This window comes from Phaethon aethereus (genome assembly GCF_964289735.1).
Source record: "Phaethon aethereus genome assembly, chromosome: 13".
Taxonomy (NCBI): Eukaryota; Metazoa; Chordata; class Aves; order Phaethontiformes; family Phaethontidae; genus Phaethon; species Phaethon aethereus.
Genome location: NC_138589.1, coordinates 19,526,521 through 19,670,699, shown reverse-complemented (window position 1 = coordinate 19,670,699; position 144,179 = coordinate 19,526,521). Strand labels below are relative to the sequence as shown.

The following is a 144,179-nucleotide window of genomic DNA, read 5'->3' as shown; positions in this document are numbered from 1 at the left end:
GGGTAAGTCATCTAGCCAAAAACCACTCCCAGTTCATCCAGTTCATTCCAGTGAGCAGTGAAGATTAGTAAGATCCACATCTTGCCACTCAGTGACACTTTTCAGGATATTCTTCAGGCAACAGTCCTGAAAGATCGCTACCGAGAGAAACATCCTGTTGTAAAGCCTTCCGTCAAAGAGCTGCAAAACAAACTGATTTTCCAACAAGATCAGAAGCTGGGCTGGTCAGGAAGATGCTGCAGATGAGACCCGCTGTGCTGAAGGTAAGACCTGTATTAGGAATTACTGTTGCTCACAAGCACAGGGAAGTAAATGGCACTTAGATGCAACCAACAGAGGTTGATACTGCCATTGCTCCTCTCATTGAAGGAACATCAGACAAGAGTATTCCTGCAGGTCTTGTCAGGTCTTTGGCCAATCCAAAATTCAAGTAACCAGGGTTTGACAGAATGGCAGCAGGGAGAGAACAATGATGCTAATTGCAAGACAAGCCTCTATTCTCCTTGCTGTGAAAAAGCAACAGACGCTCTAAGCTCTTAGAAGGTCATCACTAACAGTTTTATGAAATTAAAAATCAGCCTTCATGCTCCCAATTGCAAAGACACCGATGGTCTTCTGTTTATACCAGCTTTTACTGTAATGCTATAAACAAGACCGTCTGGAAGTGCCAGGCTCCAGAACACTGTGTTTAGAAACACAAAGAAAAGCAACACTCAGAAAACACTGTGGAGCCTCTTTTCTTCTTGTTGGTTTTCCAAACCTATTGTGGACAATGAACATGGTTGATGGATGTGCTACATCTGCTTCTTGACCTGTTTAGCTGAAAAGCTACTCTAAAAAAAATCTGAGTCTCTTTCATCTCGCTCATTCTTTCCCAATATTAACAAAGACCGATTAATTACAGATGACCACTTTTCAGCTGAAGCACAGAATAGGAAAAGAACATATTTATCCAATGGTACGTTGCAGCTCAGATCTTTAGGACAGGCTAAATCTCTCCAAAGTTCTCCACTTCCACAGTCAGATTTTTGTATTTGCAAAGGATCTTTATTCCTTTAGCCATGGCCAGTAAAGCGATGCAGTGAGCCAGGTTTGCGGGCACACACACATCCATAGCATGCACACCCAAAGATGTTCATAAATATTTAAAATACATTGTTTGAAGTCAGGCACAATCAGGAAAATACAAAGTGTGGTTTTCAGGCAGTTGTCCACCCCTGAGGTCAAGTGTACAGCAGGCCACCTAAAGGTGTGAGAATTGCATAGGGAATTAGCCCATAATGAATTTCCTTGACTAATTTGGCATGATAACACATCTCCCATTGCCAACACAGTATATGGAGTGTATATGACAGCGTGAGCCATAATGTCACCCATGAAGTCAACCAGCCCCTGGAAGAGAGTTTTTTGACTTGTACAAATGCACTTGGAGAGGAGCAGCATCAAGCTAAAGTCTGGTTAAAAGAACAGATTGACCTGGAGGAACCGATTCAGAAAAGAGGTGTGAATTCCAGCAAGTATCAATGGAAGAACAATGTTCCTGTCCCTTCCAGCTGCAGGAGGCAAAGGCCAAGCTCTGTCTATTCCAGATCACCTGTTTCAACACTTCTAGGAAACAAGTTACCCATAAAGTTAGGGAGGACACTCAGACACTCAATTCCATCCTGAAAAACAAACAATAAGGAAACGGAATTTCTTGACTTGCCTTTCCTGAAATGTAAATCGCTGTAAACGGGCCCTGTTGAACAAAAGCATGGTCGCATCACACACAATATCTCTGACTTGCAGCAGAAGGAAGAAGGAAGCCTGTGATTTCTTTCTCCAGAGAAGTGCCCACTTCTGATATTCTCTTGCCAGACACAGGATATGCCATAATTCATGTTCTCTACCACAGTCCTTTTAGGAGCAAAGGAAGATGTTTCTCCAAGGCTTCTGTCTTCCAGGAATAAAAACAGGAGATCAGATTTATTCACAAGTTTCTTCCAGGGATGGCAAAAAGAAGAAGGAGAGTTGGAAGAGAGTGACCATTCCCAGTAGGTGAGGTCCCTTCTGAAAGGTCCAGCATAACACATGTCAGTATTATCCTAGTAGCACAGCTTGCATTGAATATTTCCTTTTAGCAATGAAATTGAAGGCTGAAACATGAGCTCTTTATGTCCCTGCTAGCTTGAATGCCAAAATAAAAACTCAGCTCTATACCTGCTCTTTATTTTTTCAGATAGAAATATGAAATATTAATAATGTGAAATTCCAACAAAAATGCTGGCCGTGCTCTGTAGGTGCCTTTCTTCTTTCAGGTGTAGGAAAAAAAAAAAAAAGTGTCTCTGAAAATCTTCCATTGTCCTAAGTGTGCTTGAAGGTTATCTAGCAGACCACCTCCCTTCCCTTATGCTGGAATTTTGTCCTATGCAGTTGTTGAACGTCTTCTTGGGCACGTCTAAGTGTTGTTCTGCTCCAGCCAATACGGAGGACAGCTGGAGGTGGCCTCACTGCAGTTTGGTGCCTTGCACGCTGCATCGGGGTTGTATCCTCCTCGGTTAGTCCGTGTCCTCTGGCTGGCAGGTCTCCACTTCGTGACATGGGATGGAGTTACCAGTGGGGCCATCTTGTGGCCTGGGCATTCCTCTTCCAGGAGGGAGATGCACCACATCTCTACCTCTTAGGAGAGGTGCTTCTTTGTGTTAAGGAGCTTTTTGGAGCACAGACTGCCTCTGCTCACTGTACTATGGACAAAACGAGTCCCAGGTCTCAGCAACCTTCTAGCCACTACAGGCGTGCCACAGAGCATGTCCTTCATGTTATTTAACCTCCTCCGTGGGATGGCAGGAGACGGGAACAAAAGAACCACAGTGAGTGTGCAGGAAGAACAAAGTGACCTACAGCCCTTCTAAGACGGGTGTTTATTACTTTCCCAATAGGATAAAGCTGAGTTCAGTCCCTTTCATGCCAGCACTACTGAACTGTTATTGTTTCCTGCATGTGGAGGTGGAAATGTCATACTTCAGCCCTGATTTGCTTTTTTCTTATTTTGTGGTTTCCATGTGCTAAAACTAAGAGGAGTAATGTGTCCTCTGTAACAGTGAGAAGCAGCTGCTTTCATGTGATCTCACAGCCCATTAAGCAATGTCAGTCTTGAAGGTGTTATTGGAGGAAGCATTTTTATTGCCAGGATTCCTTGTGTCTCTGGGGCTGAGGCACCACAGCAGACTGTTACCACTGCTCAGAGCAACAGCGAAAACCTCCTCGCAGCTATTTAGGCCCGCACTGGCAGAGTTTCATGTTAAAATGGATTTGTGCACATTTATGATCTGCATGGGATTTTATCACAGCATGCAAGTCTTGGTTTTGTGCCTTGGTGCGGAGAAGTCAAACCCAGACACACATCTCTTTCTGTCTGCTTCACCATTCCGGCGCCAACATTGGCACAAACAACTCTTCCAGTACTTTCCCTACCAGACCAGTAACTTTTTTTTGAAACCAGCTGGCTTTGGTTTTCGCTACAGTAAGGGCTGATGAACCCGGCACTCGCTGCACTTCGCTTCACTTCAGAAGGGCACGAGGCCAGCGATGACATACAGTAATCATGAGAGCCACCAAAGAAGGTCCATGCAGAAACCAACTGCCCGAGATAAGATTTCAAACCTCAATTGTTCTCCTGTAACACATGGGAGTAGTTTAATGAGTCTGAGAATACCATGTAAGGGAGAGCTGGAAGAGAAAGGCCCCGGTGCAGTGAAAAAACTTGAGCAAGTGTGACATTATAACGACAGCAGGAGTTACTGTCATTGCACCAGTGATTTTACTTAAGGAGATGATTTCTACTTCTTACCATGACAGATGCGAAAGGTAGACTTTGATTTATCTGCTTTCAGTTACAAACGTCTCTAAAATGCCAAGACCGCCAAGGACGCAATAGATATCCTATTTACACACATAATTTGCCTAAAGAACGATCCACATCGGTACCTTTACGTAAGCAATTGCACGGCATCCGGCCAGCCAAATATCAGCTAGCCCGCTACCAGCACACCTTCACTCTCGGCGAGTCCTGTATGAGGTAATGGTGCCGTGGAAAGAATGAACTGGCCCAAATCGTTTCGCTCTTTCTTAATTGAGACCATGTTTAAAAAAACAATTGTCGTAAAGATTTCAGATTTCCTGAAACGGAAACAACTCGCTGAACTACTGGATTGATAGATAAAAAAAATAAGAGTTTGGCAGTAGGATTCCTTTAAGATGCCTGTTAAATTTGAAGTGGGGACCACCCTGCACAGCAACAACAGGAAAAAAACCAAGAGCTGCAACAATGCAGCCACTGTTGCCCTGATATAATGTGAAATCATCTGATTGATGGAGCAAAAAAAGTCGAGCAGCTAAAGTCCCTTCTTGCAAACTTACAGCCCAGTTAAAGCAACACCAGGGAGACGAGACAGCTCTTCTTGACAGAAAACCTAGGAACTAGTAAACTCCCGGCAGAAATTACCAGACTTTCAAAGTCATATCATGTAATTTAAAACATCTGTTAGGATACTGAGTGGGGGAAAATCTTCCATAACAAATAGATCAGGAACTTCTTTTTATTCCCTACTTTTTAGAACTCTCCAAGGAAGGGATTTTCCTACTATTCTTAATTTTTAAAGTATGGTAGCCTCTTCAAAAGCTAGAACATTTTATCTAGAATCTTATTTTTTTCCAAATAATTATTAAAAAAAAAAATTAAGGGAAGAATTTTATATACTTTTTTATATACCTGATTTCTGGCTTCTTTATATGCTTTAGTCTTCCTGGGATGATATTGCAGAGTGGTTTACATGTCCTGTAGCGTCGTCTTCTAGAAATACAAGAAAATAAATCGATAATCTGTCTTTCAGGTGTTTTTTTTAAACAAAACCAGAAATAACTCCACTTTGCCCTCTACTTTTGCCAAGGTACTTCAGCAACATAAGGCTTCCTACAAACCTAGATGAGCTGCTAATGGCAGAAATAAATAGAAGTGCGTTTATTACATCGTAAACATAAATCAAATGCCGACCCAGCGGTTGCCAGCATCATCAGCGACGGGCAAATCTCCCGACAGCAGCAGCGTCAATCAGCTGATGTAAAGCGCTCGGCATCGCGTACACGGCATGATGCGAGGGCCCGAAGTGGCGGCCAGCGCGGCGTTGCACAGCGTATCCGTCAGCTGCGGCACATTTTGAAGGACACCCCTGCGGTCCGTACAGGAGGCTCCAAAAGGTCTCAGTGCAATCGGTGCATCCCCCATCACTCCTCAAACTGGGCCTTCTGCCAGCACATAGCTGAAGTCTAACCATTTAAACCACAAGGAATTTCTCTTGGTCCAGCCAGGAGAACTTAAATGTTCCTTTTTTTTTTTTTTTTTTTTTTTTTTTTTTTATTTTATTTTTGGTCTGGAATTTCTCAAGAAAAACTTTGCAGTGACAGAATGTCTATGGGGAAAAAAAAAAAAGTCGTGCCTGTCCCTGCCAGGACTGAGAGGGACCTGAGCAGCTACCACGGCTGTGAGGGTTTCTGCATCTTCTCACTCCTCTATATCGCTGTACATCTCCATTCGGGTCCCCTCCTGCCGCAACGGGGACGCATGCAATGCCTTTCTCCCAGGGCTGGAATTGCCTATGGCAACTCTCCATCACATTCCAGAGCCAGCGGGTTCAGGAGTGTGTGGATGTCATTCTGTCAGGAGCCAGAGATCGGGGATACAAAATCTAAGATCACTTTTAATCGAAGGAGTTTTAAATGAAAGTCTCACTTCTGCAACTAGATAAATTAGAATTTCCTAGGGAACAGGACAGGGCATCACTATGATCCCTTTTGGAAGCCAGGCTAGAGACACTACTGCTGTTTGCTGAGGAACAGCCTCTTCCCATCCTCTGTCGTTTCCCTGAAATAACTCCAGCCAAGCAGTAATTAATGGTTTTTGACTAAGCTATAGAAAATCTCATGGGAATCTAGGAGATAAATGACCTTTGGTTTTCCATAAATAGCAGCAATGGAAACAGAGCATTTATGTTGCCTCAGACGCTGCCAGAAAGGTTTGCAGCTTCTTTGCAATTCTGTAGGATTATACTGCTCTGTGCCTAAAATCATATTTACACTGGGTACAACGGGCTGTGTGGAAATGTCATCTTTTTATCCTGACAAACCACTGGAAAATTAAGCCACAGTCCTTGATAGACTTTTGGACCACACTGAAAAATAGAATTTAGGAAAACATGAAGAGACTTGAATTGACATCAGTAATGGTGACAATCTCTGGCTTTGTTAGCAAGTGTCTTTCAAAAACCACTCCTGATTGTGTCCACCCTTGTGCGGCCCATCACTTGGGTCTCCTCCGTTTTCCCCGTGTGGAAACCTGGTGCTGAAAGGAGAGGTCTGACCCACCTCTTCTCTGGTCATTTTTGTCTCTCTGGGTAATACTCTGACCCTTCCAGCCAGGCAGGCTGTTGAAGCAGGGTGAGGTCTATTAGATACAACTGCCACGGTAGTTGCTTACAAGACGGGTTTGCTATTTCAGACGTAACGTTTTGTCCTTGTTGAGACAGCCTCGCGCTTCCTTTTGAATCCGCTATTTGGATTACAAACATAAAGGGTGATTTTCCTTGAATTGCCACCTAATTTATGCGTGCGGAGTAAGTATCGGCGTGTGATTGTGGCCTTGTAGGACCATCTGAAGGTCAACGTGTACGATGCATAACAGTAGCAACACTCGTTTTTAACGTGGTGCTTATGATGTTTCACAGACCAACCACACTAGACCAGTAAATGCTGTGTCAGGCTGAAAACTGATTTCAGGTGACACCTGCTATGTCTTCAGGTGGTGACATGTGAAGGAGAGACCTGTGCAGGCGGCAGAGGACCTTTGGTGTCACCTTCCCCGGTCCTTTCTCACCAGTTGCAGTTATGCAAAGGATACAACAGGTAACACATCGGGTCCTTCCAGTCCAGCAGCTAAACTAGAAAGCTCTAGGAGTAAAAAGTAAAGAGCTGCATAAAAAGTGAAGAGCTGCAGTCTGTTGATTCTCAGCACTGATTCATGCATGCAGCCTGGATGTACATCAAATCCTCCACTGAAAAAGCTGTATTAGTCATTGTTTCCAGAAAAATAGGTCTTGCAGCAGACACCACAATGTACCTCTTTCCTTCTGCAGTTACTCATGCAGTCATTACTTACAGTCTTCATCGGCTGATTTGAAAAAGTCAAACCATGAGATTAATTACCTCAGTCATTAATTACTCCGATCCCGGACAAAATTCCCATATTAAAAAAAAAAAAAACAAAAAAACAATAGAACCTTGTCTGACCTGGCTGAGGGGTCCTTTATGGGGTTGTACAGCTCTCCTCAAGGAAAAGGGTCGATCTTTCTCCAGAAGAGGGAAAAAAGCTTGGCACGAGGGCAGGAAATACTCTGGGTTTTCTTTTTGTGTCACATCCCTCTCTCTGAGAACATTTCCCCTCTTCCAAGGGCAGGGCTGACAGTGCTTAGCTTCCAGGCTTCAGCTGTAATCCCTCTTTGAACCAGCTGCCATTGCCCCTCACCAAGGACTGTTCTTCCTGACGCTGGTAACGTTTATTTGTCATGGCTGAGGAAGAGAAGTGAACGGAATCACACGTATATCCATTTCTAAGAAAAGCTTTTAAAACTCTCCAAGATGCTTTCCTCTAAGCATTCATATGTATCATCTGAACAGCTGCCAGACCACCAGCCATGAGGCACTATCAAGTGTAACAACTCTTTATTGTTTCATATATTCCTCCAGTTGGAAATAATCAACTATTGCTAACGTTCTGCGGAAAAGCAGTCATGAAACATCAGTGACATTTTAAGAAAGAAATTGGACTTTCATCACATAATAGTAGGCAAGATCATCTTTACATCTGTCATTTCTGCCACTTTTCCTGGAACACCACTGAAAGGAAACGAATTCAAATTTATCCTAGCTGGACTAGATATCAACGCCACCTTCCATTACTGCTGGACTTGAGTAACAGTTTTTCTGTAAGTATAACTAACAGAAAAGAGGAAAAATATAAAGATCTTCACAAATTCTCAATGCTTGGGTCATGTGAGCCCTTGGACCTTGAAAACCATCCACAGAGTTACTGTTACTGTGATAAAACTCCATCTCTGCAGGGAAGTAGACACTGCAAAGACCATGAATTTATAGATGCCTGCCCATTTCCATAATTCTTGGTTTGCTTCCACTTGCATACGTTTTGCATACATATTTTACCATTTCCTCTGCATACCTCAGAGGCTGCAGTCAGAACAGCTCCCATCCTAGAGCCTCTGCTTTTGGCTGGCAACCTGTGACAGACTCTGTGAAATCAGTAGGAAAAGAGGTAGGTCTGGTATGAAGACCTCATCCTTGCCCAGTGCACGATACTGCCAATTCACCACCGCATTTGCATTTTCAGCTCACTAGGGTGCTCTGGAGAGACTCCTTGGGTGAGGGGCAGACCACAGGAGTCTCAATACATTTGGGCATTTAGTTGGTTCTAGCTGGTTGGGGAGAGGACCATTATTTACTACAAAGGAACAATGCCAAGAAAGCATCTGACGGTGGTGGGCCCTCCTGCATCTGACAGATGCAGCCCCCTGCTGCATAGCGGAGGGCTGAGGAACACCAGATTCTTCTGTCCTTAAGCCATCCTCTTCTTTAAAATGCAAAATATTAAAAGCCGCACTTTCTCTAAAAGTGATCTTGCGTTGAGCAGAAAGTATAGCCTGTTGCTTTCATTCTTGATGATCTAACGCAGATTAAGCCAACGATATCAAAGGCAGACTGCCAAAACATAGTCCTCTTCTTCACCCTGAAGAATTGACAGCTTAAGCTAGATTAGGCAAAAAAATACAAGAAAATGAGCAAGACAGATAAGATATGCAACACTTCTGGGGAGAACATGAGATTTCCAGTATTAAGAGAGGATTTGAAGGAAAGGAGAACATACAAGGTATTAGAGCTGTTAGGGAAATTAACTGAAAACATTTCTTCCCGCTGTGGAAGAGGTTGGACCTTTGTTGGAAAAGACAGAATTGAAAAGAAAGAACCTTTTGTTTTCAAGCTGTGTCAAAAGCACTTTCACTGGTTTTGACAACCTTTTGAGGGAAAGGTTTTGACAAATCCCATGCTCAGCCTAATGAAGAAGGGTGAGAGAGCAAAGGAGAGCAGAGGTGCCAGGGTACGACAAAGCCGTTGATGGGGGCCGGCCGCGGGGAACTGCAGAGAGGCAGCACCAGGAGCAGTTAGCAATGAGGCCAATGATTTATGGGTGACCCACAGCCTGGTTTTCCAAAAGATTTTCCTTTTTTTCTTTGGAGTTTGGAAATCATCTTAAATCCTCTCTTTTTTGCATTTTAATAGGCGAGTGGCTGAAGGGTCCCCACAGCATATTCTCCAGCCACTCTGACAGCCTACGCAGCAAATAACCCTTTGGTACAACAGCCCAAACTCTCACATGCGAAACCACAACAAGCCACAGGAAACAAAAAGCAGAAAGAGAACAGCTAAGTGCTTGGTACCTGGCGACATGGAGGTGTGAAGGTCTAAAACCCAGCTTTGGGAGAAGCCGACCAGGTTTCTCTTTGCTGCTGACAGCCCCATCAAACAAAGCAACATAAGGATCCCAGGAGACGATAACTGGTCCTAACTGCAGTGAGGAGGTGGCCAGGCAGCATTTTGGCTGCTATAAATTGCACTTTGGAAAGGCCAGGTTTAAAGAAATAAGAATCAGAAGGTAGACTATTTCTGGAGGTGGAGGGTGGGTGCGAGATAAATCTTTGAAGAAGATTAAAAATCTTTAAGCTGCCCTGCATGCTGCTTTTCAGCTGGCGGCTCCTGCGCTGCCCGCCGGGCTCTGCGGCAAGGCGGACCGACGAGCGGACCCCTCCTCAGGGAGCATCGCCGGGGCTGCCAGCTTCAGGTGCGCTGGGCGTCTGATGCATCTGCCAAGCCGTCCGCAATGTCCCTCCACTGCTGCTACCGCCAAGCATGCTCTCGCCTTGGGAAACAAGATCAGCCCCCGGGATAAACTCAGTGCTTTCCCATGCCGGGAACGTTTTCTGCCTCGCTGACCACATCAGGTAAAATTTTGCTGGAGTCTAGGCAGTCTCCCTCCGGCCACCACCCTCTGATGGACCCATCAGGGGATGAAGGAGCCCAGCAGGTCTCAGCAATATGCCTGTCTCTCCCCTTGCATGAAGGGCGGGAGACAGATTATTCTGCTACCCGGCCGTAGCACATCGCCGCCGGACGGCCTGCCCAGATGGTCGAGGCATCGTCCTTTCCCCCCTCCGGTTCAGCCACTCATTTCCTTCTGCTGTGGGTACGGCACCCCACGGAGATGCTTATTCCCCCTGAAGGGGAATTTCCACGTTCAAGGGCAAGCTGGCAAAAAAGCCACATCCTGTGTGAGTCAGGTGCAACAGTGCCTGTAAAATGTACACTGGCCTTGTGGTTACATCAAGCTGTGATGCGATATCCTGGGCAGATTCCCCCCGTTTCTGCATGCCCCGTGTTTATGAACATGCCAAAGGATAACCCTATCCTTGCAGCCTTAGTCAGACCTTGTAAGCTCTGGAGGGTTTTGGAAAATAATATAAACACACTTGTGCTTATTCAGGAATAAATATAAATAAACATGGTATTTTGCTCTTACTGTTTCTGGCTTTGACATGTGTAAGACTTTTGGGTGGTACAGCATGATGCAAGTTTGGTGGTGGGACCATCCTACGGGACCCATCAAAGGCAAAGCATCAGCCAGAACATTTGGGCAAAATCTGTACTTGTCCCCAGGCCACAGCGTTTATTGAAAGCACAGTATAAAGGTATTTTCCTTTCCAACAGCTCATGATTTGTGCGAGGTTATTGTTGGCTACTCTGTATTTGTAGGTATTTTCACATCTGTTACCCTGTAAAAAGCAACACTGTTCTCTCCTCTCTCTGTTTCTGTAGGTGAGATTGTTTTGGAAGTGACACCTTGTAGGTCAGATAGGCTTCACCTTGACCTTTAATCATGTCAAAACTCAGGTGGTGAATACACCATATATATAAAAGAAAGATCCAGTTTCAGTTTTGGAATTTCTAGGGGTACCAGCCCCATCTGTAGAGTCAAAACCCTCTTGCCCATTTTCATCAAATCCTCTGGGATGACCAAAAGCAGTTCAAAAACGACAAGAGCAAATGCACTTTGACTGCAATATGGCTTAATTTTAACCAGCAGAAGTTTCAGAAAAAAAAAAAGAAAAAGAACTTGTTGACATGAAGCATGTGGAGTTACTCATCTAGCATTGTGTAAGGGCTATAAATCTGTCTGGAAATGAGGCATGAAATGCATCGTTAAAAGTATATAATCAAAACTGTAACATCAGTTTAAAATTTATGGTAGGTAACTTGTGGAGAGCATTACACGTCTGAACTTTAAATCAAACGCTCTTTGGCTGTATATTTCTGCAAGAGAACTCTGTTCTCTCATTTCCCTTTACTTTAAACAAGTCTAAGCATTAAAAAACCCATACTATTTTCTGTAAATTCAGCAGTGAAAAGTATGTAATCTGAAAGGCAATACAAGCCTGCCACAGAAAGTGAGTTACAAGAGAAAGTGTCACTGGTATAAACTTTGGGGGAAAATGTCATTCAATAACGTAAAAGAGAATTCATCCCCTCCTGCAAAGATTTCATTAACTCAGCTAATGCATCTCTCTATTTCACTTATGACTTTAAGATGTTCTTCTGACCTCCATACCCCCACTATAATTATCTTGTTGGTGTTAGTTTCTCTCTCTTCCTCTCCCAAAAGACTAGTATTGTCTTTCTGTGGACAGATGAAAACCAGATGGGGAGGATAGGGAGGAGATACTGAGATTTGTGCTATCTACCTGAATTTTGCTGTGCCTGGTGAGTACAGGTGAGCATTATCAAAACTACATCACTAAATTACTCTCTAAAACCTAATAGAAAACTTTATTTTGGTTTTAATATTGTGCCAAGGGAGCAGTAGTCGTGATCCTTCCAAATTACACGGGGCGAGAGCTTTATGTCATTTCAATTTCTCTGCACCACAAACCAGCCAACAAATTGCCCAGCACAAATATACAGGAGCTCCGTTAGTCTGCAATGATTCATCAAGAAAAAGCTACAGTGAGCAATGCAGGAAAGATTCTCCTACCTATAGAAGAAACACAATATTAGAAAAATTTCTAAAACAAACCAAAGGCTCATTTTCTTCTGCTGATATCTTTTGTAGCTGGACTTCTTGCTATTTGTCTGGTAATCCTTGAAAGATTAAGAAGTGAACCACAGTCCTTGCACCCAATACATGGAGAGGTTCATGGCAGGTATATATATACAGTTATTAAACTGTTCCATTTAAATGTTAGTTGTAATATATCTGAGATGCTCTTTGACTTTTCCCTGATGTTTGGCTCACTGGGAGACGGTGTTGTGCAATCTTTCATGCGCAGTTACATTTCTGCCAGTTATAGTGGAAAAGTTTTAGCAAGAAAAAGTTCCTTGGCTAGACACCAAACACACTCTTAAAAATTAATTTTAGGGTTTTGCTAAGGCTCAGCATTCCCTGCTAGAAAGAGCTGATGTGCCCTGGATTTTAGTGGACCAAAGCAGACTGCTGACACCTTCCTTCATCCGTCCTTCCTGGGAGTGTCTCACCGTGTGTTTCTTTGCAGGGGTTACCCTCTGTTTGCCCCTGTTCCCCTGAAGACAACGAGTGAAGTCTGGTTTTGGTTGAGTATTTCCTTACATTGATAGCTAATTTGTAGCTTGCAGCCTGGTGTTATCATAGCAATGAGTTTATGGTCCCATTATGACCATATGGTAGCATCTTCCAAGCAAAGAGAAACCCTTTCTGTCATCTAATCCTCATGCCAAAGTCAGGTTTGCAGGCCAACGAGCATTACAAGAAGCCTCCACCAAACAGCATAAAAACTTTGCAAGCAAGCGAATTCTGTGGCCAAAACGAAATACTCGTGTTTGAGTTCGACAACCCAAAAGCTGCTAAAGCCACGTCACATGTTATGAACATGTGACATGTGAAATAAATACTGCTGAGTAGCTCCAAAATAAGCCAGACACTGCTGTCACCGGCCACTTCAGATGACTGTTAGGATTAATGAGCAACCCAACAAGTAGAGCAGAAATTTGGAATTTATAGATGAGTAGTAAGTCCTTTGCAACCCCTGAATAAGCAAGTAGTGTGTAGTTGTGGTGGCTCAGGAGCTGTGTGACCCCCAGACTCACAAGGTGGTGTCCAAGGTCTCTCCTGGACATGGAGAAGAGGACCAGATGTTACCTTCATCCCTTGCTCAGCTGCACTGGTGGGCTTCTCAGTCTGGATACAGAGGCAGAGACTTCCCAGCCTTTATCCACCTCGAGCTACTCATGGGAGAAACCAAAGCAGTTTCCCAGTGACTCTTCTTCCTATGGCAGTGGAAAAACCTGGGTAGAGGAGAGACAAACAGCCCCATGATCTCTTGCTTGGTATGAAATGTTACTCTCAGCCAGGTCCTAGAAAGAAGCTGGCATGATCACCCAGAGTGATAAGTTTTTCTCTTCTTTGCAAGGCCCAGGAAATACTAGAATAAAGTGAGGGTGAAACATGGAAAAAAGCACAGGAGCACAAACAGAAGGCAGATTCGGGGGGGGGGCAGGGGGTGGAACCAGCCACCAAATAGCTAAGTCTATGGTCTACGTATCTTCTGTTAAGGACTTACGACATTATCCCCTGCTATCTGCACGTCACACCCTACCACTCACTCTCCACAGATTTACACAAGGGATTTTCTCCCGCTGGGTGACACAGTGCTTTGGCATTCGGACCAGCAGGGCAACAAATATTGATCTCTCTGGAGCGACTCCTGATTCCAGCACACAATGTCCCGCGCTGCAGTCCAAGCCTCCGGCTGCCTCTTCTGCTCCACTTTATCACTGATGTCTTGGCTGCATCGCCTGCCTTTTTTTTTTTTTTCCCCCTTTGTGCTTTTGCTTATTCTTTCTTTACCAAGCCTTCCTCTAGAAATCTGTTGAAATGAATAACCACTCTGCCACAGTGTCAGCCGGAACAGTGTTGAACACGGAGCTGAGATTTATACGAGCTGAATGCTCAGACAGTTGTTCGGGATGGAAAATATTAACCTTCAGAGTCTGACAGTTGATTTTAAGCAAACCTCTCTATCTCATCTATTTATATGAACCTTCTCACTGCAGCACCTTTACATGTAAATCTTGTAGACGCATTCACCGACAGAGAGAGAGTAGGAGCTGCAGAGACTAGCAGCTAGAGTAGGGAGATTGGGCTCGAGTCCTTTGCTCACTGTCCACACCCTCTCAGTGCCTCAGTTTCCCTACAAGGTCCCTGAACGTGCCTGAGGCTGGATTTTGCTGGGTTCAGGACTGTCCACCGTTTCTACAAGCATTTGATCTGCTCAGGAGAAAACCTAGCTAAAAGGTGTGAGGTATTTCAGCACTTTACATCCAGATTTCGAAATGGCTGGAGATGCAAAATATTTTTGCCCAATGGGAGCAAAGTTTTTTCGGTCCAAGCCCATCCTCACCCTCCACAGTCATATAACCCCAGTGGCTGCGGCACAGGGACTGTCCCCAGGCCCCTCGTCCGCAGGCAGCACAAGGGAGCAAGCCCCTGGAGAAAAAGGGGAGCAAGAGGCTCTGCCTGGCATCGCTTCTCATGACCTTTCCGCCTACTTTGGGACCTCCGGCACATCGGTGTAGCCCTAGGTTCTGGGAACAAATTAGCTGACACTTGCTGGTTTGATTTTGGGTTGCGAAGGGTCTTCCTTGGCTTTAAAAGAAAAACATGAAAGAAGGGAAACTAATAGTTTCCCAGGTAGAAGACATTATCTAGGAAGAACATAAAAGTTACTAGATTTTAAAAACGCGTTACTTGTTAAACCATTCATTTGGGGACTGGTACTGCTCTTGTTACCCTCAAAGGTGGAAACGGCAGGCTCAGAAAATTCAGAGTAGAGGCAGGAGGATGAATGACTTCAGCTGTCTTCGCCCAAAGGGGTATTGCAAAGCTTGGTTACCTTTTCTTTTTCCTTCTTCGTTCTCAGCCCGAAGCACCTGAGGTCACGTCAGCAGGCCCGAGTCAGGTCGGATAGGAGGCCATTTGCCAGGGAAGACCCCTGCACCGGTCACAGGGGAGAGAGGTTTAAGCACACAGAAGTTATGGCTTTGCTGGGAATGAGCGGGGCTGCGATGATGTGTCGCAAGGGCCGGAGGGGCTGCCCCTCGCCCGCCCCGCTCTGCAGCACCCAGGTCCTACTGTGTGCTGCAGAGGACCGGGAGCAGGGTCCTCTCGATTTCGGGTGAGGAATGCCTCAGGGGAGCTCGTTGCAGGGCTTTGAAGGAAAGTCTCATGTTTGTGATTCCCGTTGCATGAAATAAAAGGCATTAAGACTGACTCTGGCCTGAGCTTGGCTCTCTGCCTGTGGAAAACATAACAGTATGTAACGTTCCTTATGCCAGCGGACAGCCCAATAACTATTTTAATTACTGTTTATGGTAACTGAATCGCAATAGAGAATTCAATAGCACATTTTTACATTCTTAACTCATAGTCAATACATTCCTCCTCCATATCCTGGGTACAATAGTAGTCAGGACTATACTGGTTCAGAGGCACTTAAAACAGTTATGTCTAAGGACAATGATGGCACACTTGCCCAGCCCCAAGCACGTTCTACGCAAGTTTCTCCCAAACAATTTTGGTTAGTTTGAAGGGCTGATGGGACCTGAAGTACCTTGCAACTCTGAGCTTCTTCGACAAGCCCACAAAAAGCAACCACAACGTCCTAACAAGCAGTTGAAGATCAGGAGAAGAATGATTTTAGAAGGACCACAGAAAGCATGACAGCTTTAGAAAACTAAGGCCATCATGTGAAGCTCTGTTGGGGCTTGGTGAAAAGGAGCAGAGGTAGGACTACTGCACTGTCCTACCGCAACTGACTGTCAAAGCCTGCACAGACGTAGCCATGACTGGCAGGTTGGTGATTGACGTGCAGCAAACAGAGGACTCGGCGTTAACCACCCCTCTTTTCCAACCACTCATCCTTCTGACTGGACTCACGCTTTCTAGTTTTAATGTCACCCCCTCGTTTTAATTAATCAGAGCCAGGTGTAGTGCAAACTGTCCACCTGTTCCCCTCAAACTGCAGTGAAAGTCCGTTAAAAACCAAAAGACACATATAAGCTTTCCAGCCTTGAAATGAAAGCCTAGGAAATACCTTGATACCGTTGTCCCAGGGAACACTGACTTTCATTTCTCTTCAGTTGTCCGACATCTGGTATGCGTTGCTGGGGAATGATGCTTTGTTCAGCCTTGGACTCCTTCCACCCTGCGGATTCAGTAACAGAGTCAAGACACCTGTACCTAAAAGCAAAGCCATCCAAGCCTGATCGGATATGCTGCCTGAGAGATATTATGCTTCTCAGATCAGAGGTAACTATTAGGCCCTGGTTATACCGGAAAGACAACATTATATTTCTTGCAAGGACTGGGATATTAATTTCTGGCACAATCCAGAGTCAGGACATTTTTGCTCTCCTAAAATTCCCCCCTCAAGTTTACAGTTGGTGGTATTAATCTTCATTCCCCCACCAAAAAACACAAACTCAACTTCTGTTGCCTTGCCAGCATCGTCTGGCTGTACAGCCCCAACCCAGAGTTACAATGGTGAAGGAATGTGCTGCAACGCCGTGCCTCGCCAAGCCCGAGGTAGAATTATCCTGGCCTCTCCAGGCCTTTAAAAATGGCCATACTTTGCTACCTGCCCTGCTTTCCTGATGAAGGCAGCCCTGCAGCAGGCAGGAGGCCACAAGCCCCCTCAGGTGTATTGCCAAGAGAGGGACAGATGCTGCTGGGGTGATAGCATTCATCTCCAGCACCGGCAGGATGACACCGATGGATCAGTCTGTGCATGGGCACAGCTCAAACAATATGCCTGTTTTTGCAGTTATCATCCTCGGAGGCACCCTGGGCTGTCTGCTCACCGGAGCCCCAACGGTGGCTGTTGCTGTGATGTAAAGACTAAAGAAGAGACACAGCAGTGACAGCTCAGGTCACAGACTATCTGTGATGGAGGAGCTTTGGCCGCAGTCCTAGACAGGTGGGATCATGAGCTGATACTGCCAAAGCGGTATATTTTACTGATGCAATATTATCACAGCATAAATAATGGTGCAAACAGAAGACAGCTTCATTTGTAACAGTCAAAAGCGACGCTCTAAATCTCGATCTGTCTCCAAATAAAACCTCTCAATGCCATTGCTAAGATATGCACTCTCTACCACAGGCTTTGTCTAATGAGCAAAAGGGCAGACTCAGACAAATACCCCTTATGCCAAGCTCACAAAGCATGTCTTTCCAGTCCGGGGGTTGGACCACCCGGGCCAGAAGGCAGCAACCATCTCAGGTAGATCTGAACGCCTACAGGCAATGAGCAAACAGCTTTGCAAGAGCCGAGCACAGGAGACGGAGCTATTTAGCACAGACAGGGGCCAGAAACAAATGAAGTGACCTGTAAAACCAAACACTTCTGTGGCTCTGATTGAAAGCGCGCAGGATATTCCCGTTCCAGGATCCGACACAATGGCTGTGTCTAGCCGGACGTGCCTTTAAGTGATTGAACTCAAGCTCTGTCTGGGCAAGGCATCAAACTCCACAAATCTCTCTCCAAGCCTCGCACCTGATGGCACTTTAAGCCAGTCCAGACAATAATCTGGAGTTTAGGTTCTACTTCTTCAACCCCCTCCATCCCCACCACCCGCTGCCAGCCAGCCTGCCTTCATACGGAGAGAGCGGGGGAGATCAAATGCAAGCGGAGCATTTCAAAAAGCAAAGCAGCCCTGTGAAAAATCAGACTTCTGGCATCAGTGCAGATCTTAGACTGAGGAGGTGTGAAACCATGCAGCCAGCAAGCACCTCCAAGCACTGGCTGCAAGAAACACAGCATCACGGAGCGATGTGGCTTCAAAGGGGACTCTGGTAGGACCAACTCCCTGCTGAAAACAGGGTTAACTTCTAAATTAAATCAGGTTGCACATGGCCTTGTCCAGACAAGCTTTGAAAATCTCTAAAAATGGGGATTTCACAGCCTCTCTAAGACTTTGTTCCAGCATTTGAGCGTGCTCGTTGAGTGGCCACCTCTCATTGCTGACTTTTGTATGGACAAATCAGTTCCTGCTGATTCTTATTCCCACTAGACGTTACATTACACAGAAGCATCAGCACTGGCCACTGTTCCTAGGGGGACAGAATTAGACTAAAATATAAAGGGAGGTTTTTATTGATGGACTCAAACTATTCAGAAGCCAAGAATATGTTACTTTTGTCATGGTGACTTTTGGGGGTTCCTTCTCCAACGTTACTGAAGTGTTAGGGTTGCTGTCATCTTGGCAGTAATGCGTAAAGTCTGCAAATCAGCTGAACTGTCACTCTATTTGACATGGACACAGGACTTCAAGATGAAAGGAGGAAAACACAATTTCCCTGTTGTCCCATTCACCTCAGACATAAAGGAAAAACTAAAGTCCTGATTCAGGAAAAAAAAAAAAGTAAATAAAATCAGCACTTAAGCAAAAGTTGCTCTTGAGCAACATGCTCTTGTTGACCTTGCTTTGAGCCGAGATCCCTTCCAACCTCAAATATTCCGTGTGATTTTAGTGGAACGTAAAATAATTTTTCATGTTTTTTGGAATATAACTGTATTTAAACATGCATTTGTATACATTCCTGAAACGCAGCATTAGTGGATATCTTGTTGATAGGACCGTGGACTAAAAACGAGAAATTTTTGACAATCAGATTTTATGTACCTCCACGCCTGGTCTGGAGATGAATCTAATTGCTTTAGCATTTTGCTGCATGAGCTCCCCAACTCCTATGCTTACCAGTTTGGCTGTATGGATTTCATGGGAGCAATGATGATTTACACCCTCCGAGGCGCTGACCCCACTTTGTTATGCCCATACTCGTACTGTCTCCCTGTCAAAGCCACAAGTCTTCTTTACTTAATTTATTGCACCGACCTCTGAAACCATGTAACTCCTCTGGATTAATCCTAAAGCCTTCAGATAGATGACATGCAACAGGAAAACAAAAAAGCCAAAGAAAAGGAAAAACACCCTTCTCACAGAAGAACAGCCTGTAATCTCATATATGTGGCTTCCAAGTTTTGGCAATAGGAAGGCCACAATTTGCATATTCTAGAACATGAATGTGAAGATGAACATGGATATGGATTAAAAAAGGGAGAGAGAGCCAGAGCGTGGGAAGCTGGGGCATCGAGGCATAAATTCATACACTGTACAGGCAGTGGTACTGCACCAGGGGACATCAGCTGCCCCATCTTCTGCTCCAAATGTCCCATCGGTCCAACATTCAGGTAAATTGCAGACAGAAAACGCAAACATTTCCAAAAGACAATACTTCTGCAGTTCAGCTCATGCTAGAGAATGATTTGGTTAGAGGAGAGACGGGAAGGAGATGGCTCGCAACCTGAAGGTCCTCTCAGTCTTCTGAAAACTGTTAGAAGGACCATAAGGAAACAGCCTGTCCCTGAAGATAATCAAGTCCCATAATTATGACAAAAAACTGGGAAAAATGCTGGCAATAGAACAGACAGTCTATTCCTGGGGACAAAAGCCAGAACAGACTGATTTATGGCAAGAGGAGGAGGGATATTTTTTTTTTGTTTTTAAACAAGCCAATCTGAATCATTGTAGAGGCAAGAACTTAAAAATAAAGACCAGATCCCATGTCCTTTCTCAGTTTAATTGCAGATGCTTTAACAGGATTTTGTTTGAACAAAAATGCCTGATGTTATGTCTACTCAGAAAAGAAAAAAGTGGTTTTATTTCAATTTGGTCAACCCCAGTGAGCTAGTCCAGGTTAAAATAGAGGTAAAAAGACTACAAGAACACAAGAACATGTGGACTGGTTCAGATCAAAGGTCCTTACATGCTCAGGGCGGAACATATAAGCATGGCAAGTAATGACTAATTCCCGTACTATACTCAGCCCTTAGAAACCCACAGCTTTAGAAATGAAGTCAGAGGTCCCAACTGATGGACACATTTAAGAGCTTCTCTTTAGGCCTATGCTTCGTATGACAGCTCAGCCTTCACAATATCCCACAGAAATTCACTCCCCAGTCTGGTAATGGATTGTGGGACAAAATAACTGCTTCTCGGTCGATTTAAATCTGCTGTGTGGGCACCCTAGCTTCTTCAGTTATGAGTAAGAGCCAAGAGGTAATCTGGGTTTTAGGTTGGGCTTGAATTCAAATTGCTGAACTGCGTGAGAGGTTATGCTATTTTTCCTTCTTTTTTTCATCCTTATTTTCATTAGTGTTAATTAATACGAACTGGTTTACTGGAATTATAGAATCACAGAATCATTAAGATTGGAAAAAACCTTTAAGATCATCAAGTCCAACCGTCAACCCGACACCACCATGCCCACTAAGCCATGCGTATGCGTATAAACATACCTTAGGTTAAAACAAAATTAGGATGTAGATATGAACTAAGCCAAGGATCCAAGTACACGCTAGGCTTAAGGAAAGCATGTGCTTCAGTCTCCAGTTTGTGCTTGAAATAAAAAAAAAAAAAAAAAAAGAAATATTTTAGATTGGTAAGAACAGTTTATTAGTCTACAGTATATTAGTCTACCTGTTTTTTATTTTAGCTGAGTCTACTTGATTGCAACAAGGATTAATGACTGATTTTTTGGTTTGGTTTTTTTTTTATTATTAACTAAGGCTTCAATCTGGGTAGCATAAATCCCTTCTTTTTTCTTTCTTTTTCTTTTTAAATATTTTTGGCAAATAATTTACTTCTCTGGCTTCTTACACCATATTTTGTATATGAAGGCTAAGGACGTGCCTGGCTACGCGAAGGGGTCACCATCCAGGTTACAGATTAGGAAATAGCACAGTTCGTCAACATTTGGCCCTGACAAACTTTTAAAATATAAATACAGATGGTTTTATTTAAAAGAGAAAATGTCCAAATTCTACTAAACGTTGAAGCTTGTTTTCTTTCCAATCTCATTTTTTGCCTGAATGTTGGTACATTGTGTTCCATTGTTATCAAGTTTAATCTCATTTATATAATAAAATGTAATTAGGAAATGGAAATTGAAATTGAGAGTTCTTTGGTTTTGTGGTTTATTCAAGAAATTCCTAGCCCAAGTTGAGTAGAATTCATATATGTCAAGTACTTCTGGGAGTATATTTCCATATTAGGAGGGAATACAAGCCCAAGTAGAATAAAGAGGATAACTCATGTAATTGCTACGTCTGTGGACCAGACAATTAATTCCCTCCATTCAGAGTTTGACTCTGAACTGCTGTGGCTGAACCACAATTTGTGGGAGCTCTGATCCTGTATAAATTGTGCAATACCTCAAATGCAGTTCACGTTTTAGCAGTTCTTGTTCAGGTAGAGATTTCTACCGCAGAAAATATAAATTGAAGTCTTTACAGTCCAGTTCTGCAGCATACCTCTCGACATCAAAGTTCACAGGCTGGCAGTGGGGTCCTGAATTACCAAAGAAAATTGCACAATAAATTTTGCATAACAAGAACAAACTCTCCACCAAATGCCTATAATCGAGGCCAACATAATTCATGTTGATAACCTAACAGATGGCTTTCAATAAACTGTGTGATCCAGCGCTTGGACTTCAAGGAATCAGTCTAACGTGTATCGCAGGTCTGACCCTTCCAGCGACCTTTGGATGCTACTACTTTAAAACTATCATCTCATGCAAACTTCACACCCCAGGGCTAATAATCCAATAAACCCACATCTCATTATTGCTTCGTGTTTTGCTGGAGCTTTTCAACTCTCTCCCCTAAGAAAACCAAAGGGATTCATTTGCTATGTGAAGCACAGAGTAGATGATAGCCCTGGGTCGAATAAGGTAAAAACAGTGCTATTTTTTGGAAAAGAAGAGACACATTGAGAAATACAGAATCAACACCGTGAAGAAAAGGCCTGGGCTAAGACCACTGTTTTTATCAAGAGAGGTGAGAAGATATGACATTCCTTAGCTAAGAGCTAGATAATGTTCATAGCAGGACACCAGCGAGCGTGGAGCAGAAACAAACTTTTGGAGATTTATTTCCCTGGGAATCTTACTGCGACTCTGCATGACATCTCGATAAGCTAACATAGGTAAATACGGTGAAGACAAAACCCCTTTAACATGAATGTGAAATTAATTAGAACATCCTGCTCAATTTTATCAGTTCAGAGTCAGGTCCTTGGGCTAGAGCTGGGAGTCTGTTCTAGGTAGTATTTGCGTTCAGGACTTGGATAAAGACACAAAGGGTGAACTTGCAAAGGCTGCGGCTGTATCACAGTAGGAAAGTTTGCAAGAGATTTACCAGCCAAGATTAAATTCCAAATATTCTTGGAAAACTGGTGAAATGGACTGAAATGAAGACAAGCAAATTCCACAAAGACAAGAGCAAAGAATTGTACTTCGAAAGGAGAAACCAAGTGTGAATGGAACTGGTGGCAGGGGCCACACTTGGGTGTGAAGAACCCAGGAGCGAGGTGGAGCCACAGACCGAATGAGTCAGTGGGACGAAGTTGCTTGAGATAAAGCCAACCTCGTGCAGGGTTGCAGTAATGTGAGTGGTCCAAGGTTACTCTGTGCTGCTGGCTCTTGAGCTCAACCATCGCCTTCATGCAGGGATGGGAAAGGTGGTGAGAACAAACTCAAAAGAAGAAAGAAGAGAACTGTTTTGAATTAAAAAAGACTTTGGAAAACACAGTGTATGGACAAGAATTTAATTTGCCTAAGCTAGAAAAGGGGCAACAGGAGATGGGAAATATGTGTTCACAGCTAAGCACATAAAGATCATTATCAAGGAAAGAGCAACCAGCAGCTCTCCAAGACCACACGACGCAATTGGCTTTATTTGTAACAAAGAATACTATGGTTTAGTAGTGCAAAATATTGTGGATCCTAAGGACAGGTGGGGAGAGGCTCAATAGTGACGGATACCTGTCCAAGATAAGCCAGATATATTTGATCCTGCCTCAGAGCAGAAAGAACCAAAGAGCATTTTGCCACCCTCCCCAGACAAAATCACATTTCTGGAATTTCTCCAGCTGGGAACCCTGAACACCTCTTCGGGCTTACTCATTGTATGTTAACTGTGGGGCAATGTTTCCTGGAGCAACCTATCCCCTGATCCAGATGGGAGGTGCTGTAAGACCTGACAGAGGCTGCAGCTAGCAAATTATACCAGAGATTTAGGAGATTGTGGAAAATATTCCCGAAGCTTTCAACTCCATGTGCAGCAGCAGCACGGAAGACAAACAGGATGTCGGTTGCACTGATATAGGAATGTAATATAATTGAAAAGATTTGGTTATTATTGTATGAGGAAATGATATGATCTTGTGCAGAGTACGGTTTGGTCAAGAAATGGTATTAGAAATAAATTGTATCAGTCCTCCAGGCTTTAGAGAGGAGAAACATTCAGGACAATGGGCTTATTCTCGTTTCTAACAGCCTCTGGTAGATGGACCAGCTGTAACGTTCAAGAGAATGACGTTTTGTGTCTGTTTGCTTTGTCTAGCTGCCAAATGTGAAAAACACTTTCAAGCAAACTCTCGAAAAGTTTCCCATCCTCTGTCAGCACAGCTCGGCAGCCACACACCCAGCCTCACCAGCGCTGCAAAGCACCTCTACCCTGAGAAAACTACAACGCGATGCCACCACAAATAGTCCCAAGAAAAACCTCGGAAAACAAATAAAAGGAAGAAGCCGCCTCTTAGCATAAGGTAATGCTCTGGTGACGTGACCTCAGACAACTCTGGTTTTCATTTGCAGATATCATGCGAGGGACTACACTCCCAAGATCTCTGACACAGGCAAATCATTGCCAGCTTGGGCTTCACCCTGAGCTACGTTTCGTGCTTTGCCATATGTAACCCGAATATTTTGCAAACGTTGCTTCAGCAACTCACCAATGAAAGAGAGAAAAAAGAACAAAACAAAACTGTTACTAAATCGAGCAAATGATGTAAGGCTGATTAACGAAAGAGATGACTAGTACACTGTTGGCGTTCTGTGAGGTCAGAACCAGAATGCGTTTGTTGATATACCTTCAAAAATAGATCTAGCAGCAAGAACAGATGTACTCACATTCGTGACAATACAGGTTTGGACAGTTGTTGGCTTTGCTGGGTCAGCCACACACAGTGATTTGTCAACCACGGCTCTGAAAAATTTTCATAAAGACACATGATTAAACCCATACATCTATAATAACGGCGGGACAGCTATTGGATTTGGTTACTGAGGGAGAGCAGCAATGGTGACTCCTGGAGATATCAAATCCCACTTTTCAGGTGGGATGTCAGGACCAGGAAGGGTTTGTGGGATCCCTGCAAACACTGTGTCTCCCTTGGTGCTTCTCACACAGCTTCTCGCACATAAGCTCGCTGGTGGCTGCCCTTAGCACCAGTTTAAATTGGCTTAGCCGCCTTGTCCCTCCCATAACACAGACTTCCTTACCTCAAATAAGGGCTGACCTCTTTAGGACAAGTCTTCAGGTGGCTTGTAAAAAATAAGAGATCCTATCTAAGTTTATGAACTGTGGTCCTTCTCTGGCCTCTCAACCGTCAACAGAAGACCCTTGGGGTCCCCAAGGATGTCTGTCTTTCTCCAGGGATGCAGTGGCAGCCCAGATGCTCAGCATAGAACACTTGACTCTCATGAGGTGCTAGAAGGCACGTATGACCTCATGGATCCCCATCTGGGCCGCCAAGCCATAGCAAGCCCCTTTACAACACTGTCCTGGAGTCAATGCTTCTGCTGTTGAGTTTGCTTCAAGGAAGAGGGTAAGCCACCAAACTGTGCTCTTCTCACTGTTAATGGGAATGTTTTTGAAAGGTTTGGTGATTCAGCAAAACCTCTGAAGTTCGAGCAGTTGTCTAAAATTTTGTGTCTACTAAAGCTTGAATGGGTGCTAGGTGCCAGATTTTGGATCCCTTATTTCACCAGGGAACACCTGACAATAACCCGTGGAAGCTAGTGGAAATTATCATGGTGTCGTCTAGTGCTTAGTGGTGGTGTAATCTGGACAAGCATAAGAGCAAACTTCATCCTTCTCCATTTGACCTAAAGCACAACTACCTCTTTTTTATTTCTCCTCTGTATTTCAGTACCTGTTTAGATGATAAAAGCAGGGGAGAGAGAGAAGAGAAAAAACAGACCCAAACCCCGGAGGTATATGTAGAGACACAGGCTTTTCTCAAAGCCTCAGTAGTTGGGTTTTTTCTTACTTTGACTTATTCGGAGTTTCACATATAAGCTCTAGTTCTTCTGGAGTATACAATGATGACTTTATACATTTTCAGTAGCAGAGATTTTACACAAACAGCTTTTCCAATATCTTCAAGAAAAGAACAAAGAAAAACTATGTGTTACTGATTTTTGAAAGTATCCTTTGTGCTCTAGTTTTGCAAAAAACCCAGGCCAGATTTCCGCCAGAGAAAAATTCAGTAAATGGTAGAGGCCTGAAGGAAACTTGAAAGTGGTAAAACAGAGAAAGAAAATAAATGAAGAAGATCTCTTTTAGTCTATTTTTTCATCTCTTAAGTCTTATAATTGAGCATTATCTGACTATAGACATAGACACAGGTCATTTTTGCTAAAGCATTTAGCTGTTTATCTTTTCTGCTCTGTACACCGTGATATTTCTGGCTAGAAAAAGGCTATATATCAAATTCATACCTTTCAACTCATTTCTTAATAAAAATCAGCTAATTGCATCATATCTTCTCCCTGCCAAATGGAGACTGTCGTTTTATTTGGCCTACTCCAACTTGTTTTCTGTAGAAGTCATGATATTTCTGGATGTTTCTGTCTCATTTGAGAAAATAAACTTTGCGAAATGGCATAAATCTTCCACAAACACAAGCTGATTTGGACCTGAAAAATGCTGTGTTCAGACTAGGACATTTCTACTGAGGCCAGTGGAATTATTACTCAGTGTTTGCCAGTGATACGTTAAAATTAAAAAAGCGCGTGTTTAAATTCTGTCTAAATCTTCTCAACTTTTATTACATTAGGCTTCAATGTAGCGCTTGAATACTTCAGTGACGAAGTCCAATAAAGCAAATGGAAATGTTTCCTGACTCAGTAGATCTTATCTTGCCGCCTCGCCAAATGAATTGGTGCAATCACAGTCATGCTTTAGAAGAGAACATCCAAACTTGGCTAAATGGCTTCTAGGATTATACAATTTGTTTGCCTCTTCCACACAAAGAACACATGCAATATTTTGTGTTATTACTGTTACCCTGCCAACTAGTAGAAATCTATGTTCCTTTCTGCATCTCAAGGCTTTTGGAGAAACATTCATCGGAAGATAAAGTAGTCCTAGCGGATGGGTTTTGCCTTGTATTGCCTCATGAATGGCAGCTCAGCTACCCCTGAAATGTTGCTGCTTGAAGGAGCACAAAGCACTGCTGAAAGACAGGGTCTTGCACGAACCTCCAGAAGCACAGACGTTATCTGCACGTGCAGCTTCTCCTCCTGGCTTTGCAGTCCCTCAAGTCACTATCAGAAATACAACCATTGCAACTCAGTGACACAGTTCCCCGTGAGCAACCGTCAACCTTGACAGATATGTCTTTAGTTTATCATGCTTGATCTCATATGTTGTGGTTTTTATTTTAATGACTAACTCTAATGCTGACACCTGCCTCACATGAAGCATGACAGACACAAGGATTCAAGAGCCTTTAAAAACCTCTGAGGAGGTAAATGAAGTCAGGTTTGTGGGGAGACATCATAGTTCCATTAGACCAAGTAAGATCAAGAGGACAAGTGGCAAACTCTATACAACCACAGTGCTTGAGATACAACCGCGCAGGAATACTCTGCCTTCCTTACACCTCATCTTCTGGCAGCTTTTTGGAGAAGGAGGGGTCTCTTGCAGTGTGTACATCTCCACCCTCTTTGCGATTAAAGCATTGGTGGCCTTAGATGTAATGACACGGTTAACGCAATGTAATTATTTCTGACCAGACTTTCAAGTGCTACTGTACATTTGTATTTGATGAGTTGGGAGGCCTTCCCATGACCTAAGTCTTCTGCAACTTCTGTGTGAAATGGTGAGACATGAAACGGTGGCCATACCTCCCCTGCAAGGCGCCGAGCTTCTTTATTCAATTGCACACAGCTACTTTGAATAACGCGGTCCTGCTTTTTGCTTTGGGAAAGTCTGGTCTGCTCATACCCAAACAGGAACGCGTTGGTGCTCATGGGCTGCAATGGCTCTGAGGCTGCCAAAGCCAACTGTCGAAGTGCAAACAAGAATAGACTCATCCGTCCCACCAGTGCTCTCTTTGCAGACGTTGCCCTCAAAGACACTTTCTTTGGGCTATGCTCTTCCCTCGGTTACGCAGCCTGAAGAGAAGCTGGGTTACTCACACAAGGGCTGGGCGGCAGAGGAAGGCACCATGTCCCTCTCCTGCTATGGGGTTGATAGCAGCCCTATACAAACCTCGCTATAATTAAACGGGGCAGCTGTTGGGGCAAAGATAATTGTGAATTATGTGACAAAGATGAATTCTGTCTCATAGTTTCTCTTATCACTTCCCACTGTATTAGCTGCCTCTCTGCGCTTGCATCCCACTAAAGCGGGGCAGGATGAGCAAATCCTCAGCACAGGCTGAGTGGTGGTCAGGCTTCCTTTTCCTTTGGTACTGCTGCCCTCAGGACATGGAGGGCTCCCACCAGGCACAGAGCTGTAGTCCATGCTGATGCATCCCCTCTGTGTCTGTCCCTTTGGCTCCCAGCCCTCTCAGTTGCATCCTACATCCTCATGAGCAAACCAGAGGACACCTCATTAACACTTTAGCAGTCGGATCCAAGCAGACAAGCCCTGCTCCTGGGACAGCCTTCCTCCTGCAGAAAGAGAGAAGAAAGAATAACAAGAATGCAAACACCACTCGGCACTTCCAGTGATACTGGAAGTATCCACTTTTGGGATAAAGCCTGTCCTTTCTAACTCAGACACAGAGGTTGAAAACTATCTGCTGCTGGGAGTTTAGCCTGGTTTTCTAAGGAAACAACAAATCAAATACTGCAAAGGCAGTGCAGGTTGGCACTGGGGTTGTGTGGGTGTTTGGCTGCCTCTGTATCCCCCCTTCTGCCTCCCTGCAACTCCAATTTCAGCTAATTCCAACAAAGCGACCCAGGCTTAGCTGCCCTGGTTGCTTTTCCAAATTACATTCTGCTTGCAGATATGCTTAAATTTGACTCTCATTGACTGGTAGTGTCCAACAGCTTATTCTGAGTTGGAGGAGCCAAACACCCCTGCAGCTCAGCATGGCCAGTTGACCTCCACGGGCACCTCCACCACTTCCAGCCAGGGGAGGGTCCTAGCACCAGCACCAGCTCTCGCGTTGCAAACTCTCTGTGCTGCATGCTAGCAAGAGGATTTGGACCGAAAGTTTAAAGCAAAGCAAAACCCTGCACAGATGCCCAGAGTCAGGAAAAGCACACGTCGTTTGCATTGGCCTGCTGAAACGTTGGCCATGTTGTATAATTGTACCTTTGCACACCAGTTTCCAAGAAGGGGGGAAAAAAGCAACTATGCGCATTTTATTGCTGAGGTCAGATTCCTGTCTTCCCAGTCCTGGTTCTCATTCTCTAATCAAATCATTATTCTTAATATGACTAGTTCCTAAGAGCCTGCTTTGCCATAAAGTGCTTTAACCTTAGAATCCTATTTACTATGACCTTAATTGAAGGGTTTATTCAGATTTAATCTATAAACTGTTTTGTGTAATCAGCCAACAACTCGAGATCAGCAGCAAGTCCTGGGCCCAGAAATCAGCTGTGCCAAGCCCAGCCATTCTCAAGGTGACCTTAAACCGGGTTGAAATAACACTCTCTGGAAGCGTAGAACAATACAGTAGAGCACAGCACATTTAGAGGAAACCATCCCAGCTACAGCAAGACCAAAAAGCTTTTCATGAGGATGTAAGGCTAACCTAGAATAAGTTGGGTCTGGGCCACCTCACTTTCGGACCTGATTTTTCAAGTCTCTCATGGTGAAGTCAAGGAGATTCCCACCTCTGTGCCCCGTTTGGGAAAAGGGACCAAGTATCAGGCATGCACTCAGAAATTCTCCCGGGGAAAAGGTATGAGCTGGTAAACAAGAGCTTTTTGTGATCATTTCATGCTGCTGAGAGCAACGTAGCAGGGACACTGAAATGCCATGGTGTGGTCATTTGTTACGGGAAATGATCACTACAAGAATATCCTACTCCAGGCCACTGACATATATCTGAAGGTACTGTTCTTCCCTATACATCTCAAGCTATTGGTTTGTTATACAAGATGCTTTTTGCTGAATTTAATAAGAAAGAAACCTATGCAGTCTCTCATGCAAGTGGCTTTATAAGGTTGCTGTGTCTTTTTACAGATCACACATTGGCTTCCATACTGAAAGATATTCTCCTCAGCATGAAGCATTCAGCATCATGAACAGTCCTGTCTTTATAGTCACAGCTTGAACTTTGCATGGCTTTAAAAAAAAAAAAAAGTGTGCCCAAAACATGTTTTCCGGACACATTTTGGTTTTCAAACTATTTGGGTATCCTAAAACACGAAAAATACTTGACAAAGAAGAGCTGCTTGTTGAAAGCATTACTTGTTTCGTATTTCAAAGAGAAAATTGAAAACACTTATGAAGGGTGTAGCTATTTACCAGTCAAGAGTGTTCTTATAAACAAAGTAATATAAAACATACCCTTTTTTCTGTTTTCTTGTTTAATATCTTCCAGCGTATCACCATGTAGAGAGCAGAACAGAAGAGAAAATAGAGTGTATTTCCAAGAAACCCCACAATAGATAAAAAGGGTGAAGGACGATAGTGTGGCAGCAATGTGTTTTAGCTTTATATGCACAGGAATCATCAGACATGCGGCAGGTATCAATTTTCTATCAGGAAAGCTGAAAGAAGTCTCTCATGACATCTACCTGCAATTCCAGTTGGGCACATCAGGAAAAGTGAAGAAACCTGAAGGTCAAGAGAAGACTTGAGTTCATCCAATGGACAAACGCACGTAGGAAATCCTTGAACTTCTTTGTCAACCTCTTCACAGAAATTCAGCTCGAGAAAACAGATTAGTAACAACAAAGGGAAGTTCACTGTTAAATTATTCTTATTAAACATTGTTTTACATTTTATTTACAGCTGCTATGCTCATCGTAATTGCTCTACTCACACCATTTTACCCACAAAGAGCCCTGAGACTATAAAAAATATATTCATGTACAAAGCCTAAAACACATTCCTTGCAGTTGGGTTTCCAACAGTGAAAGCATGGAGAGGATATTTGTTCTTTCTACTGGGGTGGGGAGGCTGTGACAGTGCTTAAGAGACTGCACGCTGAAGAAGTGAAAGAGCTGATTTGTTTTAAAGGGAGACAGAACCAAATGTCTTTCTATCATTTCACATCTGTAGAACAGCTGAATTTATCCTGTGCTTCATCCAACCATTTTATCAGATTTCTGTTCTTTGTAAACCAAGCAAGGGTCTAGAAATAACATTAGAGTAAGTGAAGAGTGATGCATTTGCTGATGCTGGTCTCTTGATACACCATACACCTCAGAGGAGCAAGAAGTCAGTTAGAAGAAATACCATGTAAAGTTTATTTCTGTTTCCAGGCCCATGCGATTCCCTGGGACACGGCAGTTCTGCCTGCATCCACGCAGCCTTTCCAACTGTACCAGGAAACCGCCGTCTGCAATGGCATAACTCATGGCTAAGACTTGCAAGCCCCACCAGGTCAGGTTCTGAACCCTAGACAGTGATGAGATGGCTTTTAGTCTAACTGCCCCAGAATGTGGGGTTGGCTTTAGCATGCGTGACATTATGCATCTTACTCTGTTAGCAGGAACAACAGCGTGTGGTTTTTTAGGCTGCAGACACCTGCAACCAAAATGTGATGTAGGTCCATCAACTGCAGCGAGGCTGTGCCAGTTTACACCACCTCAGATAGAGCTGATGAGGGTTTACTGTGCCCTGAAAAACTGAGCGTCCCGTTCAAATCCTGAACAAGTCATTTACAGTTTCAGTCTCACAGATAAGTTACGGGCAAGAGCACAGTCTGAGCCACATATTCGAGTGCTGCAAATCCAAAGTAGAATACATTTTTTTTTTTCATTAGGGAAAAGAATTTTCTGACATTACATTTTCCTTTAAGATTCTCATCCATTTGGTTAAGTCATTGAAGTAGGATTACAAATTATATTTCTCAGATACCTGGGACCAGTTATACAGACTCTCCAAGACATCAAAACAAATCAAAAGATTTATCACAAGGCAGAGAAATTGTGTCTAATAAGGACATGTTTCTATCAAAATCAGAAGTACCCCAACACAGTAATTTTCAGAGCATAATGCAAGACCGCTCTCCCCTGCTGTCCGAATCCCTACCTCGCAATGTCAGAAGTCAGCGTGACACACCTACAGGTGAGGCTGGAGGGGTTTTCTGTAAAGCGAAAGAGCAACACGTGGTAACTGCCCACCAGCTTCCCGGAACATAGAAGGAGTGTTTCAAGCAACATGTGACTTTCTTTAGTATTTAGATTGGGCATGCGCTCACCTTCCCAGGAGAAAACTAAAACTTTCCAGATAAAAAGTCAACTCCTTACCTAAAATGCCACGAAATTCAGATGCCAGAAGTTCAACTTTCCCACCAAAAAAAGTTTTGATCAGAAAATGGCCACACCTTAGACCAACATTGCTAAAGCAGGCACCAAACATCTCCAAATGACTCGTGCATCTTTGTTCCGTGCTATACAAAGCGCTACTGCATGCTCTGCTTCCACTGACAAAAACCCAGTTGCTTTCTCTGAGCAAATAATTCATAAAGGAGGGCCCAGAGCTACGTTTATCTGCTCTCTGACCAAAAGAATGTCCCGACTTAACATGTTTTTTGGAGACCTAACAGGCAATCTTATCTTCATTCCAGAAGTAAATCTCAGATTGATACTAGTGGACGTTATGTCAAAGACAACAAGAGAGGGGTACGGGAGAATACAAGACTGGTGGAGTGAAACGTGCGATATGGAACTGCTTGTTGGTTGAATCCTTCGATGACTATTGATGGGCAGTTTTAGCTGGAAATTAGCCACACAAGGAACTGGAGAGTCCGACATGGTGGTTTGGGTCTGTTGCTAACAGTGGGCTTTCTGAGCAGGCAATACCTATTTGTCTCTTTCCTGAAGCCGCGAGTCAGGCTGTGTACGTGACCCAATATGAGTAACAGCACAGTGAAGGAAAATCTAGTAAGCTCCAAAATGTGGCTCCCTTTTTTGTGTCTCAGGACATAAATGGGCCCTAGTTTCCTTGGCACAAAAAGCTCTTGGTTAAGATCGGTTCCTCTGGGTGAACAAGGGTGTGAGCAGCTCTTGCTTTTATTGTGATGAGGCTCAAATACTGGAAATTTTGAATCACCCAAATAGGGCTACAAACAATGTAATAACGTCTTTGATGTTATTGGAAAGATGTTTCACATTTGTCTTCCCCACTTCTGGAAGGGAATAATTGGCCTCATTAATAAGTAGACAAGCAACCTTTCTTCTTCCCAGCCCTCCTGTCCAGAATCCATATCTCACTGACCCAGAGCAATACAGGCTCCTGCTGACAGGCAGTACTTGGAGGCTGATTTCACCTCCTGGCCCACTTCCCATGGCACATCATGAAGACTTCCGTGTCTGCTCTTGATACAGTCAAGAACTGCAATAGGTATGTCATGCTTTTTTGAAACTTTCTTGCTTTTCTTTTACATATTTCAACAAAATATAGTCTCTGTTCTTAAAAGTTCATTTTATTCCCTCCTGTCTTATTACCCATACAAAGCTACCCATACAAAGAAAACTATACCCATGTCCCTAGAGCACTAACTCTAAACCCTGATACAATGACAAGTTTGCGGACAACTGTCTCAGCTGGCATGAGGAAGAAGATTGACTGACTAAGAGGATGCCACCAACTGTCAGATTCATCATAGTAATATCCCGTTCCCTGAAGTCAAGACATACTTGGAAACATCCTTCTAGCTTCTGCTGTGCATGACAGGTCATCTCTCACAACGCTTTGATTCTGGATTTGGAGTAGTAAATGCCTTTCCCATTCCACAACTCCTGCTCCTGCCATAAAACAGGTTAAGACACCAAAAGCTCGTGTGGCACTGTGCGATGGGGTTGCAGTGTAAGGCGTGACACCATCTCATCATCCGCTGACTCACTTGTGCAAGGGTTGGCGTCCAAGCCACCCCACCGCCAGCAGACTAATGGGACTTAACAAGGGGTGATTATGTTCGGGAAGAGGTACTACCGTGCCCAGAGGGGACTGTCTGTGCAAGACACTCCATTCAAATACCAAATGAAGCAACGCCCCGACATTGCTCCACATCAGCCCACCAACACTCTGCAGTTATTTTAACAATGGGCCTAAAGCAGACATCAATAAAATAAACGAGGAAATGAGCACCAGGATAGTTCCAGTTTAGTAAGCGGCTGTTACAAAACAGCGCATCACGTCTACGTGAATCAGAGCAGTGCCATTTGCACTTACGCAGCTGTGGCTCGAGTCTGTGGGCTTCCTGCGGCACCTGATTGCCGCCTCTTTTGCCGTGCAACATCCTCCAACAAACTGAGAGGACCACTCATGACTCTAATTAGAAAATGCTTTGGTGAGCCTGTGTTACAGATCTGTGGATGCCCACAGGAGACGTTGCCCATACCTTTTTCTTAGTGCCAGCCTAACAGCACAGGCATCAACAACCAGAGGCACGGTCTGGTGCCATTTTCTGTCCCGCTTCTTCCACGGCGGAAATCATTTGTCCTGCAACGACACCCTCACCAAGATGCCACCACTCCAGAAAATCTGCATTTTCCTGCCTGGCTGGTTTTGAGCCTCTAATACAGATCCCGGGGCTCTCGAAACGCGAGGCAGCCTGGCTGTGCTGCGCAGCCTGGGGAGGGGACGCGGCGCGTCTCATGCGGAAAACGCGGATCTGTGCCTCCGCTTCCCCCCAGTGCAAATTTGTACAGAACCGGGGCTTCATTTGCAAACCCTGAGCAGGCAAACTTGGGGCAGAAGTGTAACGACTAGCTCAGGCCCTGGCTTAATGGTTCCATAAATGAGATCCTGACAGCACTTTGTGAGCCTTTCTTTTAGAAAGGGGATCTGTGTCTTCGCACCCTCTGCAATACTGCGTTCCTGCCCCGCTCAAGACAGATGTTGAAATCGACAGTCATTTTCAGTACGCTCATTAAAAATTAATTAGTGGTTCGTTTCCGCTTCCTCTCCTAATAGTTTTCTTGCCCCGCCGTTCACGTGGTGCTGTACTCTGAGCCCGTGCCTACAAGCTCTGCCTGCCCCTCTCGGCCACGGGGAAAGGAGCGGCAACGCCAGGCAGCGGCTGCCGGCAAGTCCCAGGGGTCTCGAGTCTGCTTTTAATTAAACAGAGCGATCACAGAAGACTAGACCGGTGGGCAGGTGATAATAAGAAGGGACGGAAGAGCTCAGCACACAGCGGGGCTTTGGTGAGACATTCACATCCACCGAAATGACTGTGCCCAGAGGGCTGGAAGGTGGGAGGTGTTGGTGGGAATAGCATTTCCCTCCGCTTTGCATGCCCCCAAGCCGTGGGAATGGCTCTTTTACCCACCTACCAAAACTGAGCTGCTCCCATAGAAGGGATGCAGCTTACCAAGACATAAAGCCTCACTGCACCCCAGCAAGGGAACTTCAACACATGGGTGTTCAAAGCGGGTCCACAAGTGGGTTAGTTACGAGGGACCATCCTCTTGGCAGCGGTCAAGGACAAAACCAGTGATATCTGTCATTGGTGTAACAGCAGAAGTTGGGCTTTTGTCCAGGCTTGTAGTCCTCAGCAGTTTCCCGGGTTGCGTGTGCTCTTTGACCAGCTGAGTTAGCCGTTCCACTTCATTTTCCCTGAGGAAGGCCCACTGGGAAGCCATCGGTATGAAGAGGTAGAGACAACGGCCGTGTTGTCAGCCCACCCGCTGAGCTGGAAAGCCGCCCGTTAATTTCCAGAACGCCCCAACGTCAGCTCAGGACAAGCCAGGCTGCTCGCGGCTCTCCTTCGCTAGCGAGAAACATCCTTTACCTTGCATTTAGCTGAAGTGACGAGCACCGCTGTCTGCTCCCTCACAGAAGATGTTCCTGGAAGAAGGCAGAGCTGATAGTCGTACTCTTCCAGATGATTGCAGGGGAAGGGTGAAACCTGCCCTCGGCTTTTCTGGACAATCGCAGCGCCATGTGAGACCTTTCAGTAGAAACTGACTGGAGCCGATGCGGAAGACATGGACTGTTCACCTACACCCCTGAGACCCTCGGGCTAAGATGAAAGAGAAAACTGTCTCCATGTGTACTTGCTGGCATCTCTGGGCCAATACAGCTCTCAGCTCAGTAACAAGTATTTTCCCTTGACCCACAGCATGCCTTTTCCCTTTGCGTTGGACCGGATCCAGGATCGAAAAGCAAAACCTGAAGAGGAACATCCTTTCCCCATTGCCAGAAAGAGAACTCCACCTGCACTGGCACATGGGACCCAAAATCTACCACCAAGAGATGCAGACTCTCAAGTTAATGTGTGTGCTAATTAATGGATCAACTGCTCAGAGTGAAAAGCTCTCACGGAGTGCTTCCAAAGCTGGGGTTTGGCTTAAAGGAGCTGAGGAACAAGAAGCAAGTAGTAGTTTGGGACCACCTAAGTGGCAGCAGGCTCCCCACCACTGTGCTGGACCAGCCTCAGCAGGATGGGCTGCAGAGCCAGGGCATACTGTCATGAAATCAGGCACCGATTATGAAACTGAGTATTTCGTAACTGGCCCAATAAAATGCTTTTCTTTTGGGGAGGAAGAGGAAAATGTGTTTGTGGTGGTTCAAAGCTTCAGGGTCACCTCACTTCCTAACCTCCACTCACCCCTCTCGTTTTTCAGGACTGGCTTTCCTTCAATGTCTGAGGCAAAACTGCCCTCAGATTTGACAAAAATAAAGCCTTAGACTCCAGTTTGAGTCTTTGTCATAGGCCCTTGCTCTTCACTCCTCTTTTTGTTCCATTCCTCTGAGAAAAGCCTTTCTCCTTCACAGTTCTTCCTGGAATCTCTTTTTTTTATTTTAGTTGACACTCCTTTTCAACTTCAACAAAAAAATTGCTCCCCTCTTCACCCCGACAACACCTCAGTCTCCACCATGAGCCAGCAAATACCAGTTATACACCATGGGAAACTGAAAAAACACCCCAAACAAAACCCCATCAAATTAAAATTTTCCATTAATGCTTTTCAGTGCCAACAAACTTTTAAGAAATCATGCTTTCAAACATCAAAATAGATGACTGAAATAACTGCAACTTCACTTTTTAAAACTGAAATTTTTTTGAATTTTTCTTCTTCCATTTTGATCAACAAAACCACTTTTCACTTAAAACTGCCTTGCTGGAAAAACGAGGGCTGGTTCTCACTCCATTTTGCTCCTTAATGTGACAAAACTGCTTGGGGGGGGGATTGGGTGGGGGATTGGGTGGTTGTATAAACTTTGCATAAATGTGGTTGGTTTGGGGTTGTGTTTTTTTTTTCCAGAGGTCAGTCTGGCAATGAAAACAAAAAAACCCTCATTTAGCTGTAATTTGCAAGTATGGAATTAAACCCTCCAATTCCCCAGGAGTGCCCCGCTACTGACCCCCAGACGAGGAGTGCTGCTCAATGCCCTCCCTGCTTGGGTCCCTTCCAGGCAAGCTGCTCCTCTCGTGGGACTTAGACACCAACCAGCTTTGCGGACCCAAGACCTCGGAGCAGCTCCAAGCCTACGTCTCAGACGTAAAAGGTTGACACATGCAAGACAAGGGAAAAAAAAAAAAAAAAGAGGAACACATACCCAATTCTGTAATATTGCACGTAAAAAAGACCTGCCTTACAGATCCGGCTAAGATTTCTGTTCCCAACATATGAATTATTAATATTTAGTACCTGTGACTCACTGATATTTACTTTGAGAAGTATTTTTACAAAGTTTGACTGGTTTTCTCGACGTAGGAGCTAATGGAGGCTCCTGTTGTTAACGGCCAGGGAGCCCTCCCTGAACAAACTTTTCTGGTCACTGTTTAAACTGGGCTGCTCAGCTGTTTCACGGCCCTGAACCTCTAACGCCGAGCACGGAGGCTGGCCGGGATCGCTGCCGATGGCTCGGCTGAGACACAGCTAATTTTAAATCTGGATCTCAAGGCAAAGGAAAAACCTCTCTTTTACTGGCAAAACTGTCACAGTCGAACGCTGTGTTCAGATTACGGGAAGAGGCTGTGAGAGAGCACACACAATCCCTTTTTTGGGTACTTGGCATTAATTTTATCTGAAGTCATGGATTATATAAGAGAAGAGCAGAGACCTCACACAAGTTTCTTCTGCGTCAGCGTGGGACACCCGGGGGGGAGCCGGGGACCCCCTTCACACCAAGCCCTCACCATCGTGCCGTGCTGTGCTCATGGCCAAGAGGCCAGGGCTTGACCACTTTTCCAGTAACTCTCCTCAAAAGCGTTTTCTGGAACTGCATCCTGAGCTGTCCGCAACATCAACCAGCGTTCGCTTTTAAAGACATTTTCTTGGTCTAGACTAGAGAGTTTTGAGCTCATCAAAACTTGAGTGTTTTCATAATTTTATCGCTCTTGTTAAAATGATTGGTATCCAAACAAATCAGTGGTTTGGACTTAGAAAAAATCATCGCTTTTCGATAAAGAAGCTATTCCCCTGAAAAGCGTTGACCAGCAGTAGGCTACTTAGCTCCGTGCATCTGTTTTGCTGTAAGGGTTTAAGACAGCTTAACTTCACTTGTGTATTTGGAAAGGCGAACGCAGCCTGCTGAGCTGGCCGGCTGCCCTTAGACGCCTGAGATTGTTTCATGACTCTGCAGATGAGAAAATTTCCATGGTCTCCATCTGCCCACCAAAAGCCTGTCCTCAGATGGTGCTACATGCCTGGCACTGGTACGAGATGCCTCCTCCGCATTTCAGCGGTCTGTGCTGCTCTCCAACAGCCAACACTCAGTTTATGTTGCTCTGCTCACGGACATGCCTCCAGGGATGCCCTAAATCGCCCCTTGCTGGCATTTCAGATCAGCATTTTTCTAGGGTTTTCCCCGGTACTTTACCTCAGACATGATCAGAGGTCCGCAGGTCCATCTGCAAACCCACCTCGGGGTCCCACAAGATTCATTTGTCTGCCTAAAGACCTACAGGGAAAAAAATTTGAACAACCAACAGTTAGGAGAGCAATGACTAGCTTTTGTTACCTCAATCCATACTAGCATGACACTGTGCACCTTCACCTAGGCCACTTCTCCTAGATGGTCTCTATCTGTATCACCCATGGGACAATGCCAGTCCCTCACTGGGCACCATCCTGGCCCAAATACATGATAACCCTTCTTGTATGAATTCATGTTTCCTTTGGCCTTGAAAATTATAGAAACTATGGTTGGGAGGGCCATCAAGACGTTTTCTAGTCCATCCTCCACTCAAAGCAGGATTAGCGATGGCTATCTCCTTTTTGGGAGCTGACAAACAGTGTTTTCTTAAAAACTTTGAACGATGGCCTGAAAAGACTACGCAGAGTATCTGTTCCAGTCAGAGCCTTCCCTAATGGCCAGTCTCAATGTTTCCTACTATAGTTCAAGCCCAGTACTTCCCAGTGGGGCCCATTTGGGCACGAAGAACAAATGCCCTCTCTCCCCTTGCGGTACCTTTACACACTTGAAGAGTTCTCCTCCTCTCCTTTGTTATCCTTGACGATCCTTCCTCCTCTCTCAGGGGTTGTTTTAGCTGTCAAGCCATTCTCTTTGCTTCCTCCTGGACTTCCCACAGTCCGTTGCACACTTTTTGGGCAATAGCGTACATCATACATAGACGTCATATTGCACCAGAGACCTTAACAGCACGAAGCAAAAGCTGAAAGGTTCCTCACGTGTCTTGCAGACCGTATCCCTCTTTCCACATCTAATATGACATTTACCTCTTTGGCAATAGCGTGATGCTTTTGAATTTTTTTTATCTCAGTTGGGTTGAGTTATTGCCCTACTGGTTGGTCTCTGTCTTTTATTATTCCTTGTATTCCTCCCTTCCAAGTGCTGGCTGGTTTTGCAGACCGTTCCTCCAACTTTTAGAGTGATTTTTGTTGTCTGGCTGTACCTTTCACCACACTGTCAGTCCTTCTCAGCTCTGTGCCATCATCCCTGCGCAGATTTAATAAGCATATTCTCTGTTCCACCACACAGATTATTAGTGAAATCGCTGTTCAGAATCCGGCTGAAATTCTGCCTGCAGAGGACAGCTCTCCATAGATTTAAACAGATGAAACGAAACAGATATCAGCTATGAACCATCGACAGTTACTCTCCAGACAGGCACCGTTACTGGTCCAGTTTTGGATCCCGCTTGCATCCATCTAAACCATATTTTGATGACAAGCACATCAAGTGAGATGGTGTCAAAAACCCTCCTACAGTCAATCTATCAGGTTTTACTCTCTTTTCTGCCAACTCACAAAGCCTGTTCATCTGGTAGAGAAGGGAATTAGGCTGCTTTTGAGAGCTGTTTCTGACAAACTTGTCCTCTGGCCCCTTGACATAGTTCGTAGATGGTATTTTCTTAGCTTCCGCAAGTGCAAAAGATGGACGCCTAGAAACAAGCCTTGAAGCAGCTACTGAAATAAAAACTTGAGGATACTAGTGTCAAGCACTTCTCGGGACAGCATACGTGTTAGCAGATCCTCTCTGGGGTTCACAGTCACCCATAGCCCCTAAACCTGAGGAGCCCCGAACCTGGGAGAAGCAACACTTGTAAGGCATTCTGGAGCACTGAATTTATTTTGCAAGCCTGTGCTGCCTTCTCCTGCTTCCAGCTCTAATATTCCACCTGAGCCTCCTGACTTTTAGCCTGCTATAAATAGCCTTGCATTCAGTTTGACACTTCATAGCACTCCGGGGTGCTGGGCAACGCAGCAGATGATGAGGGGAACGGCATATAGCCCTCGCCCGCCCACATGGTAGGAAGGGTGAGGAGCAAACACTGCAGAGAAGAGCGCGGCATAAGGGAGACCTTGTCTGTTGATTTAACTCCATAACCCTATTTTAACCACTGTCAACAAGATATAAGGGTGGTTTCTATTTACACTGAGGCTTCTTTACACTGCTCTCTCCACACCCTAAAGTGGCATAAATGTCTTCTAAGGACCTTAAAGTAGGTCCTTTGAATAAATGAGAACCAACCCCGACGATTGCAAAATGGCTTTGAAAACATCGCCCGGGTGCATCCTATAAATGAGCGTGGGTTTTTGGAAGAACACCCACCCCAAGGTGTGCCCATGCTATACATAGCCTCGGATGAGCTCGGCACGGGATGAGGAGCTGGCAGCAGAAGGCAGAGCAACAGGCAACAAGGGATTTCTCCTGAAATAGTGAGCAGGGAGAGCCCTACAGCCTGCTGATCCCAGAGGGTTACCAGCAAAGTGGGAGAAACAGGATTATCGAGTCCGCTCCTTTTGTCGACAGTTACCCTCACTTGGATCCACATGGCTTCTCTTTCCACTCTACTCACATTCAGCCTTCCAGGTTTTATGTCCTCTTCACTAAAGCACGAACCTGAACCCAAACCCCAGCTGGGAAAAAAAAAAAAAAAAAAATTAAATTTTGCTCTTACCTCTTTGTTCGTTGCTTTAAGTCTTCATTTACCTGACATGCACCACTGCTGTATGGAAAGACGACACAGCTTGGTCTGCAGCATCGCTCACACGCAGCACTCCTCATAACACCGTCTTCTTTGCCGACGAGCATAGGGTAAAGCACATGGCTCAAGCAGGAGGAGACAACAGTTAGCAAAAGCAGAGCCAGCATCCAACGGATGGAAGCTAGCAAACACAAAGGGTAGGAATATCAGCCTTAAATTCGGGATCCTACGCTGTTTTCCTCCCTACACCCACCCAGACTTAAATTTTGCAGTGGTATTTTGGGGCATTTTGTAGCACGAGCAAATAGGAAACCGAGTGAGTGTTGCAATCAACAGGGTGATCTAAGCAGCCTCAGCATGACCATTAGCCTGAACACCCTTCTCTGCCTACTTTTAAGCCCCTGAAAACCTTCCCCAATATTTTCAGCAAGGGAGATGATAGTTTTGCAGCAGCGAGAGCGGGAGGAGACCAAGCACAAATTAAGCAAGTCCGGATGGGCAGTTTGTAACTGCAGAGCGTGCAATAGCCACGAAACTTTCCTTCCGCAGAAATCGTCGGCAGCGCACTAACTGTGTCAACACGTCAGTCCTTGGTTTGGGTTTTACAGGTAAATACTGTTCAACCGTAGCTGTATCAGGCCAACTTTGGCGTAATGCAAACATCTCTGTATTTTATGTTGATCTTGTATATGTAATGGAAAACATAAAATTTCATGGTCTTCTTGTCAGTCAGGACTCCCTCCCATGGCTCAGTCCGCATTTTTGGTCGAAAGCCATGTGGTGCTCATTGCCTGGAGGCAGAGTTGTAAACCTCCTTGTCATGTTGCTCCCTTAAACACCACGGTGTTGAATTACCATGAAACAGCTTGGTTTAATTTGTGGTGCTGTCGGCAAGTATGAGCTTGGAGAAAATTTCAAGGGGAATTAAAAAAAAAAAAAAAATCTGTATACTTTTCCCTTCAAAAAAATACGTGTACATTTAACAACAGCCTGGTCGGGTGGGGAGGAGTTAACCTCAGCTGTATTTTGCAGCACTACTTCATTAAGCGCTCTTTCCACCTCATTAATCTACTTCAGACAAACAGCGATTTTCCCTTATTCTCAAGATGTTTTAGGAAAGGATACATCATTTTCTTGATGGGGTAAAGGTTGACTTTTAATGCCTGGGTACTGGGCAGTTTTATTTATTTGTTTGCGGAGCAGACTCTGCACATCCTGATCTTGCTTAGGCTCTCCAGGGGATACTCTATTCCCCAGGAGGAATCCCCAAATAGCTCTTCTAAATTCAACCCCAGCTCTGGCTGAGCATTAAAGACAAAGGAAGCATTCATTCTGGGAAGGTTTTATTTCACAAATAATTCAGAAATCAAAAGAAAATGGGGGGGGAGATATCTTACAATTCTGTATTTAGAAAAAAATTATAGATCATAAACACCCAGCCCCTTGAAAAACATGCAAAGGTACACAAAAAAATTTACAAGAAACTTTTATACATTGGAAGTAAAATACATCATTTTTCATAGAAAAAAAGCAACTCTGTGAACTGGCCCTAAATATTCAGACTGCGCAACCGACCAACTGGGTACTCGTCAATCAGCTGTTGGCTGAACGCCTTAAAATGAAGAAATTAATGGAGCCAACGGACCCGACAGCACACCGGCAACCGGTGCGCTGGTTGTCTTTTCTAGAGGTTTGGCTATGCTGAGCCAGACGCTCTGCAATGGCAGCGTCTGCACCGGCGGCGTTGGTTTGAAAAATAAGTTTATTGGAAAAGAACAACCAGGTGGCATCGGCTTTGCCAGGGGTTTAACCAGACGCTTCAGCGAGGCTACACCCAGGTGCTTCAAGTTGGCACATGCTTACTAATCTGCTGAGCTGGGGTCTAAGCAGGAACAGATCTGGTGGTATAAAGATGTGCTGCATCTTTAAGCGGCGTTGAAATATATTAGGCTGAGAAATGCTTTGGTATCAGAAATAAAATCAGTAAATATTTGGCTAAAAACTGGTACTGTCCCACCTATATATGAACAGCTAGCACACACGATTGCAAGTAATTGATATATCATGACTGCCTTGGAGGACCTGATCGCCCCTAATTCTGGTGGAGGTATGTTTAAATTAATAGCACCCAGGACCTCGAATAATATTTGTGTAGTAAAGTCACAATTTCTCTTTTGTACAACAAATATAAAAATAAACAGATACAGACTTAAATTAACATCTGTTTCTAAAAATCCAAACCAGTTGGCTGAAGATAAAAATACGCAATTGTAACTTGAATTAAGCATTTTAGGATATTTCTGTTGGAATAATAATTCTTCCCTCGTCCCCTTTTCAGCAGGTAGATACATCCCAAGCTGTTTGGATTTTTTTATGTGCTCACAATAATCCCCTGGAGTTTTCTCCAAGAGCCCTCGCGTTTCTCTCCATCATTTTACAGCGCACGCCATTGGCACGGTCAGCATATTAGAGGTGGGATCCCACGTTAGCGTCAAGGCGTTTTATGTGCTCTTGCAGTCCCCATACCCGCGTGCGGCTCTTGTGCTTCCCAACTCAGAAAATAGCACTGTGGCTACCGTTTGGCCCGTGATGGTCATAGATTCACGCTGCAGTATTTAGTGGGCTTGAACCAGACCACGTATAGCGTAATTATTCACAGAGGGCAGAAAGAGGGAAGTCTTATGTCGCTGCCAAGATCTCAAACACTTCCAACCAGCAGCTTTTCTAAGATATGTTCCAGCTGTTTTTAACATCAGTTTACCTAGTAAGAAAAAAATACTTCAGTTTTCCTATCTAAAGCAAATATTGTACACCTTGGAAGACGATACTATATAAACGACAACGACACGCAGTCATTTCTCTCTATCCACCCCAAAGGTAGGTTTGTTGTGCAGCACTTTCGGAGACCATACAAAGCAGATCCAATTTCATATTTTACAAAAGGTCTCTTCCCAGATCCAGATTTCACAGAGAAAGAAACCCCATCGGTGAGACAAACCGAGTGATACAAGTAATTTCCTTGCAGATTTTGTCGTGTTTACAGAATTGAAGAAACGCTTCATCATATAAACACTTTTGGTCTGTGTTTTGTAACAGCTTGAAGAGATGGCTTTTATATCTGTCTGAACCAAACACAGCCCGAGCACAAGAGCAGCTATGAGATGTCTGCCAAATAGAAGGAAATATTTTCCCATTTGTTATACAATATTACAATCAGTTAATTGAGCAGAAGGACTATGCATTTACAAGAACTGAAGAACTAAAGTCTACACTGCCTTCTCATGACTAATGAAGTTACTGGATGTGTGTGCCTCAAAAGACAACCAGATTTGTCTTTAGACCAAGTCTAAAAATTCACTTCCAGTATAAAGCAGAGAATAGTCTCCTGCCTTAAAGAGCTGGTCATGCTAGGCTCGTCTCTTGGCTTTGAAATGCATTCGGATGCACGTTGAGACATAAATAACAAAATATTAAACAACATCAATTACAGTTTTGCAAAACATACCATCCTGGATATCAAATGCTCGTGGGTACGGCATTTACGCTGACCGTGGGGATCTGTTGGTGCCACAGACTGAACGGGAAAAATTCATCTACCCAAATTTATGCCGTATCTTTAAAGTCTCAGAACTGCACACACCACAAAGAGCTTCACGAAGGTGAACATGCTTCCTATGGATGCAACCATTCCCAGCAGAAATAAGATTAACTTTACCACTACTTAACTACTACAGATAAAACAACCAGCACTGCTGTATAAAACAATACACTGCATTTAACTGAAATTTTATTTGAAATGGCATGTAGTATAGGATGAGATGTGCCAGCACGGGAGCCCCGATCACTGACTTCTCATAGGTTGCCAGGCTTGCAAAACACCTGCAAATGTTTGACCAGCAAACACTAAACCTGCTGTTTTGATTATCTGGTGGCCTCATTTTCTGCAGTGAGGATCTCTGCCACTATTTCACACTCTACTCCAGTCCCCAAAAAACCTTGATGTCCGACCGACAAGAACATCCTCTCCCCAAACATGACACCATCGAACAACTTAGCCTAGAGCCATGCCCCAGCAGCCTTACACAGCAGTGCTGATGCATGCCACCTCGTTGGGAAAAAAATACAAAATTCTCTTTTCTTTTGCACAGAAAACATCAAACGTACACAAAAACACTCTACCAAAGCCCAGCCTCTCCCCAAAAGATGCAACTTTCAAAGGAGTTTCTCATTTCAAAGGGTCCAGCGCCTAGACAGTTGCGCGCTTCTGCGTTTGCTCTGCAATGCACATCCTCACGTCCACCGCAGTAGATGCTTCACACCCTAAAAACGCCATCCAGGGCCAGGCCGAGATCCCTACGCCTGCTGTACACTGAGCCACCGCCGTCCTGCGTGGCACACCTCCCTCAGAAATGGAAAAGTTAGAAGAGTTTATCATTGCTGAATGCCCCTAGAGAAACAAAAACACGAAACGAAAAGATACAACGCCGAACGGGTGCGATGAGATGCGAACAGCCGAGTCAGAACCTGGTGTCTTTTTTTTTTTTTTTTTTTCCTTTTCTTTTTTTAATTCCCTGAAAGAGATCGGCAAGGAGGGTACGGTCAGAGCTGATGCCATCAGAGGAGCCTTCCTGTCTCTGGAGACCAACAGAGCGCTCTCCCAAAGAAACCTGCACCTTCCCTGGGAATTTACTGCTTCACAGCAAAAATTCGGAAAGCGTTTCCATCTGAAGGATTCTTCAAGCTGGAGAAAAAAAAAAAAAAATATGTAATGAACCAAATGCAGGCGCTGCAGGACCCGGGGTGTGGCAGATCTACAGGCAATTCCGAATTTCTTTGGGGGGCACTGCTTCAGCACGCTGGCTCTGTGCTGCTGTGGCCCTACCAGGAGCAGGAGAAAGGCAAAGGATGAAAAAGAAGAGGCACAAATCCACGAGTTTGCCTTTATTTTACGCTTTCAATCCAAATCTACAGTGCTAATGCCAACAAAAGGAGCTGGGAAGCAAAAGCCTCTCTCTTACAGTGCTAGCATTTTTTTCCAAGGAACATTGTGCTCCCTTATGCAGGGATTCGGGCATAAAGAGGAACATGCTTTCCTAAAAACAGTTGTCAAACAGGCTGGCAGGTTCCCAGGGCCCGTCTGGCCCATCTCCTGGTGCTGGCAACGGGAGCAGCCAGATCAGCTCACGTTAAATGACAATAAATACAGATACTCGTTTTCAGCCTGCAGAGGTGCCACCAACAGCTCCGACCCCGAGTGCATGGGGGCAAGGGGCTGTTTCTGTTCCCAGCCCTCACTACTTCAGCTCTGCTGGGCTGTAAAAAACCCAGGAAAAAGGCAAAATTTCATATTCCTGCAAAATACACATTCCAACAAACGCCAAGACTCAGTAAATCCTAAGGGCAACCTTTTCCCATACCTGTTTGGCTATGTTCCTTTACCAAAGGTTATTTCCAGTGTCCTAAAGGGCAAGGTTTTCACCTTGACCTTTGAAAAGCTATCTCAGTGTCCAGTGGGTCTCGCGGCATGAAGGTGCTCCTTATTGCTGAGCGTAAATAAGATTTTCCAAACCTTCATGCTCATCCCTGCTGCGAGAACGTCTTTGGTTTCCCTCACCTCCTAGATCAGCACCTGGTGCTCATATTGCGTGTCACTGCTAGCTCTGGAGTTTATTCTTAGCTAGGGCAGAGTCCACCATCCAAGTCAAAAGTTGTCTGGTAGTATAAAAAGTAAGTGAAAGCAAGACAGAGCTAGAAGAAAACTCATACAAACAGGAGGTCGGTCACCTAAATCCAATCTACCGAATCGCAAATCACACGACTGCAAAATGCTGGCCATGATAGATCTACACTAAAGAAGCCCATATTTAATGCCTATAGCTTTCCTGTCTTAGTCTGTTTTTATTTTCTAAGATGCTCTACAGCATGCTGGGATATCCATTATTAGAATAAAAATAGCAAACTCGTTTGGATTCCTTATGATAATTATAAAAGAGTTACTACATGGAGCAGACAGAGCAGTGTTAGCAGTGACCAAAATCCCCCCAATCATGGGAAGTTCTATGTTTGCAAATATTGCTCTGAGAAATCAGTACCATCACACCAATATCTGAACAAATACATCACAGACTGAAACGTAAGTTTTAAATTAGAAAGCACTCAATGAGTCGTGACTTTATCACGGCAACCACCCGGAGGCGCAGGATTTTGGAAGCGCTGATTTGCAATTGTACACTGAAACCAGCAAGGTTGGCCCAAAAGCAACGACAAAGAAATTACAAGGGTGGCAAATCCACCTTCAAAAACTGTTTGATCATCTCTCAAGAAGTTAATTTACTCATGTTTCTTTCAGAGGGAACAGAGGAAATTAGTTAAATATAAGTGCATCCCACACCCCAGAACTGAATGGAAATCATCCCAATTTTAAGCCTCAAAGACCCAGGCTGAAAGCTGCAGAAATACCCATGCTTATCTTTTCATGTATTAAACACACACAACAAAATGCATTAATATGGACTCATACTGTAACAAAATAAACCAAGGCTTAACAACATTTCATACCTTTCACACCAGTCTGAAGGCAGCTACTCACCTGTGGAAGGTAAGAGCAGGGTAACACGCTCTATTTGTTTGGGTCTCAAGATTCCCAGTGACTCTATTAAGTCACGTATTTCCAATCCACCAGCCTCTCTGGCTGAGACCTGCTGACTTTGACATACCACTGAACACAGAATAGAGAATAAGAGGAAAGTATGAAGAAAAAATCCCACCTCTCAGACTGGACTCCGTTCTTTAAGGAGCCAACGTAACTTTTCTTCTTTTCTACAGGCATCACGTCCACAAAACCACCTCTTTCGTCTGAAATGACTCCTGCGTGCACTGCAGTTTTGCAGATACTGGAGCTCTGAAAAATATTAATTATTTTGACTTATAAAATATAGACAGTTTGTATCTGGAGATTTACCATCTCTGTTAGCAACAAGGAAAAGCAGGGAGTAAAAAAAAGGAAAAAAGAAAAAAAGAAGAGTGGAGTGAAAAAAAGTATGAAAAAATTTGGTCCTCCTTATGGACAGACCAGGGATAAAAGATGTCATGGACCAGATCTTGCAGGTATATCACAAGCCCTGGCTCTAAGAAGATCCAGCACCACAGCAGAGGACAAGCAGCCTTTGCACCACTCCCTTCTGCGGTGGAGCTGTGCCTGGGAGATTATCCCGGGCCAAAGCTGAATCAAGGACAACTTTCCAGCCAGTGCCTTTTGGGTCTGCACCAGAGAAACCGCTGCGGTGAAACGCTCTGCTAGCGACCAGCCACCTCAGCAAAGTTTATTCACCCAGTTGCTTGAAAAACAGCGGCTTTTCCGGAATTAAGGTAGATGGCCACCAATTATCCACGACAGTTCACATCCTTCTTTCTAAGAAAAACAGGACTGCACCCATTGAGTGGCATAGTTTTTGGACAGGCATTACTCCACAAGACAACACCGAGCACGGAGGGAGAGCAACACTTCTGAAAGGACTAAAGCTTCCCTGTTGCACCAAGTGCCGTTACCCTGCTCTCCAAGATGTGCAGAGTCAGAAGAGCTGGAGGAACAGCAAACACTCACAACCGATGACTAAGCTCCCAAAGCATCCAGAAAAGAGAGCAAAAGCAGAGAAGGCTTAGGCACAGCACAAACCTCGCCATCAACCCTCTGGAGGAGTCACACACAGCGAGCTGGAATAAGGAAAAGCAAAAACCAGCTTTGCACAGGGAACTGCTGCAGGTGGAAATCCCAACCCCACAAACTCCCCCATTCCTAGAAAGCGCCACGAAACCAGTCCCGAGGGCAAGGGTTGCGGTTGCGTACACACAATACGGATCGTGCTGTTTCGTTCTTGCAGCCGTATATGGCAGGTTTGCCGTGTCCCCTATATATTTATCACTTTGGATGGCCTATCTCTTGGCAGCCGTCTGAGTTTTGCGTTCCAATTTGGTATTTTGCTTCTATATATGGTCAAGGGAGCAAGGGAACGCTGTGTTTGGAAGATATGCTTTGAATTCACTCTAGTATGCAGTGGGAAATCTGTAAATCTAAAATTGGCTCATAAAATTAAACTGTCCTGGATCAATTTGCAACACTCTCCGCTGAGAGACATGCTAAAGGATGTTCTTTTCAAGGTTTTTTCCAGGACTTGCTGTTCTGCCGCTTACCGAAAGCTTTGACCAACAGGCTTTTTACTGCCTTACCCCAAACTTCCCCTTATCGCTCTGTTGGATTACAGCCCTCCCGTATCCCAGGCCAGGCTTCGCTTTGATGAATTGATCGCAGAGCTTTTGGAAGATGAGACATTGAGAGAATAAAGGCCCTCCCCTCAGATTTAGAAGCACGACAGCTGTACAGACAACGCAACGGCTTTCCGTGGTGCAGCCCCTTGGGATGCTCTGAGAGCATCTCCTGAAAAAGTGGACTCTGAGGCATACACCGTGAAATGACTATACTTTTTATAGCGGGCCATTAGCGACAGTCTGCGACTGTGAGTTTAATCACCCATAATTTCCTCATTAGTGTGACCGGTTAAATCATTAAGACCGCACCTCCCGAGAGCTGAGCCACCCGGCTCAGATACGCAGGTGATCCATCCTCCTCCGCCTGGTTGCTGCACAACCGCGGCTGAAAGACCTTCTCTCAAGAGCAGAGCGCTGCTTTCCCCCCAAGCTTGACCGAGCAGGGATGGGGACAGCTTTCCCTCACAGCGTGTGTCACGCTAGGAGCCAGGCAGAGTGACAAGGGACAGCGTCTTGTGAAGTTTGAAAGCTTTTGCAGCCTTGATAAAGACCTTCGGGTGCTCCCACAGCGCCGGCATCATCCCAGAACCAGCCCCGTCCACACTAGCAAAAGCTGAGTTTTATCTCCCAGGCACAGTCACGTCTTCACAGAAATTTTTTATTTTTTTCTCCCCACGTGCCACAAGGGAAAAGAGGCAACAAATTTTCTGTTCCCCAGCCAGCTGCTTCACGCTACTAATTTCAGCACTGGAAGGATGCTGGATGCGTTCCCCCGTGTCCCCACGTGCTGCTTTAATCTGCAAACCCTGCATGCAGGCAGCAAGTCTGTTCTCACCAAAAAGTAATGCCATTCGGTGGAAAGACCTGGGATTTGGGCATGAACTTTTCCCACAACATATTTTCATGTTCATTTACCCCAAACTTTAAGGCTCCTCTGTGTCCCTGTTCCACAGTCTTACTAATTTCGCCATGAACCATTTCCTGCACTGCTTTTTCAAACAAAGGTGGCCAATATCTCTTTGTGCTTCATTTCACCAGTAGTACCCAGGAGATAATAATCTTATAAACACACAATCTGAGATAATTTGATAATGAGAAGTGAAAAAATCCATCAGAATACATTTAAAGTGGGTAAAAAGCCCTTAACATAAACGGAGATAGTGGTGCCTATGCCCCCTGAATAAGGCTTATCCCATAAAAACTGCCAATTCTTCACGTCAGAGCTTTGCTCTTCATGGCAGAAAAAATTTTCACACGCCTTCCTGGGATGACGTAAGCGTGAGCGCTGTCTGGGGCCAAAAGCGCGGTGAATCGGGTCCAGTTACACGGGCTAGCCAAGCATTTTTGTCATCACAGCTTGGACCACCAACCCCTTACCCGCCAGAGCATTTAGCACATGGGTGTTTTGGAGAAGGTGCTAAGAGGCCGGAGGGTATCCCGCAGGGAGCGCGGGCTGGAAACGGGGCGAAATGCTTCGTTGCTTTTAGGTAACTTATTTAAGACGACGCAGTTGGGGCACAAGTCCCCGCAGGGCCACGGGGGTGCCACTCTAGCCGTGAAGCCAACGAGCCCTCCCAGAAGACTAACACGCGTCTAATCCAGTCTATTCTCTGTCTTAATTATTCCTCGGCCACGAGCTTGGGTTAATTCACAGCATCCCCTCCTGGAGAGCATCCTGCACAGCCCGCGCTCCCCGGGAAAAGCCTTTGCCCGAGCTCTCCCCGCAGGGCACGCGTTTTGTCAGCTTTCCAGCCGGAGCATCTCCCAGCAGCGATGCCTCTGCCTTGGCAGCGCGTTCCACAGCCACCTCGAGCTCCTTTTCCCCCACCGGTTTCACCTGCTTTGCTACCAATCTCACGCTCTCATAAAAACCTAAATGCTTTCCTTACTACACTCGCACCACGCTATTAGTACAGTAGACCGGAAAAAGATTAACCAAACCCTCTAGGAAGTGGCCAAATACGCTTTTTTTATTATTTTATTTTATTTCTCTCCCAAATCACAGTCCGTGCCCTCCTTTATGAAACAATACCCAGGGGGTACAGTAGGGAACGGAGCTTGAGATTCATTAAAGGACGCTAATCCTTTTGCGCCAGTACAAATTGGGAAACGATGCCAGCCCGGGATGCTGCTCCTCGCCCGATACCCTGGTAATCGCAGGCCCCGTTCGGGGTAATCTGAGCTAGTTTTGTCCTCAGTAAAAAAGAGAAAACTATTTCCCATTTCCTGCAGGTTGGAGCACGCAGCGAGGCAGGTACCGCGGGGTGGCAGCTGCCCGATGCATTTGCGTGCGAGTTGGTCTGGGCTAACCTGTTTGTACAGCTCAACCTTTAAGAAAATTGATGTCAAGTAAAATAAAAAAAATAGGGGGGTTTAAAATGGATTTCATAATTGCCTGCCCCAAATTAGCATATGATTTCTTCAGGATGCTTATTCTCAGGAGGCTGCAAAGCTCCACACCAACCCCAAGCTGGGGGTCCATGATCTGCCAACTGCTTCCCCCAGGCCTTCAGAAAGCGTTTTCCTACAGACTGCACACCAGCCAGGCAGCTGGCACTTCTAAATACAATCTCTGATGGGAGGGGAGGAAAGAAGGAAAAAAAGAAAAAAATAAAAAGAGGCACCAACAAATGGAAAAACATTGAAACCCAGTTTTTAGAGGCCTAATATTAAGAGAGTAAAAAAAAAAAAAAAAAAAGACACTCTGCCTAGTTTTAGCATCAAGTCTCTGCTCATCCCCATGAGCGGAGTCTAGAAAAACAAACCAACAAAACCAACTCACATGTCTTCTTTCCCCTGCTCTGGGCTGCATCCTGACTGCTCAAAACCGCTGCTCAGCTCCCCGGAAAGAGGATGACAAGGAAGGGGAAAGAAGGCCTATTTCTGCCAACTATGTAGTGCGATAGCATATAATAAAAGCCCTTTGGTGTTCACCTGTAGATCCCAAAACATTTTGCAAAGGCGAACAAGCACTACCCTGGTTTCACAGCCATAGCCCATAAGGGACAGAACTGCTAAGTGACCTGCCCAAGTCCATAAGAATACGTCAGTGCCAGAAAGTGGAAGGACTCCCAAAGCCCACTGACCCCAGCCTGGTGTTGTAGCTGTTGGTGCTACTTCTTCCTTCATCCCCATGTGCCCATCCCCGCACTGCAATGATCACGAAAAGTTTGATTCTCTTCCCTAAATCGCCGAGCGCGACCCCGGCTCTGCGATACAGACGTCGCGACACACGGGCTCACCCGGGAGAGGAGCATACTCACATCTGCGTAAACGTTTGTGCCAAACACCGGTGCCCAGTACGATGGCTCGTCTTTACAGTGGGCTGGACAATAAATCCTAGAAAACAATTTATTCATATTTATTCTCTATATCAGGGCTCCACAGGAAAGCAAGCTGCATTCTTGGGAGATTTCAAGTGCCTGCATCTGGGCTGCAGGTGGCAAGAGTGAATTTAATCTTTTGTTCCCCTCAGATGACATTTGGTAGTTACTGCAGAACTGCACATAGAGGTGTTTACAGCACTAAAAGAGGGATTGGTCTTTTATGACATTTTCAAAAGGGAGTACCTATATTTTTGCACAATGCCGTGCACGTAATTATTCGCACGTGCTTGTGCCCCCCTGCCCTGCCACGACTTACACCCGGGCGAAGCAGCTTGCTGGAACAAGCTTCTTCCACGCTTAAAGGTGGAAAGGAAAACCCCGTGCAACACCCAGCGAGCGCAGGGGACCAGAGGCAGATGCCAAGGCGCACGCGCGTTCCCAGGGGTGCGCCGAAACGGGGTTGCGTAGCCCGACTTATCCGTGACCCTGAAGCGGTCCGAAAACTTAACATGAATTTTTCTTCGTGGTGCCAAGGAAAGCAGGGGGGGCAGGAGGAAACACGCCGTTCCCGGCCCCCTCCTCCAGTGCGTCTGGTAAAATAGGCTCTGTTCCTGCAAGCCCTCGGGTTTGGGGACCCGGGCATCCCCCGTCCTCGGCGCAGGGCGGGTTTAAGCCGAAAGCAAGCAGGGCTCGCGCTCGTGGCACGCGGTTACCTTGGGCAGTGGGTCGCCGGCTTTTTGAACTGGCACAGCTCGGCTACCGTGGTGTAGCAATCCAGCGTCTGTGCTGCGGGAATAAACACGGAGAGGCGAGTTACCGGAGCGAACCGCTCGGGCAGCCGCGGAGAACACAAGTCGCGGTCACGCAACGCGCCTGGGGAGACCCGCGTCCCGCTGAGGGCGCCGGGAGGAAAGCTGCTCGCTCCGCGACCGGCGGCGCGCACCCAGGAGAGGGCTGACCGGCGTAAATCCCGCTACTACGCTGCAGCGTGGCCTCAAAAAGGTCGCAGCTTGCGAAAGAGAAAAGCAGCCGACGCACAAGATGGTGTGTTTTTGCTCCAGCTCCCGACATAGAGTCCAAATAACCCGGCGCCTATAGTTTTCCCTGAAAGTGGATCTCATCAAAATTATGATCATATGTAGGAGGAGGAATTAAAGATATTCAGAAAGTGGGAACTTTTTAAAAAGTAGAACTCCGCGGTATTTATTTATACGCTCATCATAAATACGACGACTCACTGTTGTAAACTAATTTCATAGGTATTATGCGTTTCATTATACTATTACATTAGGTACTATTTTTTTCAGGTTTTATACGGTGTTCCCACTAGACTGAGGCTTTCATACAAGGAGAGCTCATCTTCCATCACTTTACTATCAGCAACTTGTGACGCTGCAGGTGATGTTTGGAGACCGTGACCCATCACCAGGAGATGCTGCCGGAGACGGCCCGTTATCGCCTTTTTTTGTACCTTCCTCCTAGATCCCCACAGAAAAATGAGGTGGTTGATGGTGAATGTGCCCATAGTGGGTGATGGGCCACCACTCTAGGGTTTAGTTGTGGCCCTGAACCACCTGACGTGAGCACTTAAAATGAACACGAGCACTGTAAGGAACTATGTTTTCAAGTATCCCATAAAACTCCAGCAACAACGATTTCTTCTCAACTGCTAAAACTTACTTGTGACTTTGGAAACCATGAATGCGTTTGAAGGCTTACTTTTCCTGCAAAACAAGCAAACAAAATCATTTATTAAAAAAGTAAGCATACCAGAATTACTTGAATCATTATGTCTATATATGAGTAAGACAGACGGCTGGACATCTGCCTATATTTAAAGCAAATTCAAAAATCCTTTCACGAAGGCAGTACCTAAAGGACTCCACGCCGTTCCTGGTAGACTTCACGAAAGCCGGTGTCCTCCCCTTCCTCGTGATATCAACCAGTCCTCCTTTATTGTCCAGGATGCCGTAATGAATTGCAGCACGACATATGCTTGATGACTGACAAGAGCAGAAACACAAATAATATGCGACATAAACCCCATTCACAGAGCAACGCTGACCAACCGCTGCGCAAGAAATGAAGGCGAAATGGAACCACCGCCGAAGCGCCAAATGGAGAATAAGCTGAGTACGCTCCTTTGGAACCTGGTTGTTAAATCTTACTCTCCCAACACAGCCTTATTCTTTTATTATTATTATTATTATTATTATTATTATTATTTTAAGCACTGCCTGGTTGAACGGCAAGCTTTTTTTAAATAACAAAACCGTACATTTAGGTACAATTTCGAAAAGCAGCATTGGAAATTAACAACCAGTATGAAATATTTCCAGTTCTCAACCAAATATTCAAACCCAAAATATTTTGCTGAAACCACTTGGAGGAGGCGGCTGTCTGCAGTCACAGAAGTTGCAGGGCAAAGATCCACCACGGGTGATGCAGACATGCACCAACAGTGAGAACGGGGAAAGCAAAAAAGCTTTTGCACAAAACCCCCTTCAGCCTTTCTTCACCCCAAAAGCAGTTTTGATGGGAAAACAGTGCCATGCTTTATTTATTTATAAACTATCTTGCTAATTCAACAGCCAGCAAATCAGCCCAAAACACGATTTAGTTACAACATTTAACAGTGCTTTTCATATACAGTTTCTGTTCAGCGTGACAGCTGCCCACACCGCAGACGAGATCTTTGTAAGAGCTCTCTATTGATCCCCATCCCTCACTCTCCATGGGTTTCATTGCACATTAAGGGCATTCGTGACAAAATCAAGTCCGGAATCACTTTGCCTTTCCAGACTGCTGCTTTTTTTCATCACTGAGATGATGAAAATACAGATAATCTTTATTAGCACCACTTTACAGCGCCACAACTGAAGAATACGAAAAGCCAAATTACACCAGAATTGTTGGCATTTCCCATTTCTGTTATTACTGCTAACTCCCCACAAATTACACCTATGAGCTATTAAAAGGTACTTACACTCTCATAATAAAATGTTCCAAAGATCTTTGCCTTACTGTACAAGCAGCCAGCTGGGCACAAATACCTAGTAAAGATATGTATCTTTGAGGGTGGCGAAAAAACAATTCAAGAAAAACAGACTTTGACTCTATTTCATTTAATAGTCATTCCATTCATTTCACGTAACTCTTCCATTTAAAAACAAGATTGCAAAATAACTACTTTTTAAAACTGTTTCTCCACCCTCCTTAAAAGCCTGACCAATATTTAGATTCTGTGGGTTTGGTTTTTCTCCAAGTGATAAACTGTCCCGTTCTTTGCAGAAACCTTAACCAGAAGTTCTTGACTGGCAGGGAGGGGACAAGCCATGAATTATTAGTCTGGCTTGGACCACGGTGGAATGCATGAAAAAGGCTCAAAAATTACTCTGGCAAAATTTATTAAACGATTTTGGGCACCTGAAACTGTGGGTCATCACGGCTGAATAAAATAAACTGAGTCACCTTATTGCTAGGCTTGGCTGAAGGCTCTGTATTGAGAGAAATTAAAGCTTTTTTTTTTTAAAAAAAAAGAGAGATCCACCTAGATAGTCACAAAAAATACATAGTATAGCCTATCCTATGTTTACAAGAACCAGACAATTTTGGGGCCACTTTTTCCCACAGCGCTCCAAGAGGGATCAATAAAACGCTACCTGTTGCATGTCGAGCCTCTGCATTTGTCTCTCATCTTGGTTTCACAGGTAATGACTTGTGCTGGGGAGAAAAAATAAAATAAATAAATATTTTTAAAATTAAAGGGACTGCCACAGCCTGCTCTCGAGCTGCGGAGATGAGCAACCACTCTGTGTCTTTCCTGGAGGTCTTTGGTACAGCAAGGTAAAAATCTTATCTCAGACCAACCAGCCTGGAGCAGTTCGTGCCTCTTTAGCCCTTCACCTGAGACAGGTGTCTGTGGAAATATTAGCAAGAAGAAACATCTGACAGCTGAAGGCTTGGATTTACAGCCCGAGGTCTGCAGCCAGAGCTCTCATTCTCCATTTAATTACAGACTCTGGAGATGCTGGTAGATAAACTTGAAAAGGATGCGTTGGCTTGCCTCACCTTGTTTTCACAATAGTCTCTTTTTAATTAACAGCGATTAGAAAACAACTGAGTAAGTACTACCAGCTCCACAATTCAGAAATCTTCCCAAGCAACAAATAAAAAGGAAACAAACTAAACATAAAAAAACCCCAAACCAAACCAAACTAAAAAAAAACAGAAAAGCTGCAAAGGGCATAAGTGCTGAGTGTGGAGTATTTTAAATGGGAAATAAAACCAGTATTTCCTAAAGTGATTTCTGCTCTTGGGGACCCTCCGCTCATCGATACTTCCTGAAGACGTTTTAAAAGAACAAACGGCTGTTGCAGATTGACGTGCAGAAGGCACGAGTGACTTTTGAAAGCTTTGCTCCCGCTCTGGCACGTTTCTGCTGTAATTAACAGCTCGTTCTCGCACAGATTACCTCCCCCTCCACTCAAACTTCCTCCCTGTTATTTTTTCCCAGAGCCTCCTCATCCCTTTCCACACCTTTTCCCATAAAGGTACTTTAAAATTTATAGGAGCTGAGAAAGGAGGAGGCCATCTTACTCATGTGGGAGTCTGGGATGATTTTCTTGGGCTTGATGGGCTTGTTTTCCGGAGGGTAGAACTGCACCGGCTTTTGCTCCGCGACCTGCGAGATCTCCACTTCGTTAGTCTCATCCGTCTCAGCGACGACGGGATCTTCGTAGCGGTAATCTTGTTAGAAGGGGAGATGAAAAATAATTAGAGCGTGTTCGCACTGACGGGGAAGTCAGTCAGACAGGTTCGTATTTTGAGGGAGGCAATTTAGTTCGATGGGGATCTGCTTTTAAATAGCTGGAAACGCACCCCCCCCCCCCCCGGGAAGGGGCTGCTGCCAGGGCAGGTGCGGCACCAGAGGGGAGATCTGCCCCTCTCCCACGAACCGGCATTTGGAGCATCTGGCGATCAAGGTTTGAAACGACCCCCGCTAATGAGTGAAGAAAAAAAAAAAAAGTGCTGCTGTTTCTTCCTCCGTTTCCCACACAGCTCTTCCTCTGGAGGAGAACGCAGGTTTGCTGAAGGGCACGTGCAGAAAGAGGGCCCTGGTACTGGGGAAGGCGGCTGGAACCTCTTCTCCCCCCAGCTGGGTTCGCCCCCCCGCCCTTCACCTCTCCCCCGGTGGAGCACCGGGCCCGCCGGCGCGCCCCTCCCTCGCGTTACCTCCGCCGGGGAACGGGCGCCCGCCGCTGCCGGCGGGCAAAGGCGCCTCGGCAGCCGCGCCAGCCACATGCGCTCCGCTTGGCCGGCGCGACCCGAAACGCCGCGCTCGGCCCCGGCGATGAGGAGAGGGACGGTGCAAAGAAAGGGAAGAGGGATGGCGGCTCCGGGAGGGCTTTCCACCACCGGGGCATCCCTTCCCCTCTCCCCCCGCAACCCACCTGCACCCCGGGGACCTCCCCCCGGCCCCGCAACCCTAGGCTAAAAAAGATAAACGCAGCGTTGCGGCAAAATCCACTTCTGTTTCGGGCAAGTCTCCGGGGAACCTGCCCGTTTGCAAGACCCGGTTCTCTGCGAAGCAAAACACATGGGAGAAGAAAAACGCCCTCGGTGCGTAACCCCAGAATATCCCGCCCGCCAGAGGGGTAGCGCAGCTTCCCCGGAGGTTTCGGTGTGAATAATACTTTTTAGAGAACTCCACACGTCAGGAAAAACCGTCCACCATCCCCTCCTCTCCTCCAAGAGACACGAATCGCTGTGTTCCTTTCGCAGCCGTGAAAACCGAGGTGGGGAGAGAGGAAAACGCTCCGTCCCGGCTCCCGAAGGAGTGGGGCAGGCGGCCAAGCTCTGCCCACCCACGTCGCCTCCGGTAAGCGCTGGAGAACATTCCCTTCCCGAAGCAGCCCCGCGAGGATGGGATGGCTCCCGCCCGCAGCCTGCCAGCGCCCGAAGCCCCACCGGAGCTCCCCAGCCAAACCCGCGGGCGCTGGGAGCAGCTTCCCCCGCCCGAGCGCCCGCTCTCGCTTTCGCCGGGGAAAGGGCGGCGCGATTTGAGGCAGTTCAGATTTTTTCGGTTTCGGCGGCGGTCACTGATTTACCACGGGCTGCGATGCCGAAATATTAAGGGCGGCTAATTAAACGGCGCATAAAGCTGCGGCTGCTTCTAATTAAAAGTTTCCGGGCATAAGTTTGCTCCGGCCTTTTCCCCACCCGGGGGGTGCCCCAGGCTCCCCACCACCTACCCTTGTAGCAGAGGTTGTTCTGGCAGCCTCCTCCGTAGCTCGGCGGGCACTCGGAGCAGGGGCGGCCGGTCTTGTACGGGGCTTCTCCGATCCAGTTGCCCCTGCAAGCACAGGAGTAACGCGCACCGGTCAGACACCCCAATACCCATCCACGTCCCCGAGACCGCCTGGCGCAAAGGCAGTGGGGCGAAGGGGTGTTTCTGCTGCGCTCATCCTTGGGGAGGGGGCTGTAAATGGGGAGAAGACAGCCTGTCCCCGCTCCTTCCATCCCCGTGCTGCCTGTCATCCTTCGGCCGCAGCTCAGCGGCCGCCGGCCCGCTGCCTCCGCTCGCCTTCATCCCTCTCGTTCATCAGAGCCATGAGCCTCCCGCCATTTTCTGCAACACCCCCAGGCAGCTGCACGGTTCTTACCATTGAAAAGCTGCTCCGTTTTCCATCCGGAGCCATTTCCAAACAGAAAAAACACCAGAAATACATGGTTCCTCACGCCAGATCATCTGGGAAACAGAGCCGCACTTTGCGCTTTCTCCTCACCCAACCTGGCCACCCTCAAGTCCCCAGTTTTGCCTCTGCGGCTGCAGAAACGTAGTCCCGGCGCAACTAAGCGAAGACTAAACAGGCAGCCTAGGAAAGCCTTGTAAGAGAGACGTTCCTCCCCGTTTCACCTCCAAGACGACATTTTTAGGGTTTTACTTAAATTGCGCACGATATCACTTTTAACTTAAACTCCAGTATAAATACCGCGATCTTACGTAAAGAGAAGTAAATCAACAGATTACTGTGTTTTCCTCGAGAAACTACCCAGAAAGAGGAGCCCTTTTTGGCACTCTGCACTGCAAACTTTAGGGGCCGAGGAGGCTGAAGGAGCCGGAGTTCAGCCCATGGCTACGTACCCGTCAGTTATTGCTCTTTCAGCTGTCTCCACCTATAAGGCTAGATGAGGACAGTGCGCACCGACGCCAGAGAGAAAAGATTAAGCAGAAACTGCAGAAATAGAGTATTTTTCCATCCGGCAGCCCTGAATGGATGATGTGCAAATAGCCCAGCCTGCCGCAGGAGCTCCGTGGGAGACGGCGCGATCCCGTACGAGATCCGCTATGAAATCCCACCGAACCACAAGCACAAGGTGCTCAGCAGCTACTGTGGGGAGAGGGGCTCAGGCACCCCACCCACCGGGCTCTATGTAGAGCTGCCAGCTCTATACACACACAGCTTTTTTTCTTTTTTTCCCTTCTCTGGGCTATTCTGCCCTATGATCCCCAGAAGTCAGACGCTTCCCAAGCCACTCCGTTCACATATAGCGGTTTCCCTATTTTGTGTTGTTTATAAGATTCAAATAGCCAAGGACTTGGAGTGGGAGCATTTCTCCTATTAGCCGTCAAAGCAGAAAATATTAATTGCTGATGCCACGGAGGAAACTTCTGCTGGATGTAACAGTCAAGAAATGCGATTTCCATTTTGAAAGTTAATCAGACCATCGGGTTAACTGCATCAGTCAAGACTTGGCTATTTCACTTTTTTTTTTTTTTTTCTTGAAGCCACGGGGAGCTCATAAGGCTGAGATTTCTCTCGGCCCCAGCTCGCTTCGCTTCCAGCAGCGACTGCTGCGGGGCTGGCTTCGCACGGAAGAGCGGGGTGTGTAATCCGGCGGATTTTGCAGGGGGGCCGGTGGAAAGGCGTCACGCCGCCGCAGCCTTCCTGGCCGGGTAGAGAGGCTGCTGCCGGAGCGGCGTTCACCACCACCCCGTCCCCTCCCAGCCTCCCCGCAGCGGGGAGCGAGCGAGCCTCGCTCGGCAGCCGCGCCAGCACCGTCCTGGCCCTCTCCTGCTCCTCCTTCCCATGGCAGGAACATCAAAGCTCCGGCCTGGCCCCAGCCCCTCATTCAGTTTTCCAGGCAACGCTCAGAAGTCTCGAACCCGCTCCGTGCTGCCGTCTAAAGAGAAAATTTAAAGCCACAACCGCCAGTCTAGACTGCCTGAAATCTCTTCCCCAGACCCCGGGCTAGTTAAGCAGCCCGCCAGTTTTCGGAAAGCTGGAGAGAGCCCAGCTCATCAGCCTTACTTCGGCGAGTAGTTGCAGACCAGGTAGACGGCGTTTTCCCAGATTTCGCCCCAGACGTTCATCTGCTTGCAGACGTTGACGGCACAGCCGATCTTGTTCGTCGTGGCCCAGACTATCTGCAAGTGCAACGCAGTTGTTGAAAACAAGCGGACTGCCCCACCGCGGGCAGCCGGTGGCAGCGGGGACGCGGGGGGATGCGGGGAGTACAGGTCCGAAAGCCTTTCGTCGCCGTTACCTGGGTGTAATGCGTGCACATCGAGCCAGTGCATTTCTCGGGGCACCACGGGTTGCACTCGTGGGGATACGGGTACGTGTAGTCTTTCACCTCGTCGTACCAAGACTGGACGTGGAAAGCTGGAGACCGATACCTGAAGGAGCAAAGACCGGTCACAGCTTAAATCACCGAGGTCTGGTAGGAGTTTTCAAACGGTACCTGTAGCCTCCTGCCATATTGTAAGCTCAGATTTTTTAATACAAGTTTTGCTGATTTTTATATAAAAGTTTCTTAAGGCAAATTCCATTCATCGAGGAGGTGTTGCTTAAAGAACCTGTGTTTGTTCTAATGATTTAGAATGATTCTAATTTGTTCATTGAACCCAATGTTCTAATGATCAGAAGGAAAAAAAAAAAAAGTCTTGAAAATCTTGAAAAAAAAATCTTGAAAAAATCTTGAAAACATTAAAGATTACTTTTTCCCCCTAAGATTCACAGCCCGGTCTGACTTTCTGTATTATTTATAGGTTTGACATGCTCTTCAAGTGCCGCTGACCTGAAATGTCCTCCTGACTTTTCCACACAACTACAAAAAACTTCTAGTTTGGTGGAAAGTTGTATTTTGAAAGTAAACCGAAGTTAAGGTTTGCCAATCATCTCAAACCAAAAGCCATCGTGTACCTATTTCACCACCGGGCAATTTGCTAAATCTGGAAGCGCGCAGGCGGTTAAGGCTGTAAGATCTTTAAAAGCGAGTGGGCTTTTTCACACGCACACCACACCAGGAGGTAGTGGTGCAGAAGAGTCGGTGGTCGGCAGACGTACCCCCCCTTTTACCGCAGCAATTTCCCTCTACACAAAGCCCCCGCGTACGCTGGACGTTCTCTGTGCAAACCGTGCACAAGACGTTGCCGTCTCTCACGGCACCGATGCTACTTGTGCTGTTCAGGGGACCACAAACGGTGTTAAAACGACCTATAGAAACGCATATGCGTTTTGGGTGCTGCGTACACAGTGAGCAGGCAGAGCAATTGCAAAGCCTGTATCAAAGCAGAGCAGCTCTTCAAACCCACTGCTTTTTATTGCTTTCAACAGCTCGCATGAAGCAAGCAGCCAGAAATACAAATGATATCATTACCAACTGGAGTTTGTTCCTTCAGCCAACTCTTCATTAAAAATCATTCATTAGAAGTATTTTAAAAACATTAATCTCATGATGTCATTAAGTGAATACTTTCCGAATCCTATTTTACAGGAGAGGAAATTGAGGCAATCAAGTTATGGCCCGTTCCTGAAAAAACTGAGATAAATCTGATTTCTTTTTCCTCTCAGCGACTGCAAAGGGAGGGAGATTGGATCTGCCTCCATCAGTAACCCATGGCCATCTTGAACACTTGTAGGGGAGCCAAGAACAGGCCGATCTTTTGACTTTGTTTCCAGTGGATTAATCACTCCACTTTCCAATCGTTATTTAATTCTGCCAACAAAAACGGGCCCGATTTTCGTATCGGGCCAATTTCACACCAGCAAATTTCCATCGCTTTCAACCAAGTTCTACCTGATTTACAACGAGCATAACTGCATTTCCACCCATTAGGGCTCCTGCGCACATACAAGATGTTTGCTCTACAAAGCAAGCTTAACCTATAACGGGCTTAACAATAAACAAATAATCACCATGAGATGGAGAGGCAAATCCATTTGGAAGCCTTAATGTCAGCGTTCCTAGCTGCGTTAACAACTCTTGGTTAAAAACCTTCCCCAGGAAGTTGAAAAAAATACATCTGCAAAGTGGTTTCAGTAAAGAGAAATTAGGAGCTGGATTAATATTTACGGGAAATACAGCACGAGGTAATTAAAAAGTTTACAGCAATGAGTTCTGAACTTGCAGCTGAATCCAGACATTGCTCCTGAGAAACTTCAGCTTTCAGCCGGTTCTCAGTATGGTGCCGGAACCCACCCCCAAAACTGCAGCTTTAGGAGCAAGGGTTGTAGCTTCTGTGGCTGTTCTCCTTAAGGAGTGAGAGTGGCCTCAGGCACATTACAGCTGCAGCACCCAGATAAACAAAGCCCCATCAGTGTTGGTTTGCTGGGGAGAATCAGCCGAAGGCAGCTGCAGGTATTATCGTTATAACCATTTTACTGCAGCAATACCAATTATCGATCCTCACCTTTTCTCCCATCTCCCCAGTGTTCTACTAAGTGTCAACACCGCAAACCGTTCCAACTGGCTCTAAAGGAGGATCCATAAATTGTTCTTTGCGATGAGCTGGTAGCACCCCAACTCTTACCTGCCCCAGTGAACTGCCAAGTTCTGGCCAATTGACCTGATGAGGGCACTAGGCCCATGGTCCCAGATGCACTGCTGAGCCCAAGCGTGGGCTGATCTTTCCAGCTCATCGTCCCAGGTCTGCAGGGGGTGAGGAGAGAAAAGAACAGGTCAATTTGTCATCTCAAGCTTATTAGATCAAGACACTCAACCAACAGCAAACAGAGGAGAGACTGAATTACAGCTCACCCCTGGTGTCTGGCCTGTCCTTGTGAAGCCAGCACATTTTAATGATGTGCCCTGACCTAAAAGCAAGTTTCTCAAGATGTCCCCCTGCCGTGGAAAGGCAGGGCACTAAAGGGTCTATTGTTTTTCCTGCTTGATGTCATGCTACTTAGGAGATGCTTTGCATAGGTCAGCAGAAAACAGGCCCAGTAGGACCTCAAGAACCCATCTAGACTATCCACCCTGAAACACAACAAGATATTCTTGGCAGGTGTTCTTCTAATTTGTTTTAAAAAAAAACAAAACAAAAAAAAAAAATCAGGGACAGAGATCCCAGCGCTTCCTCGTGACACCCATTTCTGAGATCTGCAAGACTTCTAACAGGCAGTCAGCGCTCTGATGTAGCTGCAGCACAATTTTCCATCCATTGTCCTCGCTACCAGGACATTTCCCAGCTTTCCCATCAAGGGGAACTCCAACGGTGGGTGTGCTCCTGCCCTTCACTACCAACACAGGTGGAGATTTTTAGCCCAACCTCTTGAGCAAGGAGTGTGGGTCTGAGTCTCCGGGTCCCATCTCCCCTTCTCCTTCCAGAATAACTGCTGAGTCCACCGATGGATCCAGTCAAATTTAACAAAGGTGGCCAAGCTCCTGCGCCGTCCAGATAATACAACTCTCACTGAAACAGGCATCAGGTTAGAAGTGACAAATCCTGTTTGCGTTCCCACTGAGGGAAGGACGTCGGTGTGAGATCAGTCCTCATTGAATATCACCCAGCCGTAAGCCAAAGGAGAGCTCAAACACGATACAAAGGCAAATAGGAAAGGAGGCTTCACTGGCTCCACTGCCCAGGAGTGTATTTGTTTTAAAGGCCAGACTTGCTGGACCCGGCAGACAGTGCCCTGAATTCGTTGTGTAATTACTGACAGCTGGTCTATTCAGAACAGTCCTTAGAGGATACTTCGTTAGGATTAAAATATTGCCACACATCCCTACAAATAAAACCAAAGAGAAGAGAGGTCTTGTAATGTGTCTCCAGCCCATTCACGTGCCAGCGCAAGATTATGTCCTCTTTGGACATTTACCATCACAACCAGCTGGTCTTTCCAAGCCCTGCCTGCTCCAGAAGAAAAGCAACTCCTGATCTCACACATATCAAAGGACTCGTCAGAGCCCATTTGGAGGGCTGAAGGGCTTCTAGGCTCTCAAACACATTTAAAAACCATCAAGTGCTCATTCCGAGTAAGTATCTGAACACAGTCTCGGGCAATTATAACTGGGATGGGGAGGGACCACATGTCCCTGGCCAAGACGACAGGAAAACGCAGTGTCTCCTGGAACTTGGTGTGTCTACACTATCTTCGTAAGGCAAACATGAGCTCATCTAACTGAGCTAACAGCCCAGACCTCTGAGAACAGCTTATCATTAAGAGTGCTCAGCAACCCAAATTCCAACAACATCCCAGAGCTGCTCTGAGCTCATCTGCTAGGCTTTGAACTGACCAGTGGCCAAGCAAATTCGTGTCAGTCTGCAAAAGCCCGTGCAGACACCGCTCTGACAGAGGGAATAAAACCATTTTCCATCTCAGCCCTCCAGCTCCTTGAAGGTGTATGGGATCTGACCCACCACACACACATTTCCAAACCTACGTTCAAGCAGACTATTGCAATTGTGCCTAGACACACAGCTTTTTGTGGTCTCCCACTTTCTGCACCAGGCAATGACCAGCCACAATCCGCCTTCCCATCCAACACAAGCCACAGAAAGTCTCCCAAGATGTTATGTGCTGCTAGTACTTCAGATTTTCTAGCAGAGCATTATTCCCTGCAGCCTCAAAGGTGGAGATGTTCCAAATCTCCTAATTTAATGCAGAGATGTTATGAGCAATAGGCCATTAAATGGAAATTGATGTGAACACATGCGTTACATCTTCCTTTGATGCCTACGGATAAAATAAATGAACTCGGACAAAGGATACTCAACAGGCAATTGGGAATGAGCTACGTCTTTGCATGGCTTTGTGCTTGATGAGTAGAGAAGCTCATTTCTGCGGGCGTCAGATTACAAAGCCATCCCATTTAAATTAGAGCAGTTATTTGCCTCTTGCTTCTCAGACGTGAATGTGGTCAGGAGGCTGGAATTATTTCAGAGCAATAAACATACTTAAACAAAAAAAAGATTTCAGACTTTCCCAGCTACTCTTGCAAGAATTGTCTATGCCAATATTCAAAGCAGTATCTAGGAAGACTACTGAAGCCAGCAAATGTCTACATGCAGTTTCCTTCTCAAGCAGAGATTGAGAAGCCTTCGGGTATGTGCAATTCCAAGTGATTTAGCACGTGGACGCCCTTCTTTTACTCCTGCAAATTTGTAACGGCCCTGTAGAGTATACACAAAACGTGAAATACGAGCATGGCATAGAGGCACTATACTGCAACTTGTGGGTTTGGATTTAATACGAATATACCCCATAAGGAGTCTACTTACTCAGCCTAACTAATTTGCAAACCTAACCCTAGACACCTGGATTGTAGTGATCAGGTTACTCATTTTCCTCCCCAGCTTAGACTTTTTGCAATCTTGGCAATTTACTTTTAAAAGTGGCATGAGAGTCCAGGACTGACGTGTACTGGCAGAAGCTTGGACGTGCTTTGCTAACCCAAACAGAAATACTATCCCACCCTGACAAGGAAAGTCACCACCCTACAGTTTAGAGAAAGGATGGATACCTTATACATGAAGACAAACTATTTTCCTTCCAGCAATCTGTACTCCGAACAATTTTGCTTTACCCAGCTGTCTTTGAGGCCTCCACAAGAGGAAAGATTTCTGCCTTTCATCACTGCTGAGAGCCATCTGACTAAGCCATCTTAAAAGGTCAAGATGTCTCGGGAACTATTATGTCCTTTTTACTCTGGGTTCATTAACAAGGAGTTTGTTTTGGCCTTGGCGCCCATCCACTGCCGAGCCTGCTGTTATAAAGTCCAAGCACACAGTGGAAGTGTCAATTATAAAGCTGTTGTAGGGTTAAGGTAACCCTTTATTTGACCAGCTTCATCAGGAAGACGTACACTGCTCACGCATTTTCCATTAACACTGAATATCTGTGCTGGCTTCCAATTAATTACACAAACCCAGCAGCAAAGCTGTTTTTCTTCATTTCTTCACTCCACTTCACCTTTATCCCCTACGTATATAATTCTTTTGACCTCCAGATAAGTCGTGGGGCTCACTGTGTGACTGCTTTCTTATTAACAGTCTCCACCGACTGAAGTTCATCCTGGAGTAGATGAACATGTCCCTTTCCCGGAATACATTAGCTCCCCTTGCCCACTTCAGATCGCTTAAATGCATCAGGTGTGGAGCTGGGAGAAGGACTTTCACAAGGCAGCGTCTGGAGGCGGATGGGCAAGAACAAGTTCTACCTACTTATCCGCAAATTAGCGGCGCACATCGCCTGTGACGCTCCACACCGGCCCTGGAGGGAAAGAGAAAAGTTTATCTACGGTACTAAAGACAGACCATGCTCTTAAATGAGTCCAAATGAGAAGCGTCCTATGCAGAACAAAGGATTAAAGTAAAATTCACGTTCAGAATATACACAGCATTTCCAAGTAATATTGGGTAAACACGAATACATGAAAGCCTGATTATAGCCTGTCCAAGTAGCACCATCTTATACTCGGCTTCTTTCTTCGCAGCATATAAGGCCCTTTCATTTACCCTCAATCGCCCATAAAAACCACTAGAAAAGCGCACCGAGCAAAGGCAAACATGAAAGTGTAACCACGCGGCAAGCGAAAACAGCAGCGGGCCAGCGGACAGCCCGCAACGGCAGCCCTCTCAGATCCTCAAAGCCAACCAAAACACGTTCGGCTTCCTCATGCTTTGCGTTTACTTTCTGGAAACTCATCGAGTCGCCTCGTCTCTGGCAGTAGCTCGCAGGCAGCCGGCTGGAGAACGCGGGAGCGCGCTGCGAGGGGGAGATGCAAGGCTGGGTTCTCGGAAAGGTCTCTGGCAAAAGCGGGGGGAAAGGCCAGCGCTGCGAGTGCTAACGAGGACCAGCGGGTGCCAGCTGTCCTTCCTTGCTGTCCTCTGCCCTCCCTTCTCTTTCCCTTTTCCCTACAGTCACAAAAGGCAGGATTTTCCATTTGCAGCACTTATTTCAGCACAGCTGGCAAACAATTTTATATTACATTTAGTGTACTATTTCTTTTACCCTTTTAAACGCGGTCTTAACAAATCATTAATCATCTGATCTGTCAGCAGGAGTGCACAGTTGAAGTCAGGCTAGTTTCAGTCTTAACTATGTTTGCACATGGGGAAAAGGCACCAAAAAAAAAATTATTTGCCTACATCGTTTTCTGGTCCCGCAATATTTTGATGACATATCAAAAATAGCTCAAAGTAGGGACTCTGGCATCAGGTGAAGAAAAACTATTCATCTGAATTGTTGATGGTAAAGACATATTTCATACTCATACTTTTAAGTTCTCCCTCTGAAGTGGGAGAACACATTGACCAAACTTTTATTTTGGTTTCTTGAACTACGAAAACCAATAGCACTGACCCATCTGCCCATGAACTCCCAGAGTTTTTGCAGCTAATTCCAGGGACTGAACTTCTTCGCAGATGGAGCCACATTCCTCGAGCCTCGTTTCTCCAAGGTGCCGAGCAGATCCCCGGCAGCACCATGGACACTTGGCTCCCATCGATAATCCCCGGTGATCAGTGGATCAAAAAGGGATTACAAAAGGGCAGATGCTACCTCCAGTGTTGGGCAGGAGCTGATGGCAACCCAAAGGCCATCAGAGGCTTCTCTGAGCGGCCTGTGCCACCCCAAAACACCAGTCACAGCGGTCTGAAACCTTTCACAGGGAGAACGTGGGTTAAACACTAGGGAAAATTTGATGCTTTTATGACATTAAGGTAATGGAAGAACCTGCTGAGGCAGGCTGTGGAATTGCCATCACTGGAGATGTGTCCAGGGCTGGGCCAGACGCTCGTTTATGAATAATGGAACCAGTCCTGAAACTATGCAGCGGACGGACTCAATGACCCGTTAGTGGCCAGTTCCAACCAAAACAGTCCAGTGATCTTAAAGCATCATCCGCTCTGGAATGAAACTGCTCCAGGAAATCTCTTGAGAAAAACTTACTTTAGAGGAAATTTGCTACATTTCTTGCAAGTAAGGAAAATTAGAATAAAGTTAAAAAAAAAAATTAATAATGTTAGGTATCAGGAGCTAGACTCACCATGTATTCCATATTAGAGGCCACCGGATACACTTGACCTCTCAACTTATTGTGGAGCATCAATATTTCTTGTCTGTCTGAGAATAAAATGGCTCTCTTGGATCTGGAGTGAGTTTCGCCATCCTGATATTTACTCAAAATGCTCTCCAGGTGACTCGAGTTGGGCAAGATAAAGCATTCGGCTGCCTTTGTGAGGAGCAGTGCACATCCAAGAGGAAGGATCCAAGGCAGAGCAGGATTCATTCCTCCTCTTCTACAGCCAGCAGAAGCGGAGATGAAGATGACGGTAGGTTTTCTTGCAGGGGCTCCTGTAGCTCAGCACGGGCCTGAATTTTGGAGAGAAACAGGCAGTCAGAGCAGTGCCAAAGAAGCTCTCGGCGCATACGACCCCCACCGAGGAAGCCACACCGCTCCGGCTTTTGCTTGAAGCAGAGCGGTGCCTACAGTCTAAGCCATTGTCACTCACCCCCGTGACAGGAAGACCCGACCACCACCGTAAGCGATGGGAACTCCGTTTATCGCACTGGGGAAGACCACTGACGACGTGCTGGCAGCGAGCCTTAGCCAGGCAGCGCCCGCGCAGCGCACGCCTTCCCCACCAACGATGCCGGGGTGGGTGCAGGTCTCGCCTAGCGATGCCCAACGGCTCTGAACACTCCCAGCTCCGGCCCTTCCCAGGCGGGGAGACGCTGGAGGCTATTTGCCCAAAGAGCGGCTGCTGAATAAAAGGGGAAGTAAAATTCCCAGCGAGCCAGATCGCAGAGGTCAGACATCAGCAAGAGCTATTTCGGAGAGGCCCCGCTCTGCCAACAGACTCCAGCAGAGCAGCTGCCAGACTCCGTGACAGCGGCTGTTTATGTGAAATGTCACCGTAACGTCGAACAACCAAAATCCCTGCTGGCGAATGACGCACCAGGGTGTTCTCGCTGACGCGTCGCTGTACGGCAGGCGGGAGCGCGGCCAGCGATATGAATTATGTCAGATTACGAGAGAAGCCAGAGCACCCGTCCTCCCAGATTAGGTGTTCCCGCGCACGCTCGGACACCATCAGCACCGAGGGCTCCAAGAGATGCTCCCGATTTGGGCGCTGCCGGGTTTGAACGGCTTCACTTAATCCCCACCCTCCCCCTTGCTCCATGTGCTCCCGCTCCACCTGCCATTTCCAAACTCTTCCTCCCTTTCTCTCCCCCCGCCCCAGCTTCTGTCTGATGAGCCTTGTGCGTCTCGGCCGGTTTTATTTAGACCACGAGCTACCCAGGGAAGGAAATACGTGCTGCTGCGTGGCTCTGCAGCACCTGGTGCTCTTCAGGTGGGATCTAAGAGCCAGAATCAAGCCATGGGGTCAACAAGCATCCGTGCAGACGGTGCAAGCACAGCATCTCTCAGGGCTAAATTTTAGAAGAAAGGTCCCCCAGCCCCATCTTCAACACGAGGCGAGGACCTGGTTTTGAGAGCGCTGTTACAAGACACGTTGAAAGCGTTCCCACGCAGCGTCAGGAAATAAACCCCAGATTAGCAGGAATTGTTTGAAAAGTTTCAGCCCAGTCACACGGGATGTGGACACACTGAGACAGGGCGAGTTGGAAACCATCCCAGGCAGGGAAGCACCTTCCAGCTCCCAGCTGGAAAAGCTCCGCTCGAGCACAAAGTCCCAAACCTCTGTTCCCCAGACCCAGCACAACAGCATCTGCGGAGGACAGCGGCAAGAACAAGGGTGCTTTGCACAGGTGGGGACCCAAAAAAAAACAACCACTGAGGCCACTGAGAACCCCTGAAAACTTGTCGGCTGTCTACACAAAAAAGATAAATTCCCTTTTTGAGGCTTCTTCCTTGTACTGTATTAAGGCAGATGAAAACCAGCTGCCCTCGGTCCCTCTCCAGGCAGAGCATTAAGCCTTTGCCTCGGTAGAACAATGCAGGAATGTAATTTGCTCAGTTTAGGTAACGGCTTCTCATTATTTCCTGCTCTGCAGAGCAAGTCGAACACACACGCCTTGTCCCCAGCTCCAGGCACACCTGAAAGACAGGACGTTCGGTGGCATCGGGACAAACACTGCTTTAACCTCATCCTCTTCTCAGCCCTGCGTGTTGGCGTTTGCTTCCCCCCCAAGCAGGAGCCCAACTTTCTAACCCGGCTACAGAGGGGTAGGGGAGGCAAAACGAGCTGTTGCTTTTGTAGACTGTCTGACCCAAATTCAGGGAACAATTCCTACTTTGAGGCACTTCCCGAAGAGTTTAAAAATAGATGCTCTGCCGCAGCCGTTCACAACGCGGCCATTTAGCACAAGCAGTTTTAGCTGCAGCCTGCCCCGTAGGCAGCGCGGGCGGGAGCAGACGGCTGATCCACGCTGCCGTTGTGCCCCTTCCCTTGGCCGGGCGCCCGTCGCTAAACAGGAGCCCGTGTCCACCGCCCCTTCAAGGCAAACACTGAACTCACAGAAAGGGCAGCTGGAAGAAGCCAAGCGGTAACAGCTGAAAGCCCAGAGGAGCTGCCCCACTCACGGCTACGCCATGCAGCCGGCGCGGCTGGTTTCGGGACCCAGCCAAAACCTTGCAACAGATGGTGCATTATTCCTCGGGATGCTCTTCCCTGTATCCCACTTGCGAGCGAGGGGATGCTAGCACCTCTCTAAAATTAGGTCACTTTGGCACCATCTTCTTTTTCACTTGGGGTGCGCAGGTCCCTTCCTCTGCTTTGGCTCGAGGTGGGGAGCGCTGAGCATCCGAAGGAAGGAGGAGGTGACCAGAGAGGCACCGGGAGCAACGAGCTCCCCGGGCAGAGGAGTTGAAAGCAGCAGGAAGATGCTGCTCACGTTTCGGCAAGCTCTCCTTGGTTTCAGGTGTCCATCCGTTGGCCTCTCACGATATCCGCATGCCCAGGGGCAACGAAACACCAGCCCAGGTGCCCCGCAGAGCCGCGTCAGGAGCTCCTCGCCGGGGAAGACCGAAATCATATTGCCTTCGAGTTGGGATTTGACGTGATTTGGAGAAAGTTATCAGCTGACAGTCAGCTGAGGAAGCCTCTGCTGTTGTTTTCAAGGGTTCAAGAGGAGCACTAGCGCAGCCTCCCTTTAAACGCATCAGGCCCTTGATACTGGTGCCAGGTAAACATCTGGGAGCGATCAGAAACGAGTGAGTCAGCAGAAACCGGCTCCTTAATACGCCGCAAAGCCTGTCCAAACTGGGGACAACGGGGAGGCCGCCTTCTGGGGTCTGAGGAAGTTATAAAGCGGCATGGGATTTTGGAAAAGATTATTTTTAGAAAGTTACATCCCCAGCTAATGGATGGTGTCTGCATTTCACAGAAAGCAGAAGAGTTGGTGGCATTTGAAGCCTGGCATGCAGCACTGCCCGCTAAAGCCACGTGCAGCCCGACTTCCGTACTTCATGGTGTCCTCACTTCACCTTGTTCCTTACAGCTACTGATCGTGAACTGCCTCACTGGTAAAGTACACGAGCGGGTCTCCACTCCTTGGTTATGGACGACACTTGCAGCCAAAACATCCCGGGACCTGTGGCGTTACACATGGAACAAGCTGACAAGGTAGGAAAATGCAGGAGTTATGGGGGATACCAGCAAAGCCTCTGGGACGGCAAGGCAGAGAGATCCTGCTTCTAACCTGTGCAAAGAGATCCAGCGACAGAGCCACAACATCCCTCGTGCACTAAACCCCAGGTCGTCCATGTAACCAAGATGCACACATTTCAAGCTTTGAAGAATTGTGTTGTCTTCAAAAAGAAAAGCGGGATGACAAGTTCCTTGACGCAGGACGGAATGTTGCCTGCACAGAACACACTATGCATTCAGCATCTTCAAGGCCACGGGCCAAAACATCTGGATCCTCCATTACAATCCACTCCCACAGAACTGAAGTGGGTGAGTTTCTACGCAAAACCACACGGAAAACCCACTGGTAACAGACACAACATGTGGCGACACTGTGAAATTCCTTTCAGAGAGGACTTTAGAGCAGAGCTGCATAAACACAGGCTTCCTGGAGCAGACTAGATGTGCCCATCAGCTATTAGGGACTGCCACAGCATCCCTGTGGTATTATCTATTTGTGCAGAAATCCACTCCTGTACTGGCAGACTCCTTCCATTCATTCAAGATTAATGTTTATTACTCTCGCATTCACCTCTGCAAAGCACACATAAGGGAAGCTCAGCCAGTGTTGTGCTATTTCATACCATGCAGGCAACTTTTTGGAGAAGTTACTAAACTTGTGCCTTCTTAGAGACATTTCTTGCGCGCACACACACACATACACACACACCCCCAACCACATTCCAGAAGCAGGGACCAAAGTTTACACTCACCTCGCCGAGTACTTCCAAACCCCCAGGAAACGGCAGCTCCTCCAAGCCTGCTTATGGAAAACGAGTTATAGATCTGAAATATTTAAACGAGGAGGAAGGGAAAAAGGATGGAGAGGAGCCTCAGGAGGCGCGAGGAGTGCCAGGTCTCGGCGCAGCAGCTCGTACCAACTGCAGTCCCGCAGAGCTCCCCAGTGGTATTTATGCTCTCCAGGCAAAGAGGACAACCCTGGATCATCCTGTTTGGCAGCGGGCCTGCGGTAATAACGAAAAGAAGCGGGGGGGGGGGGGGGGGGGGAGGAGGGAAGGGGGGAAACCAAGGAAAGGAGGCAGGAGCAAGGAGCAGAGAGGGGTGTCTCTTGGGATCTCGGCAGTTGGAAGATAGTCATTGGGGCTCAGCAAGTCAGGACCATCCTCCCGAAGGCTGTAACGCAACACCCGAGAGCGGGGAGAGGAGGAGGGCGCAGCCGGAGGGTGGTATAAAAGGGTTTGCTCTGCTTCCCCCCCCTCCCCGCCCCCGCCAGCTCTCCGGCAGAGCTCGCAGCCCAGGAACCGCGACGCCTCGGTGAGGGGCTCCGGGGATGAGGGAGGGGGAATTCAAGAATGGATTTTTTCTGCGAGGGACGAAAGCCAGCTGTCTCCTCTCGGCTGCCAGGTCAGCCATTTCCCGCTCCCCGTGGAAGAATCCCACGGCTGCAGGGCTGAGACAGCGCTGCTGGATCCCCAGGGGTCCCCAGGTCTGGCCGCGGGGCTCAGCCGGGGTCCAGCCACCGGCAAACCCTGCGGCATCCCCCGTTTTTCCAGAGCTGGGCGTTTGCTGGGAAAGGAGAGATTTATCACCCTCTGCGGCTTGTTCCCAAAGCTCGCCCAGCGCTGACGTTCCCCGCGCACACCCACGGTTCAGCCCTGCTGCTGGAGTCTCAGAGAATAAGGGAAATAAAAAGGGAGCGGAACAGCGAGGCGAGGCTCACCTCTTCCACTGCGCGGCTGGTGCCCGAGGAGCCCGTGCGCTGCTTTGGCGTCGAGCTCCGCGCCTGCACCGCTGAAACACGATTTTACTCCCTGTGAAAGGAAACGATTGAGCAAAAAGCAAAAGACGAGCTGAAAGTTCCTTTTTTTTTTTTTTTTTTTTAAATGTAGACAAACAGGAAAAAATAAACCTGTATCACGAGTAACACCCTGAGCGTATTACAGCATCCCTGCTGCGGCAGCTGCCAGCCCGCAGCAGGACGAGCAGGTCTAGGCCCCCCCGGGAGTCCCGTGGGGTCCCCACCGCAGCACGGCGGGGTCGGCACGTCCCCAGGGTGACGCAGCCCGGGGGCACCAGCACGGAGGCGGGGAGCACCCACCTCCCGGCTTTGGCACAAGTGAAGCAGCTGTAATTTTTCCAAATCCACCGTCTAGTCCTCCCTCTGACCTTCCTGTGGACAAAAAGTCCTTTCCATTCTTCTAAACAGTCAATATTTATTTCTTCGAGCAAAACACCAACCAATTTCATTTACTGTTTACAAGAAAGAAGCTTACAAGATACTCGGCCACCGAGAGGCTTGCTTAAACCCCAGCAGTGCTCAAAAGCAGAATGACATTTCTCAAACTTGTTCAACAGCGCGTGAGCGAAGCAGCAAATACTGGCAGCTGATAGAGCAACTCCACTGGGCAAAGCAAGCAACCCCTCTGAAGTCAGCTCCAAGATACATCTGCTGATTTAATCTCTTATACCATTTTCTTGAGAATTTTTCGAGGAGTGGCAGACACTCATCACTTGGGCTGTATTCTCCGCCACCATTTCTGCTCTGCGTATTTTAAACCAAGTCGCTGCTGGGAGATGGGGCAGCCAGTCCTCCCCAGTCAGTCCCGGTCCTGCAGCCTGGTACGGCCGCGACACCCTTTCTGGCTGCTCCTCCTCACTGCCCACGCTCTCCCAGCTGTATTTACAAAGAGTTTCTATTTACTTCAAAACAAACTGCGTATGTGAACCCACAACATATGGTCCATCATTTGGACCTGGCACTTCTGCCCTGCTAAGAGAGATTCCGTGCAGTGTGGGCACCTCAGATGCTGCCACCACGACAGGCAATTTGAAGACCACACAAAAAAACTGGCTTGACAGAGGCTCTGCACTGCTTTACTTCAATATCCTCCTTTTTTTTTTTTTTCCTTCTTGCTCCTCCAATTCCCTCTGGATCAATGAGTTTGCTGTATTTGCAGAAGGCTTAACTTCATCAGCTGAAAGATGCTCCAGCCCCCAGTTTCCTAATTTTACCAAATAATGAGGCCCAAGTGTGGTGAACCATAGTGCCCCCGCACAGGCTGCAACCCCGAAACCACGCAGCTCCACAGCCCTGACTCACGGCCCTCAGAAGGTGCTTTTCACTCCAATTACCCGCAAGTTGAATTAACTCATTTGAAATCTCACGTACCAACGTACAAATGATTTCCAGATCTCGAGAAATTCAGTATTTGGTAATCTCCACGAATGTTCCTATGGGAAATTAATCCCTGTAGGATGGTTTGGGCTGTCTGACTTCACCACCAACCCTGCTGCTTTACAAAGATTTGATTTTTAAATTTATTTTATCTACACCAGTATGGTTTCACTGTGTAAGTCATACACGGTGCACGGTTGTGCTTCGGGATGAGCACAGCCCGGAACGTGACTTTTCATCCGCCTCGTTTTGTCTCGAGTCAGCAGTTTCAGGTCATACATTTGACCAAAGCCAAAACAATCAGAAATTACTTTTAATCATTCGGCGTTATTACTGCCTTGATTATAACGTCTCCATTTCATATGTGGTAAAAGCCACATAAAGCAGGCTGCATATATAAGTATATATTAGGAGAAGGCTTTTAACGTAATAGCCAATGAGGAGGAAGAAACACAGATTTCGCTAGGCCCTCCCAATTGAACACGCAGACAGCACGTCTTGATTTTCAGCTGCAGCTGAATTCCCCTTTATTTCCCATTCGAACAGCAGCTCCCCAAGAGCAGCGTCGAACCTGCGCAGGGGCGGCGGGCAGGAGCGGGCGGGAGGTTTCCAGCCGTAGTGCCGACTCCTGGTACGACCCGGTTTTGATTCCTGCTCCAGAGCCGAGGCAGCGCCGGGGGCGCGAAGCCAACGGGAAACGCGCGGAAATGGGACCGGAGTCGCGTCCGACGAGAGCGTAGCGCAGACGAGCGGCTGCCTGCGGGCTGCTCCTGCTCCTCGTCCTCGGCTTCGCTGTCTGCTTACCTTCTCCCCTCCCGTTTGGGCTTTCGTCTCTCCCAGAGGACGATGCAGTGGGGTAGGGGTGGCCAAAATAATCCGGCTTCCGGCAGGGACGCGATGAAGATGCCGCAGTCCCTCCGTACGGTACAATGCTGCCCTGGCGTTATACATCTATACGTTATACCTGCCGTGGCATCTGCTCTGGCAGATGAATGAAACAGCATGGAGATCCCGAATCACTGGAGTTAAAGCCAGGCACGTATAGATTTACTCCCAAACACCAGTAACATTCGGCACTGTGAACCCATTTGTTCTCTCGCTGCTCTCCCGTTTCGGGGCAGCCTGGACTGCGACCACCCGGGTTCATCTGCAGCTTCTTTTTCTCCTCATAATAAAGAACATTTCCCCAGGTCTTTAAACTGCTGATGACATGCAGGAAAACAACTCCTCACAAAATTTCCCAAAGCCTCTGTTGTTTTGTCAGTGCCCAGGTGAAAAATTAGGCCACCAAGACAAGGAAACAAACACGCGAGCAGCAAATTCAGCAATGAATTGCCGAATTTCGGGGGCACTGCTGACTACTCTTAAACACAAGTGAAACACAAACTAAAAGCTCCAGACCCCCTCACCTTGTTATCGTAGCTCACCACGTTTCTGGGTTACATCTGCAGGGAGGGATGTGGAAACACACTTTTTTTAATAATAAAGTAACTGGTGCAGATCTGCAGACCCAACCAGTTAAGAACTATTAACCCAAGGCTGATCTTCGGAGATTTGACCCCCCAAAAGGAGAAGGCAAACGGCAATCAGAAGCTCGCAGCCGTTACGTCTGGTTATTTGTCAATACAGATTCTTTCCAAAATCCCACGGGTCATTAGGAATTGCCTGGAATAAACCCCCTCCCCATTCCACGGATCCCCGAACGCCTTGGGAACACCCGCCGGGCGTCAAAGGCGCGCTCCTCATCGCTATCCAGAACGAGAGAGGTTCAGAGTGCACCTATGGGATAAAGCCCTTGCCCCCCAGCCCGCCAGCTCCCCAAAGCCCAGGCAGCAATTTTGGCAGCAGCTTTTTAGAGCGGGAGCGCCAGGAACCTCGTGCGTGCCGCCAGTGCCCTCTGCTGCGGCGCGGCCCCGCGCCGGCAGCGACATCGTCTCGGGGGGACATTGTGGAAAACAGAACAAGTTTCTTCATTAAAATACACACAACCTCCTCCCGCCCCCCCCCAATACCGTGCGCTTTCGATAATCTCCCCCCACCCCATCAGATCATCCCCCAGGCAGATCTGGCCCACGGCGTAAGATTTTTTTCTAACAGCCTTTTGGACTTGCACATCCCAAGTTTCTACTTTTGAACACTTTAGGTCTTAATGTGCGAGTTTTTTAAAAAAAAAAAAAAAAGAATCTTAAAACCTGGTTTAAACATCAGTAGACAACCACCAGATTTACGGTGTATTGGAGGGGGGGTTGTCTTGGGTGTTGGGTTTTTTTCTTTTACATAATCATTCACAGGCAAAGCAAATAATCAAAGGGCTGCAAAAACCCCTGTTTTGCAACAACAGGAGGAGTTCAATACAGAAAATAAAAATTGTGGTTATGTGTTCACATCAGACTGTTGCCACATACTTACTACTTTTTTGGTTTTCCTTTGAGTAATACACTGCAGAAGACAGATTTTAGCAACAAGTGCATTTGTAATATCCTTAGTGAAAAAAATAAAAAAATTAATACCATCTGAGCAACTTCTATTTCATACCGAGAGATGATTTCAACACTTGCTTTTTGAAGTGGCAATTACTCATTGCCATTTCTTTAAAATAATTAATAACACTTGTAACCTGTTCCAGTCAAGCGAATGTAGAACTGAATATACAGACCCCAAGTGAAATGCATTTTTGCAGCAAGAGCGCTTCTCTTACCATCTTCTCTGATCCTGACAACTCTAAAAAAAGATATTTATACAGGTTTTTATGAACAGGAAAGGTTTAGGTTGTATACCAGAACTTGAGTTGTGATATAAATTCATTTTTCTTTTCTTTTACCCCAGGGGATAACGCACAGGACATAGGAAAAGCCACAAAGGAACGCAGCACCATATGTCTCAACACTAAAAACCTCCTGACAGTAAAAAAATATCAAATAGGATGTTCTTAGGATGAAGTAAGTATTAGGTAAAACGTGATTAAACTGTAATTTAAACACTGTAATATTTAATCCAGCACATATGCAGCAACTCTAAGCAAATCTCAGCAGAAGTGCAAGTACTAATGAAATGAAATAATATTAAATCTCAATTTTACATCAGTTCTTTCCTCCTCATCCTACTCTTCCCTTCTTCCTCTCCTCCTCTCTTCTTCACTTTACTCTTTTCTGCTGCACTGGACTCCACATAAAACTGCTCAATCCAGAAAGGTAAAACATTGTAATTTCTGAAGTCGATGAGGAGTCACCTGTAACCAAGAAGACTCGTTTCATTATTCACAGCAAGACTGAGACTAACACAGCGTTTCCTTTCCAAAAAGATAGCAGAAGGCAAGACTTCAGACAGCAGAAAGTTGAACTTCACTTCAGTGCACACCCCCAAGTCCTGGGAAAGCCTTGCAGGGCTTCCTGCAAACAACAATCATCCCCCAAAATAAAGAATAAAATTATTTTATACCTGTATTATACCTGTATTTTTAATACACCTGTATTACAAACTCATCCACAACTGGTTAAGAAATCTGGAACTAGTAAAAGCTTTTTGCTAGAAAATCCCTTGCCATTAAGAGTCCTGCTAGTACAAGAGCAGACCAACAACATGGGGTTCAATTTGTTTCTACTAAACGTACCTGACGTCCTACCCGCAAACGCGTAATTTTTGAGCAACGTGGGTCAAAACTCATCAGCCGACCATCTTGCCCAGTCAAAACCAGTTAATCGCAAGGATTCTGGTAACAAGTAATACATTAATTACTCATCACCTGCAATTTTATCGGGAATATTCTGGCAATTAAAAATATGCTACATTATCAGAAATGTACCTGTTCACTCTCCACTGGAGATACAGGTAAAAACTCCGCACAGCCACAAGAAAAAAAACCCCAAAGCTATTTCGGCAGTACAGAAACCTGCTTCAAGCATGGTGCGGGGACAGGACATGAATAACCACCAGCGCGGAAGAGTCATTTCAAAATCTGGTTCCTTTCCCATTTGGAACAACCTCCAGATTTCAAGTTCAATGCAGAACCAACGTCTCACCAGCGCTGGCTCCAGGGTAATTCCCACCATGGGCAGCATTCCCTGCATTGGGAAACCCGGGAAGCACCAGCCCTTCGGCAGCCCCCGGCATGCTGCCTTCGTAGCCTCAGCTTCGGGGCACCGTGCCCAGTGAGCAGACAGGAGCTGAGGTTTTCCCTGCGATTGCCCAAAAATCAAAACAAGCTTTGGCCAGAAAATCATTTCGGAGTTGGTAGAATGTCACCAAATCAAGCACAGTGTCTCAGGCACAATTTTCAGATCAGAAAATACTACTAAAATCTGCTGATCGACAAAGAAATAGCTATACGTGCCGATACCCAAAACAACTGACGAAACACCATCACATTTTCTCAGCATCAGGATTGCAGTAGTGATGATATAAAGCTAACATTGCCTAATAATTCAAGGAAGAAACAGAAGACCATCCACCTGAAGATCACCCAGCTTTGAGCAGGGAGTCAAGGACCACCCCAAACAGCCTCGCCCCGGCCCCGGGGCTGGACTCGGGGCAGGAAAAGCCCCAATTTCTCCACCATCTGATGAGAGGGTAGAAAGTCAGAGGGTAAATCAGCAGGGCTGTCTTCAGCAGGTCTTACTACTCACCCAGGTCTGTTGCAGGAATGTTTTGTCCCCACAGGATGAAATCATGGGAACTGCAGCCATGATTTAACATCTCCACCTCCAGCTCCCTCCAGGAAGCAGCCACGAACTTCACGTCTTCTCTACAGGGACTTCTTGCTCTGACTTGGGCAGGAAACACCGGAGGGAAGCCCACGCCAGCGGGCACGGGCCGAAACTCATTTACAGGGCTGCTTCCTTCTCCTGAAAAAGCAAAGGGTGCTTTTCACCAAAGACCTACACTCATCTCCTGGGCAGACAGGGCAAAGTAAAATGAAACCAGCACTAAAGAAACACTAAAGGAATTTATCAGAACACGGTACCTGTAAAATTAATGCAGCTAATTTTATTTCCACAACTTTGCGGAAAACAACTTTTTCCTCCTAAATGTCACCTTAAAAAAGCAAATAGTATTTGCTCAGAGTATGTGCAGTTTAACCTTTTATTGACAACCTGTGCTAAAGTCAGCCCTGTTTCACTGACGACAACTGTCGCACCTCTGCAGTGATGGAATAAGCACATAAACACCACTATCATCAAATTAAGGATTAAATACATAGATTTTTTTCTTAAATCATCTTCAGCAGCAGGGAATGCAACAGGAAGCTGATCAAGGAAATATTTTCACCAAAGTTTTCAATGACAACGTCACCTGGCTAAAGAAGGGAGTATTTTAGTCAAAGGCAAACCGAACAACATCTACCTCCAAGAACCGTGCAGGGCTTTCAGGTGGGATGCAGAAGGGATCCAATTCCCTTTTCTGGCCGACGGGTGTTCAGCCCTGGGACTACCACGTCCCGGGTGCGGGCCCTGCGTTAGCCTTGTAGCCGTTCTGGGCTGACTGACCTCCTCTCCCTTGCCCTCTCCCCTTGAAGTTCACTTCCGTCTCCGAGATGAGTGGGAGCACTTCTGAAATTTCAAGAAGTTGTAAAAGACAAAATCTTCTGCCCTTCAGCTGGGGAATGCTATCTACTACTTGTAAAAGTGCCACAGAGCAAAATTTTTGCGTTTCTAAGGGTAGAATTTACACTTGAAGAAAAACAAAACACACACAAACCCCTTAAACCAACTTTGTGACTTTTATTGATGGGCAACAACTTTATACTTCTAGATATCACTAAACTGTGTACAATTAGGAACTCAACATTATAGGAGAGCAGACAGCAAAATTAAACAAAGCAGACTTAAAGAAATATCAATCTTAATTATTTTGCCCATTTTTTTTAATTTCATGTACACAGAAGCATAAATGCAGTTTGAAATTTCTTAATAGCAATAAAGTTACAATCACCCATCTATATAGACTAACATCTTAACTCCAAATATTTGATCTGCAATGTGTACTTAAGCAGTTTCTCATCGCACAATTATTAAAATGTGTCTTCCTATTAGGAACCAGCAACTCTGCATTTTGTACGTTTGTACATTTTTTGAAGCACATAGGACCATCTCCATCTCATACACATCGGCTCATATTTTACTACTTATCAAAAACTATCGGGGAAGCAGAGAGCGCTTTTTATTTTTTTTTATTTTTTTATTTTTACTTAAGTAAAGATAAAACATTTTCACAGAAATCTACAAGTTCTGTTGCTGGTGCAGGGTTTTCTTCTACTACGCAATTAGAAAGTGGGAATCAAATGCAAATCCCCTTTTATTATCTTAGGATTCAGCATTAACTCAGATTAATTTTTTTTTTTGTATTTTTGTGATTCATGAGACTGAGTCTTTCAACCAAGTGACTTCATTCTGCAAAGTCTAAAGTCAACACAAACTATGTTGTGCACAAACCCAACGTAGCTTCCTTTATCACTCTATCCCATAGTTGCAAGGGAAAAAAAAAGAAAAAAAGAAAAAAGAAAAAAAGAAAAAAGATTCACTCAAAAGAGCATTTACAGAAGAAAAAAGTTAGTGATAGATGGCGTTCTACAAAGCAGGTATCTTGCACACACAGCGTAAAAGGGAAAACTTTCACAGCAGGTCAACTCGGCGGTAGTACAGGAGGTAGGCTGTGCGTTCTGCAGACGGCTTCACCACCTGGTACTGATTTATCACTTTGACTGCCTGGTCATCGATGCGTAACCAGCCGTTAAGACCAATTTGGAAGACGTCCGTAGTGTAATGGCCACCAGTTGCGCTGTTCCCATGATGATAGACAACTGCAAAGAGAAATTCGTGATGCACATATATACTACACGTAGCTAAACTACTGAAAAAGTAAATAAAGAAAAAACGTCATGCATTGCTTTCTTCATAGTGTACTCATGGTTATGCAGACGGTATGATCTGGATTAAGCAAGAATCTTTAAGTGTTTAGTGCTTGCTTGCTTATATTTGATGCTCTGTAATATTAGCGATGTTTCTCCAGCATACCAAATCTCATGATTCTAAAAGGAGATATAAGTAAATCAAGAATCAAAAGAAAATTGCTTTTTGTAACTTCCTAGAGGACTTGCCTCACAAAGGCCATCTGCAACCGTGCAGCACACCGTTCAGAGCTTCCAACGGGTATTGCCACACTTAGAATATCTCACTAAGCTACGCATTTGCTCTGTCTGCTGACAACAACAGTATTTTATTGAAACTATTTGTAAAAATAAAAACCCAACCAAACAAACAAACAAAAAAAATCAGGTAAAACTACGTGGTAGTCTATGAAAGAAAAAAAAAAAATTAGTCAAGACTTTTCAAACTGCATTGATTACAAATGTAAGCCGGTTATTCCCCCTCTGACCATTTTTGAAGTACCCACAAGTTTCCCATGTATTAGTTCTCGGTAACCTCAACAAAATTGTGAACGGAACACCTCTCATTAACTGCTAATACTACTGCTTCCCAGAGAGAATCAAACTGGCTTCCTTCCTCAGTTATCTCCATTGTCAGAAGTGTTCTGCAGAAAAGACGTCTCAGCTCCCCTTCCAGAAACCGAACTCAAAGCTTAATAATGCTGAGCGCTCAGTGTGACAACTGCCTCCAAGTGGAAGAGATCTTTTATGAATGTTATTCTAAGGATGGATATAAGAAATTGCATTTAACAACTTCTAGGAACAGGTGAGTCCTAACCATATACTTAACAAGAACAAAGAAAAACCTGAAAGAATTGCTATATTTGACACAAGAGCAGAAGTATATAATTATGAAATTGTTTACACTCTTGCAGACTACGGTCACACTTCAAGCTTACTCAGATTTTCATCACATTTCTATGAAAATAAACATTTTAGGATAACAACTTAAGCAAAGTAAAAAGGAAGAATATACTGCATCTATACTTTCGGGGGAATTTAGGAAATAAGTTTTTTTACAGTCACTTAAACTTGAATTATTGGTGTTCTAAAATTTATTGTTAGATAATTAGGCAAATTCTGGATGATATCTGAAACTTACTTCTTCAAAAGGTTATTTTAATAATTCAAAATTTATTTAACGAGCTCAGTTTCTGTGGATGAGAAGTCCTAGACTGACAGAAGACTGAAGTATTGTACTCTTCCATAGGTGGATTTAGAAAAAAATTACAGCAGTAACACATTTTCTTCAAGCCACCTTAACATGCTGTCTAAACTTGTCCCACGAAAACCACTATCAATAAAAAAAATTACACTGCCAGAAACAGTCCTGAACTTCCACAAGAGACAGGTATGTTATTTCCTTCTGTAACCTCAGCGGTCACAAAACTGGATCCAAACCACCAAGTCACATAAGGCCACCAGTACTGGCACAGATTTGGTGATACAGAAGTTCAGACCTCCAGTTCACCAGTTTACTATGGTGTCCTGATGCCAAAACAAATAAGCAGGTGCAAATCATAAACTGTGTAGGAGTTTTAAACTTCAGGAAATTCATTACTGCCCAGAGACTGTTTTGTTCAATATTAAAATGCTGCTTCTGAAATCTTACACGAGCTTCCAATCATAACTACCAATTTACATATTCCGTATACATCACAGACGTTCTTAAAAACATCGTTTCCTCACACAAAAATCATCTCCAAGTTAAGCTTTTCCACCTACAATATGCTATTCATACCCTGCCAGCAATACTCATCCTGAGGGTTCAAAGGGATGCAAGGCCAGCATTCAAAAAGCCATTTCAAAAGACACTGGAAACATTATTCTGAGAGTATGTGGTGAATTTTAGGCATAATTATAATTACAGCTGTCTTTCAGCTTCTGCTGATATTTTTCAGTGTGGATCTGTTACAGAACTCTGTTTTTGCACGAAGCTGGGTCAGTGAGATATATAAATACAGATATAACAATATACGTCTCTATGCACATATGCAAGAAAACCCACTAAATACAAGAATTTGATGCGCACAAGCTACTTCAGTGTAATTTAAAATAAAATATTTTATATAATCCAGGAACCCCAGTGTTTCTACAATTCTACGTGCAGAATTTGTATTTGCAATACAGGGACTAGAGGCATATAGATAAAATACCTGCAAAGAGCCGGTAGGTTCTTTGGCCTTTAAAAATTTTACTTTTCACACCAGGAGATAGTAGTTCTGGAGGAGGAAAAAAGTCAAAGGCAAGAGTTAGCAAGTTTAGAAGCTTAATTTCAAAGGGATCAATTATTTCTCAGAGAAACCAACACTAACATAAAGGGCAAAATTTAATTAAAATGTCTTCTGCAGCCTTCAAAGAATGGTCATGGTTCTGATACCTGGTAATCGAGGGAATGAATTTTGAGGTTTGCTGAACATTAACATTTACGGAAGGTTTAAAAATGCCACCAAAAAAACCTGAAGAAAAAAAGAGCAAAAGATCAGACTATTCTTTTCCTTCTATTTTTTTCTATTTCTTTCCTTCTATTCCACTGTTTTTTTCCTTTCATTCCTGCTGTCAATGACAAAATCAATTTCAGACTCCGAATCATCCTGCAATCATTTTTGTCAGTCAAGACAAACTGAACTAGTTCTACAAATTTACATTCTTTAAGTAAATTTTAAAAATAAAATACTAGGTAAAACAAAACTGTCTGACAAAGTACGTATCTCACTTGAGATATGAGTAATCTTTACTTTTTCCTGTTTGAGCTATTGGCTGGCTAACAGTCAATTTGCTGGATAAAAACAAAATGCATTTAATATGGCAAGCTCCAGATACTGGATTATATGCAAACTCTCACACTTTTTAAATAAAATCTGTATCTCAAGATATTTGTTAAATGAAAGAACTTTGTTGTTTAACCTCTGAACTATGGCTAGTCGACCTTCAGGCTGCACTTTCCATAAAACGCCAGTTTCCTTTCATCAGCCACTGTTTATAACAGTAATTTGCCACTTCTCTGAATGAAATCTGAGACAAAAATATCTAGGATTACTTAAGCAACAGCCTCATATATTCTCAACAGGATCACTTCCAACATTTGTCCTCAGCATCTGTAACTTTACTCCTTAAATCTGCAGAAAGCTCTTACTTAGCCAACCCAGTGTCTAGGATGTGCCAAAGGTTTTAAGATCTTTTGCCATAATGTTCTTTGCAAAATGGATGCCCAAATTCATACGCAGGCAATGTCAGGTTTGGCAAGACTGAACCCAGAAACCCAAATATAATCTTTTTATGAACAAGAAAAAAGGGAAAAAACCCACACCCACATACAAGATATTCATCCAAATTACTAAGTTTCCTGACAGCAATGGAGAAAAAATCTTGTTCACAAGAAAGAAAACAAACAGATACCCCTAGGAAACACAACTTCATCTTTTCCCTAAAGAGGGGGAATTTCTGTTCAAAGATCTTTACCTTTACTAATTTCCAGATCAACAGGATACTCGATATTCTTGATAAGCTTCTGGCATCCACCAGTTTTCTCATATACAAACCGCTTCAGGTGTAAAACAAGAACAGGGGGGAGTTCTTCTAGTGTCACTCTTCGACTGATCTCCACCTAACACATACATAGAACAAAGATGAAGAAGAAAACCTGCACATTTTTTAACTGCTCAAAATTATTCCTTTAAATACGGAATAAGTATTTAATTTTAAGTACAGCAGTAGAAAAAACATAGATTTGTTATTATTATAATATTAATTTATGATAAACACTGCAGTTCATGAATTAAAGCACACTGGGTCATAAAGCAAAGTGAGAACTCAATACTTTTAGTAGAATGTAGTGTGTTAGAATGAGCACTATTTAGGTGCTGCAGTACTAAGACCACCTTGCTGGAGAACCCCCAGGAACAACTGGAACAACTCCTTATGACAGTTTAGTGATTAATAATTCTCAGCAAGCTACTGTATAATCAGAGGTCAATAACTTGTAACACATGCTGCTGATTTCAGAGAACGCCAAACTACAGAAGACAACAGCACCACACCTCAGTACCCGACACAAAAGGTTTTGAAAGCTATTTTCATTTCTAAGAGCTGACATCCTTTTACAAAAAGCTGAATAGAAGAAAAAATAAGAACTAATCCAAATTGCTTCTTAGTTTTCAATAGGTACATTAACCATAATCAAAAGACAATCTCTATAAAGGAAAACTACTAAAAGATTTTGGTATAAACACATAAATCTACATTTATCTTAAGAAATTTCACTGAATGTTCCAGAAATACTGATTTAAATGCAAAAGCAGTATTGCAACTACTTTGCTAAAAAGTTTGAATGCTGTGTCACTTCAAAGACTGTCCTGAGCATACCTTGCAATTCCCCACTGAAATACTAGTTTCTACACCGGACTTCTCCAGTTTTAACTGGTACTATCTTTATTCCCCCATTCTGACCAAGAGAATCCTACAACGGTGTTGAAAAACACCTTCTCGGTTTAACAACAGTAACATTAAAATAAAGACCTATTCACAAAGGGGACAACAATGATTTATGTATTGAGAGAAACAAATCAGTACACAACAGTTCAAAAATTATTTTGCATTAACCAGAAGATACTTTCTTTCAAGAAGTTCCTTGAAAAACAAAGTGAGCTGTTATGTAGACTAGCTAAAAATTAGTAAGCTATCATTATCAGCTGTTACAGAAGAGATCAGTAATTAAAGATTCTTCTTTCTAAAAAAGTATGCTGTGTTCTTTAAAAGGTTCTGAAGTAAAATATTAGTTATAACCTCACTTTTTTATACTAAATATTGATTTTTTATATAATTGTAACTAAACAATCCACAAAGTTACTGTCTGAAAACCTGAAACTGAACTCAGAATTGCAGAACAAAAATGTTTTGCCTTCCTAGAAATTATGACATAAAAACATCTCTCAAAATAAGTGCTTTAGGTTTTTCTCCATTTATTGAGAAAAATCTCTTAATATGCTGATGATTTGCAGTAAATTTTCAATACAGGGTTGGATTCTGCCAGAACCTACTAAGCGTGGAATAGAAATGCATGGGGGTAAACTATAATCTCTTTCCATGCTTGAAAAGTAAAACCTCTTAGGACACCGAAGCAAGCAGATTTTGTAGGGTACTTGATTTCCTCATGGATCTGACCTTATCCAATTTACAAGTAGTAATTCTACATTTGAAGCAGAAATAGTCTTTACAAACTGATTTAGTAAAATTTCACCTGAATCTCAAGGGTTCAAAATATGCCTTTCTGTGCCCAAAACCCACCATACCCCTGACAACAGCAGCAGCTTCACTGAGAACTGAGATGGTTTTGTTTGTTTGTTTGTTTTCTGTTTTGTTTGTTTTTAAAAAACAGCAAGCCAAACAGGACACCGTTCTTTTCCATTCAACAAGTGGCTGCTGGTGCCCACCTCCACAATTTCCAGGAAATAACATGCAGAATCAGAAGTCAGAAGGCAAACTGTGAAAGTGAAGGTGACAAGAAAAGGTTCACACAATTCACCCATGAAATTCTCCCATGAACTCACGAGAGCAGGCAGCTTCCACGCATCTTAGCATGGAACAGCTTCTGCTTTTAGGGAGCAAATACAGACAGGCTTTATATAGGGAAAAAAATGTGCACTTGATTCACCCAGTTATTACTGCCTCAAGATTTCCACATATCGAGTCTTCTAAATCTTAAATCTGAAGTCTTTGAATTCAGAGTTTTGTGCAAAAAGAGCTTAACGGCTCCCAGCCCAGGAATAGAGGATGCTGAAAACGTTGCTGCAGTGGTTTAAGCAGTTGCCATTCTCCACCCTCAGTAACCGAGCCGTGTACGGGAACAGATGCCTGCACCTCAGCTGCACCGCTCTGTCTAGCGTATGAGCTTAAACCACGGATCAAAGCAGTTTTGTGTGACAGTGCCAGCCTGAAGAGAAGCAGCTGAGGAACAGGCACATGTTCTGCTGTCCTGACTGTGTGAACGGGCTCCAATTTCTCGCAGCAACGTTACCAGCTAGAAGTGCCACAAATGTTTGTTTAGTGAACCTGAGTCAGAGTCCCAAGAAAATATTTGTAAGATCCTCAAGGAGCATTTTGAGAACTCTAGGGGATGTGAAGACTCCTCCTAAGGAGTAAGTGGAATGTAACCTGGAAAAGTAAATGAGGTAAGGCTAGTTTGTTACTCAAGAGTCTTCATTTCTGTTAGAAAACATAAGCAGGAGTAAGACTGAAAAGAAAATCACTTCAGTGAGGTTAAAAATTAAGCTCTTAAAAAAAAATATTAACTGCTGAAATATTCAAGATGTAACAAACTGATCTGCAAGACCAAAAGGAACCAAAACATTCTTCAAATGCTAGTGAGCAAGTGAAATTGAGCTATAAGCAGCAAGAGAATGCCACAGCATTATAAGTATCTATTTAAAATGTCCAATTATTTTAAATACTGCAGGAAAATCTGACTGGTTTCCTGTTTATAGTAATACACATGTAAAATTAAAAATCAGCTCAAAGTGATTAAAAAACAAACTTTAAGAGAAATAATTCTCATATTTGGAAGATTATTATTTTCATGTCTATTATTTATACCCACATCCTGCTAAGAATACAATTCAAACAATCCAGACAGTAACAAATTTTAATAATGTAATGGTTTTTAGCTTTATCTATAGTCCTGAGTTTCCCATCTGTAAAATGGGAGATGAAATGCTTCTTCACAATACCTTTTGAAAATGCAAGAGTCCTATGCTTGTTCTACCATCAATGCGCTCAGTGTTTTCACTACAATTTTAACACAAGAACAGCTATTTCGACTGGAATTTCTTTCGAAAAAAGATCTACAAGATATTGCAAATGCTTGTATTTCCATTCAGACTCCAACCAGACCAAACCTACAGCACCTAATTTGAACACTCATTTCTTCCAAATCCCATAATTGGACATTGGGTTGTCAGTAAAGAAGTTAAAATCATCTGCAGTAAAAACCAAAAAATGAATGACCAGCAAAACAAAATCTATCTGGTAAATCATGATGAGCTTGCATTGCAAATGTTTCTTTCACATGGAAGACAACTGGAGAAATAAGCATTCTCTAACACTCCTACTAAGCACACAAAGCAGATAAATTGGAGCTATCCATCTTTAGCTTTTCAAAGAAAACAGTCCATCCTTTCTTTATCTAACCATATTCTCATTCGGAGTATTTAGAAAACTTACATAAATGAATGTCAGAAAGAACAACAACAACTCAAGAGCCTCTTTCCATCCTGGCCTACTGAAAGAAATTAGGAATAGTGTATGCAAAAAGTCCATCTGAGCAATCCTTGCACAAAAATGATGTTCTTTACTAATGCACACCACAAGAAACAAGGTAATACCTTAGTGGGGAAAAAGTTTAATTTATTACCCTATATCACAAGTTCTCAAACTGTAATGCCAAAAGCATGCTTCTCCTCCTATGAAGTGTGAATTCTATCGCAATTATTACTATTTTGTATTGTGTGATCTGAAAAATAAGATAAAAAAAAAATTTATCTTTTCCCAGCGCTGCATGGGAAAACAGAATAAAACGTCCTGGTATTTAAAGTGACACAGAATCACAGGGCTTAGAGATCTCAAAAGGTCCTCCACTCCATCCCCTCTGAATCAATTATAACAATTTGTGTAAACCCTGACTGGTGTTTCTCTAACCTTCTCCTAAAGCAGCAAGGACAACTCTACAAGCACCACAAGTAACACCTAGTCTAGGTTCCTATTCCTATTTACTGTTAGAGAATCACTGAGAAAAATCAGTTTTTTCCTTTTCAGGAAAAAGCCCCTGACTAAGTTTTACATCTGATTCCACCCCTCTGCTTCTGTGTTTTTTCTTCTTCATGCTGAACATCACCTCCCCTTTATTCGTTCCTTTTACATTACAACTTTTATACCGCCATTCATTGATTGCTCTTTTCGAGATATTCTCCATGTGTGAAGAACACTGCTTTTGAACTGATGACCTAAACCTGAATATAGTATCACTGACAAGCCAGGTTTTTTAGGGCTGTGTAGTGGAAGCCTGTCAACTACACAGTGCCAAGGACACTGAATGGAGGTATTACTGGCTATCGAAAGATTTCAGATTATTATTCCAGAGAGAAAGATAGTGATCATCAGATGTTTTAGTGAAGTTTTAGATGGACTTTTACCAGGCCTACCACCAATGAATATGTGCATTTTTTATTTTTAAGTGAAATGCATAAGTCAAAACCCTTCAAGGACAGCCACACATTCTTGTAGCAGAACACTTCATGGTTTTTCTTCTTATAGCTAGTGTGCTGCTCCTTTACTAAGAACGTGTGGCAATCCCCAGGCATCAGTATGTTAACATCATTATTTTGCTCATTACAGTATATATTATTACCACAGTTCACCCTGTTAATTTAATATACACTTCAGTAAAATCTCCAACCAATTACTACACTAACTCAGAAAACACATCTATTTACAGGCATGGTTTTGTTTAAAAGTTAGTTCTCTTCCTTTCAGTGTATGTGTTCAAGTATCATATATTTTACCACTACTACTACCACTGCAGGACACTGAGAACGTTAACACTTATGTTAACACTTTTGTTAACATAAGCAATAGTGCTCAGGTAACTATTCGTAAAGCAAGAGCTGTATAAAACCCCCTTTAAAAAGTTTAGTATTTGACTGTAAAAAAACAGGGGTCAACAGAACACACCTCTTGCTTGGTTTTTGTGGTATAGCCCTGGACAGACTCTCTTGCCACCAAACTTTCCAATGCATCCTGAACTGTGCGTATCTTGTCTGACTGGATATCCAGTTGCAGGGTGAAGAAAGGTTGCAGTGTAGCTGACTCCTTAGAACTCTGCTGGTAAACAACAGATCTATGGAAACAAAAAAATTAAAATGTAATAAAGCAGAGTAATTTTCAACAATATCGAACCTTCAAGTAAGAACAGACCGAAGTCTACTTTTAGTAACTCAATTTATAGTCAATCAGAAAACACAAACATGAAGGTTAAGCATAACTTTCAACACCCTGAATCCACTTGACCGCAATTTAAATGATTCACATCCACTTAGAGCATACTGAATGGGATCATATTTTAATTGTTTTGTTTACGCAAGGATTAAACCACTTATTGGATAAGCACCAAAAGTTTAAAGAAAAATACTGACATTTTTGATAATGCATTTAAAAACATTCACCTCAAGGCTCTTTTCACATTAAGAATTTTGAAAATATGTTTTCCAACAGATCTTTGGAAGTGCAAAATACTAGTGCTTACCTAACTGTAAGTTTTACTGTAAAAATTAAAACCAATTCCAGATTGTCCAATAAAAATACAGAAATTTTTTAATCACTTCACCAAGACCAATTTCACAGTGATTTTAAATTGCTTGCTTAAATCTTGCCATAGGAAATACAAACTATGCTCCACTGAGGACTGGCATTTCCTTTTCCTCCCATCATTTTCTGTGTCCAGACTTGTCCATAAATTGAAATCTTTCAGAAAACTGGCATGAGTAAAGACCTAGGGCATGACAACATGTTTCCTGTTTTTTGGGGTTTTATTTTTGTTTAAGTGTATTCAGTTGCAACCTCTAAGTAGCCTGGCTTGGTGATCATTGTTTTGTGCAACGAGAAAGTACACTCTTCAGCCACAACATCACTGAACTAAGTGGACTCCTCCCGATTTTCGTTTTTCTGAAACTTTGCTGAAAACTTAAAACCATGAAACATAGCTCAAGAATATTTTTTTTATTTTGAAAGCAGTACTTATATTAAAAAGTCCCAGCTGCTAAAAAAAAAAAAGTGGTTTTATACAGCCAAAGAAATCATTCATTTATTATATCGTTACACTTGTTACAGTGTGTCTCAAAGCTTGAAAGTAGTAAGATAATTAACATGCTCTAATCCATTCAGCCACGCTGAAATTTCCCCAGGTCATGTACAACATGTTAACATACAGGTCTAATGCCTGTACTGCAAAGTCCTTTCAAAAGAGCCCCTTTGACTCAGGCAAAGCCCTGAAGCAACAACAGAAAGCCAACGCATCTTTATATTGGCAAATATACATCCTTTAGAGGAAAAAGCGTGTGAAAAACAGTAGCATCTTTATTTCAGTTTAACACTTCCTCCTTGGCTGTATTTAAGGACAAAACCTTAACACATGGCAAGTGCAGTGTTTCAACAAACAAACCTTTCACTGTGCAAGTCTTGCTGCTCTTGGATACGCTTCCCAAACCCTTTTTAAGATAACGATTTAGCGCAATCATCAACAGAAAAATCCTAACTCCTCAACTGTTTTCGAGTCAGTGTATTTAAAGATTTAATTAATAATGTGGGTAATATTCTGAAAAGATAATGTTAAGGAATATTTCTTTTTAGTTATTAGAAATTAAATTGTAATATTTTTTCAAAACATTTTCTTCAATAAGGTATGTAGAAATTAAATTGATGGCAAAACCTTTGCTAGACTATGATTTTCTGTAACAATATCACTTACTAGAATAATTACAAATTTCAACTGGTCAAGGGGAAATGCATCATTTTCAATGCATAATTATTCTCGGGTCCTGTAAGAACGCTACAGTAAGAATTTTTCAGGAAAACAGGCACTGCTCATTGCTACCCTGCTTACACTTTAACAATGTAATTGATGTATTTTCTTTTAAAATAACAGTGCACTTGAAGGGAAAAGTTGGTACTCCTTATGGAAATATTTAGCAGACTTCTAACTGGCTTGTGAGCAAGCTTGCATAACAAATGTTTGAAATTCACACAAGCTGAAAGTCAAAAGGGACTCCTGCACATGAACAAATCAGATCCTGACAGAACAGCACATCTGCATGCTTACACATTTAAGTCTCACATTGCTTAAGGAACATTTTTTGGGTTTGTTTTGTTTTAAGCAATTATGCCAAAATAGGCATTTAACAGACAATTAAGGGCTCGAAGACAGCCTAAAGTTTCCCAAGCCAAAAGATGCCAATTCAAACCATGTTTTCCTAACTGCTTTTTCCATTTGATTTTTCCCATTTCTGATGCTTTCATTCAGTGGACTTCTACTGGCAATTCTGTATTCAATCCTTCCTATCTCCACCCTCAGCCTCAGAGGATGAAGCTTTCCAACATCACAACACAGGATACTGTTTCTGTGGTAAATTGTGTGACCTAGTTTGGAAGCTAAATTTTTACTGGGTGTGGCAACAGCAGACAAAAGATGTCGGATTGGACCCTGTAGTTCTGTTGCCTAATGCAAGTTTTTGCCTTTTCTCAGTATTACCTTTTCTTGATGTCATTTTCTGTGGACTTCTACAGAAGACAGCATTCTCTTAGTATTCTTAGTTTAAAAACTAATGGAATCATATAGAGATCTAAACAATTCTGACCGTGATAAATATAACTAAGGGTACTAACAATACCTTGGGTACATGAACATACCATCAACGCAGAATTTCATCAATACGTACAAACATCTGTCTGCCAATTTCTATAGAAAATACCATTTTATTTGCCAGCTGTCTGACTCAAATCCCAGAAGAATATTTCAGTAAATTTCACAGGCAGAAGGCACTAGCCCACACTATTCACACTTCTAGACTGAATACCTGGCAACACAGGGAATCAAACACTAGCAATTAAGTGTCTGTCTCCAATTTAAAAATAATTCTTCAAGTCCAGCATTTTTGTTTCAGAATATGTTTTTAGCAAGTGTTTACCTGGCTTTAATTCTAAATTATACATGTCTCCAAATGAGTCATGAGGCTTCCTTTCTAAAAAAAATATTCTTCCAGTATCTACCTTCTGCCTTCATCTGGTATCAGACCTGAATATAAGTAATGTCTCACATTCTTTTCATTCCTGTAACACCTTGTAGCAATTTACATGTTTCCAATCTTCTTTCACCTTTAACATTTTATTTATTAACTATTACATATAACTTCCCTGCCTCTGGGAAGCATAAGTGTCTAAAAGTTTACAATGTTGATTTTATTTCATTCTTTTACTGACCAGGTTTAACTCTTAGCAAATCTCACCATCTCTTAGTATCCTTGCTTACAAAATGAGTCAAGACTCCTCATAGATAAGAAAAAATAGGTAGCTCTAAAGTTCTTTGGAATTCTTAGGCATTTATATCAATATACAGCGCATACATATTTCAAACTCCTTCTCCATATGCAATTCAGGGCTTTTGTTCTCTAAAAAGTTTGTTCTTAAGACACTTAAAAACATTCAGACTCTACAGGAAGTCACAGAATCATGTGATCATTGATCAATCCTTTGATCATTCTGGTCCATTTTCTGAACCCTCTCTTGCGTAACAGATGCTTCATAGTAGAATGTTCACCTCTCTTGGCCTGAACAAACTGTGTTAACAGTCTCGTCTATCCAACTATCCAATAATGGTGAAAAGTACAGAAAGGAAAGCAGACAAAAAAAGTTACCTGTAAAGGCAAAGCAGCCTATGGTCTCAACAACTTTTACAAAAAAGTACTATACCTTATATGACCACCAAAAATATCAGTAATTGGAGTCTGAACAAAGTCAGCCTGTCGAGTGACTGACGATTTGTTGCGAGGTCCCACTTGCTCCCATTCATCCTCACTGCCTTCCCCTTGTTCATCTTGCTCCTCTTCTTCATGAACAGTCTGAGCCTCAGGGCCATTGGACACCGAGAGTTCTTAAAGTGAAGAAGAAAATAATGCATTGATTTTTTTATATTTTTTGTTTTTAACAAATAAAACATGTATACCGATAAAGAATTTGAAAGGAAAAAACCCAATACAATTCATTTTCAGGGGATAAGTTCATAGATTATAGATTTGAGAAAGTAAATGAGAAAAAGTAGTTTCCAGGCTCACTCACAGCTGGACACATCCACACATTAACAGAATCCAGTTCACTGATGACTGTATGTAAAGAGATGTAGTTTTCTAGCAAAGTTTAGTATATTTTTAGGAGTAAATTTATGAGGTAGAAAATTAGAAAGTCAAGTGTTATTCTGGAAACATAATTATGCCATTATTAAATACAACTCCTTTTCTGCACAGATATTTTACAGGGAACCCAAGGCTTAGCAAATATTTTCTTTGCAAGTGCCGAAGTCAGGAGGCTATAAACTGCACACAGCTAAAGGACAAAATACGGAATGACCACTTTATATCATAAAAAATTTACCCTACTAAAGAGAAATTGGGTAACTAGTGATCTTAATTCTATACTTGGCTAATACTTGGCTAAGACTAACAGTGTTTTGTTTCATCTTTAATAGGGGACCCAAACAAAAAGCCACTGTAAAAAAAAAAAGGGGGGGGGGCATTATACTCTGCATACAAATTCTAATACTTCTTCCAAAAGACATTTTTTTCTACAACTTTGTCAATAAAAAATTTAAAATAATTTAATATGTCCTGTTTTATAGCGGATATAAGTTAGCCATTAGTCTAGAAGCTTCCACTTCAAAGAAAGATTTTAACAGTTGTTTAAAGATCAGTGAAAAAACACACCGATACATTTTTGAACTACCATGGAGAGAGCCAAAACTACAGTGAACCAACACTGCAGGTATTATGAATGGCAGACAAACATACCTATGCTTAACACAAGACTAGTCAACTTGAGTTAGCTTCAAATAATGCTCAGCTGAGCTCAGTAAAAATTTGTAATGCAGAAATTTGTTGTTTAGGAGGACCTGGTATATGACGTATTATTATTGTCATTCAGAGTATTTATGAAATGATAACGCTTTTCCAAATACCTGGACAGATTTTAACAAAAGATTATTTGTCAATGTCTTTGAGTCTCATAAAACATGGCATTCTATCCCTATCTCAACATGTACTCCACAAAGAAGGACACTATTTGAAAGAAATCAAGTTTGCTACAAAAAAAAAGCGCCACTAACTTTCATTATGTGGAGAGAGAAGTTTCTTTAGGGTCAGCATTTCTTCATGTAGTCCATTGAGGATAAATCCCAAGTATTCTTCAGCATCCTCTTGCCTGCCCTGAATAAAATGTTGGGGGTTTTTTTTATTATTATATGACATTTTCATGCTTCACTTTAACAGAAGGTTCATGGCATTGAACATCTAGCTGTCTTCTATTAATGTAGCTAATTTACCCACTAATTAGTCCAAGCTGTTGAGTCAAGTAAGTTTAAATTTTGCTATAACACCACCTCATTTTTAACCAGTTCAAAAAGAAGCAACACATTAATTTGCAACCCACCATAAAGAGCAAGCACATATGTAAGCTTGACTTGGGTACGAGAATTTCTGCATTCTTCTCAATACAAGTTAAATTTAACATGGGAGCTGGTAATTTTTTTTTTTTTTTTTTCTTGCTATTTCTTTTAAGTAGTATTAAAAGTTGCTGTCAAACCAAGGCCAAATCAAAAGATGGTTCAAACCATTATCTCTTCTTTAAATTGAAACTAAACCTAAAATAGTATTTTGAAGTCTCTATGGACCTTCAACCATTCCAATCTGAATCCCAAGCAGAAACAAACAATACTGATATTTAGGCACAGAACCTGATGTATGGCTTTATATTGCTTTAACAACAGTGACTGCCTTGCAATGAAATTACAAAAGTCAGAGATTTGTAAGTCACACCTTTTCTGACAGACTTGACTTTATAACCGTCAGAAGTCTATAAACGTATGTAGGCTCAAAGGCAGCTCCTGGTCGGATATCTCTCACAATTTTATCACCTAAAGCTGCAAGGAAAAGGGAAGTACACATAAGTAACAGTATACAGAAGTTTTTCTACATTATACCTTAACATTCTCTTCACGCATCAGTAGATTTTGGAATTAAACATCATTTTTTATTATAGCTTTATTACAATTTCAGTGACTCAAGCTCAGAATTCGTAAGATACAACTCTTGTCTGTGAACGTTTTTTTAAAAAACGTCTTACATTACCCTACATAGAGACTTGCAGATGGTCTGGAAAAGTTAGTACTCTCTTTTTACAGTCAACACTCTGAAGATTAACAAGAATATCCATAGCCATCACAAAGGAACAATTCTGTTTCTATTTAAATTTTTGTACTTCTTTTGTATTCAAAGAACACTTCCTTAAATCTTTTATGTATTTGTAATTCTAATAGATCACTTTTCCTCATGGCAGAAAAAAAACAAAAAAAGAAACAGTTTGACAGAATGTTCAATCTAATGACAATAAAAGGCCTCAGAAACTATATTTGAAAACTACACAATACAATAAAATGACCTAGAAGTATAATAAGTTGCATAAGACAGTAAGATTTGTTTTACAGAAACAAAACTTAAGCAGCAAACCACAGAAATGTCTGAACTGTTTGGAAATCACTGGAACAACCAGCTCCTCGTGATATTTTCTTATAATGTTACATAAACACGTTCCTGAAACTGTTCTTTATTTCTATAAGTTTGGAATACAATAGATTTGGTTTAGAGGTTAAAGAAGTGAAACCTACAAGATAATTTATTTGCATTTAAAAAATGTTCTATTCTTCACTACATAATCATCATTGATGCTAAACACGTATTAGTAAGAATCATACACTTCTGAAATTTTGACACTGAAATAGTGCATAGGATGGGGAGGAATTAAAAGGCATGATAACATGCCTGCAGGCAATCTTTCACTGCTAAAGAGACCTATTATGGCCCCATTTCATTCCAACTGAATGTGTTTAGTATTTAAGGAAGAATGATAGAATTGAGCAAGTTGATAAACCAAACAGCTGGAAATATGTAAGGAAGGAAGTAGTGTAAAACACAGTGAATATGATTTTGTTAGTAAGGGCATGTTCTTAGAAGACATCTTGACAATTAAGTTAACCTTCAACAAAAACCGTTCTTATTGCACTTCTACATTTGGTCTACCAAACAGGAGGAAAAGAAAAGACTTCTTGACATGAATCATCAATAAGGAAAAGCATAACACTGACAGAAAAGCAACAGCAAACTCTTTAAAATATCAAGAAACCCCAGAAGGCCAAAAAGCCATGAAGGGGATCAAGCATCAGTATTTAAAGGTCCTAACTACATCACACAATGCAGATCCTTACCCCAAAGCCTTATCACAACTTTAAGACTTTTCTTCCCCTATTTCCACTCACCTTGTTTTGCTTTAGGAGGTACAGGCATATTCGTGAACTCATTCATTAAACGAACACTGAAACAGAATGGAAGGAACAACTACGCATGAGCAGCAAGTTAAGACTTAGAAGGACAAATAATAACATTACAACATTGTCATTACTGACTGCTAAAAGAAATACAGTATCATAATGCAGTCTGAGTAAAAGTTCAGACATAAAAATTAACCTGATCACTACTACTGAAACTAAGGTGTCAGGTTAGTTCTTGCAGCTCTCACGGTTCCCTTTTGCATATTAAATACTGTTTAAAACTGATATTCCTCAAGTAACAGGAACTATCTTCCTTGACTAGTCAAGCAATTGTAAAATATGAAGTTCATTATAAAAGCCACATATTACAAAAAAAAAACACACCCCCCACAAAAGGACTTCTGGATACGTATCAACTTTCAACAGCTGCAGTAAACAATCATTTGTTAGACACTGCTGAATGAACTTAGGCAGATCACAGATTTTTTTTTTTTAACAAGCTACTTACAAACTGTCTATCATTGGTGTTGAGGTACACGGCCGCTGCGATTTTGAATACATTGGAATGGACTTCATTAAATGATACATTGGAGGGCAAGCAACCAAGGCTTGCAGGGTCTATGCAGTGGCATTAAGGAAATACTCAGAAAATGTAATCTGCATATTAACTAAATATTCATTTATATTTTAAATTATATGCAAAACAAAGCTAACTCTTTATTATGCAGACCAATCCAATGACTAAATTGGAACAGATGGATGGGCTTTTATCACAACATTAATAATGTACAGAAGTTATAATAAAAAACCCCAGTGTCTTGTAACTTGCAGTTATTTCACTGACATCTTAATAACGTCAAAAACTTTAATTAAGGGAGAAGGAAACATTTAATCTAGGAGCAGGAGAGGAAAAGAACTTTCATAGGAAAGACTTTATAAAATTAACAATTTGAAACTTTGCAAGTAATAACCTGTAACATGTTTTCTGAAAAGAATGGAAAAAGCCAGCTGACAGGACTTCAAGTTAAAGGTGATGATTCGCGCCCATAACCAAACCAAAACAACCCCACTGTGATGTGAAACATTCTGCAGTGTAAAGAAGAGTTTGGAGCAACCAGTAAAACTACAGTGCATGTTGGGAGAAAATACGTTAAAAACATCAAAATCCATGCTACCTGGCGAGAACAGTGAACAGAAGAAACATTAAAAGGCTAGAAAGGCAGGGAAATTACAAAAAAATGCAGCGATCTCAACAGCTAAAGAGGTGTATTAACTTGATCCCTATAGTGTGCAAAAATTAAGTAACAAATTCCCATGTAACATTTTAAGGCTGAAAAAATGGGAGCTAATACAACCAACCAGATGAGTGCAGAACTGGTTATGCAAGATAAAAGCTGATGTTTAAAGCAGAATTGCTGGTCCAGAAATAGCTTATCAGGGTTCTGCAATGATCAGTATTGAAATTAGTCTCAATATTTTTCACTAGCAGTACTAGCAGTTAAATTAAAAGCATCCTAATTGTCACTTGCAGTAAGCCATGGCTCACACAGGAGATAGCAATAAAAATTTTATTATTTATAACTAACATAATACAGCACTGAAGAAGGAAGATTTCTGTCACCAAAGGCAAAAGTTTTTTGCAGGGGAATACAGTTCTAATGCATTAAGAGCAAGCTAATCCTCCATTCTGTCGTAAAAGAATTATTTTAAACACTGCCATTTTCACATACGATACGATAGCGACAGCCTGCTCAACAGAAAACCAAATGACCTGCTTACCAAACTGCCAAAACAAAGCCTAAGAGTAAGAACAGTTACTTTAAGTACAAAAGAGAAATAACCACTTAAGTTGATGCACAAAAAGTCACGAGTAAATATGACTAGAAATTACATGAAGGTTTTCAGTCATGACAAAGTTACGGTTCTGAAATATTTTGACAGAGGTAACAGAAAAACTGCAAACAGGATTGTGCAGCCAACTGCAGGGGAACCTTGGACACCACGTTCAATGATCCAAAGTACACCTGGATTTCTAGATGCTACCTTTAAATATTTTAACCACAGTAGTAGGATATGGGAAGACAAACACTTTTATAAAATACTTACCAGAATAATCCAGAAAACTTTGACAGATATAATATAAAAATTTTAACTTAAGTGTATTAATTTTTTCCAAGGTAAGGATACAGCATTGATGTAGCACCAGTTTCCTTTGTTGATCAGCCCTCGCGGTTGCAAAGACACTGGTTTATGTATTAGTCTTACATTTTCCAGTATTTCTGCAGAACGAGAAACAGTAAATTAAGCATCGACAAAACGTACATGCTAGCCATCAAAATAAATCCCTTGACGTATTAAAAAATAATTCAATTCAATTAGCAAGATTCCCAGAAACTTCAGCAAATAATTTTCTCTCCATTTAAACACTGTTCATATTTCAAATAAGACATACTTCGACTGAAGACATCCTGGAATTTGGGTCAGGAGGATGCTGGTACAAGAACTAATCATTGTAATTTCAAAACTGAGAAAACCTATTTGGTTTTATTTTTGTTTTCCAAAAATCAGATACTTTTATTTATAGAGATACATATATAGGTGTAAAATCCCATTAGCTCTAATCCCTTACCACCAATTTTATGAAGTATTTCCCAAACTATTCTGCTTTGAAGAGAGATGAAGCCGATATAGCAGTCTCAGTTTACAAGTTTCAACATACACTATCTTACAACAAAAATATCTTAGCACATACAAACAGGACAGATGTTAACATGGTCTTCTGAACAGTATGTCTTATTTACTGGTTTAAGACTTCCAAAAATCTACAAGATAACAGGCTTACATAATATAATGCTTACTGCCTTCCTGCCTTCAAAAACTTCAGCAATGGCCCAAGTTTAAAATTTAGAAACCACTGCACATAAATAAGGCTGTCTCAGTTATGAAACAGAGAGCAACATGGAAAGTTTTTCCAGGAAATCTGACCTGTTATTTAGGTACCCAAATAAAAACTGTTAAAGGAAAATATTGGATCTGCTATATTTTAAATTTGCAAAATAAGGAGAAGAGGTATACAAGACAAAATAGAAAAAGCAAATAAACATAGCAATTGTCTACCAAAGGGGTTATTTATTTTTATAATAAATGTGAGTGCCTCTAAAACCCTTATATGCTACACTGCCTACATTTAAGAGCTTGAGCTAGAAGGACTATCTAAACAGACAACATAACATGACACCGGGTGGAAAAGCAGAGGCACAAAGCCATAACTAAGCAAAGGAGGTGGCAGAATTGCAAACAAAATCCATGTCCTTCTACTTCCAAACTCTGTCTTTATCTATAAGATCATATTTCCTGCTGACACCATCAGTTCTAGCCAAATAAAAACATGCCAAAAAATAGAAAATATTTAAATCAGTTCTCTATTACATAAAGAACCTGACACTTGAAAGGGCAGACAGTAAAAAAACATAAAATGGAAGACATTAGCACCTATCATAGATGCAGACGAAAATTGTTCTGCAAGTGTTGAAATATATTTGTTATGGAATTAGTAATACTCAAGTATTTCAGAATATATGAATAAAGCAGTAAAGTTTGAAACGTCTTGTGCACACATACAATCTTTCTATTAATATAACTAGGCACTGTTGAAAATCAGGATAAAATGAAAGAAGTATTTGTTTTTAGTGCCTCTCAGTAACTTTTTACGTTAACTGTATTTTTGCCCATTTTTGCATCATACTGAATAAAAATGTTATTAGGACCTTTAGCATCCTCTTGTGGTCATAAAACTGCTTTGAAAACAATGTCTAGTGCAATTACAGTGAATTTTGTTTCTTTTAACATAAAAAATTATTTTTGTGTACAGCAATTCCATTCATTACCACATTTTTTTCTCAAATCTAACATTTACACATTACCTAAAGAACTTCTACAAGAGTATCAGAAGAAAAATACACTTAGAGGCGTAAGAAAACCTTCTTAATTTAAAAACCTTTTATAAAGCACACATCACTAACCAGAAAGAATTCACATTCTCTTTGGTGGATACTGACTTGTGAAACATGGCCTTGATTTGAAAACTTATGTAGAACAATATTACCATGTTTAGAAACTTCTGTTGGTAAAAAGAAAAGATTTTGCTAATGTTCATTCACCAGGTGGTGTTATTACAAATACCTGTCAGTACTTTTTTTAACAATACTGAAATTCCCTAATCAATGCAAGTCCAAAGTTTAACGAAAGTGAAACCATGGGAATATGGTCTCCATGCTGAAAAAATACGCATATTACAAGTTAGCAATTTAAGGCTTAACTTCAGGGCATTATTTGGCAAATATTATTTATGTCATTTGGACCCTCCTTCAAATCTGGGCAACAACTTAAAGTTCCAGGACAACACTGCTGGATAATGCTACAGAAAATCAGTTTCTGCAAGAATGCAGTTTGATACTACACCAGGCTAAATTTCTGAAGTTGTTTATAAAAATCCCAAAATTTGCATACCTCCATTCCACATCTACTTTCTCTAGTGCTTACCTAGCTTATCAATAAGAAGATTTTTTTTACTACGTTAACACTGAAGCACCTATGTTAAGTAATTCTTGTCTTGTTCCCTACAGTCTTGGGAGAGCAGTGAATCGCCATCTTTATGAATTTGTTTTACAAATTTGAAGTTACATCCACAATCATTCCAATGATGTTATCCAAGACAAAGTAAATCCAAATTTTCCATGTCTGCCAATAAAATATGGTTTTCAAACCTTCTGTTTCCACTGCTGCACTTTTACATCTTCCCTGAAAACTAATGCCCAAAGACTGGCATTTTCACCAAGTCCTCAACAGCGACAGAATCAGTTATCTTTCATCTTTTCCATGTAAATTGGTATTAACACACACTGGGGAAAAAAACTTTGTCTTTTTCAGCTTTACTAAGGACATTTATCAACTCCCTAGAACTTTCAGATCCTTTTACTCTCTAAGAGTATTACCAACCATTTATTCTTCATACTGTATGCTTGCATTTGGTTTCTGTTCTGGTATGTCCTTCCATACTCGCATTTATTGGATTCCCTTCCTTTTAATTTAAAATTATTCCAGATTTAGTCAGATCTTAAATGTTTGCGTTCAATTGAAATTCTGGCTGCTGTAAACCAATTTTACAGGCACTGTTGATTTCATCATCCACAAAGAAAACACTATTCAGAAAATCTTTTTAGATTCTCCCCTTGAAATTTTTCCTAAAACTACCAAGAACAGTTAAAAGACTACTCAGAACAGTTAGTTTTCCAATCACTTATTTCCTTCCTTACATTATATAAGGCATTACTAACTATCATCAGGTTATGCATCAGAGGGTAGTAGCTGTGAAATGCAGCGACTGAATCCTGAGAGTCATATTTTTTACAAATATGGACCATTTATAACCTCGCTATCCCTTAGAAACACATTTTAATAATGTTTGCCCTGGTATCTAAATTAGGCTAAGGTATGTAATTAGTACGGCTGGCCCTTTCTAAATACACACGCGCTGTACCTGTACTTCTCCACCATTATTATCTACCTAGAGTTTTGCCAAATAAACATCAATTGAACACGGTTTGCTTTAGAAGTTCCTTTAATCTGTTCACTACTGTTGCCAGTAAAGCTTCTCACCACACACCTTAGTCGCTTGCTAAAATTCACTCTTCAGTTGTTTTTTCCCCTCATCAAGATCAAGATGAAATCTGTTTGTCTGTTTTATGTATTTTCTAGTCCTGATTTTCACCTCCTTATCTTGTATAGCTTTTGTTTAACCTTGAGGGCTAAGAATCCACAGACCTTTGCAGGCTGAATCAAGTAGCATTAACCTACCTACAAGGTGCCTGTGAACCATCAACCTCCCTTGTAATAAATGGTGAAATTAAGACACAAGCCAGCAATTTGTCCCTGGAAAAGTAACTTATTTTCTTGTGTCCTGAGCACCTGTTCTAAATAAAAACTACAGAAGAGCCGCAAAGCTACAACACTGCCAGAAGATTTGCTAAGTTTGCTTGCTAAACTCAAGACATTTTAGGCCTAGATTTTACCTGTGTTTATCACCCTACCACGCTTGTCAAAAATTCATTCCCATTGGCCTGAGTTGAAACTGGTGAATTCCCAGCAAACCAAACAACAGGATCCCAACCCAGCCACACCAAAAACAAGGAACACAATCAGCAGCTACCTATGAAAAACAAACAGGATTGCTATATACCCTTCCACAATGATGTTAACCGAGGCAGAAGATTTGAAATGAAGTAGGTACAGAACAGAGCACATGGTCAGGAAATCATAAATTAAAACTCTCATACCACATTTTTGAGTGTGGGTATATGAACGAAGCACTAATGTACCTATTTCTCAAACAGGACAGAGAACATTGAAGAAGAACAGACAATTAAGAAAGTCACCTTTTTCCAGACAGCAAAGCACTGATTACATGGCATTCAGATCTTCAAGTAAACATTTTATACCAAAATCAGCAGCATCTAAATTAAAGGAATCGCAGCAATATAACTCCTACCTAAATCAGCTGCCATGAGATTAATCCCTTTTCACTGGTAAAGGATCTATACTCAGATTGTCCCTCTGCAAAACCAGTTAGCTAATAGTGAAGGTGTAGAAGAAAACTGTATAAAATTTACATTGCTTTTTTAATACATTAAAGACAAAATAAAAAGCTCTGCTCCCACCTGGTGGCAAAAAATAGTACAGAAACAGTAAAAGACTAGAAAGTTAGCTTAAAGCTGAAGTGTCTTGGACAAGATAAAAACTTTTTCATTTATGGCAAGCAGTTCTAGCTTTACGGTTGTCACAAAACAGTTTTAACTTAAAATTTATTACTAAATCACAGCTTTAGGTTTTAAGAGTACAACATACTCCACATGCATGGGTTCATAAAAACCATAAGCACTTGCTTATACACTTTTTTTTTTTAAATTGAGTTAACTGTGTTTGTGACATCTAAGTGAAAAATACACAGAAATATAAGTTATTCTGACAGACAACTTCTCAACAGACAATTTTAAGTAACGAAACCATTACTGACTACAGAGGGGATGAGAGGCAGGCATATACTTCTGGGTATTCCGAATAAAAACATCCAGGTCAGCTTCTGGTTAGAGTAGAAAACTTTAACTTGAAGCTGTCATAAACAAAACACCATCATACTTGTAAATTAGCTTGTAGCATAAATAGCAGGATCTTGCTCAAGCTTTTTCACATGCGTACCATTTCACAGATTTAAAATAATTATTTTTGTTCCAACACTCATGAGTCAGTGACACAAAATGAAACCAACTGGAAACTTTTCTTCGTATTTTCTGACCAAGTCTGCCAAAACAAATCTCATACACATTCTAGCATTTCTCATTAGAACCACAAATATGGCAGGACCAATGGTCAGAGCCTTTATATCACGCATTGCCTTTCCTGATGCACCTTCTGGACAGTTTCTTATTGTTATTCTTGATAAGGAAATAGCTAGCATTGTTTCTGAATAAAATCATATTGTTTACAGTGGTTAAGGATAATTCCTCGAAATTTGAAAGACAGACCTCTCAAACAGCAAATCAATAAATATAAAAACTATTTCCTGCATTAGAAATTCTGAAGCAGGACCTATTTAGACATTACACTTAAGCTACTTTAAGTGTCCAGGAATTTCATCTACTTTGGCATAAATGTATTAATACTCTTCTCTTCTTGTAATAGAATGCATTACAATATTGTAAATACTGGATAATACAACACACCATTTTCATAGCAAACATTTCTAATGCGTTCTTCCTACTACAGTAGCATGCAGCTGAATGCAACCAGCCTATTTGAAAAAAAAAAAAAATCACAGATCACTTAAATACATTGTTTGACAGGTAGCAATAGTTCTACTGCATCTGGGATAATGACATGGTAATGCCTCATTGGAATATTTACTCAGGGGATTCAAAACTAGCTTATTTAAATTACATCTTTCTTAGCAGTGCTTGAACACTTATTAAGAACATTAACAGAGGGTTCTTCTCTATCAATATTGCACGCTCCTGTTTACAAGCGGAGTTAATACCTTTCCAGTGTAACATCCACTCATGTGTATTAACTATACCTGCAATCTTTATGGCTACAGGATCCTCTGAAACTGGAACAGGCCCTTCTTTGACTTCAACCTGTTTTTCAGGGACCAGAGTAGATGTGGCAGGAGGGGTATACTTAGTCTCAACATAGATCACAGATGTGGAAGCAGAGGGCTTGGAATTGTGAAAAAGACTAGCCCACGATTTTGCAGGCTGATTAACAGGGACTGATCCTGCAACCGGGACTGTTGCCTCAGTAGTAGGTGAAGCTTCCTCAGGCTTAGCTTGGTCTGAGTCAGTGCTTTCCACAGTGTGCAATTCTACCCCATTGGCAGCTGTGTCCTCCCCAGAGGATTCAAGTGTTTGTCCATTAGAAACGCCAAGGATTTCAGTAGTATCAGTACCAGCATAAGACTGTACAACAGCTGTCCTTAAAGGGCTATCTCTGCCAGTCTCTGAGGGGACGCAAAACTGTTCAGAATTAGTAACACGGCATATCTCAGGCTGCCCTGCAGTCCTGGTATTGTCTAGTGCGCTAGAAACAGAATCATCAGAGACAGCTTCATTAATGAAGTCCACAGAATTGTCTGGGCTGTTGCAAGTCCTTGGTGTGGCCAGGGAGGGTATATCCCCCGTCAGTTCCGTATCCTCCGTGCTTATACTGTTTAGTCCCGATGAATTTGCGTGGCCATTTACAAGAGCTTCTGGGGGAGCAATGCCGTCACTGACGTCTTCCAAGTAACTGTAGTATCCAGGCGGTCTTTTTTTCTTCTTTTTACGTTCCCTTTGTCCAAGGCCTCCAGACAAGCCATCGTTTTCAGCGTTAGAACCGCTGTCCAAAGTGAGGGTTGGATCAGTGAACTGGCAGTCAATGGAGTTGTAGTTTGTTTCACTGAGAGTATCATCAGCAGTTTTCTGAGCAGGTGCACAACTGAGAATGAATTCTGGAGCCTGAGGATTCAGAGTACTTGAAATACTGTAGTCTGTGTTATTTAGCACAGATGACTGTGTCTCAATAACTTCATTAACACCAAATTCAATTCTCTGATACTCTTCTCCTGGGTAAGAGAAAGCAAACCTGAGTTAGTGAATGACATCTAATCAAAAAGTTAAAAAAAAAAAACAAACACAAGAACAAACCCCCATATATTCCTGCAACTCAAGAAACAAACTACATTCCCTCAGACTAAAATAATTCTTATTCTCTATCTCAAGCCTGAAGGCCATTTCAAAACATCATTCTCCTAAAGACAACAGAGTACGATTCAGGTTTTCTTAAACAGAGTATGTAATTTTCCAAATCTCTGCACAGTTCCTGCAAATAACACCTATTAGAATGGCCTATTAAGAAAAACTATTAAAGCCCAATGACTTCAGCGATAGTCTGCATTAAGTTAATTACTGGGCAATTGTGTATAAAATATAGTGCAATATTTAACTCCACACTACTTCTAAAGCCAGTCTTTTCCAATGACAATTACAAAATCCAAGCCTTTACCTGTTTAACTTTTAAAAATAATTTCCACATGTGGAGTCTGTTTTTTGGGGTGGCTTGCTTGGTTTGGTTTTCTTGGTGTGTAAAGATCTATCGTAATACTTAACAGCTGAAAGCTATTTTTCATTAATTGTATGGCAACACTGCAATTCCAGCTTTTGAAACTCGGCTCATCAGTAATTTATCTAATTTTATCACAGTTTCATTTATTACTATATGAAAATATTATATATATAGGACTACATGATTTTATGACAAGGAATACAATAGATACACCTCAACCTAAGCCTGTGTTCAACTTGTGCATACAAGGAATACTGAAAAATTTATGAACAGAGTGGGTTTGGAGTTGGTTTATTGGTTTGGGTTTTGTTGAGGTTTTTTGGTGTTTTATGTATTTAGTTATTTACTTACCCTGGAACTTTGACATGGTCTTTAAAGAAACACTAAGAAATATTCTCATGGCAGGCTACAGTATCACAAAATACTGTCAGACACAAAGTACTACAATTTCATGGAACTTCATTAGTTTTATAATGCATGTGTGCCAACTAGTAACACTGAACACTTCAGTTACAACTATTTCTGTAACTATCAAATAAAGAGATAAAATTAATGAAAATGAGTGTTGGGAATGTTAAAAGGTAAGCTCCCGTTTTAGTACTTAAAGTTTCGTACGTCCTTCTATGATGTGTATGTTACTGTTTCAAAGACATTAATTTTAATATTCTCGATTTCCTCAAATATGAGGGGGCTAAAGAACAGATTTCAAATTTTCAAGACTCTTGCTAGAGAACCAAACAACACTAGATATTATTGCCAAAGGAATAAAAGCAGATACACCACTAAAGTTTAAAGATTTTCTGCAACTTACATTATGTATGACGTTAACAAATGCATATTTTCAAGTATACCACAGACACTCACTAAAAATGAGGTGGTTTGGGTTTTGGGTTAGTTTTTTGGTTGTTTCATTGGTTTTTTTCTTTTAAACACATCAAAAAGCAAGCAACAGTTCCTAAGGAAAGAAGTTATTCACACATCCAAAGAAATAATCCTATGGGACAACAGAGCCTAGCGGAGAACGTTTTGATACATTACTGTCAACATAATGGTTTGAAATTCTCAAAATACTTTCTTGAAAGGTCCACTGACAAAAATTCTAGCTTTAAAAAAAGTGAAAGAAACAAACTATAGGGTACATATTTTTAAATATCAACTGAAGAGTAGCAAACATTCAATCTGTGTTGAAGTCTGACTTACACATGCAATACCAACATATTATGAATTAATGAACAAAGGTATATAATACGGATGTTAATTGCTTTTCTGCTTTAATCTATTAACTTGAGAAGTAAACACATTTCACATATCACTTTCAAATCTTGCTGCCAGTCAGACTAAAGGAAACTTTAAAAAATAAAAAGAGATAAAAACTCTCCACAGGCATCTGTTTTCTCTAAATCACATCAACAAGAGCCTGAATTTCAAGTTTTCTTCAGCTCTCTCCTACACCCATGAGAAAGCATTTTATACACAACGTCTGTTAGTCCACCCTTCACCAACCACTTCTGCAATCACTGACTAGCTATCACCAATCAGAAAAGAGGGCTTAAGTTTCTTTTTAAAAAAATCAGCAGCCTAGAGGCAGGGATGTGGAAAGCTGCTGCCTGATACCACTTAAGAGGGAAGGGCTGGGAGATCTCAGGCATCACCTTAATTGTTTAGCAGCAACACTAACTGGTTGACAGTGCCATACGCTGGCTGACCTGGCAGGACACACACAGCTCAAAACCAGCCACAGCTTCACGTGCTTGCAAATGCAGGGCATGGGGTTTTAACGGATACGGGACACAAATCCACAACAAAACTATCCCTCATTAGTTCATCTGCTTATGGAGCAACTTGTTAGTTCAAGCATGAACCAAGAGCTAGTTCTTTACCCTCTGTTACAACAGTAAAAAGCACAAGCAACAACTGGTAACACCTAATATTCCTCCAGCCATGACAAGAATGAATTACTGGGCACGTTTCAAATCCCTACCAGTTCAAAATAATCTGGGACTTCTGTTTCTTTTCCAAAATACTAGTTAAAAAAAAATTGCTTCAAAACAAAGAACATGTTTTCCCTTTGTGGGCAAGTTAAGTCTACCACATCCAAAAGTGAAAGTTCTCACTTCTGCACTCCTCTCCTCCTCTCCTCTCCAGCAAGCTTTCAGCACTTGGATTACTGAAAGCTAACCTAGCAAAATAAAAATAATCCAAGCAAGTATTTTTTTCCTGTTTTGGAGAATTTATCAGCTTATTGTACATTAGACAATCACAAGAGCCAACTCACGGCAAGTAGGGAGCACAAAAAAAACCATCTCTCTTAAAATCGTGCCACAATTGTAATTTAGCGGAAGGTGCAACATGAACATCATGAGCTAAAATCTTGCCAAGAGCATAACAGATATCCTAGCATTTAACATACAAATTAGGAAATTACATATGGGGAATTAAACTTTACACCTTACAGCAGGATTAGAATAATAAATACCAGTAGTTACTGCATAGTTAGTCCATGGGATGACTGGCAGAAGCTCATTTGCCATAAGACTGTGTCAAGTTCCTTTGAAAAAAATAAGAGGTAATTTTTCCTATTTGTTTTGACTTTCCACTTTGCTTCTGAGCATCTTTCTTTGAATCTAATTAACAGTGCTATTTCTGAATGGACTGAAACAGAGATTACCTGTCATGAACAACATGACATGCATTACTGAAACAAGTATCAACAGATGCTCCAAGGACAAAGTCCATGTACAATAACAAAAGCTTTGAATGCACAGTACTAATTATTCTGCACAGAGTTCCTAATATTAGAGCTTTAGCCATAATTTGAGTATTCCTAGTGAGCATTAACAGATCTTCTAATTATGTAATAAAGTTAAATATTGGAGATAAGTATAGAAAAAATTAGACTATGGGAGGTGACATGGTCAGTGTGTGTCATCTCATTATTATTATAAATATTCTGCATAAGCATAGCATTCCATTTTAGTTCCCATAGCTTCTTATGCAGCCATCACAGTGGTAATACGCATGCACAGTACAGTGCAAGCTCGTTAAAGACATTTTTCAGGCAAAACCTAATTTGCTGTCATTACCTCATTACCTAATCTCAGGGCTGGGAGGGATTCTCTCAGGGTCTAGGAATGATCTGAAAAACATTTGTACAAACCAACTTTCTGTATGGCTTGTGAACATTAAAATCTCAGTCTTAAAGAACAGAACTTAAATCCATAAGTTAGACAAAGCAATATATGACTGGACGCCCCTGTCATCAACAACAGATAATTCATACCATATGGTCCTTTCAATGAACTTTCAAAACTCCTACTTAAAACTGCTCAGGGTCCTAAAACTGGACTCGTACTAAATAAAGCTCCCGAATTTTCAGAAGTGTTGCATATCTGCTTTCAAATGGAATCTGTTGTCCTTCTTTACGACTCGCTATCTCATTTGCCTTTAAATGCAAGGCCAAAATCCGTAAGCAAAATGATCAGGTGTTCTCAAACATTAATATGTGCATTTTGGCCCTCTTAAGTACTTTTGAGAAATGTCCAGTCAGATACTTCCGTTACTTTGAAAGAGATCTGAATGTCATTTTATCACTCATACACATCTGAGTAAGTCTCAGCTTCCTTGCTCTCCCCTGGATCAGGGGAAAAAAACCCCAAATACTAATTTACCTGCCACTTAAAATATTGAGAAAGTTTGGTTTAGGTAAGTATGAAGTAAGGCCAGGTTTCTTTTTCAAGTTGTAAGGTGTATGGGTCAAGAGAGTAGACGCATGACTGTTACAGCTTTAAAACAGGAACCCCGTAATGCATTTTTACATCAAGAGTCATACTTACACCCAAAAAAAAAAAAAAGTCCAGAAAAACAGCTGAGCCAGACAGGAACAAAATTGTCAAAGAGAACACTGAACAGAGCACTGCCTGCAGAGCTGTTTTCAGGTTGCAACTGCCAGAAAATAAATACTCATACTACGGCTCTTCACAGAGGGTCATCTGAATGCCACACTAGTTAGTTACTTCTTCAGTACAAGTTCTCTAGCAAGCTTCAGCCCCTCCCATTTTTACAGCTACATTCCACACAATCTTAATGTCTTGCTGAAATATTGTAGTAACGCAGTATTTCCAAATACTTACAGATCTCATTCAATAAAGGTGTTTTAAAAGGCAATCTGCCAAATATATGCATATATACCTGCTGAACAAGTTCTAAAGTTTAAATTTAAAGAGGGGTTGTAGTAAATCTAAGGAAAATGTCACAACCTTTAAGTTTTTTAAAAAATGGATGCTGATTTCTTACCATCATGAAACTTACCTGGGGACTTAATAGCACATGAAACTGTTTCATTGTAAGGGGGGAGCTGTACAAAAAAGAAGTGAAACTTATTTAAAGATCAAATGTTAATAAAGTTGCTTTATATCAGTTTCATTTCAAACATCTGAATCCTTTAAAAACAGTATCTATTAAGGTTTGACTTTCTGAGAGCATGTCTTGAACTCATGCTTCTATATTTATCAAATCCCACACTGTAGCTTCAAGTGCCCTTGCAGATTACCACAATTACTGAAAGATAAAGATTATCTTGGTTACACACCATAGGCTCATCAACTTCTCAAGTAATTCACCTCAGAGCATCAGGATCTTCATCAACAGTAACTCACCACGATTTTAAAGTGAGGAACACATCCTCTTTCTACACAAAACCTGAAGTAAAGATAGACCAAATTACCTGTGAAAGGATGAAACAAAGTTTTGCACAGGCAACAGTCACACCTAAACCTTTTGACTCCCAACCTGGTTCAGCCATAGTGTTGCCCTTGAAATATTTCAACTAAGGTGTATTCTTAATCACATTTAACAAAACCAACAATTTTTGATCATCAGCCTAAGCATAATGTAACCACAGCATATAGTTTCTACCTGGATTGTAAACATGCCTAGTATAAAACACTGGCATCATTTTATGGACTCAGTGGTTGATAAAGCATTTGCTATTGTGTATCCACAGGCGGGCAATTTCTAATCCCCCCTCACCTGCCTCCAAACTCCCCCAGCAGCTGACAGCCTACTCCTGTGCCTGCATGAACTGGTAGCCATCGCTAAGTGGCAGTCCGGCAGCTGCCTGGAGAACAGCTGAACTGTTTCTGCAGTGGGAGATAAAACACTGAGAGTATAGTGCAGTTTTATAATGCTATTCTAAATATTAATTATAATGGTGTAACAAATATCAAAGACTTTTCCATTGAAGTCTTCAGGTCTATAAAGCTACAGATACTTACATACTGCCTCCTTAAAGCACTGTAGACAACAGTGCATTGGAAGTGGCAAGAAAATTATTCCTAGAAGTCCATTATAAAAAAATGCATGAAAAGAACCATACTGTAAAATCCATTTATAAAGTATAATATATCTTAATACATTAACTTTCCAGGTCAAAAATGAGAATCAGTGGGTCAGAAAGAGGGTCCAAGCCATTAAGAACCTATTACCCATATTGATACTGAACACAGATTCAATGCAATTTTATAGTTAAGAGCTAAAAAAGGTACTCTAGAAGTCTACAGTCAACAGTGTATGATAAACTGGTAATTCTTGGGTATCTTCCACTTCAAATAGCTTAAGAAAATACAAAGTAAAAAAAAAATTAAAAAATACAGTAGTCTACCTATTGGTCCCTGACATATCCCATTAATCAACAGCACCTTTGCGAAACAGCAATTTCCGAGTTGACCTGTTTCATACAACTGGGTCATGTGAATCATCTCAGTCAAAAGGTATCTGATAGAACATGTATTAAAAATGCCATGTAAAAAGAGACATTCTAGATAACTTTTAGCTTTAACCAGTCCCTTGCCTCAGTCCACCCTTTAGTCTGTAGGTAAGGGACTGCAGAAGGACACGAGCATCAGTGGATGCTGGGACTCCCAGAACTGGCACGGTCCCCAGCAGAATGTATGTCAAACACTACTGCAGTACTATAATGTCAGTCTTGTCCTTCTTGAATTTCACCCTATTTTTTTCAGGTCACTTTTCTCTGAAATACCTGCACAGTGTATTACTAATAAGCGTAATTTTTATTTCATCATCCAGATAATTAAAACATTGAACTGAACCAGATCAAGGACAAACTTAAGGAACATTATTCAACACAGTTTATTTTGATAGCTAACCAGTAAGTGGTACACTTGAGACAGTTATAAAATGAAGTAACACTGGTTTGAATGCTATAGGTTCATGTTTCCTCAACATACTTCATAAGAATAGCTTTATATAAGTCAAGATATGACATTTTCATCTTCCATAATGTGTTAGAATAGCTGATGTAGGACACTTAAGGTGACACTACATAGGATGCAAACGTCATACTGCTGCTACTGTATTTAATGGTGGGAAAACAGCAATATAATTAGAAGAAACGTGTATTACCTGAAGATCTATCCTGCATTACTTTTCACCTACCAGAGAAGATAGAAAGCTATTCCTAAAGGCAAGTAGAAGCTATCTTTTTCTTTCTAAACTTCCCCCTGCCTCCCATTCCCTTCATGCACTTTTCTTATTTAGCAGTATACTATACTAATTACACTTGGAAAATTAAGTTGCAGGAAACTAAGTCGCATTAACAGTGGTCATCAGGTTTGTAAAAAGTGACAAAAGAATTTCGTCACCTACAGTTGAAGTGTTCATTTCCTTTATGTTGAGAGGGGGAGGATGGAAGCATGACTGAAATGTTTGAATGGAAATGTCTGGAGGAAAGACATGGAAATTGATCTTGAGGAAAATTATTTTTCAATTTCAATTATTCCAAGTCTCCTAGGAGACTAGGACAATGGCATAATACTCTTCCCTACAGAGGAAAATCGCTTCTTCACTCTTTACCACGAACTACAGAGAGTAAGAGTCTACAATACTATCTGCAGTATGTTATGAACTCAGTCACACAAAGATAACTGTTTCCACTCTGTGGTTCTTGCTGCCACTGTAATGAGTTCATTACTGATCCATTTCTCAGATCTCACGGCACAACCTTCCTTCTAAGCATGGCTTTCATGAGTAGCAGTGCTCCATCTGTCAAAAAAACATCAAGAATCCCTGTGCTTCAAAAGGCTCACAAGATTTAGAAGCCCACCTTACTTATAACCAAGAACACTGATGAAAAAGTTCTCTATAGCCACTTCTAAAAAAAGCAGTCAAAGCTGAGGTAATAGGGCTTAATAACTCGCTTTCAACATCCTATCACTACAATGTCAGCTATTGCAGCTCTGAAAGATGAGAAGCATAAGGTGAATAATAAATTTCTTATTTCTAAAAATTGACTTAACATCCACATACATGGAAAGAAGCCTCCTGTTCAATATCTTCAGTTTGTAAATTAGCAAGCTACGAGAATGACAAAAAACAATTCTATTGTCATATTTCAAATATGCACAAGAGATTTAGAAATAATATTTTAAAGCTACAAGAAGTTTAAAGTATATCTTACCTCAACAGAGCATCGTGGAGTCACAAAGAACTGATTAAATTCATCAGGGCTGAACTCTCCAAAAATATACTAAAAATAAAAGGGAAGGATCTTTGTTAAAGAAGGATTTATATTCAATACAATCAATATATTCATAGTAAAAATTAAGATACTAGCATTCAAAAAGACCTGTGTGGTGGGAGCCAGAAACTCATCTGTTCACATCCCAACAACTCTCATTCCTTCCCAAGTCTTTAGCAAAGTACTTTAGGCTCTAAAACTGCATACAACGCATTTTCCTTCAAATTCCCACTAGAGGTAATCACAGCACAAACTGCAGCTCATCCTGTGGCCAGTTTTAAACCAACATGTAGCATGAGAAGTTGCATCCGTTCATAAAAGCCCTAGGCACAAGCTGGTTTACTTTCTAAAACACAGATACCTACCCTTCACAACAGAAAAAAAAAACAACCCAAGAATTCCTTTTCCAGAGTTGTGCTAAACTAGTAAGTTACATGGGACTAATGATACCACTACCTCAGTGCACGAGCACAAAACTGAAACTGCACAGAAAAATACACAAGATCTAAATATCATCAATTTTGGTACAGCTGCTTTTATGAATTTTGTAACCCCTGTGCCTGAAACTCTGCATAAGAAACCCAAGATGAAATATCTTTTCCCAACATTATTTTCCTGCACCCTTTTACATATTTTGCATCTGTATTTCTATGGAAAAAAAATAAGTACCTAACAAGACCTCAAAACAACACAACAGCCAAAAAAACAGAACACCAAAACAAACACTAAAATGAGTTTATATTTAGTTTACAGAAAATGAAACATTCTCAATAAAAAGGCCTGATATGTTGGCATTTAACAGCACCTGGAATTTTCTATAAACTTCCACCACCAGTTGTAACTAGACGAATAGCAGCTAAACATTCAGGACAGCAGAGAGATACTGGGACAGAAAGAAGCTGAACAAGGAATTGCATGAACTGACAAAATAGACAAGAGGACTGGAAAATACCACTAATAACACATTCTTGGCATGTGAAAGGATATTCACATTAAGAGTCACTAGACACAAATATCATGGCTATGGATAAAAGCAGGTCAGTTTGGTCCAGCACCTTACAGCTTACCAATCTCATTCATCTTAAATGACCCTCAGAGTACACTGAAGACAGTTCTTTGCTACCCTCCAGCCTTCCATCAGAAAACCGAGGCAGACACCACCTTTTTCATCAGTGTCGTATCTTGTTCACAGTAAACCCTTAGGCTTGGCTGTATTAAGATACAACTACCTAGACTGGGAGTTGAACCATAGAAAAACAATTCTCAATTTGAAAAATCATCTCTAGTTAAGTGCAGGCTGTTACCAAAAACTGCAGATACCAAAAACTGTAATTCAATCACAGTATTTTTTTTTTAAGATTTTAGGTGGTTTATTCCAATAAAATTCATGTACTTGCTTTTTGCATGACTCACAGCCATCTACATTCATAAATTTCAGAGCTTAAGTTTAAGCTAAATTCCACAGCAATTACAAAATGCAGTTTTCTTACACAAAAAGTGATTTATACATATATCACCTCTATGTGGCACGAGATTAACCATTTTAATGCCTTTCAGTGTCTTTAAACAAATATTAACATAATCTGGTTTAGTCAACAAACAATTCTAACAGTCAAACCAAACTGGAACATCTGTGATAGAAACCCATGAAGCACAGTGAAACATTTAATGCTTTAAATAACTGTCATATAACCAACTGCTACCTACCAACTGAGACAGAACAACCCCTAAACAGAACAGGATCCCTAAATTGTACTTGAGTGAATGGCTTCACAGTTCTTGGCACAGAACTTAAAGTTGGCTTATGCTCTCAATATAACCAAGTCATTTTTGTTTAGTAACATACCAGCTAGAATTTATCATATTCCAAAAACATGCCTACAAAAAACACTTGCTGAATCATAACTAAATTACATTTTTAGAAGATACTTTTGATGCAGTCATGCAACAAAACAAACCAATAATCTCAACTATAGACTATTAAAAGTTACATAAATCCAACTCTAATTTCTCCATATCATAACACAGTCTTTTCATTTATCTGCATTTTTAACCGAGGTATCACAGGCCTCGTACTCCTTTCTGAGGAAAAGAAAGTGCTACTTTTTAATTAGGGAATACAAGACAAAAGTTAAACTAAGTGACCATTAGTATTGTCTTAATGGAACCATTTTACTACATAAAGATGTATTCACATCAGGAAATGTGTCTAAGCAACTGTTTCTTCAGAATTTAAAACAGGATATTAAAAATTTACCAACATCTAATACAAAAACCAATCCTAGTTGGACTATAGCGCAAAAAGACCCATTCCATTTGTGCCTGAAGAAACTAGAATTTTATTGGTTTTTATGAGGCTTTATTTAATAATGTTTTATACCTGTAAGCACAAAGTAAACAAGTTAAAAGATCCCTGCCTAATAAACTGCCTAAAAATACTGTTTCAAAATAAACTAATTAGGTCATATGACTGATGACATTAAACCTATCCAACTTAAGTGACCTTCCTGTCCTCTGCCTCTCAAGTCAGCCTCATCTCTCAAGAAATAAATTTCTGCAAGCTGCACACACAGCACCCTCTGCTAGCACGACAGAATTATCTACTGTTTTAAGGCAACACCACATGGTGACATGAAAAAGCACTGAGATACGACATCACTTGGCAACTATAATAATCTCTACAAAAAAAAGACTGGGGTGGAGGGGAAGCCATTGCATTTTAAACAACTTGAAATACAGTGCTCGCTCCCTGCCTGCTGTCCATCCATCCTATAGCCCAATGAATCAGTGTGCCTGGCGCTATACAGATGATCTCTGTGTAAGAACATACTTGTTTTGGCTGTGAAACTGCTTCAGAAAGACATGGCTTTAGTAGTTACTCTGAACCATTAATTCAAATTTAAAAGGTTTTTCGGCAATGGAAATGCTTAAGTAGTAAGCATTTTTAAGCAAGAGAGCACTAGCATCTTATAAAAGCAATACACCCTTGCAAGAAATAATCTCATAAGCAGTATGAGCTTTTGGGGACCTAGCTTCTACACTCTGAATTATTCCACATAATTTCCAAAGCCTCAGTTTACTTTTCAATTCAGAAGAAAGTTAAATCAAATACTTGGAGCAGTCAAACAGAACTACATTATTTACACAACTCCTACACAAGCTCCACAAAATCAGCATTATTTTACCCAATGCTCTGCAAACAACACAGCAGAGATACACTAGCATCTGTTAAAACGTCTCAAAAGCCATTTCAGTGTATTTCAATTCCAATGTTCATATTTTCAGGTGTGCATTTGCATAAGAAACACCAATGAGGACTACATCAAATTGATTCCTTTAAATGCTGAACTTGAATGTGCCCTATGCTATCCATCTCTAAACTTGTGTGTGCTTTGAAGCACTTCGAAGTCCCAATCACAGATAACAGATTGGGACTTCACCACACAAGCACCAAGGAAAAAGTGGGTTTCAGATACAGAGTGCTTACAGTCAAGCCTTAACGCAGGCAAGAGATGGTGAATTGCTCGAAGGTAAGCCCCTTGTCAATGCCGACCGTTACTGACGTGTCAGTGCATCAAGAGCCTTTTACTTTACAGTAACTACAACTAAGTAGTTACTCCGGTAACTGAGCAAAGGATGAGCACAATTGCCATGACAATGCAGATGAACAGATAGCTGAATTGGCCCACTTCGCAAAATCCATGCCTATTACCATCGATAATACATAAAGTATGTATGGCAACATACAAACCCAAAATATTAAAAACATATTACCAGTGAAAAGTTGAAGCTTTATTACTCAGAGCTCTACATAAATTTCATTTTAAGGCCAAAAAAAAAAAAAAGCTTTCTCCAAGCAAAAATATTGTTTAGCATTCAATTACATATTTCAAAAAAATAACTTTGATTTCTATCCTCAGACAAAAAAAACATCTGCTTGAAAAGCATGCTAAATATTAGTCAATGGTCTAAGTGGCAAGTCACAAGGTAGAGCAGAAATAATGCTTGGAAAAGAGAGTCCAGTCTCACACCAGCACTGGATTTAGAAGAAAAACTTTAAGAGAATATTGGGGGGAAGTTTTGAAAATTTCCCATTCTAACATTACCTCTAGACTTACTTTTAAGATACATAATCCCTAAGAAGCTTAATTCAGAGTCAAATCTGATCTTCCTCTCCTCAAACCATCTCTGCAACCTACAGAGAAGCTTTCTGTTCTGGCTCCTGGGAAGGAATCCTCTCTCACTTTTTTGCGAGTACACTGCACAAGCATTTCTCACGCTACTCCCCAGATTATTTAACTCTGCAGAGTAATCATTAACCTTGCATTAAGCATATTCAAGGATCCCTTAAGATACCTCAGTCTGGCAAACTCAGTTTCTGCCACAGATTAAGAGCAGTATCAAAACAGCATCATGTAAATGTCAATGATCTTCCACTTGCAGCTGTATAAGAACAGACGGAAAATAATAGTCTCCTCTGGGGCAAGGCAGGGGCATGGGGGTGCAGAGAGGACAAGGCTTTGTGGAATTCTTGGGAGGGGGAAAATCTACCTCCACTACCTTTCTTCATCAGTGTTTCAAAACCTCTCCTTTGGAATGTAAAAACAAAATAGTAAACCTAAAACATACTGATGGATCTATTCCATTTTGCAATTCACGACAGTAACCCAATCTGATCATTTGCCAGAGATGTACACTATGTTATTAAACATATTAACATGATTTTAACTAACGTGAGTAAACATATGCCAACAATAACAAGATGCCTTTTTTTACACTGCAGGATCAGAAATTGAGGTTTTTTTTCTATCTAGTATCTTTCATACCGAGATTTAACGACCAATCACTTTAAAAAGAAAGTTACTCTCAAGGGTTGCTTTCCACCCTTTTTTAAATGCTTCTTTCAAGATACACAAGTTCTGAACTTCTGTAAGTTTTCAAACGTGAATGCCTCTTGCAAATGCTCACATCTATGAGACCAAGGATGAAACAATGCTTGAATAAACCTTAAAAATCAGATAGCATTAGATGGTATGCTACATGATGTACACAAAATCTCTCCTTTCAGATACTGACACTAAGAACAGCTAGCATATAAATTAAAAAAAATCAATGCAAAATCAAATATACTTTGTGCAATTCTAAAATAGTATCTATTTTCACATGAAGCTGCTGGTGCCGTGGGTGCTCCAGTTTTTAATTAAACTTTCTTATGTTACCGCTACTTCAGATTTAATTTATTTGCCTTACTTTCACCCATCAAGATTTTACAATTAAAGTTTGGGGATTGAATTCAAAATATTCTCATACCGCTTTGGAGAATACAAAAAAAAAAAAGATAAGAAAAAGTACAACTAAGTTCCTGAAAGTGTTTGAAAAAAACCTGTAGTTCTGGACTCCTTCCTGTAAGACTGAAGAGAGGACATGAGAAGACCTGTGTCTTTGATGACTTCTTTAAGAACTTAATTACAAAACTAGAGTGTTATACTGAGAGGTTTTTTTAATAGCGTGTCACATTTGCAATATATTTTTCCTATAATACAAGTTAAGAATATTGAATGAATGAGACTATTGCAGCTGGTACAGTGGAAAGGACTTTCAGCCTGCATTTCCAAAACTAAATAGTGAGCTGGTGTCACCAATTTGAATGTTCAGTCTGACATGCTGTGAGGGACCACATTTCCCTGTGTTGAGTACCTTCCTTCCAACATTACTTCTCTTTGAAAAAAATACTCATGTTAAACACCTCTCAGAGTAACAACCCAAACCCTCCTGATTGTCAGTCACTGGTGTTTCCAGTCTCAACCAAACTAGAATCAGTTTCTAAGTTAATCTCTATGATTACAATAGTATGATATATCTGCACTCCAGCAGATTTTACACCACTTTGAACAAAACATTTCATCAATGGCATCACCTTTACGTCTTTGAGATACTAACTGCATCTAGATTATAACACAAATTACATAAAACCAATTAACCAAATACATCTACACAAGCAAATTTGTTTTCTACCACACAGGAATGAAAGTAAGAGTACTTTTATATTTGTACAATAACTGATTACCATAACTGACCAAGTGGCATCCTAACTACACAGACAAAAGCTGCAGCAACAGACCTAATTCCAAGAAGGGGGAAAAATGTTCTCTGAAGACCCCAAAGGATTAAAATGCCTCACCTGCAAGCTCTCCCCATGTCAACTGCTCTTTGCTGTGCTCTCCACCACTTAAAAAATGAATGCTAATGTTACCCCCACTGCCTGTAATGAAATCTCCACTGGTATTCCAGTCTAGCAACACAAACACTCTCCTAGAGGAATACAAGGAGGAGTACATGTTACACAGCTGCTTGTCCTAGAAAAATGGATAGAAATAGCACTGCTGATGCATCATCTTAGCATCACCTGTGCTACAAGAAAGCTAGGAAAATTGTCAGCTTCTGCTTTCAAAAGAAGCATTAACATGGCTTTCATCCAATAACCAACAGCATCAGATCTTCCAGTCACATCAGTTTAAGTTGCAAATACTCCCACTTCAACTGCTTTTTAACACTTTAACAAACGAGTTAAAAATACAGCTTTTACTTAATGGTAGCAAGGCATAATTCAACTGTATCTAAGCAGAAGGCCTAACAAGTCAAAACTAGTTCACATATAAATTGAAATGATGAAACGGTTTATGTATACCATAAGCTAAACAATCTTGCTGACCAAGCTACTCCTACAAAGTGTACCTATTCTTAAAGCTATCAACATAGGCTGGAGTAGAGGAAGAAAATGAACCATTCGGAAAGAAGTCCATTTTCTGGCAAGGAAAAAAGGGCATATGCATTTGACTGCACTTGGGTTTTATTAGCAGAGAAAATGCTCTTACATTAGTCACCCGAGCAGCAAATAAGGTATTTCTCCTTCACCCTTCTCTCTCACTTTGTCTAGGTTTATCAACTGTTTTTTTAAGGAAAGTACAGGGAAAGACAATCTACCCACAGGTTCCCCTTCCTTTTGACATTGAAATCCACCAAGTCTTAGTATGCAAATGATTATCTAATTGGATATAACAAGGTTTTCTGAACTTCCAAATTCCAAGAAACTTATTGCTAAAATGCTTACAAAAACATAGACAAAATTGCGAGACTGAAAAACAGGTCGTTTGGGGTTTTTTTGAAGATTCTAAGTTTGCAAGCAACAACCCATAACCAGGAGCTATGAAGACCACTGGCCATATATTTACAGCTGCATCATAGCCTAAATACTACTATTTTAGGCAAACCAGTTTCTGAAAAAAATCCTATGTTGGTACATCCTCTTTATGGAAACATAAAGTCCATTTTTATAAATAAAAATGTATGGAAATGAAATGGTACTTTAAGGCGAAGCAGTTGCCTATTAAAGCTTAACAGTTGAAAATGCAACAAATCATGAGCAAACTCTTAGTACAGCTTACAGTCCTTTATCACTAGCCTGCAGCTTAAAACTAGAACATTAACAAATCTACATAATGCTGGGAGAAAGATCAGAGCTAGGTAAATGTAGGTCAACTAAGCCCATGAGTCAGTGCAACTCTGTCTGCCTACCATTTAAGCAATCAAAGGCTCAAAAATATAGTCCATGACTGTACATTCCCTTCGTCCCGCCCCCCCCCCCCCCCCAATTCAGGGTTTCTTGGATATTATTACAGAATTCTCAAAGCTGAAGGAAGCTAGGCATTTTCCACATATTTTACATTAATTAGTCTGAGGGGAATTTATTCCATCACAAAAAAAAAAAAAAGAATGATCATTCTCAAAAGGTCATTTTCTGATCAGAGGAAAAACCAGATCACTGGCTAATACGGAAAGCACAAGTTGGTGAAATTTCAGCTGTGGCCATAGTGTTACTGGAAGGACAGGTTTAATGAACAAATGGCCCCTACAGCTTCACACTATCATGGGCGCACAACATGGATCAGAACAGTTTATCCTGAAGATTGTAATTCAGATAGTCACAAAAGCAGAACAGGTTGTGCTCTTTCATTATTATTAGTTTTCATCAATTACATATTTCAAACAACAGCAACACAGCAAACAATAACCATACAAAAAACTGCCAAAACCTGAGCCAATTTCTTACACTCAGGCAAATTCCATTTATGTACTCTCTTCATTCTGTTACCAAAAATGAGGTGCTTGTTGGCATTCTTCCATTTCAAACAAACAGCAGCTGCCACAAAGTGCAACTAGCCCAAGGAAGCCATCTATAAAAGTGATGATTGTAGTTAATAGCGGGGGGGAAAGGGAGTGAAAGAATAAAAAATGGCCCATCATCTTGCACAGACACCACTGCATTTGAGAGTGCAGTGTACCTTCCCCAAGCATGGAAAGTCTCATATTCTGGTCTCCAAATCAGAACTGCCCCAGCAAAAAATCTCTGCTGTTTCACATTTAAAGCTTTCCCCAACTGGTATTTTTCTTCTGCTCCACACAACAACAGCAAAAAAAAAAAAAACAAAAAAACACCACACTCCCAAAGATGTTTTATTGTAAATGAAAAATTATTTAGTTTTATTTTGTAAATAATAATAGCATAAAGAGGGCAGTGCAGCCATATCACTTACATGTGATCATAAAGCAATGGCCCAGTGACAGGAAGATTATATCTACATTTTATATATCTTTTAATTTGTACCCTATGAGAGAGCATCAGGTATTCTTGCCTTACTCTTTTTCAAATAGAAGAAAATATCTTCCTTGGACATTCCACCAGAACCCACGTTAGGAACGTATATTCATGTGTTACACAAACAAGAGCTGCAGTGAAGAGCAGTCATTTTGGGACTACAACAGGAATACCTGGAAAGTGCATTCCAGACAGCAAGCAAGAGGGAAGATAACAACTGAACTGTCAGAGCTGACTACATAAAATCTTAGCTCTTTGAAGAGCAGAAGATGGTATTTCTGACACCCTTACACCAGCAGCTCCACCACTACAAGCCCACAGAACATCTGCTGGTGATCCAGAGAAGTAACATTTTCCAACCTATTTTCTTGTGATGTTAAATCTAAACAAAAGCCAAACAAAAATACTCTCCTATTAAATTCCCCAAGCAGGCAGTCCTGGCAGATATAAAAAGAAATATTTCCAAAATGGGTAGATAGGTCCTTCCTCAGTTTTGAATTCAAAAACAGTGGTCACTAAAACACCTATTGCTAAGCTGCTATCTTCACATCCTCAAAGAGTTTGAAAACACCAGCTTCAAGCTGGTTGCTCATTATTGAGCAAACACATTTACTTCAAGCTCTGCAAGCTCTGCTTGCAGTGAACTAGTTACTGAGTCTAATGAAGAACAAATATAATTAGAGACCTGAACTATTCTGATTTACTATAGCATGATAAGCACTGAGGAGAGAGGAGTTGGGACACGAAGTTACTCAAGAACACAGCCAGTTTAACTACTTTTTTTTACAGGTGGGGCAGGCAAAACAATCTCTTACTAATTTTATCTAATACTTCTCAGCAGAATAACTTTGGTGTTAGCCACTTGTTACTCTGCCAGACTAAAATCATTAGGACTGCAAACTTGTGTGCCAGATTCCTATAGCAGAACAAGCTTCTAAGAACACAGTAGTAAAATCAGTTTTGCATCTGGAGAACACTGCTTTGGCCACATTCAATGGCAAATTGTCTTCGAAAACATCACAGCAGTCCACTCAAATTCCAGACATGCTATATAAATCAGCATTCTGAGGTTTACAAAATCTTTATTTAGCAGGTGTTTTAGCAACAAAGATTTTGAAGGATTGTTTTCAAAGAGCTTCTCTCAATTCCTCCAGGTGGAAGAACAGCATACGCACGATCTTTTCTACCATGCGCATAGCTCACAGTATCGAGGAGCCAGTACATTCCTACCCCTGCAAGGCAGGATGCTCTGGGCTACGAGAACAAAGATAGGCTTTCCCCCTAATGGCTTCCAGCTAGCAAGCTTTAGGGGTGCTTGGCAGTGCCCTGGCAGAGGAAAAGCCTTTCTTCTTGTGCTCACTATACCTGAGTTTATCTCATAGCCATCTTTTATCCTTCAAATCCAGGATTTAAAAAATTAAAACTAACACATCTAGAATTTGATGATGTTATTAAAGAGAAAACAAGGGAGGTACAGCTCTGGGAAGAAAAAGTGAAACATGACCCTGAGCTTTAAGAATTTAAACAAGTTTGAATATAAGCACAATTTTAAGTGGTTCAAGGAGATTACAATTGGCTTGATGAGGCCAAAGATGAGGAACAACAGTTAGATGAAGAGATGATATAGAATCTGAAGTTACTGGTAGAGATAGTACAGGTTAAAAAAAACAGAAATGGAAAGAACTGGTCTGTGCCTGCCAGACCACTCTCCTCTCCAAAAGCTGAATTATCACCTGAAATTCTGGAATCACATAATCCTTCTACTGTTGTCAGAAGCCTCTAATTCAGTTACAACAGTATCTATCTCAGCTCCTTTAACAGCACTCCCTCTCTTGTGAATTGCTCCACGCGCTTGAATAGCGGGTGCCCTTTCCATGTATATAAAAGTGCTAACCTTGTAGACACAGCATGTGAGATTCAGGATAGCACCCTATTATTTAAGGTAAGGGAATTACAGTAAAAATTATGCTTCTAAAATCATGTAATCAAAAGCAAAGCTGCACAAAAATTAAGACGGCTTCTATCTTCCTTTAATTCCCACTAGCTTGTGTACATCCAATGTATTCTTTACATATGTCTCACTATTCACATCTTTGCAGAGGACTAATACCTCACAGGATCAATACAGACCCATGCCAGGGGACGATACCACCCTGGTTAGTAAGGAGACTGCTGTTCCAGTTTGTCAAGCAATCTGAAAAATACACTGGAAGATAAAGAAAAGTGAGAAAAGAATGGATAGCCTCTGAATAACTGTAGCTAAATATTGTGGGAAAACTAAAAATCTATCCCTAACAGCACCACGGCTAGACAAGTCACCCACACAATGCTCTTCATAAGCAATTACTCAGGGCAGGATTTAAGATGGCTAATGTTAGGTGAGGTAAAAACTATCTATCTGGATTCCATCCTGACAAGTAATACAGATTAGCACCTTCAGAAGACAGTTGAGCCCTCCTACCCAGGACTGATACGCCTCTTCTGGAAGGCATAACTACTTTGCATCTGAACCCTATCTTTTGGAACTGCTAAATGGCCAGAACTACAACTGAGTGAGATTTAACCTAGAAAGTTTAGTATTAATCTAAGTGTCCACAAAGTCCTATCAAAACCACATCAGCCTCCAAGAATAAAAAAAGACAGTGCAAAAGCTAATGATACCCAGAGGTTGTACAGGGGCAACCACCATGGCAAGGCATCACACACTGAACAGTGACAATGAGAGAAAACACTGGCTGATCACCAAAAACAAGCACCACCTGCTCCATTCACCAAGGCCACACAGCTTTTACTCTCAGTTTGTTTTGCTGGATTCACAATCCCACCTTTTCTCTTTTGCCAGTTCTAGCACATGCTGAACTGATCAGCAAGATGATTATACTCAAACCGAGAGAAAGTGATCCAGATTATTTATTTCCCTCCTTACTGGGGAAAGGAGAGTTAAAAGAAGGTGAGGAACCAGCACAGAGCAAAGATGCAAGTGGCCAGGAGCAAGAAAGAATGAGATTCTACCCTTTGCAAGTTGTGACCTGCCAAAAATGAGTCATAATCTCATAGAGAAACAGCCAAAAATAAACCAGAGAACTTGCGAAAAACACAATGATTGGTAAATTACTCAAGGGGATCAACAGAAACAAAACACACCTACCACCACATAATAAAGTCTCCTATATTTTAAGCTTGAGAGTAATTCTACAGAGGTTCTTACTCTATTTTCTCTCTGCAGGAACTCAAGCCCCTTCCACTACTTCATCACGTGACAAACATATATGCTGTATGTCCCCTGGCAGACAGAAACTGAGGACACCACCTATTGTTTTAACTCTCTGTATATACACAGCTGTCCATCTCCACCAGCCTGACGTGTGGTAAGTGGCAGGTGGAAACCTGAAAGGATCTGGCAAATGGCCCATGACAGCAACTTTGTATTTTGAAGTGGTATGTAAGTTAAAACGAAAACTGGGACACCACACATATGCTACCTCCTCCTGAGATAGTTTTAGAGCTTAAGTAGCTGCAACACAATTTTATGTAGATGCAAGGTAGGTGTTAAAATGGGTGCACAGATTAATACACTGCTGCAACTAAAACGTAGGTAGTAAGCATATTAAACACCCATATTTTTACAAGGCAGCATTAAAAACTGGGTATGAACATGGCAGATTTACTGTATGATAACAACATTGTCAATTTTATAACTTCTTTTTTCAGGTAGCTAATTTCAAAAGAACAACACTGATAGTGGTGCTACTTCATGTCTTTCCTTATATGAGATCTTCTGCTAGCATTCAGATTTCTTTTACACATATGAAGGAACATAATGCAAAACAGAGCCCTGAGGATACCTCCCAACACATTTGCAATACTGAAGATACTGAAATTCTCTTGCTTTCTAAGGGGCGAAAAGGGACTAAACCAGAGTATATTCTGACACACTATTACGGATGAAGCCCACAATGCTTTGAGATCAGCATACAGAACAGATAGCTCACGTACCCCTTCCATCCAGGGAGGAGGAGCTGGAGTCCCCACCTCCTTGGCCTGCACATGCAGCCATCTACAAATGCGAATACCGATACACGGCAGGGGAGACAAACCCCACGCAGTACTGGCTCTTCAGCTTACTCACTGCAAGGACAGAGGCAGGAGTAGCTGCTGTCTGCAGTGGCTCTGGTCACATTTCTCAGCTCCACAAGCACATCTGCAACTCCAGCATCTTCTATCCTCTCCCTCATCCATCTACAGTACAAAGGAGCCAGAGCATTTATGGGGACAACATGTAAATACTAGCAAATTGCCATCTAACCTGCAGTGCTGACAAGGCTGAGCAACAACGATCAAACCACACCTCGTATTTCAGCCTCAGTATTGTGAATTTGTAATACTTGCCACTTTCAAACACCACCAGGTTAGGCAGCTTTTGCAAGAACATGCTTCTCATGTAGCTGTACATTGCCTCCTTTGGTCCCAAATCAAATAAAAGTAGTCTTGCAAATCATAAAAACATTTGGTAAACACAATCAGTCACTCATACTATCATTCAAAATGTCTGTTTAGCAAGTAAGACAGAAAATACAAACTAAATTCAGTTTCAAATTAGTGATGTCTGCCATTATCAAATATTGCAATCTGTGGCTACTCAGTAAAGACACAGGATGTGCTAGACACTCATACTTGGAGCTAGCCTTCAAAGATAATACAATAAGCAGTTGTTCACTAATTACAAGCACTTTTTTTCATTAAAGCTGTCATAAAGTAAATGAATTTTGTGTAAGTACACTTACACAAAATTTGGTATGCAAACCAAACAGCTCTAAAATACCTCAGCTTTTAGCTAAGCCCTAAGATTTTTGGCTAGAAAAACTGTGAAGAATTCAGACTAACTATAAAGTTATACTACCATGAAAATGCTGTACATGCACATGTTATGTAGCTCAGCACACAACTGAGCACTGCTGCTGGGAATGAGGGATCCCTCTAGCCCACTCCAACTTCTGACCATGGTACCCACCGTTACTAGCAGCAGCAACAAAGCAAAGGAAAAAAATCTGCACAACTGCCCTAACGCATCATTCCACGGTTGAACACTGATGAGAACTCAGTGAAATCTCTATTTTAAGGATGCAATTACACCAAAGCAAAAACCATAATGGCCTTTATGTGACAACCATTAGTACTAAGTGTAATACATGTCCATTGCTTTTACCCTCCCCAATTAAAGAAACTCTTGAGTCTTTGGCAACATCTGAAACACTGCATGCCAGCACCTCGTATTTACAGTCATTTTGATTCGCAGCAACCAGAGTGGCCACCACAATTCAGTGTTGCATTTCAACAAAGGTAAAGTCCAAAAGACTGAGAACGCAAACCTGTTGACATGAGCATTCTCAGCAGCTTTATTTCTTCTGCTCTGAAAGCTGACTACTCCTCTTTCACACTTGATTCTGATTGATGATTCTGCTGCGCTTACATAAAATTATCATCCTGGCATTGCAAGCGATATAAATGTATCTCATTCTTTCTTGCTATGAAAGTGTATTAACACCATAAACACTTTTTTGTTGTCTATAGTTTTGTTAGGGAGCTTTCACTACCTGTGATTCATGGAAGCTTAAACGTCTTCTTAAGGAGCAATAGCCTATAGCTGAGAAGAAAATTAGTATTGGGAATTGCCTAAATAAGTTGTCTTTGACTTTTTTCCAACTTTGTACCAATTAGCTACAGTGCTCCACAGAAATTTTCAAACAGTAGCAGCTTTGGTTTTGTATCCCAAAGGTAACAGAGGAACAGGAAGTGATGTTTTCCATGCTTTAGGGACATTACAGCACTATTTTTTTACTTGCTTTGGTAACAGCTAGCTATTACTAGAAGCCATATGATTTAATGCATAGACTGAAGTAGATTGGAACACAAAAGAACTTGATTCTTCTTGCAATTCAGCTGCAACTTGTGCTGACAATGACTCTTTCGCTCTCTGCTTTATTTCCCTCTCCTTTTATCATATCTACTCATATTTAAAATTACAAGACCATCCCATATTATGTACCAGTATAGCATAATTTTTAACCAAATCCTCTTCCAAGTAGCACAGTCCAAAACCATTATTTGAATACAATTAATCTAACTGCCCATTGCTACCATTAAACTAAGCAACTGAATTTCCATTTCCCTCTCCATCCATCATAATGCTTGCAGCAAGAATCAGAGGGATTATCAGTATCTTAACCCTGTCTCCCCTTTCCTCCTGCCAGAGTAATTTCTTTATCTCCCACCTTGTAAAGAAGATCAGCTTTAAATTCATTTCCCTCTTTCAAACTTGCACTCAGCCTGTTCAAACGAAAGCCATGTGCAACAGGAACTCTGCTTCACCAGACAACCAGGAGTGAGAGTATCTGTGGTTTGATACCACATGCAGCTTTTGAAGTCTTGATACGTTCACAATAAAAGATTGTGAAATACAAGGAGATGCAATGAAAGTCAGCACTTCTAAACTCATTCTTGTCAGCCACTACCTCGCTGCATTCTAGGAGTTTTCTATGCTAGTAGCAGGTGATCTTCAATCAACTTAAAACACATACGTATATTTTTGCAGTACACGCTAAAGAGCAAACTATATACATGCTCCCGCTGAGATAGGTATGTGCATATGGCAAAGCTGTTAAGTACTCGTGAAAATAAGAACATTACCTTGACACTGTAAGAATCACTATTGGTAACATGTTGCTACACTACCTACAAAGGAATCCCACTCCAACAAGACAAAACATTTTCATGACAAAAGCCTTCACTTCTCTGCAGGAATGATATACAACTTCTGTATTTTAAAGTTACATTGGTAAATCCATCGCCAGCCTGCAACATTCATAGGGAAAAATGAGGCAGGAAACCTGTGAATCACTACAGCAGGCTCTAAATGTTGTATGAAAAAACACACCCACTGCACTGAGGGAATACAGCACTGCTATTTCTGCTAGTATGTTCAGTTTAGTTCAAACAAAAAAAAAAAAGAGAGAAGTCTTTCATGCACAGAATTCTTTAAAGAAAGCCTACTCTCCTATTTTTTTAAATGCATCTTTTCACACAACCTTTAGAGACACGGTCTTCTTTACAGTTTCTTACAGACGGGTCATATTTCTCTTCCACCTCGAAGCTGAACCCAAATTGAGGGCTTTACTTTCTTAACAAAGTAAAAAAGTTACAGAACCCTTAAGTGATTTTCCAGTTTGTGTTAACACTACATTCAATGGAAGCTGATCCATATCCCTTTCTTTCCTACTATAATTCCAATGCAAATAACATACAATGCTTCTTTTAAAACTTCCATACATGATACGAATTCACATACAATACGGTAAGCAGCAAAATTCCCAAAAGCACCCTTGCACATTTCTTTCTTTGTGTGGCACTAACATTTGTGACTATCCTAGGGTAAGAAAGAAGGCCTTTCTTAACATTATGTTAAACATATGCTTTTCCATAAGGTGTATCATTTAAATAAGCCTTACACTTTGTTAGAGCTACTGTGATTTAAGCTACCTCCTGCCTAACTACAGGTGAAGTAAAACAGACCTTGTAGCACTCAAAGATCAATAAATCTTATGCTGTCCAACAAGGAGGAAAAGTTCTTACATGTATTTAAGATACCAAGAACGTCTGCAATTAAATTAGGTATTAGAATCAAATACAAAATGAAAAAGACTAACGTACTTCAAAGTTTTACTCTATTAGAGTGTAACATGAGCATTAATCTAGCAAAATCCTTTAAAGTGTTTTAAAAACAACCAACACGGCACCATTATTGGGAATACTTAAAAAACATGGTCTTAAACCCATACGATAGAATACATAACATAAAAATAGTTTTTAGAATGCCAATTTTAAAATATCAGGCTATTCCATTATGGAGTATTTGTGTGTGTGTGTATGTGTGCGTGCGCGCATATATACACACACACACACTTTCCACCATGAAGCATAACCCTTTGTTCCATAATCCCTAGTTGTATGTTTAACGATCACACATAAAACACTTCCATCAAAAAGAAAAACCGCAGTTCTAGCATGTTTAATTCTTTGGAAATGAACATCTACATTGCTGAAATGGCAGTAGAGTGACAAATGACTATAATCCAATGGCCCAAGGCCAGCAACTTCTATTACAACAGATTTGGCTGTTTTGTACGACACAGCATGTTGCATGTGTATCACTAAACAGAAATGAGACTGCTTAGTTTACCTATAAACAAAACCCCACTTAACTTTACAAGTATTTTAACAGCTACATGAATGGAAAAAGCAGTGTGTCTGAGCAGCTGCCTATAAAAACTGTATTTATTAATAGGTAAATGGCAGGATCCATTCTAAAAAGTCTCTGATTCAGTGCTACAGTCTAGAATGCACAGAATAAATAGCAGTGATTCACAAAAACTTTGGGTTTTATTCTATTATTTGCACACTGCCATATAGTTCCAAATTTAAGTTCTATGTCAGTCTTCTGAGACTTCCTTTTTTTAAGTTAACCAACCTGCACTCACCCACTGTACTCTTCGTGGATTCCCCATTCACATTTTAGAAAGGCAAATGATACCTTCTGGCTACCTAAACTCACAGCTTCGCTGCAGCCTGAATTCCCAAGACCATGGAAGCCTAGAATAACTACTCACTCCATAGGCAAAAGCTCTAGCTACAGGACCAACCCAGCCTTTTCTGAGCAGTGAAAGTGGGACTCCAGGGAAAAAGGAAAAAAAAAAAAAAAGAAAAAAAGGAGACAAATTCAGAAATCCATCTTCTTCATCCCTTTAAAACACAGAACAGCAACTCCGCAGGACAGGGGAGAAGCAGCAGCTGCAGTACGACGGTGCACTCAAACACCTCTCTCCAGATGCACCCGCTGGCAGCCCTTGCCCAAAGCCACCTTTCATTTTGTGTTCAGGGTACCCCCCATAGTTTCCAGTGTATTTCAGGAACCTGACAGAACCCACACTGCCCTCTCTCCAAACTCATCTCTCTGCCTGTAAGGATACTGTAACATTAGACACATCTGCACGGATGCAAGCAAGCTAGCACAAGAAACTCATCCAGCTGCATAACCATTTTTCTCAGATTATTTTTGAGACAGATCGATTTCCCAATCAAGGTCACCCACAAACATCAGGCAATACACTGCAAAGCCTACAGACTGCTGCTTTTTCATTTGTTTTTTTTTTTTTTTTTTCTTCCAGAAACAGCACTGGCTTAAGGGAACATCAAACTACACCCTGCCAGGGAGCAACACTCCAAGCCAGCCATAAAAGAGGTAGTTTGCAGCGCAGTATTTCAGGGAGTCGGATTGCATGCCATGTTCTGAGTTCCAGTTATTCTGGTTGCCAGGCCAGACGCAGGCTTGGGTGAGGATGAGCAGTTTATGAGCTTGTTCAGCTTTTTCTGAATACAAACTATACTGGTTTTTCCTTCAGTTGAGTTTTGGGGCAGTACGGAACATTTAAAATGGCACCAAGTTAATTTGACACCACAGTAATGGTGAAAGAACAAAACAAGCATAAATGATTCATTCTGCTATGGTATCCTTTCTTCAGCTTAACTTGTTTTCACAAGATTTATAAATGATGCATTTGTATTAGTTCTTTCTATGAAAAACAATAGGAAAAGTGGCTAAAACAACTGTTTATACAGTTCCTACAGAGTACTACACTTTCCAAACAGGGAAATAGGTTTAAAAATGTCTTTTTTTTTTTTTTGTAAAGAAGATTTTCAGATGACCTTGATGACAAGTGGTTTCCACTATATCCAGTGCTAAATCAGCTCAACATCTGTAATATCATATGAAACCTGTAGTAATACAACAGGTTTACTTCTAGCTCAGCTGAATAAAAAAAATCTTACAGATTTTTAACGTACTCAGAACACACCCAGAAAACTGACAGCAACACTTAAATATCTCATTAAATGATTATGAAATAATGACATGGAATAGAGGTACAAACGACCAGCAATATCAAAATTGTGTTGCCATATTCTCATGTGCTTGCCGACTAGCTTGCCATAAAAATTAGTTCCCTCTTGAAAGTATATGATCTGGTCATGTTTCACAATTCATTTGTTAGAATGGACAAACTGACTGATGAAATATTTCTGCCCACTATTACATTAATCCATTAAATGGCAGAAATCTGACTACACATTTTAGCAATAAGCAAAGCATGATTTTCTTGAAGATTTTTTTCCCCCCTGTATGACCAAAAAAAAAAGTTTCAGTTACACTCAAATTACGGTCACATGGAAAAACTAAGCACTTTTGCCTAGGACTCTGCATTATGACACAAACATAATGACTAAATAATGTTATTTAGTGTTGTGCTCAGAACAGACAACTTTTATCAAAATTCTCTAATTTTTTTACTGATCTGCAACACTACCATCCTAAAACAAAAAGGAAATGCCTCATGTAAAAATGCATCCGTGAACTTCAGGTTCTCCATCCAAAAAAGACCAAAACATTGTTACCTATAGCACTGTATTGCTCTAGAATACATACTCAAATAAATCACATAAAAACACAGCATTTAAATAAACTTCTTAAATTAGGGAACCAAAAAAAAAAAAAAAAAAAAAAAAATCAAACCACATAAGCAGGTTGTGTTTAATGACACAAAGCGTAAACTGAAAAATATGTTACAGATTTGCTTCTGAATTATATATAGATTTAAGCAGCAACCCTCACAAGACCTAAAGATCTACCTTTACTTATAGAGGGGGTGGATTTAAAAGTGTATGTACAAGTTACATACAAGAGGAATTTACAGTCTAGTTTTAATTAGAGTTATGCAGTGCTTCACCATAAATTAAATCATCAGCTGAACTCTTTTTTGTTTTAAGGTACAGCAACTTAATTAAGTACAGACACAAAAATGTCCTTAATTCTTCTAAATCAAGAAAAAAGTTTCAATGTAAAACCAGTGTTAACAAACCGACTACACACTCTGCTGTCTAGTACTGAGGGGAGGGGAAAGCAGCGAATAAAAACAGCTTCCGAGTTGGACACTGAATCCTTTGGATATATGTGCCATTCATTCATTAAGGCAGTAAAAAAAAAAACACGTGCAAAACTAAGTGAGTTTCCTCCACTTTGGAAAAAAAGTTTAAGGCTTCAAAATTTTAAAACAATTTTAAATTTTAAACAAATTCCAGAAACTGCAGCTGCCCTCACAACACCCACATTAATAAAATCAGGTCCCTCTTTCTCTCAGACATAAATAAATCAAGCTGGACAAGAAACGTCATGATAGTTTTCACTGATTACAAACTTTTCGTTATGGTAAAATCACTGACAGTGCCACTAGTGCACAACTTCCTTACATGTGTACCTTAACGGCCCTTCAGAAAAAAAAAAATACAGAATTCAGAATAAAGCATCACCATGTTTGAAACACTTAAGTTTTATGAAAGATACTTTCCACCACAAAATACACGGTTCCTTAACAAAATTATCTTTAACATTACCGAAGTTCTCTAAACTTTATTATTTGATAGAGACAAAGTTGCATGCAATCTTGCAAACATACACCTCTGCACTACGCACGTTGCCTGACATTTCTGCATTAAAGCTTTTTGGGAGAAAAAACTTACAGGAAAGAAATAGTGAAGTTAACTCAATCATTTGTTCTAAGCACACACTAGATTAGACCTTTCAACTTCCAGTGAAAAACTACAACGACTGCGTTTTTTGGGGTTTTTTTTTTTTTTTTTTACTCCGCACACAAATCTTCTGGCTGGTTTAGTTAGTGGGAGACAAGGAAACTGCACACCCATCCCCATGCACAGTAATCTTGCAACACTCAGCCCTTTGCACCCCAATGCACTGAGGTTTATTGAGTGTTTGGGCGGGGGGGGGGGGGGGGCGGAGGATTAGCTTACAAATCTCCTTATTTCCTTCCCATTATAGAATCGCTTGTCTCTCCCCCTCTCCAAAAAAAAACAAGCTATCGAGTCTCCTCCAACCATACTCTCTTCGCAATGGCCCAGATGAGGGTACAGCACCGACCTCGCCCCGCAAAAGGACTCCGGCAGGCCTCCTCCTCCCCTCCGCTCCTTCCCCCTCGCCAAGGCGCGGTGACACCGGCGCGGCGAGCCCCAGCACGCGGGGCCCCTCCGCGAGGCAGGGCCGCCGCCGGGAGCGCGGGAGGCCGCCGTCCCGACCGGCAGCCAGGCCCCTCCAGCGCCCTGAGGAGATTCAATGAAGCTGCAGAATCACCCTGGGCCTAGTCCCGGCCACCACGCTCCCCCCCTCGGCGAGCCGCGCCACAGGGCCCGGCCGCCCCCCGGAACCCGTCAGGGGCCCCCGCAGCGCCCCGGACCGTCAGCGCGGCGGCGGCAAATACCTGGGCACTGTTTACAGCCATGGCGCCCCGCGTCCGTGGGGAGCTCGGCGTCTCCCGCCCGCCTCACGCTGCTGCCCCCGCCGCCGCCATCTTCTCCCTCGCACGCACCAGCCGGGCGGGCAGGCGACACGCACTGCGCCTGCGCACAGCGCCGCCGGGGAGGGGCGGGGCGGAGCGGGCGCGCCTCTGCGCCTGCGTGCGGGCCGGGCGGTGGCGGCGGGCGGTGGCGGCGCAGGCGCAGTGGCGGCCGAGCAGGGGGCGGGGCGGCCCTGAGGAAGGGGCCCGGTGGCGGGGAGCGGCGGGGCGGTCGTCGCTCGTGGGGCCACCTCCGTGAAGGGGGGAGCGGGGCGGCCCCAGGCGGCAAGGTGGGCCACGCTGCCTAAAAGCTGCGCTTTCAGCCCCCGGGCATTGTCGGGGGCGGGGGAGCCGCCGTGAGGCGGGCGGCCATGAGGCCGCCGTGAGGCGGGCCTAGGCTGAGGCGCGCCTGCTGCCTCCAGAGTCGGGGGCGGGAGCTGGGTCCCACGCTGCTGGAGCTGCAGCCGCAGCCATGCCATCGCTGGCCCAGCTGAGCAACCTGGGCAAGGTAGCAGCGCCCTACGGGAGAAGCACAGCTGAAAAAAATGCAAGCAGGCAGGCTGCCCCCAAGGAATTAATCACGGATTCACCTCCAAAATCCGTAAAGGGGCCCCTGCCAAGGGTTACTCCGGCAGGTGAGAGCTGGGCGCCGTGCCCATGTGTTGGCAGAGCGAAGCTGTCCCGTGTCTGCCCCAAATAACGAGAGTGGAAATGGGTTCAGTGTTTGTATCTGGAACAAAAAAATTAAGTGACGAAGCCAATCTCATGATTTTGAGAAGACTGAAACATAACTGAAACCCCTAGGCAAGAATCCATTAAATTAATCCCTAATTTACTCTTTTTTTTTTTTTCTTCCTTAAACAAACTACTGAATCCTGCAAAAGTCTACTTCAGTTGGAGAGTGAGAGTGAGAGGACGCTTAGCATTACTGTGAAAGTTGAAGAGGAGAAAAGGAAATAAAGAACTTTATGCCTTTCGAGGAGATTCACTGAATGTGGGTTCATCCACCTCTCTGCAATAAGGACCTTTCCTTCTCGCTTTATGAACCACAGCCCTTAACGTGTGCTTATGACAGTAATGGGATGGAATGACAGTAAATGATTTTCTGTATCGGCTTCTCTCCTTTTAGTTGACACACCCTGCTGCCGCTCCCTTTCTTTTGTTTCTAGCAAGTGTTGCTCTTCTGTCCTAAGGCAGAGACCTAGCAGTGAAAATGGCTGTTTAATATTAAAAGAGAAACAAAAAAGGGAGACAAATATATAGGCTTTTTTGCATACAGTATTTCAAACATCTGAAACCCCCCTTCTCCCCTCAGGAGTCTAATTTACAAGGTAAATAATGGAGTGAAAACCCGTACGGAGCTCATCTGGCCGAAGGCAAAATTCCCTTTTGCCCACAACACTGCCGAAGTAAACTGACTGTTTTTGCTGGAAAGGCTGCCCCTTCAAGTGGCTGAAAATACAAATGAGCACAGTGCCTCCCTCCTGAAAACCAGTTAATTCAAATACCAATACTATTAAAAGCCGTAGCTGATGGTGAAAACTGGCATGGGCAGAAAGGATGTCACAAAAGCAATGTTTAAAACGCCTTCAATTTTTTCTTGTCTTAATACAGTTTCATGGTAAAGCCTGTTAACATTTTATAATAATGTAAGTTATGAAAGTTTTATTGTAATAGCATGCTTTGAAGAAACTTACCTGCTGGAAAGTTTCCACCTCAGTTCTGTCTTACCAATCATTTTTGCCATTTTTAGTGGTCTGTTACTGCATTACTTCCCACTGCATTGCACAAATCAGTTTTATTTTCTGCTATCCTTTATGCTAGTGGCCATGAATTATAGCTCCCAAACAACACGTTGCTCTTTCGACTTTAAGAAAGTGGTGCTGTATTTTTCTTTCTGTGTACCCACTTGCTTCAGATTCACGGAGTTCATGTTCCCAACAACATGGTACTGACTTAATTATTTTGTAAATTGATCAACAATTAATGAGGTCCGAGGCTATGGAAATAAGAAAGGATGGTCTGATGTTAGCTAGTGAGATGAATAAACTACTCCAAGTTAGCTGCCTCCCAGTAACTCCTGTACTGTAGATGCAAGGTGCTTGGGAGAGGCTCACCCTTCCGTACCACACTCCTCGTGATTTCACTAGATTGTAAGACCTGTGCTCACGACAGTGCCCAGGAGGTGAAGGGTTTATACATACGACTTCTCTGAAGCGGCTGGTGGGACCCACACATCTGTTCTTTCAGGGGCAGAAGGGAGCACCCTCCTGTAGCGTTGCAAGAACTGGGTGATCACTGCGAGAGCTTTACTGCTGTCCGTGTAAAGCTTCCTGCTAGCGCTAAGCACGTTAGCAGCTCTGAAGACTTTTTCTTCAGAGACGCAGAACTTATCCCAATGGTTTCTAGGTACAATAAGGGCTTTGCTACTTCTCTGGTCGTTCTGGGGATGAGAGCCAACTGGGATGAAAAAAACCAGTCAGCACTATGCTGCGTTTTGTGGGGGACCAAGACACAGAACACTAAGGTGGCTGCTGTGTTGAGAAAAAAACTGAAACGTTATTTGAAGCACTGGGAGCCTAAGGAACCACAGTGGTACCAGCCTCGTGCCTGTAACGGCACAAAAGTAGTGTTGGGGGGAAGCAGTTTTCACTCCACCCGCATCATTTCCTACCGTAAAGTATTGACAAGCAGCAGTCATCATCCCTGGCTGGACCTCGGGGAGGTCAGTTGGCTCCTTGTATTTTTTAAACCCAGCCTACTCGAGGTCGATGTCCTCAGAGATGCCATTGGTGTAGTCTATCGGACGCAGCTGCGGGAGCGCTCCTCCAGCCCACAGAGACGCCATGAACTTTGCCAGTAGGAAATCGAGCTGTTTTCACAGCGGTCACGGGGGCACAAAAGCTGTTACATGATGTGCTGCCTCTCAAGAAGGAAGAGAAGGCAGCGCTGAAGGAGGTCCCTTTTGCTGCTCATGGTTATAGTGGTTGTACAAGCCCAAGGAACGGGCCCGCGTGAACCTCATGAGGTTCAACAAGGCCAAGTGCAGGGTCCTGCACCTGGATCAGGGCAGCCCCTGGCATCAGCGCAGGCTGGGGGATGAAGGGAGGGAGAGCATCCCTGCCGAGAAGGACTTGGGGGTGCTGCAGGTGGTATCAGCAAACCCGCTGCTGTGCGTGTCTCGCACTTTGTAGTGGAGTTATCAGAAGGGAGAAGGAAACTGTAAGTAGCTGGAGCTCGACTGGGCTCTGACTCGCACAGCGCAGTGACCGAACAGCTCCATCCGGGCTGGGGATGCACCTGCCCTGACCTGGTCCTTGAGACAACCCAAAGCTGTAAGTTCATGAAGGCATAATTAGCTTCTCATTATTACATTCATGAGAACTGAAATGTGACAAGAAACTGAAAAAAAATTATATATAAAGCTTGGCACACTAGCTTTTTTTTTTCCCCCCATAGAAACTTCTTACCGGTCAGAACTTTGTTAAGATGTATCAGCAAGGCAAGAATCACAATTAGAATTTGGGCTTTTTTTCTGAGAGTTAAATTGCTTTTCAGAAAGAGTACTAAAGGTTAAATTGTTTCTTTAAATTGCCTAGACATGAGACACTTTTTTGCTGTCTCTTAAGAATACTGAATCCGAAACAGCACAGAGGAAACCACCAGTTATTTGGAAGAAAGCAGTCTGATGTCTTACGGAGACAGACAGACGCTCAGGCACATTTCTCTCTATTTAAGATTTCAACTTGAGAACAAAAATATTTCTCAAGCCTTCAAAACAGCTGCATCTCACACCACGGTGTAATTTTTCCGCGGGGTATCTCGAGGGATTCGTGTTACCTAACATCAGTGTTACAGGCAGCAGCTCCTTGACATGCTGATGCCAAGATACAGGCATGGAAGCGTGGGAAGAGAAAATCTGAGGTTTTTCGTAGCTGTTTTGTGTCAGGTAAAACGAGCTTTCCTCAGAATTTGGCAACAGGAGCCTTTTTAAAAATGAGGTAGAGCAGTAGTTATTTTTCCCCAGGGCAGGAAGAAAGAGCTACGCTTCCTGGCAAGCGGTGAAACGTTTTACAAAGCTTCCAGATGAAGGCAGTGGCACGTACAGGTGCAGGAACCAGGCTGGTTCCCTGAGAGCACAGAGCAGGAGGATACGCCTTTTCTCTACCCATCTTAATTACTCGCCGAGAGGGCTGTTCAGACCTCGAAAATCAAAGCAGAAATCCACTCGTGTCATACGTATTCTCCCTTTCATTTTTGCAGAATTCCAGCAGACCAATTTCACGAAGCAGTTCAGCCCGTAGGAGCTTAAGTTACTCTCGAGCACCGTGTGTCATCTACTAACGCTTCCCGAGTGATGGTAAGCCACGTCTAGGTGCATGCTGTCCACAACCAAGGGGCACTTGCCAGACTGTGCTTCTAGCAATACTTACTACCGTGGTTCTCGTAGGTGCAAACGGTAATCACTTGTTCCTTCGATAATGGAAAACGTGGGTAACATGTTATGTTATGGATAACAACAGGTACGGTACCCCGGTGACCTCTAACAACATGAGAGATGTCCCACACTCACCTATAGCCCTTGTTTTTGACGGGATGATAAATGGACCGGGAAGAATAAAGCCTACTTTGATGAGTACTGAGGTTATATTTTGCCTATGCAATTAGGTGTGATGTTACGAAGTTGTAACTGTGCTAATCTACTCCCCATTAAATACTGTCTTTGAAACCACCATGTAAACTGGATGGGGTTTTTTGTCACAGCTGCAAAAAACATGAAAAATAATTTCTGACTGTCTGGTTTGGAGCATGATGCAGAAAAGGTGAATTAGCCAAATAAGTTATATTTCTACTTCACATCATTATGTTTAGCTTCTGCCTATTAAAATGTTTCCACTGTTATCAATGCCACCTAAAAATAATTACAAAATTACTTCTTTCCAATTTACCAAAAAGGAAAACCTCAATTCAATCAATACACAAGTCCGTGATGAATACAATATTCTAAACTGGATTTATTGTTTCCAAACATTAATGTAACACATAAACACATTATAAGGGGGGATATAGTAACAAGCAACCCATTAGCAGAAACAAAGCAAGTCTTTGAAATTTTTGTTCTATACTTACACATGAAAATGTCCCAAAAAGTAGTTGTCAGTCAGCATCACAAAGGATTTCAGATATAAAAAACCCCAAACAACTCATGGATGAGTTTGTCATAACCAAAATGTTTGTTTTGGTTTTGTTTAAATTTATTTTTAGGATAAAAAAAGAGTAACCATTACCTCATGCAGTCTACAAAGGCTTTAAAATAAATCCATTAATGCAACTGAAAGACTTAACTCCTGAGGCTTTTTTTTTTAGACACCAAAAAAAACCTCAAGGAGTTTCACAAAATTAATTCTAAGTCATTTTCTTAAATCCTTTCTTAGCACTGAAGAAGAAACATGTAACTTCCTTGCACTCCAGAAATTTATTCAGAGGTACCTCTTTCAATACAAACGTGTTCTTGTAACATATCTAAGAGTTCTTTAATTTACAAGAGCTTCAAATGAAATTAAGTGCAAAAACGTTTTCTTAGTGTTCTCCAATATATCGAGGTAAATAGTTTGGGGGGGGGAAAGAAAAAAAGGAAGGTAGCAGGATATCGACTGTATGTACATCAGATGGGGAAAAAAAAGGCGAATCTGAAATACATGGTTATGGTGCACAAGGAAGATGTGAAAGAAAGACTGAGGAAGAAATAACAGCAACAATCAACAGTTTCCCAGCAGAACTTTAAACCAAAGCCCTTGAAATCCACTCAGCAGATCACCAATAGCTGAGAATAAAGCATGTTTATTTGCACGTCTGGCGAGCTGGACTGTCAGGGAAGAGGCTGTACAATAGTCACAATTATTGCTGCCTGCCTGACAACGCCGAGAATGCAAATGCTGCTCTAACAGCTGCGTCGCACCCCGACCAGCTACCCAACGGCTACAAGATCCCCCAAATGATGCGTTCCTGACGGCAACAACGGGGTCACAATTACAGAGCAGTAGCTTCTACACTAAATAATACAATATACGGCAAACAAGAGACTGGGTTAGCAAAATGTGGTATAAAAAAGTATAAAAGTTGTTTTTAAAAACTGTCTAAAAATTTCTTCTTTTGGGAAGGCGGAATATTAATCTGTGGCCTGGCATTATTATAGTAACTGAAGTGGTTCTGTCAGATTGCTGGTGATCGGCTTCTTGCAAATCAGAGGTGCATTTGTAAAACGCCCCAGGGTGAATGCCTGAGAGCTGGCCAGACAGTCGGGGAATTTTAATATCTGCAGCAGAATCAGCTGTGTTTGTAGAGGGTGGACTAACACTTGGGTCGGAAATCTCTTTACTTGGTATGCAGAGGATAGTGTGACACAGAGGATCTAACAGACGATTTTCAGTTCAGTCCCACCGTCTGGATCCCAAACACAGTCCTGAGTATATTTTGGGTTTCTTCCTTTGGAGCCTGTCTCACTGGGGAAGGTGTTTGGTTGCATGCCTGATGAGCGGTGCTTTCAGTCCCCACCAAACCCATCAGAAAAGGCTACTCTCATAAAAAGACATTTTGAACTTGGAGAAAAAAAAAAAAAACAAAAACAGCAAGAAGAAAGTATGAGCTATTAGCTCAGGTGAAAAAACCAAGTTCTTCAGGATTACCAGACCCCAATTAATCATCCTCAGTTAATAAAGCTTTTTGACAGCAGACAAATCTAGTATGGGTCCCTGCTCACACTGGCTACTAGCTGTGACCACTGTGGGGTTGGAGTTCCCTGAAGTGGATCCCAGCTTCTACAGCCTGGGAGGGCTGGGGAGGGACATCTTCTTGTGTCAAGGCCACCTGAAGGATCCTCCTGCTATTTCTCCCCATTGTTACCCTACTCAGCAAACACCAAACTCGCAGTGAGCTCAAGGCAAATTGTACAGTCTCCACCCAAATCCTCGTATTTTCTTTCAAGCTCTTTGATAGATTTTTTTTTTTTTTCCTCCTCATTCTGAGGCATGTTTTAAAGCCCAAGAAAAACTTGCTATTGTGTTTAGATATGAGAAGTGCCACAAGGGATGCAAGAGTCATGTCACCTTTCCCGGATTTCAAAGTTCACAAATGCTATCAATCCATGCCCAAGTCAACCCTGTCTATTCTTTAGCCACACAGTAAGGTCGTCTTCATCTTGAGAGTATAGTCGAGTTACTTGCTCTTCAAGCTGATCCGACCTGCATTCACCAAAAGCAAGATTCTCTTTGAACACTAATGTGTTCCAGAAACCTGATCCTACCAACTCAAGAATGTATTGTAAATGAAATTTAATGTTACAAAAATTCAAGATTTACAA

The 144,179-nt window shown here is 42.6% G+C and overlaps 2 protein-coding genes across 2 annotated transcripts; both read right to left on the bottom strand.

The window, feature by feature from the left end:
* Window positions 1-44,899: 44,899 nt before the first annotated feature.
* On the bottom strand, window positions 44,900-68,966 carry CRISPLD2 (cysteine rich secretory protein LCCL domain containing 2; the record flags this gene model as incomplete). Its single annotated transcript, XM_082005741.1, has 14 exons — window positions 44,900-45,595; window positions 47,622-47,755; window positions 52,383-52,458; window positions 53,159-53,231; window positions 54,126-54,169; window positions 54,318-54,448; window positions 55,432-55,498; window positions 56,108-56,168; window positions 57,045-57,194; window positions 58,700-58,800; window positions 60,761-60,876; window positions 60,996-61,128; window positions 63,265-63,383; window positions 68,724-68,966. 14 exons carry the CDS (start codon window positions 68,964-68,966, stop codon window positions 45,541-45,543), a joined length of 1,503 nt encoding a protein of 500 aa, XP_081861867.1. The 3' UTR covers window positions 44,900-45,540.
* Window positions 68,967-81,619: 12,653 nt separating this feature from the next.
* On the bottom strand, window positions 81,620-136,765 carry USP10 (ubiquitin specific peptidase 10; the record flags this gene model as incomplete). Its single annotated transcript, XM_082005746.1, has 14 exons — window positions 81,620-82,262; window positions 84,545-84,610; window positions 85,851-85,995; window positions 91,113-91,278; window positions 94,902-95,082; window positions 96,307-96,406; window positions 97,016-97,119; window positions 98,512-98,567; window positions 99,032-99,141; window positions 100,711-100,802; window positions 106,652-107,677; window positions 112,471-112,531; window positions 115,652-115,720; window positions 136,745-136,765. The coding sequence occupies 14 exons, from the start codon at window positions 136,763-136,765 to the stop codon at window positions 82,075-82,077; spliced, it is 2,385 nt and encodes a 794-aa protein (XP_081861872.1). The 3' UTR covers window positions 81,620-82,074.
* Between the last annotated feature and the right edge of the window lie 7,414 nt (window positions 136,766-144,179).